This window comes from Nipponia nippon, unplaced genomic scaffold (assembly GCF_047370975.1).
Source record: "Nipponia nippon isolate SJK-2023a ecotype South Korea unplaced genomic scaffold, ASM4737097v1 scaffold_5, whole genome shotgun sequence".
Lineage (NCBI taxonomy): Eukaryota > Metazoa > Chordata > Aves > Pelecaniformes > Threskiornithidae > Nipponia > Nipponia nippon.
The window spans coordinates 82,931,389-83,053,284 of record NW_028262369.1 but is presented as its reverse complement, the minus strand read 5'-3'; the positions used below and the strand labels follow the sequence as shown (position 1 = coordinate 83,053,284).

Genomic DNA, 121,896 nt, shown 5'->3' with positions numbered 1-121,896 from the left:
GGATGTGAATCCCCTTCTTTGCGGGGCAGCCTGGGAGTGGGCCAGGACATTGGGGTGCTGCACTGCTAAAGAGCTGCTGGTCTTTGAAGGGAGAACAGTCTTCGTTGGTTTGTGAATATCCTCTGTGAAGTGCACAACACGGCTCTTGGCTCTCCCGTCCCTTCGCCTGTTCGTTGCCCCGCTATCCAGCTGCTGGTCCAGAGCCTTCCTGACCAGGGCCTGGCATGGCCAGCACTGCAAATCCAGAGTGTTTCAGAAAAAAACAGCTCCCAAGAGACAGCTCGTTGTCCCCTGGGCTGCAGGCTGGTGCCACAGCTCCTGCCGGGCCGGGCTGCGATGCCAAGTCACAGATCTGCTTGGATGTTGTTCCCGGGTGGGCATGGCTGTCTCTCCTGCCAGAGGAGGAGGTGTGGGGCCCTGGAGCTACTGCAGGCCTGCATGTGGGGGCAGATGAGAGGCTTTGGCTGGTTACAGAATATCTTCCCAAGAGCTTGATGTTAACCCCAACGTGAATTTCTGCAGCCAGGCCAGCCTGGTGCGAGGTGCAGAAATGCTTGTTGGAGGTGACTACTCCTCTCCTTCCAGCAGGAGAGGCCCTGTGTGCCTGAGGGAGGGATTTGGCCATCTGCTGGCAGTCCCGCAGCCTCTTCCCTGTCACCGGGCTTCCTTCCTGCCAGGAATAAAAGTCCTGGATGGGCTGGTAGAGCCACAGGTGCCTGAAACACGACTGAGAAGCGGGCAGGTTCTGTGCCTCCTTCCCAACACCATGCAGCCAGGAACGAGCCAGCCAGAGCCTCTCCCCTCCCCAGTCCCTGTTTCAGAGTCCTGAAATCAGCTTCCCCCGAGCTAGCCCTGTGTTCACGTCCTCGCTTCGGGGGCTGCGTCACCTTGGCGGGGCTGGGGGAGCTGGTTCCAAGCCAACCCCAAAGGGTTATGTCGCTGCTTAGCCCTCCTCTTGGCTCTGCCCTGTGGGGCCAAGGGCGAAGCTGAGAGCACACGGGGATGCGACGGGGCCCAGCTGGTGCCACCTGGCTGAATTTCAGCACGAACGGGTGCAGCTTTGATGCAACCCCAGGCTTGTACGAGTGTTTCCACAAGGGAAGGGTTGATCCTGTGGCCACGGGGAGGGTCTCTCGTGACCCAGGGGTGCTGCTGTCAGCATCTCAAACCCTGTGCTCGGCCAGCCTGCAGAGGCTGACTGCTCAGATCCAGCCTCTTCTCACAAAGCTGGGGGACAAAACCGGCCAGTGAGCGACTGGTGAACGCTTTGCAGCAGTTTCGGAGGGTGGGGAAGTGGCGAGGGAGAGCCAGAGGGGACACGGACCCCACCCCAATGCCACCACACGAAAGCACAGGCAACATCTGTCACTCTGCTTGCTTTTAATAGTGTTAATGCTACAGGTGCAGCCGGTGCCCTTCCTCCCAGCCCAAGTGCTTTTGCCAGTGAAGCCTCACAACAGCCCTGTGAGGCAGGTGGGTGACACAGGCAGACACAAAGCGAGGAGCCCAGGGCAGGGTGCCAGCTCCGTTCCTCCTTTCCAGCCCGGAGGTTTGTTTTGTCTAGCCCAAATCCATTTGCACGCACTCTTGCGAGATGTCCTCTGCTCCAGGCCAACAGCAGTGAGCCAGAAAGGTGAGGGCCCTTCCCTAAATCCCTACTGCCAGGAAAAAAACCCTCCCCTCTAACACATCTGGCATTGGATTGAAGTTACGCCAAGTCCTTGCTCACTTCGATTTCCATGGCTGAATTCCCATGCTCCAAACATCGAGTATAGCAGTTTTCCTGCTGAGAGTAAGCCTGGCTCACTGGAGGAAGCCAAGGAGCTTCAGCTGCTGTGAGGGGCAGAGATCTTTGTGTTTCCTTCAGGACATGATCAAACGCCTTTCTTGGAGCACAGCAATTTCACAAGTGAAGGCAGGAGGCAGCAGAAGAAGCACCAATGTCAGATAAAGTTTACACCTTTTCACTGAAATGTGGATAAGGCCGTTCACCCAGGAAACAGCTGGAACAAAGACAGAGCAAGCACCAAAGAAAAATTAGGGCTCTCCTCAGGGAGCGAGTGCTCAGCCTTCGTCCCCAGGAGGGCACGTCTGGTGCTCAGATCCCCAGGCCCAGGACCAGTAGTGTAGGCTCAGACCATGGAGGGAAAAAAATTTGCTTTTAGACCATTAGGGCTGAAAATAGGCCAGTGTGGGAAATTTAAGCAGAGAAGGTTCTTGAGCAGCAGGTTAAATCTACTCCTTCAGGACACGGCCAGGCGTGGAGAGAGCAGGGCAGCAGGTAAAGCAGGGCCCATTCACGAGACAGCTTTTGTGCACCCTTCATGTGCCAAAGGATCAGTCAGGCCGACGCAGCACAAACACCCTCCCAGCCGCCACGCAGCCCTTAGTTTCTTAAGGATCTCACCCGAAGCTCCGGCGAGTCCATTGCAGCACAGCCAGTTTTGCGCTCAGCAGGAGGAAGAAGACAGTAACAACCCATGTGTGGCCAAAAGAGAGGTGGGAGGCACAAGGCACGAACAAGTGTGAAGGGATCAGTACTGTCTGGGTCAGCCAGACAGCTCACACCGAGGCAGGCAGCGCAGGGGCTGGGGAGCCCTCCTGCCACCCAGGAGGGCCAGGGGAAGGTCCCGGCCCCGGGTGTAGGGAGCAGGGAGGGGAGCGAGCAATACCAGGGATCAACACCTTCGCTCCAAACAGCAAAGAACAGCAGCAAAAGGGCAGAGAAAACAAAAGGAGCAGGTTCTGGGAAGACCCAACAAATTAATTTAATAGCAGTGTCCCACTTCAGAGGCTTGGGATCGCCTGTCACGGCTCTGGAGTGGGACACTGTTTACATCTGTGAAGCAGCAGCAGATGGAACTGCACCAAGTTAGTTTAAACAGCAAGTCCTCATTTCTTTGAAGCAAGATCAGCTTGAAGATGAAAGAAGGGTAAGAGTATCCAAAGTATTGGGGCATGTCTTCCCTCCGGGCTGTAGGGAGGTCCAAGAGGAGGATCCCAACAGATACAGGTTGCGGGCAGAGTGCTCTTCCCAGGTCTCGCCCATCAGCCTCTGCCTGCACAAAAGCAGCTGGAGGACAGGGCAGGAGCTCCAGCTAAATTCAGGCTTCCTGGGGGAGCAGGAGCCAACCCAACGCCTCAGCCACCAGACAGCCCTGACCTGCCAATATGTTGACTTAAGCTTAATTTAGCTCTCCTGGCTGGGACTGGGCAGTGTCCTGTCATACAGAGGACTTGCCTGGCAGAGCCCATCAGCTGAGCAGCGGTCAGGGCTGCGGGAGAAGCGATGTTGTCTCCAAGGGACAGGGACAGCAGTTGAGAAGGTGCTCTGAGAAGGACTGGGGGACACAGCAAGCTGAGCTCCAGGATGCTGCTCTGGCACAGCACTTGGCACCACCACGGCTCCACCAGGACGCTGGCTTCCAGGGAAGGTCCTGCCACAACTCTGGCTCTGCCGTGGCACCATGCTGGGCTCAGTCCATTTGCTCTGTAGGTGTGCGCGTTCCTTGGCAACTCACATACAGGGATGATGGCTGCAGGTCCCCAGTCAAGGCTTCCTCTGCCCCTCTGGGTCCTCTGAGACCAAAGCTGCCATGATCTGCCAAGAGTCAGCTTCTCCAACGCTGGTGATAGCCAGTTGCTCACGCCAGGATGCTTTGCTCCGCAGGTGCCCTGGAGACACTGCCCGTCCCAAGCTGTGCCACTGCCAACTGCCTCCTCCCTCCCAAGGGGTACGGGGTCTGCTTGCTACTCCTCCACCAGAGCCTTCACTGTTCTCCCCAGAAACGGCCCTTCCCTCCCCCAGCCCAGCCCCTCACCACTCCTGCTAGGAGGCACTCTCCTTCTCAAGGAGATGGGCTTCTCGACGTCCGCTGGGCCTGAACACCCCTCGCCCTCGTGGTGCTCTGGGGTAAGAACCACGCTCCTGGACCCTGGACCTCTCCCACCTCCCGCAATCCCAGGGCCTGTGGTGGCCCTGCCAGCTGGGAGCTGCTCTGTGCTCGCTGCGGTTGAACATCAGGTTCTCCTTCTCCCTGCCCCGGTCCTCAGCCCCCTCTTCTGGGGTCCATCTCTCCACATCACGGTGCTCCTCTTTCAAGTCCACTGCCTCTGTTACTGGTGAAGGGTCTTCAGGGCACAACTCCTTTCTTTCAGCCAAGGCAGCAGCCCTGCTTCTGCTGTGAGGCTTTGGAAACTGCTGGCTGTGCCTCCCACCGGGTCTCCGCTCTGGTCTCCGACTGAAGCCCCTGGGCGCCCCGGAGCCGTGGAGCAGATGACAGGCTTCCTCTGCTGGTTCCTGCAAGCTGCTGCTCAACTGCCTGCCCTGGCTTCTGGGGCCGGGCCTCTCCCCTCTGTGCCTCTCCCTCTTGCTCTGTTGCTCCCTGGGTGCAGCAGGCCTCTTGGGCTGCTCGGGTTCTGCCTTGGCTTCCGGCGCCCCCGCTGGCTCTGCAGCTGAGGCTTGGCTGGGTGGCTGGGGTGCTTCCACACCGCTTGCGCTCACCAGTGGCTCAGAGGCAGTGGCTGCTTGGCTTGGATCGACAGCAGCTGGAGGCTGAAAGAAAGAAGCCGCTGGTTAAGAAAGGGACAGGGCAGCCCCACAGCAGACGACAGCGCTTGGTCCTGCAGTCCAGGGCCCCCTGCGCCAGCTCTCTGCCCCCGGTGCCATACCGCCTGGAGGCTGATGAAGTAGCGGTTCCTCTCTGCTTCAGGGTCAATGATGCCCCCTTTCTCTTGCTGTCTCTTGAAAATTAAGCGCAGTTCTTCTTGGTGCTGCAGCGTCTTGGCATCTGGCCTGTACGGCTCCTGAGCGGCAGAAAGCAAGGTGGGGTAAGGGCACCTAGCACGGGTAGGCAGCTGGCAGTGCTAAGAGCTATTCCCCAAACCCTCCTTTGATCACAGAAGGAACACAGAGCTCATTTCATGGTCTAGGAGAAGAAAACTCAGGGCTATACAACTAAGCCTGCTCTTTGTGGACACATCAAACAATCAGGAGACAGCCTGCTAGGTTTTATCAACCGCCCTTTGGATGGGCTGCCTAGGAGGACCTGAGAGCATGCAGTGTGTGTTCGTTCATCCGTTCTGTTGTCCCAGCTGAAGCTACCCCGTGAGCGGGCGCAGCTGGGCGGGGGAGCCCCCATCTCTTACCAGCGGGTGTTGCGGGGGCGGCGCCGCCTTCAGAGCGCAGAGATCGTAGACCAGGGTCTCCCGGCAGACGGGGCACTGCACACCGACTTCCTGCGGGGAGGAGAGAGGTGATACCAAACCCTGGCCATGACCCAGCCCTGCCGGATAATCCCCAGCCTGGAAGTGGAACAGGGTGGCCTTCCTCACTCTTCTGCCAGGGCAGGGAAGCCCAGGGGGGTTCCAGCAGCAGGAAAGCAGCCTGGCATCTCAACGACTGCTACAGAAGGTGTCTCCACCACGAGGCACACAGAGATTTGTGCTCCAGCAGCTGACCGCTGTACAAACCACCTCTGTCAGCACATATGGCTCCAGTCCTCCTTAGCCTAGGATCTATTTTTCCCCACTCCAAAGTAGAGTGCGACATCTAGGCAGCGCCTCCTTGAAAGGGTTTTGCAGGAAGGAGCCTTTGACTTGTTTCACACTCAGCTGCGCTGAATCAGAATCAGAGCGGTGATTCTCAGCGCAGGTGCGACACTGACCGTGCCGCCAGGTCAGGCTAACCCTCGCTCTGTGTCCCAAAGGGGGTGACAGAGACGTCATGAGGGCCTGTGCAGGGGGCTGGGAGCCCAGGGCCTGGTACCTGTTTGGGGGATGGCGCCAGGTGCTGCCCTCTCTCCTCCTGCTGCATGAGAATCTCCTCCTCCATGTGCTGGGCGTAGCGGGCCAGGCAGTGGGAGTGGAAGTAGTGGTAGCACTGGGTCTTTGTGAAGGCTTCTCTCTCCTGTAGAGGAGAAAGGGCAGCTTTAAAGGGTTTCTGAGCACAGGGTTGTGTAGCCTCCCCAGCTGAGGCGGGCTTTTACTCCCATGTCAGCACTGGCAGTGGGGAACTAGCACTATTGCTGGCAGAGACACGTAACATCTGCTGGGCTTCATCCCCACCTCCTCAGCTCTTACTGGGACACTGCTCCCTGTCCGGAGAGTGAGAAATACTCCTAATGTCAAGCTGCAAGGTTTTTGTGACTGATTTATCTGCCTACGCTCCTGTGTAAGCAGCCATCTTCCCACCTGATGTGTTCTTCCCAGGCAGGCACTGCCTCTCCTTGCAACCCGGACAAGGCAAGCTCCCCTGTCCCCGCAGACCTCAGCACCCGCACGGATGTGTTCCAGTCCCACCTGACCACCCGTGTGCTGAACTCCTGGTGAGGTTTGACCAACACAAGGAAGCTGAAATGCACCAGCAACCATCCCCAGACCCTACCCACTCCCTCGGAGACGCTCCAGCATCACTCACTGCCCCTGTGCCCTGTTTCTGTAGATGGTTATCTTCAGGCTGACTGGGAGAGTAGCACAAACTGCCGTAGGAAGGTCCATGCTGAGGATGGCCTACAGACCGGGGGGGCAGGGGGCTGCTGAGGCGCACCCTGGTCCCAGGCCGATATGCCAAGCTTTGAACCCCAGGCTCCCTGTTCTCTCGCCTCACCTCCCAGCCAGCCTGCGGGGCTGGAGGACACGTTCCTACCTGGAATCCGTAGAGGCAGATCACACACTGGCCATGAGGAATGTTGTTGTCAGTGAGAATCTCCTTCCCCTTCTGCGGCAGCATTAAAGCAAACATTTCACTTGCTGGCCTGCCCACGGGCACAGGGCTATCCCATCCCTCGGGCAGTCATGGACCAGTGTCTGTGGCTGGTCACCCCCAATCTCCCCCAGCTCTCACCTCAATCAGTTCGTAGAGCACCTCTGTCCCCAGCCTGGCTTCAGCAACGCTTCTGAGGGTCTGGGAAATCCTACAGCAAAGCAGCAGCAATACTTAACACAAGTTTAGCCACACCTTTTCACTCTCCCACATACCTGTCACCCCACCACGACGACAGGAGGAAGAAATAGAGCACCGGCCTTCAGGCTTTGCCTGCAGCACAGGACGGGCACGTGTGCACACACATATTCACGTGCTCCCCACAAGCCAGTGCACAGGAAGCCCCTGTCCTCAGAGGACTTGCAAGAGCAGGTTTGCTTGGCTCCTTGGCTTGAGCTCACCCAGCACCCTTCAGTATTGGCAAATCTCAGGCTTTGTTTATCTGATGGCAGCCCCCGAGCAGGTCTGGTGGGAGCCACGTTACAGCTGTGCTGCCAGCAGGTACCAGGGTCTCTCTGCACGCACTCTGCTGCACCAAGGACAGGAGCACAAAGGCAACAACAGGCTGCCCAAGGACTCGGTTCAGTCCCACCTCTGTCAAAGGAGGACCAACAGCTTCAAATGCCCACAGGATTTAGATTACAATTCAGGGAGACCACAGGGGAACAACCACAGGGTGGACCCCTCGGTGTCAAACTCAGCACCGGTAGCTCCCATGAGATTTAAGACGAGGTGACTTAGGGACCTGCATCCATGAGGAGAGACATGTGAGGAGCCAGGTGAATTTGACAGAAGGCTTTTCCACCAGTTCTGCCTCCCTGATCTCCAGAGGAAAGGATCGCCCTCTCCCCTCCCTCCCAGCACTCACTTTTGAATTTGCTCATCTGACAGCCCCCGCGGGTTCCTGATTGAGATTTCTGGAGCTTTGTTGGGATACTAGGAAAGAAAAAAAAAAAAAAAAAGAAACACGCAAAGCACAACAAGGAAGGCAGAGGGACCCGGAGCAGGGAGGAAAGGGGCGCGGGGGGCCGGCAGCCTACCTGTGGGGGCACGGAGAGCAGCAGGGTGAAGCGGACATACTGGGAGTCCTGGTCCTGGGCCGTGGCGGGGTGCAGGGTGATGCTGATCTCCCAGGGCTCCCACCTGCGGGGCAGGCCGAGGTGAGGGGCGGCGGGGCCGGGCCGGGCCCGGCCGGGGGAGGTCTGTGGGCGGCGGTACGTACCTGTCGCGGCCCCGCGCCACCCGCAGCTCCTCCAGGTAGATGGACTCCAGCACCTCCACCTCTGGCGGCAGCGCCCTGCGGGGGAGCGGGCGGGAGTCAGGCGGCGGCACAGCCGGCCCCGCTAGGCTGGGGGTGCGGGGCACCGCAGGTGCGGGGCACCGGGACCGGGGGGGGGGTGTTACCAGTCCGTCGCCTCCGCCTCCTCTCCGGCCGCCGCCATTTTCCAGCGCGCCCCGGAAGCGGAAGCGGAAGGGCAGCGAGGGCGCACGCGCGGGGGGTGTTGCTAGGCGACGCGGCGGCAGCGGCGGCCCCGGGGGCGGGCGGGCCGAGGTTGATCCCACCCGGGGGCCTCGCCCGGGGCTTGGGGCTCGTCCTGCCGTGCCGTGGGGTGGAGGTGGAGCCGGCGGGCAGGGACAGAGCCCGGTGGGGGGCCCCGGGGGACGGGACGGGACACCTGCCCTGGGGACGGCGCCCGGGCCGGGAGGGGAAGCCCCGGGCCTTCGGGTTTGGGATCGCGGAGGCTGCAGCCCTGCCTGCCCAGCGCTGGCACTGCCCGTTCTCCGTCGTGGCCTGCAGCGTCTGGGGGTCGGCGCCCCACGGCAGCCGGTGGCGGAGGGGGAGAGGAGGGGAGAGAGGGCGAAGCCCGTCTCCTCACCGGCCGCTTTGCCTCGGCAGCTCGGCGGCCCCCTCCCCGAACGCCCGCCATGGAGAAGTACCACGTCCTGGAAATGATCGGTGAGGGCTCCTTCGGGCGTGTGTACAAGGGACGTCGGAAACACAGCGCCCAGGTGAGGAAGGAGGTGGCAGGGGAGAGGGCCGGGGCTCTGGTGTGTGGTGCTGGGGGCTGATTTCTGGGGGCTCCTGGGTTCCAGGGCCCTGCCAGGGCTTTGGGACTCAGCACTCATTCATCTTTCTGCTGGTGTTCCCAGCCAGCTCCTGCTGGCGTGGAGTCATTCAGGTTCAAGGGGCCTCGGGACGTCTCCAGTCGGATGGACTGCTCAAAGCAGAGCCAGCACTAAATTCAGATCCTGAAAAACCACAGGAACAAAGACCCCACAGCCAGTGCTTGGCTATACTTGGGGTGAATCATTTGTCCTTATATCAAGTCAGAAAGCTCCTCTGTTTCAGTTTGTGATCTCTCCTCCCGCCTTGCATGTCTGTAAAGAGCCTGGCTCCATCTTCTCCGAAACCTCCTTTTGGGAATCACAAGATTACTATTTGGCTTCCCTGAGCATTTTTTCTCTAGGCTAACCAAGCCCATTTCCCCCAGCGTCAACTTGTATGCCGTGTGCTTCAGCCCCCTCTCAGTGGCCTCTGCTATACCCGCTCTGGCCTATCTGATGTCTTTCTGGGCTAAAAGCCAGCCACAATATTGCCAATGTGGTCTCACAAGGGTCAAGTAAAGGGCAATAATCACTTCCCTCAAACTTCTGCCTGTTGATACAGCCCAGGGTGTTGCTAGTGCTCCTCACTGCCAGGGTACGCTGCTGTCTCATGTTTAGCTTGCTGTTCGCCAGCATCTCTAGCTCCTGTCCCGTGTTTCTGTCAGTCCTAGTTTTGTCTGCGCTCACCAATTATATTTGTTCACTTTATATGCTAGTGTGCAAAGTACGGTGAGCACTAGTGTCGATGTGCAAGGGCCTGGGGGGAGCCCCATCTTCAAGGGATCCAGTGAACAAATGTCTCGTTCGGTGCACTCAGCTGGAAAATGCTGAGTCCTGTTTGGGTTAAACGCAGCCTCTGCCAGGGCAGGTGGGAGCCTGGTCTGATCCCAGCTTTGCCTGCTTTGAAAGGTGGTGGCCTTGAAGTTCATCCCCAAGGTGGGGCGGTCGGAGAAGGAGCTGAAGAACCTGCAGCGGGAAATTGAGATCATGAGAGGCCTCCATCACCCCAACATCATCCAGATGCTCGACAGCTTCGAGACCGACAAGGAGGTAAAGGGGACTTTCTTGGGGCAGATGCTTTTGCTTGACTGGGGCAGGCGAACAAGGGCTGGCCCCTGCTGTCGTAGGGACCTCTTTCTCAGGAGATGGCTGGTGACACCCTCCCGGGGCTCTAGCAGCTCTTCCAGCCAGCCAGATTTGCTCTGTTCCCAGCCGTTTCCTGGCTTGTGTTGAGTGCTGCCATCCTGCCACCAGCCTGCTCCACTCCCACAGATGGCCACATTGAGGTCCCCTGCCCTCAGGACATTCCCACCCTCCCTGAGGACATGCAGGGACCTTACGTGGGGGTTGCCTGAACAAGGACTGGGATGCCAGCCTGGTCAGTGTTTTTCAGAGCCCTCCAGAGCCAGCACCTGGCTGGGCTGTGTGGGGTGCACTGGGTCATACGCAGAGGTGAAGGAGCTGGGCGGGGAGTGTGTGATGGAAGGGGAGTGGTTTGGGATCACAGGGTGAGAGTGGGATCTTCGGAGACGGTGACTTTTCACCAGCATAAGCTGTCACAGAGAGAGTGTGATAGGGAAGAACTGAAGACTATGCTATGGGACGTGGGGGCTTGAAATAAAGTAATTGTGCAGCAGATTCAAAACAAGCTCAAGAGAGTGATTCTACTCACTGGGCATGGAAATGCTATTCTGGGCTTGTCCTGTCCTTCCCTCTTGCCTGGTTTCTGCTGGCTGTCCAAGATAAGGACAGCCACAAGGACTCTGCTAATGCCAGGCCCTTGCTGTAGTGCAGCCACAGGGGCTCTCTCCTGCCCCAGGTCCCAGCCCAAGCTGATGGGCTGTGCATGACGACACCCCAGCGTCTCCCTCATGGATTTACTGCCCTGCTCTGTCCTGGTCCCTAGGGCACAGTGGGAATGCGGCTGGGTGAGTGCCTGATTCCACCATGCTGCTCTTCCCTCCAGGTGGTGGTGGTGACTGACTACGCAGAGGGAGAGCTCTTTCAGATCCTGGAGGACGATGGGAGTTTGCCTGAGGACCAGGTGACTATCATGGCGGTGGCCACACAGTGTTTGCTGCAGGATGGAGAGAACAGGATTTGTCTGCCTGAAGGCAGCAAGTCTCTGCTGTGGGCCAGGAGACATCAGAAGGGTGAGGGTGCCTCCCAGGCTTTACCTGGCAGAGTTTTTGAAGGGGATGGAAAGGGGGCCGGGTTGCACCGGGGGACAGTTTCCCTGTTCCCTCTCCAAGAACAACACCACCAGGTTGCTGCCTCGGCCATCAGCCTACTCTGAGGAACTGCTGGCCCCTGGCTGGGGGTGGTCCCTGCCCCAACCAGTGCAAGGGCAGGAGTGGGGGTACTGGGGGAGCCAGGCCATAAGGGGCCCCATGGTTGTGCTGGCTGGTGGCACCATGGGACACAGGGTGAGGCTCCTGTGTCTCCGACAGGTCCAGACCATAGCTGCCCAGCTGGTCTCTGCTCTCTATTACCTGCACTCCCACCGAATCCTGCACCGTGACATGAAACCCCAGAACATCCTGCTGGGCAAAGACGGCGTCGTCAAGCTCTGTGACTTTGGGTGGGTGCTGGGGGCCAGCTTGAGGGGGATGCTTGGGCTTGGGGCAGCCAAGGGGTGTCCTGGGTGCTGTAGAGGAGGAGGGGGGAGTGTGGAAGGGGACCTGGGTTCTGTGTATATTTAGAGGTTGAGCAGGGATGGGGATTTTGAACTCCAGAGGGGAGAGGTATTGGTAAACTCGTAGGGATCTCCCTGGGAGCTGCAATGGATGTTTCAGCCTGAATTGGCCATCTGCACTTTGCTCTGAGCAGGTTTGCCCGTGCCATGAGCATCCACACCATGGTGCTGACCTCCATCAAGGGCACCCCGCTGTACATGTCCCCTGAGCTGGTGGAGGAGCGGCCGTACGACCACACGGCGGACCTGTGGTCTGTGGGCTGCATCCTGTACGAGCTGTTCGTGGGCACTCCTCCCTTCTACACCAGCAGCATCTTCCAGCTCGTCAGCCTTATCGTCAAGGACCCCATCAAATGGCCCGAGGCCATAAGCCCAGTCTTCAAGGTAAGGGCAAAGGCCCCGTCTGTGGGTTGAGATCCGTTAATGCGGAAGCAGCTTTGGCCTCGTCTGCTGCCCTGGTGGGTCACTCTTAGGTTTGATGTCCCCTAACAGGGATTTCAGAACATAGAGAAGGGATGAGAGCTTGGCCTCCTGGGAGGGGGACCCTTATCACTGCTGTCCCTCTGTAAGCTGGGAAACTGGGGCCGATGGCAGAGGAGTGATTTACTGGGCTGGGAAGGGAAATGTCTTCTCATCTGCCCTAAGCACTAGAGCCACTCCTTCCCCCAAGCCAGGTAGGGAACGCAGGCCTCCTGGGTGCCCTCACTGGGGGAGACGGGTGGGTACACTGTGCTCACTGGTGGGTGCCGAGCATGTGTCAGTGACTCTGGCGCTGTGCTGCCCTGTAGAGCTTCCTGCAGGGACTACTAATGAAGGACCCCCGCCAGCGCCTGTCATGGCCAGAGCTGCTCTCTCACCCTTTCATTGCTGGACGGGTTACTGGTGAGTACCAGCTCTTTTCCAGCACTGGCCAGGTCTGTTTCCTCCTCCTACTGCCTGGAGGCTGAGAGGACCACCCTGCTCTGCTTTTTATACTACCCTGCTCTTTGCCTCCCTCCTCTCAGCTTCCTCCAAGCACTGACCCCTAGCTCCTGTCCCTGGGCTTGCTCTGAGTCCCCCGGGATTCCCCTGGGATCCCAGAGCTGGTCACTCTCCCTGTGTCCCAAGGGAGAGCTGCTGATGAACTTCTCCCCTCGCCTCCCCAGTGACTGATGACACAGAAGAGCACGGGATCTCAAACCCCTTCACCACCAAGCTGTCCCCAGAGCTGCAGGCACTGAAGGAGCAGCAAGCCCATTCCCTGGCCCCCAGGAGCGGCCAGTCCAGGATCCTGAGAAAGGCCCGTCAGAAGATGGCTGAGGAAGCACAGAAGAAGGTAGGGGGAAGTGTGGGATTCCCCTGGCTGTGTCCCACAGTCAGGGAAAAGGAGGGGCACTGCAATGGGACCTGGGGGGAAAGACAGAAGGTACACAGGTCAGGCTGGGGTGTCAGCCACGTGCAAGGCAGGATGTGGGGTCCTCAGGCTGGTGGGGTCTGGAGGGCTCATCTGGCTGTCTGAGTAACCCTGCCCTGACCAAACGTCTCTGCCATCACCCAGGGGCAACTGAAGGCAGGTGATGCATCTACGAAGGACTCTGGCAAAGGATGCCCAGGGCATAGACCCAGATCAGCTCCTGGGAAGGCAGCCCTCGTGGAGGGGGGGTCACCAGCTGCCTCCAAAGAGAAGAACCCCAGTGTCCTGCAAGGAAAGAGCAGCATGGCAGAATGGGAGTTGGAGGAGCCACCACCCAACCCATGGTGAGGGAGGGCTGGGGCTGGGAGATGAGGAAGAGGGGAAGGCAGGGTCTCTCACTGACTGCGCTGTTTCCTTGGCCAGGGAACACAGCATCGCTCAAGACTATGAGCGGGAGTTTCCTGGAGCAGAAGCCCCTCCACAGCCTGATGCTGGCAGGGCAGAGCCCTGGGGCAGGCGCAGCATTGAGACGGTGGACCTGGAGAGTGAGGTAAGATGGTTGTCTTGTGGTGAGGACAGCAGGGCCCAGTCCCCAGGCGCTGGTACAGAAACCCTGGGGCAGGCAGGGTCTGTGGCACCAGCCCTCTCTCCTCCGTGGCTAGGAGCTGGAGAGCGATGAGGAGTGGCAGCACCTGATCGAGGCCACAGAGCCTTTGGCCATGCAGCTGATCACACCGCTGAGCCTCCTGAGGGACCTGGCTTTCTGGCGCCGTGTCCAGGCCCGCCTGGCAGACTCTGCTCAGCAGGTGAGTGATGGCTGGCTCAGACAACAACTGGGAACATGGATGCTGCCTTCTTCCCCAAGATTGGGTCAGGAGCATGGGGAGAGTCCTCAGTCCAGCCAGCCAGGAGATCCTCTGCTTCTCCAGGAGCCAGAGCTGTCTCATGCACTTAGCTTGCCATCTGCTCCCCTGCTGTCCCCTGCCTGAGGGGGTGGAGGGCTGCCCCATGGCTGATGGGGAGGCCACAACCGCTGCTGATCACCAGTCCTTCTGGGTTCTCTATGTCCAGGTGCTGGAAGGGATGCTGGAGGGAGCCTTCCGTCTCCGTCCTGTGCTCCGTGTTGTGGGCAACCTCCTGGCTACCCAGTGCGATTCTGAGCTGCTGGACCACTTCTGCCGAGAGCTGAATGTGCCTCTGTCCCTGCTGTGTCTAGCCAAGCAGGTCCTGGAGAGTGGTAGCACCAAGCAGGTGGGTGTAGGGTCCCAGAGAAATCTGGGCTCCTTCCAGCCCTGTAGAGTGCTGGTGCTGAGGAGGCCCTGGTGTCCTGCTGGAGCTGGCTCACAGGACTGGTGCCTCTTCCAGGCCCCCTTGAGAAGGGGGAGGTCCTGGCAGGGAAGGATCCCGCTGCAGTGGTGTTGGGATGGCCAGCAGACAATCCCCACTCGCTGTTTCTTTCTGGATCCTGCAGCAGCCCTGGTGTATCACGGTGCTGACAGACCTCCTCAAGGTGACCACAGTTTATTTCAGCAGTGAATGCAGCCTGGAGGAGAGTGGGCAAAAGGACAGGTAGGGACAACGCTCTGTGCTCTGAGGTCTCCTGTGGCCACTGCGGGGACCCGGCAGTAGGCGGGAGGGTGGTGTTCATACTCTGTGGCTGGAGCTGTCTCCATGGGGAAGCATCACGGACTAAGTGCTTCATGCCATATCGCTGTGCTCACAGAGGAGCGCTTTCCGTGAGTGGGACTAATTAAAGGGAAGGCGCAGCTGAGTAGAGTCCAGTTGTGCTGCCTGCTGACAGTGGCTCACAGTGTTGGTGTGTGCTGCCTGCTGTATTAGCCAGGGCCATATGGGCCTGGCCAGACCCTGTCCTCACAGCCAGGGCCTGTGTTTCTTTGCTCTGCTCTGCCGCTGCTGCCTCCCCCAGCTTGCAGGCCTTCCGGGAGTGTGCCGGCTGCTTCCTAGCCCTGCTGCCGGAGCTGCTGGCTGAGCCAGCTGACAGCGAGATGAGACTCTGCCAGCAAAGCCTCCTGGTAAGAGTGCCCTTGTCTCCCTGTCTCCCTTCTCCTCACCCTCTCCCCCAGGGACAGAAGCTGTGGGGTGGGTGTGCATGTCGGGGGGAGCGCAGGCTGAGGACCCTGCTCCCAGCTGTGGACTCTGATGCATTCTTGTCTGGGCAGGCTGTCTCACCCACTGGGGGTTTGGGGGGGATCACATGCAGAAACGAGCTCTCCGAGGGGGCACCTTCCCTGGCTGTGCCTCCATGTGTACCCTTCTCTCAGCCAGAGTTACTGGCTCCCGCACAGTAACCTGGCTGGAGAGGAGACTTGGAGGTCCCTGAAGCTCCGGCACATGAGTCCTTCTCCCATCTCTGCTGTCCCCCGTCAGCCTCCTTCCCCATCGCCCTTCTCTCTCCTCCCACCCTTGATCTGCAGTGATGGCCCCCCTGTGTCTCCCCCAGTGCTTCACCCTGCTGTGTGAGAGCCTGGATGCGACGTGCCCTTCCGTCTCTGCCCCCTTCTATGCCAGCCTGCAAGAGGAGCATCAGCCCCTGCTAAACAGACTCCTCCAGGGATCCATCTCGGAGCAGCCTGCTCTGCGAGGTAGCAGTGGTGGCAGCTCGCCACCTTCTCCTGGGGTTTCCCCTCTCTCTCCTGCCATTGCAGTGCTGTTGGCTGGAGGAGGTGGCTGGAGGAGGTGGCTGAAGCTTATCTGCCCAAACCCCTGCTAACCAGGGCTCTCCTGTTCTCTCCCTCAATCCCGGATCTCACCCTCCTCATGTCACAAGCTTGACTTTTCCTCTCTTGGCCTCCAGCCCTGTCCTGCTGCCCCTCAGCGTCCCTCACCCTTAGCACGTCTCCCAAGTTCTGTCCCTGTGCAGGTGCAACGATGGAGGCCAAGTCAGCCCATGGCCAGAGCCTACGTGTGGCAGACCTCTTCATGGCTGCACTGGCTGCTGCCTGCAGCATCCCCCTGGAGAGGAACAGCTGTTGGGAAGCCAAGCAGCAGGTCAGGCCAGCTCTCTTTGCAGGGTGAGGAGGTGTGGTCCCCACAGGGACAGCAACCCTTTGCAGGAGGGTCTTTTTCAGCAGCAGAGCGGAGGGCTGGGGTCCTCCGGCTTTGGTGGCTGCACGGCTGGTGTTTGCAGGCTGCTCCTTCCCAGCCAACAGCTGAGCCTCAGGAGGCTAAGGACTCCTAAGTAAATTAAGAGACTCACGCTTAGGATCTGAACTGTGGGATGGGCTAAGTAAAGAACTAGGCAATGCAGAGAAAACGTGAAGAATTCTTAAATGACAGTGATGTAAACTGTAGGAAATGTGAAATTGAATGGGCAATTGATGGAAATTGAAGGAAAACAAAACTACAGATTTACATTTGATCCTTTGAGTCAACAAGTTGGGGAGCAGAGGAGGAATCTCACCTTGCTCAGCTCAGCTGTGGGACTGTGCATCAAAGCCATGCTGGGTCATGACAGAGGGGCATCCCTTTGTGAACGCAGGCAACATGTAGGAAGCAGATGCCTTCTTTTATTAATTTGTTGCTAGCATTAAACCCTTTAAGTCTGTGCGGTGCTTCAGCTGCCCAGGGTGCAAAACAGGCTGATTTCTGCAGGTTGCTCAGGAGGTAGCTGAAAGGCTTATGGAGGGAGAGAGCCAGCATCTTGGGAGGCTGCTGGGGAGGCTGGAGCACCCAAGCTGCTCCTTGAACGTGCTCAAGGTAATGGCCCTGTCCATTTATCTGGCTGTCCCCAGAGGTGCCTGGACCTTCAGTCTGGCATTAGGAGCACGAGGAAGGGGGAACTGTGGGCTCAGCCCTCAATGACTCCCATCTCCCTGGTGTCAGTTGTTGAATAAATGGGATGTGACTGGGATGGGCCTGGTCACCGCGTCCCTGTCCCCAGGGGCTGGTATGCATCTCTCCCCTCTACGTCACAGATCCTCTATGCTGGCTGCCATGCCAGCCTGAGCCTGTGCCAGCACCTGGGAAGGAGCCAGCGACTGTGGGGCTCCCTCATGCAGCTCTCGAAAGGCAAGGTAGGCCTGACCGCAGCCCCAGTGGTGGGGGTAGGAGTGTGGGCAAGCAGGACACATTCCTCTGAGCGCTGCTCAGACCAAGCTGCGGGACATGTGGGGAGAAGAATTTGGGGGAGCTTAGCCTGGAGAGTGCAGTTCTTCTCCAGGGCCCAGGAACGTCCCTTCCTCCCCTCCCATCCTTGCTGTCCTCCTGTGACTCCTACTCCCTTGGCAGGTCCCCGTGGTGGAGGTGACCCAGGGGGCAGCCTGCGAGGCCTCACTGTATCTGCTGGCCCTGCTCACCCTGCGGCTCCAGGCCTCCCCTCCCAGGTAAGCACCCGCTTTCACTCATGGGTGGGAGAGGAACATGGCCTGCCCTGAACAGCTCTCTGCCCTGCACCCTGCCCGGAGCTAGGCTTCTGCTCCCACTGATCCCTCCAGTCCGCACACATCAGCAGAGTGCTGGGCAGCGTGGGTGGGTGCTGGGGATGTGGTGAGGACCCAGCATGGGCAAGGAGGTGCTGTGAACCAGGGCTCGCTCCTCCTGCAAGATGGTTGTTTCCCAGCCCTGGGGGTATTTGGATGCTGCTGCTCTGTGGGATGTGAAGCTGTGGGAACACAGTGCCTCTCCCCTGGTCCCTGTGTTTCAGGCTTGAGGAGGTGGTTACCATGGCCATGGATCTTATCACCCACTCTCCTGTCGTCTCCCTTGTGGTAAGTCTGCCCACCCTGCCAGAGCCGTCACTGAGAGCCCTGCAGCACCCCATGTCCCGCTTGGGCCCTACTGTTGCTTGCTCAGGGTGGGATGGGGGCAGGCACAGCCTGGCTGTCCCTGCCCTGGGTCGAGGGATGAAGAATCAGCGTTGAGTCGGCAGATGGGAAAGTCCCAAAGGTGCTGAGCTCTCTCTGTCCCACAGGGTGCTGCAGCATTCCTCCTGACACAGCTCAGTCAGCACGGGGTAGCCTTGGAGCTTGGGGGAGAAGAGATCCTACCGGTGGTGACAAACGCGCTGACAGCACCTGCTGAGGTACAGGATGGGGACAGAGGAGCAGGGGAGCCATGCTCTCACCCCACTGTGGAGGTGTGCAGGCAAAGATGGGGTCAGAGGGGTACAGGTGTGGTGCTGCTGCCCTCAGACCCAGCACCTAGCTCCAGCCTGTCCCCTACTCTCTCTTACAGCTGCAGCTGCCCCCGCCAATGGGTGCTGGTGTCTATGATGGGATCTTTTTCCTCCTGCTGAAGCTCCTTGCCCAGGTACCAGCCTACCTATCTCCCTTTGCCTGGTCCCTACCAAAAGGTGTGGGGGCAAAAAGGCACAAATGTGGATCGGTAATGGAAGCTGAGGCAAACCAGGGAACCGGGCAGCTTTGGCTGAGCTGTGCAATCCCGTGAAAGTCATCTAATGTCCTTGGGTTGTCCGTGGAACTCTGGAGGGTTGGTGGGACGGTGGTGGGCAGGGAGGGATGATTCATGGGCACGTGGGAGTGAGAGAGGGCAGATATGCCCGGGGACTGGCACTAGGGCTGCCAGCTGCCTGGCCCCCTCTCCTCCCCTTGGGCCATATCCGTCCAGCCCTGAGCTCCCCAGGATCGTGGGGCTGGCAGGCATGCAGACCAGAACCCTGGGGAGCCCTGGGGGACCAGGACACCCCCCAACACCTGTCCCCCCATCTTTAGGAGGATGTGGCCGGGGAGTGGGACTTTGCTGCCTCAGAGCTGTGGAGCGTGGTGTGGCATTGTGTCGCTGGGGTGCTTCGCGTGGGCAGTGACAGGGCAGCACTGGAGGGAGACCCCCCAGGGGCAGGTCACCCCGCAGCAGAGCCGGACTGGAACCTCCTCTCCCCTCAAGGTAGGAGCTGCAGGATGGCAGGGCATCTGCCCTGGACCCTGCTCCACACCCTGCCCTCAGGCTTGCCCACGCCTGTCCCCGTCAGCACCTGGTCCCTGAGGCCAGAGGGGCTCAGGGGGCTTTTCTTGAGGATTGCAGTTGTCTTCTGGGGAGAGAGGGCTGGGCTGGCCCATGCCGTGCCCAGGTGGCAGGAGCTCAGCTGAGCTGGCTGTCGAGGAACAAGAAAGGGTGTCTCTGCTGCAGGGGAACATTCATGGCATGATGTGACCACCATGGGTGGAGATTGGTCTGGTCTTGGGCAGGGAAGCACAGAAGCAACCCTGGAGCAGCCTTGAGGCAGGACAGGCAGACAGAAGAGAGGAGACTTTTCAGCCTTCCCTAGCTTTGCCCCTCTGCTGCGCTGTTCCCCCTGCAGGCACCCTGCTTTTCCTCAGCCTGGCCCTGTTCGTCTTCACTCGCGAGTCCCACCGGTGCCTGCCTCAGCTCACCCAGCCCCACGGCGTCCTCATGGTGACACTGAAGAGGCTGCTGTCCCCTGGCTTCCTGGCATGCCTGGCACAGACGTGAGTGGTGGAGAGGGCTGAAGCGGGCAGAGCTCAGCCGCTGAATGGGGCTTGGACAGGAGCACACAGAGGGATGAGAAGTTACTGGCCTGGCACTTGCAGGGCACAGCTTACCTGCAGAGCCTCTCCTTAGTGCCTGGTGTGCGGCGTGCTCTCTGCCTCTTGCCTCGATGTTTTTCTGATCACCTCTGTATTAAGATTGCTCTCTCTAACACATTCAGGCAAGCAGGAGAGGATGGGGACCCTGAGCTCGTCCCAGCTGTGGTGATCCAGGCCTGCCAGCTTCTCTGTTTCCCTTTTGCCCTGGATGTGGACAGAGACACCCTAGCATTGGTCATGGAGGCTGTGAGAGATGCCCAGATCCCTGCCCAGCTGCTGCAGGTACCCTCTTGGCCCTGCGTTTCTCTTCCACCCCATCCTGTCGAGACCCCTCCCCACATTGCAGCCCCTGATGCGTGGCACCACTTCACGCCATGCTGGTGATTCCTGCCCACGCAGGGATGTCACTCGGGTGCCATGCAGCCCTCGGAGCGGCTTGGCCGGCAGCTGAGCTCTGCGCCTTCGGCCACTGCTTGACTTGCCCCGGCTCGGGCCTCAACCGCTCTCTGGCCCGCACACAAGGACAGCACGCTCAGCGCCGCCGTGTCTCCTTTCTCCTTAGGTCTGCTCTCGCCATCTGCCCTTCTCGTATGCTGAGCTCCCCGTGAGCCTCTTGTGCCACCTCGTTGTGTCTGATGAGCGGGTCATCGACCAAATGGTGAGGGCAGCCGCCACCTCAGAGCACGTCATCGCCTTCTTGACGTCCGCCTTGTTTACAGACAGCCTCACGCTCACAACAGACCTTCTGTCTCTCTTGACCCACGTGGCCCGGGCCTGTCCGGAGCACCTGCCCTTTCTCCAGAGGATTCTGAGGGGCTCGGATGTGGCCGACCAGCCACTGACCCGCCTGCTCGGCCACCAGCAACACCCGATACGGGCCAAAACCTGCAACCTGCTGGGCAACCTGCTCCGACACGGCCACGGCTTTCCCCAGGCGCTGCAGAGCCAGCCCAGCTTGCTGGAGAGCCTGCTGGGGTGCCTGGCGGACCCGGAGGAGAGCGTGCGCAAGGCAGCCAGCTTCGCGGTGGGCAACGCCGCCTACCACCAGTCCTGCCCAGCCGGGGCCCTGGGCAGGGCTGTGCCCGGGCTGACGCGGCTGTTGAGCGACGCGCAGGCCAGGACGCGCTGCAACGCGGCCTCGGCCCTGGCCAACCTGGGCCGGCGCTCGGCGGAGCTGGGGGACCTGCTGATGGAGAGCAGGGCCCCCCACGTCCTGCTGGAGGTGGCCTGCCGGGACCCCCGGGAGAGCGTGCGGGAGGGAGCCCTCGTCGCGCTGCGGGCCCTCAGCCAGCACCCCGGGATACAGCAGGTACTGCACCGGGACCTGCCGCGGGGACAAGGGGCCAGGCTGGCGGGTGACTCCTGTCCCTCTCTTTCCTCCGCAGGCCCTGCTGTCCCTCAGAGCCACTGAGAAGCTGGCCGCGCTGGCCAGCGGCGACTTGCAGCCCGCTGCCGCTGGCAGCCCTCGCCCCTCCTCTGCCCGGCACTGCGAGAAGCTCCTCCGCCTCCTCGCACCTCTGCGCGACGCCGGCGCGGGAGGCGCCCCCGGGCCCCCAGATCCCGGCCAGCCTGCCGCCCCGCAGCAGCGCTGAGGGCCGACGCCGGGGCCCAGCCCGACGCTGCCTGCGGCGGGACCGGACAAACGCTGTTCCGTGGAACCGACTCGTGCCGCCGCGTGGGGGACCCTGCCCCGGCCGGCGTTACCCGGGGGCCCTCCCGTGGGAAGCCGTTCCTGGAAAAGTGCCTGTAGACCTCAAGAAACCGCCTCTTTCTCAGCGGCCCCCCGTGCGCTGCCCGCCCGCCCGCCGGGCCCAGGGCTCTGCTCCTCCGTCCCGCGGCAGACACACGGCGGGCACCGGCTCCCGGGCTGCCGCCCCGCCACGCCGCTAGGGGGCGCCGCGCGGCAGGCCGGGAGGTGCAGGCCGCCCGGCGCGGTTGGCGCGGTGGCCGCCGGGAGGTGTAGTCACGTGGCGGCGCCGCCCCGGATCTCTATGGTAACGGCGGGCGGTGCGGCGGCGGCGCGGGGAGCGGCGGGGTCCGGGGCGCCGGGCGGGCGGTGAGTACGGGAGGAGCGGGCCCGGGTGTGCCTCCCCTCCGAGGAGCGGGGCCCTTCCCCCAGCGGGGAGTGCGTGCCCCCCGGCTGCCATCCCCTGGGTCCCCCCCCCCCCCGGCCCTTGGTTCCCCACCCCCCCGCCGCCTCCCCATCCCCGCCTCCGTGCCCGCAGCGCCCACCCGGCCTGTGTTGTGCCCGGGCCCCGAGGAGGCACCTCGCCCATCCCCGGGCCTCCCCGCGGGGGTTCGCCGTGGCCCCATCCTGCGTCCTCTCGGGGTGCGCCGCGCCGGGCCCCGCGGGGCTGGGGAGGCGGGACGGGGATGCTCTGCGGCGGGACGCGCTGGGGACGGCGGCCTGGCCAGCGCTCCCGGGGCTGGACGGAGCGTCCTGGCAGCGCCTTTGGCCTCAAAGACCTGAAGAACTGAGCGGCAGAGCGTGTTCCCCCGGTGAGGCAGGGAGGAAGAGCTGCCTCCCCAGCGAGCCCCGGCCCCGGCGGCGCTTGGAGCAGCAGGGAGTATGGAGCTGGGGTTGACCGGACTGGAGCGGGATGCTGGGACGGCCCGGCTGTTAATCCTTCCACTGGGGTCTTGGCTTGGCTGCTCTGGTGTCCTAAAAAAGAGTCGATGGGTCTGAAACGTGAACAGCAGAGCTGTGAGAAGAGTTGAGACAAGCCTGGAGTGTTTCGGGAATACCTCCAGGGTCCAGGCTGGGAATGAGGGGCGCAGGAGTGGGGAGCCCCTGTAGCGCTGTGCCAGCCTGCCGTCTCCCTGCCTGGGCTGCGGATATGTCATGGGCGGCAGAGGTCATCTCCACATCAAAACCCTCCCTACGGGACTCCCTGCGATGCGGCTTCTCTTTCTCATTGCTCTGTGCTCCCCACTGAAGGGGCGTGTGATCTCTAGTGGCTCCTAGGCAGTTTGGGGGAATTAACAACAAATTGTTGGTCTGATTACAGTTTTATCTAATAATTTTTCCTTGACTCATAGCGGTTGTACCCAGCAGATAGTGGCATTTGTCTGTTCTTATGTTGCTCTCTTGCCTCAGTCCCTAAGTTTTGTATTAGGCAAACTTTGTTGATGACAAATCCTCCCCTCCCGCCCTTCGGTCATGCCTGGGGCCCTTCTCAGCATAGCAGGGATCGCATTGCGAGGAGGACTACGATGGGGCCACATGCCACTGTCCCCGGATAATGATGCCTGCATGGAGATGTTGTGTCACCAATGCAGCTTGGGGGCTTTGGCTGCTGTACCAGCCTGGCCGGGTGCCATTCCTTGGCATTTCCTGGGTTCCTCCCGTGCAGCTAGTCTGGGAGTATTTGGCGGCTTCTTCCCAACTTGAATCTCTGTTTCTGCTCCACTCCCAAGCTCCGAGAGACAGCTGTGTGGAGTGAGGTGGTTGCAGTGCTTCCAGAGGAATCTTTCCCACCCTGGTCAAAGCTTGGAAGGGTCCTCACCGCATACTGAAGGTCAGACCTGGAGCTTTCTCTTCCAGTTCCGTATATGCTTCAGAAAAAAGTAGCAAGAAAAGAGGATGGACAAAGAATTCATGTGTTTTGAACTAACTGGGCAGTTCTTGTCTCCTTGCTACATATTGACGTGTTATACTTGTTCCACTCACCCTGAGTCTTCCACCTTTATTTTATTTCTGTGCTAAAGGCTGAGAGTGTGGCCAGGCTGCCTAAAACCAGACCGAGCTGTGCTGACCACCTGTCGGTTCCTGCGCTGGCGGCCAAGCTCTGCCCAGGTCTTGCTGCGTAATTCTTCTGTACCTTTTCTCCCATCATGAAGCTCAGTTGAGAATGGTATCCCTTCGGTTTGCTGCCTGTTCGGATCTGCAGGAATGTGCTTTAGACCTCCTCACTGAAAGGACCTCCCCATGCTTTAGCTGGTTGCTTTTAACCCAGGCTCGTTTCCCTACTCTAGTTTACACTGTGATACAGCTGCTCCCATAGCCCAGACGATGAGAAAGTAAGAATCAGGGGCAGGAGCAAGAGCAGGGACTTCCCAGCCTTGTTGCTGGGGAAGTAGAGAGCTGCGTGGTCCACTGTTGCTGTGTGGCAGGTCCCCTTCAGTAGCCTGGGAATTCTGTCAGGGCAGAAAAGTCGATATCCTTTGATAGCGATGGTGACTCCATGCTCTGGACCTTTCGCCTTTGGTGTGGCCCCCGCACTCTGTGGTCACAGCTGGGTCAGCCCGCCTGGGGCAAGCACTGAGCCAGCCCTTTAATTTAGATGTCCCCAATGCGCTCTCTCCATGGCAAAGCTGCAACCCTGGGATTTTCTGCCTGACCACGCTGGAGTCCCTCACCTTACGTCCGATACCACACTCCGGTGCCTGAGAGCGGTGAGGAAGTCCCCTGTGAACTCAAACGCATGAGTCTTCAGTCCCCAGCCTGTGTGTGCGTGGAGGGAGGTATTTGCTGCGGCACAAAGCGAGGCAGCAGCTGGATTCCAGCTCTCCCGTGGCTTGGTCCGGCACCCTGCGGCCCGTGAGGTCTGCCTGCCTCCCTCCCTCCCTCCCTACCACCTCGGGAACGGGAATGTGCACCAGAGCTGCTCTGCTGCTCTTGCAGGGCAGTGCTCTGCTTAGTTAAAGGATCATTTTGGGCAGCCGTGCACTTCTCACGCCTTCTCTGTTCAGCGTGGAGTTCAGCACCGCAGCCATTGAATTGAAATGACTAGCCCCAGCGCAAATGCCAGGCACAAATGTAATCCTGGGATGCAGGTGGAATTTGCTGATGCATCCCCACGATGGGTGATTTCTCACTGGTATCTTTTTTTGACCTAAGCGGCCAAGCAAAAACTTGGTGTCTTGATTAGGAGAGAAATTGGTCGTCATCCTGTGCCTCTGGTTTTGCAGGCAAAACGTGGTTCTGCAGGACGATACTGGAGCTGGGAGGGAGCAGCAATGCGTAACTGCGTGGCAGAGCAGCACGCCGGGCTGTTGGTCCCTGTGCCGCTGGCATTTCTGTGGTGGCCGAGCTGTCTCCGCACTGTCTCGTCCTCACGGACGACTTCTCGTGGCCAGCAGGACCCTCTGATCTTCAGCCTGAAATCGCGGGCGGCCCTGGGTGCTGCTTTGTCTCGGTGCGTGACTGCGCTTGAGGCCGCTTGTTTCCTGGAGGTGATGTAGGTGAGGGCTGTTGCCGTGCTGTTGACACAAGAGTTTGTACCTAGCCACCGGGTGTAAGAGCAGCTTTAGGCACTCTCGTTCAGTTGGTTTCAGATCAATGAACTTGATCTTGTTGAAAGCTTTTTAATTTTCTTGAAGGGGTACAAACCCTTATTTTGAAATGTATATTGGTTTTAAAACCTGTTTATTTTGTGTTGTTGTTAACTCGCTTGTTCAAGCTTTAATCAAACGCCCCAGAGCTGCAAGTGAGGAACTTGGTGAGAACTCAGATCTCATTTAGAAAAAGATGTTATCCTCTCTAATCGTAAAGAACAGAAATTGCACCCTGCAATAGCAAATCACAGTTGTCTGACGTGCCCCCCCCCTTGTGACTTTGGGCTGTGTGAGGCTGACAGCACATTATCAGGTCAGCTTGCAGCTCATACATTTGCAAGCTCCTGTTATTTTAAGCATGTCACCACAGCTGCGTTTAAAATAACCTCCCCAGCCAAACTCACGTGACGGAGGGATGATGTGCACGCCTGGGCTCTTACGGTCTCGTCCTTTCCCGTCAGAAACGGGTCTGCGAGGAGCTGCCACGCTGCCGTTAGAGGAGCGCAGGGAGGCTCGGGCTGGAAGAAGGGGCTCCCACTGACGCTCAGTGGGGTGCGCACGGGCCAGGGTGCGTGGTGGCCCCTGCGTGCCTGTGATGTGACATCTGTAAAGGCGGTGGCAGTGCTCCAGCTGACGTCCTGAAGGTTGTGAGCAGGCTGTGCAATAATAAAAGGTGCTAGTGAAATTATTGTCAGCGAGTGCAGCTGTACGGTCACTCCAACAGTGACAACTTTGGCCTCTATATTGTGTGTCAGTAAGTCAAGCCAAAATCTGTTAATTACTAGTAATGATGTTTGGGTTTGACTTCCAGCCCAGCCAGTTCGCCCTGGGCTTTTCCTAGCTTATGTTTCTACAATAAAATTTCCAAGTGTAGTTTTTATTGCTGTGAGCAGCAGAACGGACTCCTGCTCCTTTGCTGTAGGGTTGGGTTGGCAGAACTAGGGATTGCATCAAGGTGTGACCTTCCTCCACCCCAAAACTCTGACCAAGTTAAACGTAAAGGGGAAACTTCCCTGACTGGTAACCAGCGGGGATTTACCTTGGGGCAGGTGACGTGGTTCGTGCCCAGAGCCATGGGGATGTGGCAGCTGCTGTCCTGTCATGCCCACAGCCTGGCACGTGAAGGTGCCTCCGTCTCTGCCAGTTCTCCTGGATGCTCGGCAGCTGCTTTGCCGAGCTGTCCTTGCAGCAGGACAGGAGCCGGTTTGCAGGCAGACATCAGAGGCGGCTGTGCTGGCACGCAGGAGGTGGGCCCAGAGTGTGGATGGGGGGAAGGACAGGCAGCATAAGCTGGTGCTGCCAGTCTGGATGCATCCTGGCCGGCCCCGTGCAGGGACATGTTCTTCCTTTCATCCTTCCTGCCGCTATCTCGGAGCTCCTGTGTCTCCACAGGGAAGCAGCGGTGGTTACTAGCCATCAGCCGGCACAGTCCTCGCCTGGAAGCTGTATGAAAAGCCCTGCTGCTTCCTTCTGCAGCTGCTGCTTCCAGTGCACCCCTGCCCCGTGCCAGCCCAGCTGCTTCTGCCGCAAAACTGCTCCAGAGAGGGGCAAGCTCAGCGCGTTCTCCCTCTGCCACTGCGGGGCTGGGGACCAGCGCTGGCCGCGCAGGCGGTGGCAGCTAAGGCCATGCCATGGCCAGACCTCCACCCTGGCAGCCGCAGCTGCCGGCGGTACCCCCGTGCCTGTGCTGGTCACATCTGTGCCGCCGTTGTCACTTACTCCAGAGCAGGGTCACGCAGGGCTTCTGCTGGCATACTCACGCCCGTGTCTAAGCTGCTGTAGGATTCATGTCCCTTGTTACAGCTTCATTAGGCCAAATCACATTTATTTTTATAGCAGCATGATCCACCGATAGCTGTAAAGCCGGGTGGAGACGAGGCACAGGTGGCTTTTACTGCAGGCTGGTTTTGCAAGGTCATTCACAGCTGGGTGAGAGCGCAGGCGATGGCCAAGCTGGAAGCGCATGTTATGATGCTGCAGTGACAGTCCCCTCTAGGCAGGGACATCGGGGACACTTTCATTCACCTCCTTGTATTTTTATTTTGCTTTTTCACGTCTGCGTTCACTGGCATGCTAGGGTTGCTTTGTGGCTCGAGCATGCTTGTGACCTGGTGGTGTGTGGAAGCTGAGCTTCCCTTGCTCGTTTACTGGGGGAAACTTGAGCCGGGCGGGTGGCGGCATCTGAGGCACAGCCTCTTTGCTCTGTGCTAATTGCTGTGAATGTCACAGCATGGCCGGGTTTGCTGCTGGGCTCGGATCGGGTAGCGGTCGGATGGTGCGGTACAGCTCAGTTGTGTACGGCACATGGGATTCCCTTCCCCGGGGCTCAGAGCCCCTCTGGGCTGCAGCTCGCAGAGGGACGCAGGCACCCAGTCCTCACTGGGAGCACCCAGTGTGACTGTAACAAGCGCTGTACAAGTACAGCCTTGGCCATGGAGCGGACCTGACCCGTTCCATACTTCCTTGCAGAGCCTGCAAGGGCAGCAGCTCTCCTTGAGGACGTATAGCTCCTATGGGATCCTGCGTGGGATGTTTCCACCTCATACGGCCTCTGGTTGGGATGCTGCTGACCTGATGTGTGCTGGAGACTGGGGCCTGATTCACAGGTTGGGAAGGTCTGGTGGGTGTAGGTCTGTGCGGGGTGTAGGTCTGTCTGACCCAGCCCTGTGGTGGGAGTGAGCTGCTGTCATGGTGCTACAGAGCAATCCCAGGGTCTCCTAGCTACACTTTAACTGCTGCAGCTGAGGCTTGATTTTCAGGTGAAAAAGGAGTGTGTATGTCTGTTGCAAGAAAACTGAGAGGGTGATGGTTGATGCTCTGCTTGTCCTTCTTTTCATACTTTATTATTTTTTAAACATGCAAGCTTGTGAGAGCTGGAAGGTGGAAGAGCAAGCCAGCCAGCCAGCCTGCTTGGGATACAAATTCCTGTCGCGGCTGTATCCAGGGGCCCTCCAGGCATGTGTTAAAGCAAGACAAATACCTGGTGCATGGTTTGTTTTCTGTTTCCCTTCTCCCCAGGCAAGAGGATCTTACAGGCATCGTGCAATAGTTCATTTTAGTAGGATTCAGGACACCTACATCTGCAGCTCTGTGGTCTGCCAGTTGCTCCTTGTAGGCGACTTTTCTGTAGGACTGCAATGGGGAGGAACATGTGTGTGCGGTACTGCCAGTCTCTGCTGGAAACCAAGGTGTTAGAACAGCCCTGCATTTGCTCCTTGCTGCCTTCTCAGTCCTGAGCTCTTTAGGATGCCCTCGGCCCTTGCTGAGCTCTTCCATGGGGTTACAAAAGTGAGAAATTTGTTCCTTTTAAAAGCAAGGGCTGAGGTTCTTGCCTAGTTGTGTGACCTTGGGAGCTGAAGGTTTAGGGAGTGGGGAGAAGAAAAAGAAGCAGACGTTTTGGGGCTTGCAGTGGAGTCGAGAGAGCTGGTGGTGGAGCACACGGTGCAGTTTGGAGACGCAGACCCGTGGGATTGGGCTCTGGCTGCCGTGCCGGGTCCAAGGCAGGCGGGCAGGCGGCCTCCCCTTGCAGCTGGGGCTGCTGTGCTGGGGCTGCTGCCCTGTGGCCCTGGCTGGCAGCCAGGCACCCCTGCGTGTTTGCAGGGTACAGGCTTTCCTGCGGGTGGCACTTTTCCCAGGGCCCTCTCTGAGTTGTCCTTCGTATCCTCCGGTTTCATGCGAGATGCCAGCTCTTCCTTTGACATGGTCCCAGGAGGCTCTTGGGGAGCTCAGCAGATGGAGACATGGTTTTTCATCCTGCAGGGAAAGCAGCTCGCCCTGCTTCTCTCCTGGGGCACTGGGCCGGGTGCTTTGCCCTGCTGGGGTAACAGAGCCTTTCATGCTGTTGTCTTGTTTCAGGCCAGCAAAGATGCTGCTGTAGATGACAGACTTGCTCGTGCCTCACGTGCTATGGCTCTACATGGCCTCTGCAGGACCAGAACGCGCTAATCTGGGCCCCAGACAGGAGAAGAGCGTTGGGCTCGAGTCGGGCACCCTTCTGGCAGGGAGAGCTCAGCCGCGCCGAGGCTGGCACTTCGCTCAGCAGCAGGCGAAACCCATCTGGAATTTAGAGAAGAAATATGTGAGTGCTTTCCAGGATCGCAGCCTGCTGCCCTCAGGGATCCTTTTGCAGCAATCCTGCTTCTTGTGCCCACCGTCACTATGCCACGCGCACCCCGGTGAAGACTCCCTCCCGCGCCTGCCCTTGGCCCAGCCCTGCTTGGACCTGGGCGGGAGTGCTCTGCTCTACCGACGCTCCTGCCTCAGACCCAAGCCCTACGGGTTTCCTTTCCGAAGCCCTTCGGACGCTGGCTCTGCCACAGGAAGGGTGATGTCATCCTTGCTGATGGAGCCCTGCCTGCTGCCTGTGATGGCGGAGGAGCACTCTGGGACGGGGGTCACAGGCTCTGCCCTCAGCTCAGGTCAGCAGGCTTCCAGCTCCTATAGACCAGTGCTCAATAACAACTCCTTCCTACGGCCAAGCAGTGCTAAAGTGCCTTTGCTGCAGTCACTGGAGATCAAGAAGGTGAAAAACACCCACAGCTTCCCCACCGGCTCGTGGCCCCACTCTGGGGATGATGGAGACAGCTTCACCGGCAGCCTGGTCAGTGGAGCCATGAAAAGCAGTGACCTTGTGCTGGAGCAAACCGCGGTCCCCTCCCTGACCCTTGTGCCCAGCAGTGCGATCCTCAGGAAGGACCGGTGCTCGCGGGAGGATGCTGAGAGGAGAGCACGCAGCTTAAAAGAGAAGGAGCTGGAGATCAGCCTCACAGAGGCTGTGCAGCAGCTAGCTGGACAGACTGCCACATGCAATGGCTTTGGACGCGAAGTCAAAAGCTCTGGCCTTACGAACGTGGACAGCCTGTCCAACTGCAACAGCAGGTGGGGGCAGCACATCATAGCGCAGCTCACCCCAAAAGAAACCATCGCTCCTCTGAACTTGGAGCTGGGTAGCCATCGCCTTAATGGTAACTCGAGCCTTATAGGCACCGATGGTGCTGTTGTCCGCACTAAGCGTATCAGCGTCCATCTCTTGGCCTCGCGTGCTGGCTCTCCCGACCGCAACGCCGACTGCCAGCTTGTGGGCGTGCTGAGCCCACGTGGCAGGGACCAGGTGGCGAGAGCAGAGCCTCTGCACCTCGCTGCTGTCTCCGAAGTGGCAACTCAGATGTCCACCATCCAACTGGAGAAAGAGGAGAAATGGACCCAGGCTGTGCCCCCGGGAAGGCTCGGGTAAGTAGAGCCAGGAGGAGGAGGGAGGCTGTGGCAGGATGGGCTGGGCTGGGCTGGGCTGGCCATTGTGTCTGTGTGTGTTGGGAGAGGATGCACTGTGGGCACTACGGGGGTGGTTGTAAGGATAACCATGTGCTGTGTCCCTGCTCTCCTGCTGGGAGAGGGTGTCTTTGTGCCTCTTTCTTTCTGTCTGCTCTGGAAAATGTCCCCTCTCAGGGTGCCCTGGGGCCTCTTCATCTTGCTAGCTTGGGATGAGTGCTTGTACATCAGCACTGGGGAGGGTAGTGCTGTCACTCCCCTGCCCATGTTATCTCATGCTGCCTCATGGGCTTCTGGGTCTTTTGGCCCCAGAAAGCACGTGCCACTCCTTCTGATGTGATGTTCTTTGTCCCAGTATCACTGCTGAGCAGTCGCCGCTGAAGCCAAGCCATCCCCAGGACGAAGTGGAGGAAGAACTTCCTGATGGCCTGGACGAGAGCTGCAGTCAGGAGGAGGATGAGGACAGTGAGTGCTGGTTTCCTGGGGAGGGCTGTGCTCCGTGCCTCAAGGTGGGGAGTGTGGGGGCTGTCTGGGAGCTGGGGGTGAGCACAGCTGCCCTCCTGTCTTACATTCATGCTGTCATTTCAAGATGATCTAGAGATTGTGCTGAACCCAAAAGCGATGTAGCAGCTAGGATGAACTGCATGGGTTCCTCTGGGGAGCAGGCTATGGTTCACCACTATCCTGCTCCAAACCTTCCCCACCTCCTCTCTGTGCAGGCTGTCAGCTCCACCCCCTGCCCTGCCTTTTATGCCACCAATTAGTGGGCAAAATCCAGGATCTAAGGATTCAGGGCAGCTGGGAAGGGTCTGTCCCTTGGAGCATTTGTTTTCTCTCTTCCCTTCCTAACTCTGTGTACATTCACTCCCCACTGAGACAAAACTTGAGTCTGTCCCCTCCTGCAGGTGACTCGGATGCTTCCTCTGTCGCTGGCGTGTCATCCAGTGGCTCTGTGGCTCTTGTATCCAGGTTAGTAACTGTAAATAGCGCATTGAACTTGGCATCTTTGTCCAAACTTGTCCATCTTTGTCCTCCCTGGTGACAGAGGAAAGCTGTAGCATGTGGGGGAATGGAGTGAAGGTAGCAACAGGTTTCCCAACCAAAATGAGCTTCCTTGCTACCCTGCAGACCAAAGCTACCTCTCTTGCTACAGACAGCAGCCTGCAAAGTGCTGAGGGTGCATCCACCACAGCAAAACAGGGGTCTTAATTTCACTGCCGCTGCCAGTTGCTGGGTTAGGTTTACTGGATTAAATTGTGCTCTTGCAGCGTCATTGCCTTGCAGATGAAGCAGAGTGGAGGCATCCTGGGCCAGAGACTGCAAAAGCTCCTTGGGGTCTTGTGTCTCAGCATTGCATCCTAGAAAGAAGTCCTGGAGCTTGGGTTTTTCTTTAGCTTTTGGAAGGAGGTTTCTCTGGGAAGGACTGGTCGGCCTGTGGTCATCTGAGCCCTGCCTCTGTGACCTCTGGCAGACCTTTGTGGGACCTGTTTTTGACCATCCAGCAACAGGAGCTGGTCCTTGCAGCCGTGCTGCCCCATGCACCAGAGCTGCCTCAGGTTTTGCTGCCTGCCTGACAGCTTGCTGCTTTCCATCATGCCATAAGTCACCTGGGAGACAAGGAAGGCTTCCTGCGAGCAAGTGTTGAGCCTCAGGCTGCTGTAGGGCTCTGGGTGTGTACACGTGATTGTGAAAGTCCTGCAGAGGTGACATAAATGGGACCAGCAATGCCTGTTTCTGTTGGGCTCCGGGGGTGGATGGGGGGAAGCAGCGCTTGGGCCAAATGCCTCTTGCGGCGGGGAGAGAGGGATGTTGGCCACTTCTCTGTGCAGGCTGTGTGCTGGGCTGGCCTTGAAACCTTTGTAGCTATCTCCCGCCTTCAATCTGTTGTGGGCAAAACCAGTTTTGTGCCACGGAATGTTAATCAATATAATTTATTGCCAGTTAACAAACTTTTAATTACCGATTCTGGTATTGAAAAAATACATCTATAAAAGGACTTAGGGAAAACACCTCTTCTTCCCCCATCCTGGTCTCCAACTCCCTTGTCACAGGCTACACTCAGTCCCTTCAGCGAGGTGAGGGGTGGCCTGGGAGATTGGAGTCAATGTGTTGTGATTCCTTTTCTTTTGCTGCTCTTTAGTCCTTAGCGGATTGCTCTGGTGTGGCTTCTTCCGCTGGCTGCAGGGGCATGTATTTGAATATATGTTCATTATAAACGCTACTTTTAGCGTCATCACAACCTTAATAGATATGTTATAAATTGTACCCTTCCTCCCAGGTGTTAGGCATTGCTGCAGTAAGAAAGTGTACATACAGTTGGTAAAACTCCAGCCCTCTTCCCTGCAACACACCAAAACCAAGAGGGTTACAACAGCTGAATCATATACACATTACAACCTCCACCCCTGGTTCCTGTGGACTAGGTTACAGGGTTTGTCATGTAACAAACTCCACCCCTTGCCCCCACAAAACACGAAACCCGCAGGCGTTACAACACTTGGCATGTGCATTCCTTGCAAGCTTGCTGCCTGGTCGCTGCAGGCTGGGTTACTGACCTTAGCACCCATTGCTTGCATCACATTGCAATGATGCAAATTCCTGATACCAGGATCAAAGCTCCTTCCAGCTTCCCTGTTCCTCCCTGTGCTACTTTTCACCTTTAGCCAACCGCCTACTGCTTCATCTTTCCTAGGAACTGCATCGAGTGCCTGGCCCAGCCCGCTGAGGCTCAGGAGAAAGTGCTCAAACCAGCTCTTGTCTGCAGTTTATTCCCTAATGTGCCTCCAACTATCTACTTCAGTACTCGGGATGAGAGAGGTGAGCCAGGGTCTGTTGCCGTGCAGGGTGAGAGCAGCCAGCCCGTTATTAGCAAGCAGCAGTGCCAGCGCACAACCAGGAGCTGGCTGGCAGCGGCTCCCCTTTACCCTTCCCGTGATGAGACCCAGCACCGCTGTGAGATCCAAAGGGAGTAAAATGATGGCTGCTCCCACAGTCTGGAGCATGAGTCAGGCTGCCACCAAATGTTCCAGTGTCCTGGATCTCCCTAAGCCGTGGAGTCTTCTGCTCCATGTTAGTTCTGCAAAGGGGCCTACGCACCCTCCTCTGCAGGCCTGGTGACTGTACAGCAAACCGTAAGAATTTCCCTGGGTGCAGCTGTAGAAAATCCAGGTATTGTGTTTGTTTTCCTTCTGTCCTTACCTTTTTGTCTTCCTAGTGGAAAAGCTGCCTTGGGAGCAGAGGAAGCTGCTGCGATGGAAAATGTGCACAGTCACACCAAACATAGTGAAGCAAACCGTTGGCAGGTCCCACTTCAGAGTCAGCAAAAGTAAGTTGTGGGAGGCTGGCAGCATCCGACACGTTGTGTCCTCCCTCGCCTCCAGCCCGTGGGCATGAGAAGGGAGACTGCCTGCGAAGAGCAGAGCAGGAGCAATACAGGCTCGGCACTGCAGGATGCTGGGTTCCCGTTTCTGCCTGTCTGACCTGCACTATGCAAGCTCTGTGGGTCCTGGCAGGGCCTGATCTCCCTCTTGGCTTGTCCCTGGCATGGACCACAAGGACTTACTCCTGGGTTGTCAGGAGCTGAGGCAGCATGTGGGGCAGCAGAGCTGTGCTCGGCTTGTTTGAGCTGTGCCTCTAGATGGTGCTGCCACTCTAAGGAGGCTGGCACTCATCTGGTGCCAGCCCCAGCGCCCCTGTTCCTTGTCCCCATGTGCTGAGGAAGAAGCCATCCTCTCTGACCAGGAGCCAGAGAGTTCTCAGGTTTGGGATCTTGTCACTGAAGAGATGTGTAGGAGAGGGCTGGGGAAGCACCGAGCATTTGCAGCTATGATCCGTACCCTGGAGTGTGATCTCCCAGCAGTACTTACGGGGCTCCTGCGCATATCAGGAGACTTCTGTGCAGACCATTTTGGGGCTCTAAGGGGACATGCAGGGCAGAGCCAGACCTAGGAAGTTTTGCAATCCTACGTGTCCCTCTGCAGTGCAGCACTGATTAGCCAACTGCTTCATTCACCTGCTGTAAAGCAGGGAAGTCAGGGTGCTGGGGGATTAAAGCCATTCCTTTGACTCTGTGTCTGCCCAGATCCCTGCAACAATCATGTTTGCAAGGATATGACGCACCTGGTTAACTGGATTCCACTCGCAGCCCTTGGTTTGGCAGCTTTGCAGTAGCCTATGTGAGTGCTTTGTGCTATGGCTGTGCAGCATCCCTGGCTCACTTCTGCTAGCCCCAGGAGATGGCGTGCTGGTGGGTTGAGAGGGCGTCATGGGTGGCAGGGTACTTGGTCATGGACTTCTCTGTTTTTCCTGCAGAAAGCAACGACTGGCTGGGTTGCTGGGGCCACCACATGAAATCCCCCAGCTTCAGAGCCATCAGGGAGCATCAGAAGGTAGGGGAAGTTTTGGGCTGACCTCTTTCACATGCATGGAGAGCGTATTGGGAGCAGTTTGGGTGCCCCTCTCTTCAGGGCCAGACGTTTGCTGTGCAGGCTGTCCCTGCATTGTCCCTTCCAGAGCGTGGCAGCTGGCATTCCTGTGCTGGCAGATGAGCCCAAGAGACAGGCACAGCTGGGTGAGCATCCCTGCTGTGGGGGTGGCTCTTGTGCAGACTGAGGCTGTAGCCAAGCCGCGTTCACTTGTGAGCTCGTCTAAATTCAGTCATCGTTGCTTAAAGCAACCATACCTTCCTCTGGCAGAACTGAGCGGTAAGGCCAGTGCCCTCCGTGCCGGCACAGCCAGAGGGGATGTACCTAACTCAGATCACAAAAGGGTCAGGAGTAGCCCATGGCTTGGGGAAGATGTGAGAGACCAGAGGTTTGATATCTGTCACACATACATGTTTGTTCTGGAGAGCCATGATGCTCCAAACTGCTTGGTCTTGAGGCAGCATCCAGGTCTGGAAGCTAGCAGCCTCCAGCCCTGTTCCTGTCCTGCTGCAGGGTCTTTCTGTCCCCAGAGCTCGTGTTGCATGGGCAGGACTCTGGCATACAGTTTAGAAGCAAGTGGGAAACCACTAGGGTAGAGGATACTGCCAGAGGAGGCTCAAAGGCTGAGGGTTAGTGCCCTGTAGCTGCTCAGACATCAGAAGGGACGAGGTGGCAGCTGCTAGTTTTGTAGTCGGTGTGGGTCACCGTGCGGGTGTTTGTCCCTGAAAAGCTTCAGGAGAAAATGGGTCCTGTCTTGGTGCAATCCTGGGAGGGGAGCAAAGAGTGTTACACTGCTCTGTGTTCAGAAAGGATGCATCCTCTGGCCAGGGAGCAGCAAGGGGTGGGCAGGGAGGTGGGGCAGCAGGGAGATCTCACAGCATCTGGGTTCCTTTCCAGCTAAACCACTTCCCCGGTTCATTTCAAATTGGGAGAAAGGACCGTCTGTGGCGCAACCTGTTGAAGATGCAAGCTCGCTGTGGGAAGAAGGAATTTAACTTCTTCCCCCAGTCCTTCATTCTGCCCCAGGACATCAAATTACTCAGGAAAGCGTGGGAGGAAGGACCTAGCCGCCAGAAATGGATTGTGAAACCAGTAAGTGCAAAGCAGAGCTCAATCCTCTGTCTCACTGTAGCTGCAGGAAGAAGATCTGATCCCTTCTTGTTTGTGTTTTGCAGCCAGCATCAGCAAGAGGCATTGGTATCCAGGTCATCCACAAGTGGAGCCAGCTCCCCAAAAGGAGACCGCTGCTGGTACAGAGGTGAGCGAAGGAAAGCAAAGCTGACACACAGCCTGGGACCTCCTAGTGTCTCTGTTCAGGTCTGGGCCGCTGCCACTATGTGGCAGAGCAGAAGCACCTGATTTGCATCCGGAAACTTCTCGACTGCTTGAGTGTAACGCTGCTGCTCAAAGTCTGGCTCTGGCAGCTGCAGCTCAGCTTACCAGAGTGCTGCTGTCTCTGCGTAGATTTTTGAGGTCTCGGGTACAAACTAGCTCCATGGGCGTTCTGGAGCTTCTGTCTGGCAGGTGATCAGCTTCAGCTCTGCTGTGATCCTGCTCCCACTGCTTTGTACTCTGGGGTGTGGCATCTTTGGAGACAAACAAACCTTATCCAGTGCCCACAAGCACAGTGGGAAGAGAAGTCCCAGGGAAGAGGTGGCAATTGTCAGATTTCTTATCATCCAAGTTAGAATGGGTCAGTAAGAGCCTCTGTGTCTGTGGCTGTTGGTCAAAGGGTTTTTTCAAATAACAGGGTTTTCAGAATCTCCTTTCCCTTCTGCAGAAAAATGGAATAGCTCTTCTCGGTTTGAGGCTGCTTTCTGGGAAGGTTCTTGTGAGGGCAGGAAAACTGTCCAGTGTTTGGCAGACAGGGAACTGCTGTGTTGGCTTGTCTGTTCCCCCTGTCTGCTTCCCATGCAAAGTGATAAACTTTCCTATGGAAAATCATGAACTTCTGGGGTGAATAATCAAATGATTTGGATGAAAATTTCCAACTGTTTTTGCTCACTGAACCAAACCATCTGTGGCCCACTGCATGTCTTATATGTTCCTGAATATTGTGATCAGTCTTGTGGGTGTGGAAAAGCTACTGTGCCTTAGAGCCAGCGAAAATCTCTTCAAAATGGAACTGAGCAGAAAGGAATACTGCTCATGCGCTGCAGGATCTCCCCATGCATGGGAGAGCTTTTTTCTCTCTCATTTTGACCGTAATGCACTTAGCTTGGCAATGCAGTGCAAAAGGGCTTCTGCATTGATCCCTGGTTTTGCCAAGCCTTATGAGGTGAGGGCTAGAGGTGTTCCTGCACATGGACATCATAACCCTCCCCCGGTGCTTGCTTCCCTCTGCAGATACCTGCACAAACCCTACCTCATTGGCGGAAAGAAGTTCGACCTGAGGATCTACGTTTATGTCACTTGCTACGATCCCCTCAGGGTCTACCTGTTCAAGGACGGATTGGTTCGCTTTGCTAGCTGCAAGTAGGTTGTGCGGGAGAGTGGTGCTGGGGGGCTGCCTCAGCGCTGAGGTACGTGTGGCTGTGGTACCCACCTTGGCTGGGGCAGGAGGGAGATGCTTAAAGCTGTAGCTCGCTTGCTTAAGAAGCAGTCTGGAAACACACGAGGTCACTGCAGGTGACAGCGTTGAAAGGGAATGTGAGAGGATGCTTCAGTCATCCACCTCTCCCAAGGCAAGATCAGCTCAGTGTAAAGCAGTTCTTGAAATATGCTGTCTGTGCTTCATACTGCATAAGAGCTGGCATACCAGAAACTGAGGTGTTTCTTCCAGTTTTGACTATATTGCCTCAGGCTGCTGCAGTTCTGTCAGTGCTTTTGCTCACTGATGCTCTGGTCTTTTCTTAAGGATGTGCTGTGAGGGTGGGATTGCATCCCACTGCCCCAAGGCAGCCTGCTCCATGTCTCATGCTTTGTCCCATCAGCTCTGGGCCAGTGGGGACAGAGAGCTCCCGGCAGCCTGGGGAAGGGAGGCAGCGGAGCTGGAGGGTGGCCAAGAGTGGTCTGAAATGAGAACAGAGTTTCTGCCTGCCCCGTGGGCCTGGGGCAGCCAGTTCAAGCTCAGAATGCTTGTGCTCCTATTGCCTCCTCCAGGTACTCCTCCTCGATGAAGAGCCTCAGCAACAAGTTCGTGCACTTGACCAACTACAGTGTCAACAAGAAGAACACAGAGTACAAGTCCAACTCAGATGAGACTGCTTGTCAGGGACACAAATGGTAGGTGCTGCTTTTAGGGCACAGGGCAGCTCTTTCTATTACCTGTTAAGTCAGCCTTTTTTCAGTATTCCTACCCAAAACTTGAAGGTGCTTCCTGTATCATCTGCTTCCGCCTGGGGAAACGGGCGGAGCACGGTGGTTTTAGCATGGGTTAGTGTCGATGGAATCTGGACAATCTCCCTGGCTTGTGACTCATCCTGTCTGCTGCTGCTTGAGCTGTGGTTGCCGTGCATCCTGCCCGTGTCTGTGCCGTTCCCTGCTTCCAACACTGCTCTCATCTGTGCTCATTCATCCCCTTGCCCTACTGTGGGGGCGATGGGATGTGGTTAAAGCAGAATCTGATTTTCTGCTGTTAGAACTTGAATAGCTAATTGTGATGCTTAAGCTGGCTAGATGGGAGCTTCTGCCCATCTCACTGTTCACCTCCCTGTGGAGGCAGAGAAAGGGATCGTCCTGGTGCAAAACTGATAATTTCTGTGCTACTTGATGTGAATAGGAGCAACGGTGTCATTTCTAGGCATTTGGGAGGAGGGCTGCAGTCTTGCAGGAGCTGCTGTTCCCTGCTGTCTCATGGGACTGATCCAAGGTCCCAGGAACTTGTCTCTAATTCCACAGCAGTGTTTGAACTCTTTTAAAAATAGTGCAGGATAGAGTTCTCAGTTCATGGGCCTGGGCAGAGCTACTTCACTTCAAAGAGAGCTGCAGAAGGTGGTTTGCTGTGGTAGGATTGCTTTCTCAGACCTGGACCTCCTGCGCAGTGGTCTGTTCCTCCACTGGGACTTTGAAAAGGGTCTGCTGTCCCCCAGCAGCTGAAATCCCATGGGGGTGGGATTGTGTGGGTTTTCGGTACCACTGTGCAAGTCAGAGCTGGCTGCTCCCACGTTAAAGATGAGAGTGGCTGTAATCCACTCCCTCTCGTATGCAGGAAGCGTGACCTTTGGATTCCTGGCCATTAGCCACATGGTCTCACTTGAGCAACATCTCAGCATCCTTGGCTCAGTGTCAGGGCAGCTTGCTGCGCTTGGTGTGGTGTGGGAAACTCCTATAAAAGCAGAGACGCTCCCCCCTGCCATCTTGTTCTCTATGTTTTTCAAAAATTTTTCTCCACCCCCGAAGCCTCAGTGAAATGGCTCTAGCTAAAAGATTTACGGGGGTCTTGCTGCGTTCCTGCTGAGCTGCTTTGCAGTGCTGCGGGGGAAGGCCTGCAGGAAGGGGAGGTTTGCTGAGGACACGGAGGGGGAGGGAAGAGAAGATCTGGGCCTGACATACCTTGCTCATGTGCTAATTTGGGACCTATTACTCCAGTGCTGGGACAAGTCTATGACAGATTTATATTCCTAGTAGCTTGGGCCTACATGACCAGGGGCCAGGCTGGAGAGGGCAGCAACCAGGAGCTGAGGGGTTTGAGGATGGCAGAAGGATGGCCGTGCCAGGGAAGAGCTTTGTCAAGGCTCCCTGCTGCTGCTTTCGCTCCCCTAGCAGAGCTGGGCAGCAAGGGGCTACAGAGCTACTGCCTTTGTTTTTTCTCTCCCAGGGCACTCAAAGCTCTCTGGAGTTACCTGACCCAGAAGGGAGTTAATAGCGAGGCCATCTGGGAGAAGATTAAGGACATCGTTATCAAAACCATCATTGCGTGAGTCCTGGCACCCCTTGCTCTGTGCCTGGCTGCGGGATGCACCCTGGCCCCTCTGGCTCTCCAGTCCCCTCTCAGCCCGGTCCTTTTCGTCTTAATCTAAATGCTACCACCGCTGTTGGCTTCAGTATTTCTCTCTGAGTTCTTCCTTTCATCCTGTTACTTAGGCTCATGCTGCAGTAGCTGCAAAGAGTAAATAAACCTTACATTTCCTGGGTCTGCCTGCAGTGCAGGGGGGGAGGCCAGGAGGGTGTGGTGTACCCGACCCTCTGCCCAGCTTGCCACCCGCTCCCCTGCTTGGCCAGGGTGCCTGAGAAGAAAAATACCCTGGTGCAGGATGGATCTTGTGTTCAGAGGGGGATCCTGCCTGGCAGAGTAGGGATGCTCAGAATGCAGTGCTGGATCCATACGCAGTGCAGCAGTGGCAGCTCACAGGCCTGCGTCGGTCTCTCAGCCCACCCGCTCCCGCACCATGTGGCTGCATATGCTCTCAGAACCGGCAGTGTGTGCTGTGAACAGCCAGAGCTCTGCTGTCTGACTGTTGGAAACAAGCTTTTTTTTTCCTTGGCTTGCAGATCTGAGCCTTACGTGAACAGCCTGGTGAAAATGTATGTGCGGCGGCCGTATTGTTGCCACGAGCTGTTTGGGTTTGATATCATGCTGGATGAAAACCTCAAGCCCTGGATCTTAGAGGTCAACATTTCCCCAAGGTAAAGCAGATTCTGAGCCACAGCAGAGTGGATAATGGCCTTTTTTTACCACAAAGTGAATTTGGCTTGCGATGTCCCCTGCACCCTGTGCTGAAAGGCTGTGGGCTTTGAAGCCTCCCTCTCCAGATTGCAGGAAGCAAAGTCCTCCCTGTCTGCGAAAGCAACATCCATCTGCAGCTTGGAAAACTTCACTGGGCATGCTCCAGCTAGAGCTAGGGAAGAGTACATTAAAAAAGGAAGGCCAAGGAGGGATGTGTCATGTAGGGAACGGTTGATGGCACAGATTTCTTCTTTGTGTGGGCAGAAGTGATCAGCGGCTCCTCTGTCTTGTGCAGTGTTCCTTGCTTGCTGACGGCACCCAGCTGCACGGTGTCGGCTGCGCAGGTAGGGCTGGGAGCTGTGGTGCATCTGAGCACGGCCTCTCCTGCCCGCGAGAGTGGATGGGCATGAGCTGGACACAGAGCCATGATCCCAAATGGGGCTTTGGGGATGGATTTGCAGGTTTCCAGCAAATCTGGGAAGAGGTGGAGAAATGAACCACTTCTGGTGGGGAGCCCCATTCAAAGAGCTGTTGTCAGGATTGTTCTCTCAATGTCTCATGGCTGTCTGATGAGGCAAGGGACATGCTGGGTTTTGTATCCCAGTCAGTATTAACCCAGGGAGTGATCTTGGGGCCATGGGGCTCAGCACCTCCATTCTAGCACTGACTGCTGTGATGCTTTCTCCCCGCAGCCTCCACTCCAGCTCCCCGCTGGACGTGAGCATCAAGGGCCAGATGATCCGGGACCTCCTCAACCTCGCTGGCTTCGTTCTGCCCAGCACGGACAGCGTGGCCTCAAGGCCACAGACAAGAAGTGGCTCTACCTGCAGGTCAGCCCCCTTCTCTGTCAGAGAGGCAGGCTTTTCTCTTGGGGGATTTCATCTGGGGGCTGCTTGCAGCCCAGCAAACACTGGTTTCTTTCCTGTTGAGAGCCTGTACTTGCTGGTCCTTCAGCTATGGGTCTGAGGGACTTGCATCATTGCCTGGGTATCTGGTTCCTGCGGTCTCTTCAAGGCAGAAGAATTTATGCCCGCTCTGCAGGTCCATAGTTGGAAGTGAGGCCAGCGTAATTTGTGCTTGCTCTGCAGTTAGTTGAGTCGTGCTCTCTCCTTCTTTCCCCTGCCAGAACTAATACGATGCTGAGCCGTGCTGCCTCTCCATTTGCTTGGAGGGCTGGCTGGCTGTGTTGGGGTTGGATCTGCTTACCTTCTACCCCAGGGCTGACGTGCTGCTGCCTTGAGCAAGAGGAGCACCTGTTATTTTGCAAAGGCTGAAGTGGTCTGTTCCTTAGGCAGGATTGCAGGTGTCAGAGTCTGTAGACTTATGGGTAGGGGTGTGCACAGTCTTACTTTGCAGCTAATGTGACTGTTACTTGCATAAAGCTAATTCCTGGGCATGTGTCCACCCAGGCTCCTGCTCCTTCTGTGTTTTGCCACAGCTTGGGCTTATACTGGTTTCAAACATGACGGTGGGGGGAAACCAGTCCTGTTCCCTGCAGCAGGGTGGCTGCTGGCCGTATGTCACTGAAGGAGCAGCTTGCTGCGATGAGCACCAGCACGCGGTGATGTATGGGCACGCCAAAAGATGGGACTCTTGCCCTCTGCCTGCCCTGTGCCTTCAGTGAAGGGAGCGCAGGCCTGTTCCAGCCGGGGAGCTCTCGCCAGCTCATCTGCGGCGCTTTGATCACACGCTCGTTTACGGCTTGCGACAGAGGTGCTGAAGGGCAGGTGTCCCCAGAGGGACCTGCAGGGGATTAAGCAGATCCTTAACATGGTTTGGATGATGCATTACCAGAGTTCCTGCATCCAGGGGCAAGCTTGCTTAACCGTATCTCCTGCCCTGGGAAGGATATGAAGGGTTTTTTTGTATATGAGCATAATTCCAGTAGATCTGTATGTTCCCCAAGCACCATGCAGCGCAGCCTCGAGGCTCTGCTCTCCCTGTTTGGATCTGCACGCAACTAATTATTTTTGCAGCAGCAGAACAAATTAGCTGTGTTGATGTAAGTGTTAAAAGGTGTTGGACAAGTATCTCCCAGACTCTGGCATCCCCAAATGGTTCAGTTGGGTGCTTAGAATAGTTTAGATGGCTGCTGGTCAGATCATACAAAAGGCCAGGATTTCCCATGGCATGTGGAGCTGGAGCTGAATTTGAGTCTTGAGAGTACTTGGATGTTGCAGGAGGAAGTTTTTGATCTGAGAGTTCTCTCCTGCCTTGCACAGTATCAGTACCAAGTACTCGTACCCCCAGCCCTGTCGTTACAGTTAGGAAGCTGCATTCCAAGCAGGATGTAAACGTGAGATCCCACCAAGCTTCAAGTGCTGTGAATAGGGTCATGGTGTGTGTCTTTGGCCCTCTTGCATCCTCTGTGGGTGTGAGGTGATGGTTCACCTTTTGGATGAAGGAACGCTGAAGTGCCTTAATGAGGAGCTGGCAGGGCCCTTCCTGTTCCCCTGCCCACATCCTTCCTGGGTCCTCTGCTGATGCACGAGGCTGTGGGTGCATCACTGATCTCAGAACTAGTGAAATCCTTGGAGAAGGCGTTCTTTCCTCCACGGCATCTTCCTGAGGGTGTCACTGCTCTCACAGAAGTTGCTGGGAGCAGCTCTGCCATGACAGGACTCTGTGTTCTCCACTTAAATGCTCTACTGCCTCTTCTTGTGTCCTCAGTATGGGCAGTGCTTTGAAGGAGAAGCCCAAGCCAGCATCTGAGCATTTCATAGCAGAGAAGATGAAGAAGGCCTATTACTTGACACAGAAGATACCTGACCAGGTAGGACACAATCTCCTCTGATACTTGCGCCATCCTGCCAAGCCACTGTCCCAACCAGTCCCACATGTCTATCCCTTGTCCCTCTCCAGATTGCGCCCCCCGTGGGGACAGCCAGATGATGGGGAGCACTTGGGCTCCAGTGGGTTACAAGACAGCTGGTCAGAAATAAATTGGGTTTGCTTAAGCCACTGCTGCACTGGCTCATCGTTACATTAAAATAGGCACGTGCTGAGGGGCACGTTACCCACCAGTCCCCAAATGGTCTGAGCACTGCCTGTTCCTCCCCGTGTCTCATAGCCTCTGCCTGCTGACCCCATGCAAGTTAGCAGGGACACTTCCCTTGTGTGCCACCCGCCAGTGTCTGTAAGAGAGGTTGGGCTGCAGAACTGGGGATCTCCTCAGCTCTGTGCAGCGTTGATGTCACCACTGAGCCTAAATTTCTTCATTTTCCACGTGATCTGGGTCCCAAAGATCCTGGACACATGGAGACCTCTGCCTGAGAGAGTTTGAGGAGTGGGGAGGTGCAAAAGGGGCCCAACAAAACGTAGTTCAGTTCTCCCTGACCCTGGATTGCTCTTGTCTGCAGGATTTTTATTCTTCTGTCTTGGACATCCTGACCCCAGATGATGTTCGCATCCTGGTGGAGACAGAGGACGAGTATTCCCGGCGCGGGCAGTTCGAGCGGGTGTTCCCCACCCACATCTCCATGCGGTACCTGCGTTTCTTTGAGCAGCCTCGTTACTTCAACATCCTGGTGACCCAGTGGGAGCTCAAATACTACTTGAATAAACACAAAGGTAACTGCCGTCCGAGCGCCTGGCACAGTCACCTGAGGCAGGCAGGCTGCCTGCTGGCGGTCATGGGAGACATCTGAGCTACACGTGTTGAGGGGGCACTGCCTGCCTGCACACTAGCCATAGGAAATGTGTTACCTCCCCCCATACTGCTTCAGATATCACAAAAAGCTTATTCTGAGTTGATCAGAGGTGCTGACTGCTCTGTAGGTGCTGTGGGGCTGAAGTAGGCTGGGATTCTGCCATCAACCTGTAGCTCTGGCCTCTTATTGTGTTCCTCTGCCCTCTTTTGAGGGAGAAAGAGCTGGAGTCGCTGGGCTTTGCTCCTTACAGGTGATCTGTGGAGTGAAGGAAAAATTGGGCCTTATTCCCTGGTCTCCTGCTGCTTTCTAATGGATGAAAAACTGTCAGCGTGCACACAGAGGAATTTTTCCTGAACACTAGAAATGTAGCTATCATTTCCACCTTTCCAGGACACAACTCTGTATTTTAATAAAAAACGTCCTTTAATGAGGCATAGCTGGGCTGGGCCAATTCCTTCTCACCCAGGGCTGTCTCCATCAGGGCAGCAGTAGAGGCTATTTAGGAGAGAGAACCAGTGAGGTCTAGCGTGAGGGGTTAGAGAACATAAAAAGAAAGAGACTGTGGCTCAGGGATCTCCATTCAGCATCTGATCTAGCTGGAGAGGCTTCCACAGCAGCCGGCCCTCTACTGAGGCAACCGTATGTGTGCTCCTAGCCTGGTTGTCATGCAGAGAAAAAAAAAAAAATGCTTTTGTCACTTTTCACTGGTGTTAATGCAAATTCCAAAGGGGTTGGTAACAGTCTTTCACAGAGAGACAGTAACCTCATAGCCCTCTCCAGCTGCGCTGTCAGCATGTGTCATCCTTTGCCTCGCTAATACCGTTGCTGGATGCTCTCCTGTCAGCTGGAAGAAAAATCCTGTCATCGTCCGCACTGAAGCACTGCCCTGAACTTTCCCGCTCGGGCTGGGGTCCTGGTTCAGTGCTCCCGCTTCCCTGATGCAGCCCAGTGAGCAGATTTGCTCTACCCCCTCATTGCTCTTCACCTCTGAGCAAAACCCAACCTCCCCCGGCCCCTTCCCATTGACGTGTGTTCCGCGCAGCCCTCCTCTCAACGTGGCCAGCGAGGTGCAAAGCCCAGGCTGGTGCACAGAGCCGGGGCAGGGCTGCCGAGCTGCCCTGCTCCCCTCAGCCCCCAACACGTGGGGTTTTTTTCCAAGGTCCTGAGGAGCAGAGTTTGGACAGCAAGGATTCCTCCTATAGCCAGGGCTGGTATCGTATAGCAAACCACAGTAACCCCAGCTGGACAGCATCAGGTTCCTGGCCATTGCTCTGCTGGTTCTTAAATCTCATGGCACCTTAGCTTGCACTGTGGCTCTAAGGGTCTTAAAGAAAACAGGAAGGGAGCAGTCCTGTTTTTCTCAAGACTTCTGGATTAGTAGAGGACAAGGAGCTTGGCTGTAGTGGGGACAGCTAGCAGGAGGCAGGAGGAGGCCTTGGAGGAAATGGAGCCTGTTCAGTGCAGCCAGACACATGGCTCTGCTTCAAGATGACCTCCCTATGCTCTGGAGCAGCACGTCTTGTGTGCTTCTGAAGGAATGGTCCCTTCCAGTCACACCACCGGTGACCTCGGTCTGTGCCAGCCTTGCCCTCTGCCAGGGATGGCGACCAGGTCTCACCTCACGTCCAGATCCGGATGGATCCGTGCAGGGAGGAGACGATGTGCTGGGATGCTGCAGCTGATCGGTGCTGTGCAAGGAGGAGGTTGCCTGAGCTGCCCTCCTCTGGGAAAGGGGCTGGTGACAGCACAGCTGCTCTACATTTGCACTGTAGGAACTTTCACCGGTGCAGCTGAAATCAGGTGCTGCCGTTGGCAGGCACTGGGCTCAGGGGGACAGCCAGTCTGGTCTAATTCAGCAAATCCCGTGTTGCCCCAGTTTCCCTGCTTAGCTGAGCCCGCCGCACGGTGCGTCTGGCTCCCTGGGAGGAAGGCAGGCACTGCGGCAGCCCACATGCTGGCGCTCGCTGGTGTTTGCTCGTACAAAGGGTGAACGCCCTTGGTTTACCCCATGTTTGCTGGGGCTCAGGCACGTGTTCAAGCAGTTATTGCATAGCATGTACTACACGGTCAGTTCACTCCGTGCAGCATGTTTGCGCGCCCCAAGCTGGGAAGCTTAACTCTCTGCAAACTTGGTCGTTCATTCTCACTGCTTGTCTTTCTGTCACTTCCCAGGCCTGGAGCTACTGAAGAACTGGTGCATCAAAGGGTACCACACTGGGGCAGGGATGGATTTGGCCCAGACGGTGCGTATGGCTGTGGGTAAGCTAGGGAGAGGTGGTTGTTTGCCTGGGCAGATTTGGGCAGAGAGCCTGCTTGTTTTGCTTCCCGTGGCTCCTGCCCTACCTGTTTGCCCTCTTCTTCCCTCTCAGCCAAGGCCTCCAGGAGTCTGGGAAAACCCACGCTTCTCTCACCAACATGAAGTCCACCCAGTATATCGGATCTGCAAGTACCTTGCACCTGAATATCCTTGGGTGCACTGGGCACAGCCCTGCATATTTGGCGCCTGGCCCACCCTTTATTCCCTTCCGTGAGGGAGCCATCTCTGTCTGTCACTCCTGTGCCTTACAGCAGGCTGATCTGCTGAAAGAAACCCACTCTTTTCACCTCGAGATGCTCTGCTCCCACTTACAGCAGAGGGATTCATTAAGCAGAGAGCAAAGACTGCTCTGTTTGCTATTCTGGGAACAGTCTGGTGGCAGTGACGATGCAACAGCAGTGTGAGGCAGTTCAAGCTGAAGCGCAGTAGGGCAGCCTACAGCAGAGCCCAGCAGGCTTGAGGGATTTTTGCCATGACTTAAATAACCATTTGGTTGTCTTTCCTCCTGCAGTGGTTGTTGCCAAAGTCTTTCTTCCTTCAGACGAGTAGCGTTCAATCAAATGGCTTCAGCAAACTGGAACTGGGGAGACTGGGGTGAGTTTGCACTGGCTGTGACGTGCATGATGTTCACAGCGTGGCTTTAGGACTGGTGTCCCGAGAGAGAACTGGCAGCAGGGAAAGCAGCTTTGTTTAAGAGGAGAGGAACAGGTTGGCTTGCAGGCTCTGAAGCCAGCCCCCGCTCGCTGGAGAGCCAACTGATGGGGCTGGCATGACGTCTGTGCGACTGGGCATGTCTCTTTGGCACTGTGTGCCCAGCTCAGATGGGAGTGAGGCCCGAACAGCCCAACTGGGTGATGTTTGGGGTTGTCATGGTCAGGACACGCTGACAAGATGTTCCCCACGGGGACCCGCACTACTTCTGTGGGCTCTGATGTGGCCAGCAGCGAGCAGAGGCTCTCAGCTGCAGCATGGGGCTGGGGGAGCAGTGAGGCCTCCGGGTCTGCTGCACTCTGCCAGCTTCCCCGAGCAAAGCTGGGCTGAAAAATGGGTGCTGCTGGCCCCGACAGCCTCCTGCAGAGGTGAAGGACTGGGGGTTCATCTGGGTGAGTCGAAGTGGAGAGCAGGCACACCCCTGGTCTTTGGTGTTAAGGGAAGGGGCATCCCTGCTCCTGTGCCCAGGCCAGGATGGAGTTGGGTTTGCATGCAGCCGGGGAGATCAAGCTGTGACCCTAAAGTCCCATCACTGTCTTGGATGTCTGTTGGGGTGACTGGTGCAGCCCAGGGTGGGGGATGGAGTAGGTGAGCCCGGCAGCCTCGTGTCTGAGCCCGTGTGTGATGATACCGCAGGCGAATGTTGCACCATGGCCCTTTTGATCCTTTTTCAGTGTCCCTAAGCAGCACGGGGTCTCCTTTCTCCTGCAGCACACTCCTCCCTTCAGCCAGTGAAGACCTCACGAGATGCCTGGAGCCCAGCCCTACTCAGAACTTACCTCTCAACAAGTGCACTGGTGGAGCTGACCAGAAACCTGCTGGCTGCCTCTCGGACACCGCCCTGGTGATGTGACCAGGCAGCTGCCGTCCCTCCGCAGGGACACCTCAACCTACCTCAAAGGAAGAGACAGGAGCTGGCTCTGGAGAGCAAGGACTGCAGGAGCCCCCTGCGCTGCACACTTGCCTGTGGGGCTGTTTTTAGAGAGGGATGTTTTACTGGGCAAAGGGGAGAGCTGTGTGACTTCTGTTTTTAAAACAAATGGCAAAGCCTGGGGAAGTTGAGTTTGTCTGGCCTTTGTCCCAGGCTGCTCTTAAAGCCTGACGTGGTGGTGGTGGTGGTTTCTTTGCTGTGTGGGAGCTGGCTGAGCTTGGAGTTAGCCTGGCCTCCCTGTCCCCGACCAGCACGGGCTGAGCCCTTGCTCGCCTGTGTCTCAGTGCCCTTGTCCTGAGCCACTGGGAGCCGAGTCTCCTCCTGCAGCCTGTCCCATGGAGAAAAGTCCCCAGCCACCACCCTGCTCCTCCGGAAGGAGCAAGGCTCAGGACTTTCAGCTGACCCATTTCATTCCTTCTGAACGCCTGTGCCAGCATCCTGCCCGCCCCCAGCCTCAGGGCCTGGAGGAAAGCTTGGGCTTGCATGACACTGCTTGAGAGAGACCACGGGTACCGGTGTGGCTCTGGTTTGTCGTGGGGACAGTTGGGCTGCCAGGGAGGGAGCATCCTCGGGAGGCTGTCGGCTCTTGCGGGTGACCCGCACTGTGTGTGCGGGGACTGCAGGCTGGTGCTCTTCTCCTGGGCTCTGCTCTCTATTTTCCCTTTGTTTCTCAAGGATTTCTATAAAAGTTTAGCACTCAGCTGCTCTCCTGGCCTCCATCTGCCTCCATTTCCCTGGTCCGTTCAGGTCCGTGGGGCAGCTCGGCTCTCCCCGCACTCCGCCGGGCTCCGGTGCAGGTAGGGTTTGTGCCACCACCCCGCCGTTCCTCTGTCCTTCCCGGAGCCGGGGGCTGTTCCTGCTGCCCCACGGCAGGTACGCCTGCCCCCCTGCACGGGGGAGCAGCTTCCAGCCTAGTCGCTGGGGTCTGGGGTTTGCTTTACATCCTGGGGTCTCTCCCACGGATGATTAACCAAGGGGGACAGAGCAGCCCAGCGCTGCAGCAGGGGAGGGACGGCTTGTGTCCCCTGAGCCGCTTTGGGCTATGTCCCCCGAGGCTTGCAGAAAGCCCTTCCCTCCCCGCTGCCCGGCGCCGGGCCCTGTTTCTCTGGTCTCCTTGGTGACAATCTCATCGCTCTTCGGCTTCTCTCCAGCACCTGAAAATAGCCACCGAAAGCGGAGATGCCTGCTGCCAGCACCCGGCGGTGCCCAGGCCGGAGCCAGGCTGCCCAGCTCAGCGCAGCTGTAAGGGCCCGACCCCATCCCACCCCCTGCACCGCTACGGGGCAAGGGCCACCGGGGACCCAAGCAGCCATGCTGTCCTCCTGTCACCCTAGCCCCGCTGGCCTGTCCCCAGCACTGAGCTCCCTGCCTCATCCCTCCTCTTCCTCCCTGCCTTGGGGTAGCACCAGGGGACAGGGGCTTTGCTCCTTGCACCCCACCACGGGCCAGGGTCCAGCTGTCCACCGGCAGTCAGCCGGAGCCACTTTGTCCCCTTGGCCCGGCAGCTCATAGTCCGCTCGCCCACGGCTGCTCCTGGGCTGGCACGGCAGCCCGCCAAGGGGTTATATGAACCTTCCTGAAATAGCAATGGAGCCGGGAGCGAGCAGAGGGTGGGCAGGAGCGGGTGGCCCTGTGGGAGAGGCAGGAGGTTCCCCGGCAGGCGCGGGGTGCCCCCGCTGTGAGAGCCGGGGTGGCCGGGGATGGCTGAACTGCAGCACGACCCTGGGCAGGGGCAGGCAGGGCCATGGCAGCACAGTGGGAAAAGGGTCCCCAGCTGCTCTGGCTGCTGCCCAGCCTGGGGACGGATCCAGTGCTCCTCCAGCATCCCCGGGGCAGGGGGGGATGCTGTGCCCCCCACCTGCTCCTGCTGCAGGACGGGCAGCACCCAGGCGGGCAGGCTGCAACCTGGTAGGTGCTGAGCACCGATCCTGGAGAACGGGGGTCCGCAGGGTTGGGGGACAGGCTTTCTGCCCCCAGCCATCTCTCCATCACCCCCTCCCTCACACCCCCAGGGCTGTTCCCCGGGCCCACGGCCACCCCCTCCAGCTGCGGGGTCGGGGGGTGGCCCGGTGTCTGCGGGCGCTGCGCGGTGGTGGCGGCGGTGTGTCCCCCCCCCGCGGTGGCGGTGGGGGCATGGCTGGCATTGCTCACTGACACCCTATCTGCCAGGCCCCCGCCAGCCACGGGCCCAGAATAGCAGCGCTGCCCCGCAGTCAGCATGGAGCGACTCCCGGGCCCCGCTGAGCCCCAGGTACCTCTGGGCTGGGTGGGGGGCCCGGCCCGACAGCCCCCCTCCTGGGGCCAAGCCAGCCCCGGGGTGGGGTGGGGGGCGTGGGGGGCTGGTGACCCCCTTCCCATGGCCAGGCAGCCATGGGGACAAGGACACGGGGCACAGCCTGGCCTGCCTGCCCGCCCTGGCTGTCCCCAGCCCCCTGGGGAGGGTTGGGGGACATTGGCACAGGGTCGCCTCCTTCCTGGGGTCGGCTCTGGGCTCTTTAGGGAGCAGTCCCTGTGCCTTTGTTATTGTAGGGTGGCTGAAAAACATTGGCTCTGCCAGCAGGTTTGTGGTCCGGGGTTGCTCCTCCTGCCGCGCGTGCTGCTTTGTTGTGGTAGGGTCTCCTGGGGACCAGGGGGCACCGGGTCAGCCGGCCGGCTGTGCTCGTCTCCCTCCCGCCTGGGGTTGCCCCCCTTGTTATTGTAGGGCCTCCCCGGGCAGACCTGGTCCCTGGGGGGCAGGTGGGGCTGGCGGGGCTCCCGGCACGGGAGGAAGCAGGACCGGGATTTACACCTTGGGGTAGGAGAAGGGAGAGGACGGGCACCGAGCAGCTGCGGGACGCGCTCAGCTCCGACAGCGGAAAGAGGAGCCAGGGGGTGCTGCCATCCCCTGCCCTGACCCGGGGACCCCACTGCCCTCCCCAGAGTCAGGGCACAAACTGAGAGTCCTGGGCTGGAGCCACCACGGGGGCAGCAGGCTCTGGGGGTCCTGGGTGGGCTCGCATCCCCACCCCGAAAGGACGGTCCCCTCTGCCCGGCTTGGGGGGGGCCGGGGCAGCCAGGTGGGTGCAGGCAGCACCCATGGGTGGGGGAGAGGCCGGGCTGGCTCCTGCTGACCCCCATTCTCGCTGTGTGCCCCCTCAGGTGGCGTTGCTGGATGCCGCTGCCGGCCCCGAGGAGGAAGGTGGGTAGCAGGCAGCGCCTAGGTGTGTAGGAGGGGGTGGCTGGCTCACTCATGCAATGAGCGCATTGGTCCTCTGCCCATACCCCTCCTCGCCTGACTCCTCAGCTCCTTCCCAGCAGCTCCCGGTGCCCCCAGGCTGGAAAGCTGCAGCGCTGTGTGCTGCCCCTGTGGAGGGGGGAACCGGGGGGGGTCTGTGGGGAGCACCCCCTCCTGCAGCATCCCCCCACTCCCCCCAGGCAGGAGGGTGCTGAGACCTGGCAGCTCAGCTCACCGGCCAGGGCTGGGGTGGGTTTGCCTGCAGGGTTCCTGGGGGCCCCGTGCCCCAGGGAGGAGGGGGAGGAAGAGGAGGAGGAAGAGGACAGGCGGAGACCCGTCACCTTCACGCTGGGCAATGAGATACTGGGGCTGGGCCCGGAGACTGAGTTTCAGAGCCCTGACGCCGAGGTCTACATGCACTTCATGAGGAGCCACTGCTGCTACGACGCCGTCCCCACCAGCTGCAAGCTCGTAGTCTTCGACATCTCCCTGGAGGTGACAAAGTGGGCGATCAGCGGGGACATGCAGGGAGGGGAGCAGGCTCAGGGACCCCCTGACCCCCTCCCCACTCCACCGGCAGATCAAGAAAGCCTTCGTGGCACTGGTGGCCAACGGGGTGCGTGCCGCCCCGCTCTGGGACAGCAAGACACAGAGCTTTGTGGGTGAGTGCCGGCAGCGCTGCCCGGCCCCTTCCCCTGCCTGGCAGCGAGGGGCGTGGGCAGCGCTGCCAGCCCCACGTGTCTCCGCAGGGATGCTCACCATCACCGACTTCATCAACATCCTCCACCGTTACTACCGCTCGCCCCTGGTGAGTGCGGCGGGAAGGGCACAGGGGTCGGGGTAGGCAATGGGGCAGGGAGGGGCCGTCCGCACCTCCCCTGGTCCTCTCTTCATCACTACACCATGACTGGGATGCTCTGGGCCAGCCCAGTGTCCACTTGGTGCCCCTCTGCCCGGCACCCAAGATGTGATCCCCGTGCTCAGGGTGATGGGGTGGGATGCCCAGAGAAGGGGGCAGTGCCCCAGAGCCCCCTCGGTCCCCTGTGAGGCCACCATGACCAGGGCATCTCCCTGCCTTCAGGTTCAGATCTACGAGGTGGAGGAGCACAAGATTGAGACCTGGCGAGGTAAAAAATTAGGGGGTGATGGGGGTGGCTGGGCTGGGGATGTTGCGTAGGGCATGGAGGTGGGCTCCAGGGGTGCAGGGCTGCACGTGAGGGGGCTGGGGGACCCCCTCTCCCACCTCTCTCCCTTGGCAGAGGTGTACCTGCAGGGCTCCTTCAAACCACTGGTCTACATCTCCCCGAGCAATAGGTGAGCGCCTGCCCGCTGGGGGAGAGCACACCCCACGGGGGGTGTGCCTGGGATGCAGCCCTATCCTCCCCCCACGGTGTCCCCGTCACCCGCAGCCTCTTCGACGCCGTCTACTCCCTGATCAAGCACAAGATCCACCGCCTGCCCGTCATCGAGCCCGTCTCGGGCAACGTCCTGCACATCCTGACGCACAAGCGCATCCTCAAGTTCCTCCACATCTTTGTGAGTGCTGGGGCTGTGTGCATGCACACGGTGGGTGTGTAGGGGCACAAGCAAGGGTGTTGGGGTGCATGTAGGTACCAGCCCAGCCCTGCCCTGCCCTGCCCCACTGCAGGGCTCCACCATCCCCAAGCCGCGCTTTCTGAAGAAAACAGTGCAGGAGTTGTGTGTTGGCACCTTCCGCGACGTGGCCGTCGTGCCTGAGACCGCCCCTGTCTATGCCGCTCTGGAGATCTTCGTGGACCGCCGTGTCTCCGCCTTGCCCGTCATCAACGATGCTGGTACCTGGGGAGGGGACCAGCGACTCCCCCATCTCCCTCTGCCAGTGGCTCCAGCCCCATCCTCACCCCAAAACCCCCCTTCCCACCAGCCTGGGTCCTGGCGTGCAGGCAGAGCATGGCAGGTGGTCCTCAGGGCCCCCTCCCCAGCCCCTGCGCTGTCTCTCCTTGCAGGGCAAGTGGTCGGCCTCTACTCCCGGTTTGACGTCATTGTGAGTACCCTGCGTGTTTGCACGCCTGGGCACGAGTGTGGCCCCTCACACACTGCTCACACATGCCTATATCCGTGCAAACCCACCCATGCACACCGATGCGTATGCCAGTGCAGATCTGCCCTGTGTGTCATCGGGGCTCGGTGTCCCCCTCGCTGCCAGCGCAACGGGCTGTGAGGACATGTTTGGGTGCTGAGTGGGGCCACCTCTCCTGCAGCACCTGGCAGCCCAGAAGACCTACAACAACCTGGACATCAGCGTGCGGGAGGCGCTGCGGCAGCGCACCACCTGCCTGGAGGGGGTCCTCACCTGCTACCCCCACGAAACCATGGAGGACATCATCGACCGCATCGCCAAGGAGCAGGTGAGTGGCTGGGGTGCCTCGCACCAGCACCAACCTCCCCTGCCCACTGCCCGACCTGCCTGTTATGCTCTGCCTGCGCCCACAGGTCCATCGCCTGGTTCTGGTGGATGAGAACCAGTACCCGCGGGGCATCGTCTCCCTCTCCGACATCCTCCAGGCCCTTGTGCTCACTCCCGCAGGTATCGATGCTCTTAACTCTTAGCCCACGACGCTCCGTCTTTCTCCACTTGCACCCTCCATTTCTCTCCACTTCAGGTAGGCGCCGTCCCCCGCCACTGCGCGCCTGTCCCCTCCCTGCTGCTGGGTCACCCACACCTTGTCACCTCCCTGCTCGGGCCACCCGCCTCCACCCCAGCCAAGCCAGCCCTGGGGGACCGAGGAGGCTGGGGCTGGGGTCCGGCAGCGCTGGGTGCCCAGGTCAGGACGGCAGGACCCAGATGCTGCTTGTTCCCAGGGACACAAGGATCACAGGGGATCCCTTCTGGGATCCTGATCCCTGGTGTGTGCGAGGAAGGATGGGGGCACCTGCCATGGAGACACCCCCAGATGCCCATCCAGGCAGCATGTGGGATGCAGGTTTTGCAGGTCCCTGGGCTTTGGGCTGGACGAGGGTTTTGGGGTGTGATGCACCCCAAGACAAAAGTCCTTTTTTGACCTTGCCTCAAAGGCCCCCCTGAGACCTGAGCCCCTCCAGTGCCATTCCTGGGGGACACAGAGGGGACAGACCCCTGCTCGCGCACCCCGGACATGCTGCCCACCACTAGCCATGGGCACAGCGTGGCCGACCCACGGGCCATGGCTGGCAGAGCCCCGAAACTGCTTGCTCCAGGGATGGGGCTCACTCCCAGGCTGCGCTGGGACCGCACTGCCTGGCCGCCTGCACCTGGCTCCGCTCGCCCACTGCCTGGTGAGTCCTCGCTGGCGATGGGTGGGCACAGCGCTGGCACCCACTGTGGCACCCGTTAGGGGTGAACTGGGGAGGGGGAGCTGGCCCCTGGTGCCCAGCTGCTTCCCAAAGGTAATGATGGTTTCTTGGGGTGGTGCTGGGGAATGGGCTTGGGACAGCCCCATGCCCACCAGTTCCCCCAGCAGTGCCCAGTTGCTCTGCACAGAAGGGGACCGGGAGTGGTGTGTGTTAACCACACCAGACATGGGACCCCTCCATTTCCCCATCCCTGGTGCCCAGGGCGGGTGGCTGTGCCAGGAGCTGCTGGGGCTTGCATCCAAGCCAGGGAGGAGGCAAGATCCTGCTGTCCCCGTGGCTACCAGGGCAAGTTGGAGTGCCGTGCCGCAGGGTGCCCAGCCCAGCACCGGTGCCCTCCGGGGGGTTATGGGCTCACATGCTCTTTCACCCCACAGGCATCGACCGATCCTCACTCTGAAGACACCAGGGAAATGTTGTCAACTCGTGCGACTTGGGGGGTCTCTTGTGTGGCCCTGGGGCCATGGAAGGAGGCTCAGGCCTGGAGGCTCTCCACGGGGAGGTCCTGCTTGCCCACCCTGGTCCTGGGGCTCGTCTTGAGTCTGGGGCCAGATTCTGCCAGCCTTGGGGAGGCAGGGAGTGGGGAAAAGGGGGCCCAGGGGTGCCTCCCGCCAGCAAGCACGCGATAATGCTCAATGGGCACCATGCCGCGAGGAGCCGTGCCATGCCCACAGCTGGGCATGGGGACCCGCATGGCCCTGCACAGCCCTGGGGGCCTCGGCCACCCTGCTCCCATCCTGCTGCTGGATTTGAGCGCTTAGGCCACGGCTCCCCTCTGGGTGAGCACGGTCCCGCCGGCTGCACCGACTGCCTGGTATCGTAGGCTCAGCTGCACACACAGGCTTGTTTATTGTAGGGTCACACGGGGCTGGAGCTCCTTGGCAGAGGCGCAGCCTGTGCCGGAGCTGGTGCCAGGACAGGCACTTGCACGGGGACTCTGTGCACATTTTGGGGTGGGCAGGGGGTATTTATTTATTTGCTGGTCTGTTCAGCCTTGTTGTAATAAAGCAGCCTGCTCCAGGCACTGCCGCCTCGCCTTTCTGGGGTGCAGCCGGGCATGGCTCCTCCAGAGAGGAGCCAGGCTGGGGAAGGGCTGCCAGCTGCTCGGCAGGGCTGGGGCACCCAGCCTGGGATGCTCACAGGGACCCGCTGCAGTGAGGGTGGTGTGGGCAGAGGGTGGCACCTCTGCCCGTGTGGGTAGAGCCAGGGGGACGGGGACATTGGCTCACCGCAGGTCATGTACCCTTGATGGCTCCACCGTGGCAGCGGTTTACGGGTCCCCTCGGGGCCACCCTGGGGATGGCAGCCTTGGTGCCAGCAAGGTTTCTGCCTGCTGCACCCCCCCAGTCCAGCTGGGCTCCCCAGCAGCAGGAAGGTGAGGAGGGTTCACCATGGGGGTGCCCTGTACCCCAGCCCTCCAGGAGCCCAGGCAAGCGGCAACATATGCCCTGCCTATGGCTGGTGCCAGCTCTGAGCCCCTGCGATGGCCCTGGGTGTCAGCCCCATGTCCCCTCTTGGGGACTGGCGGAGCTGAACCGATCCTCTCCTGGCTGCTTTGCTCAGAGCAAGTCCTGCCCCTGTTTCCGTGCCTTCATATCAGCATCTCGGTGAAATAACCACTGATAGCGAAAGGTCCCGGCTGCTCCACACCCACCATGTGCTGGCTGGCTCTGCCAGGGGACACGGTTCGAGCGCCGGGTGGTGACAGGTCCCCTCCCCCTCGGGGGGACATACTGTGTTATTGCTCTGCCTGCCCCGGGCCAGGGCTGGCTCCATCCCTCGGGACCAGGTGCAAACCCCAAAGCCCCACCAGCAGCTCGACCCTTCCCAGGGAGGCAGGGGGGAAACTGAGGCACGGAGAAGCGGCTGAGGCCAAGGTCAGCTGTTCAGAGAGGACCCAGATGTCCTGGCTCCAGGCACAGATCCACGCGCAGCTACACAAGGACGGGACGAAGGAGACATCGAACGGCTGCAAGCCCCCTCCCCGCATCCCCCCCCCAACCCCGGCAGAGCTCCCAGGTCCCCGACGCAGCCCAGCTGGACACGGGATGGGGGGACACAACCCCTCGTGGCATGTGAAAGGCACAGCAGTTCCCCAAGCCTCCTGCTCATTTGCGGTAGGGGGACATGAGTGCCCCAGGGGCGATTTGGAGGCATCTCTCATCCCCCCCTACCTTCCCCACAGTGGGGCTGGGAGCCCCCCAGCCCAAGTCGGGCAGGGGGTGGGTGCTGGGGTGGGTTTGCCTTCCTGCCCCTCCTCGTGGGGCAGCGGGGGTCCCTGCTTGGCACCCAGTGGAGGGGGGGGGGTGTTGGCACGCAGTCAGGGGGCCCCCGGGGCCCCCGGGCGAGCGATGAACTCCAGGTTGATGGGCTTGTCGGCCACCAGGACGATGCGGGACACAGATGTCACCTCCACGCCGCGGGGGTCCGGCCGCACCTCGAATGCCTGGATGATCTGTGGGGAGAGGGGGGGTGGCAGTGCCTAGGGGACTCCCTGGGGCCCCCATCCCAGCTCACAGTGAGTTGCCCGGGGTGGGGGGTCCCTACTCACCCTGGCGAGGGCCAGGTGCATCTCCAGCTCGGCGATGCGGCGGCCAACACAGGCGCGGACCCCGTAGCCAAAGGGGATGGAGCTGAAGGGGTGGTGGGGGGAGCCGTGGCCCCGGAGCCAGCGCTGGGGCAGGAACCGCTCGGGCTCAGGGAAGTAGGTCTCATCGTGGGACATTGCGTAGTGCGCCAGGACGAAGAGGGTCTGCGGGGCAAGAAGGGGGGGCTTAATGACCCCCACCTGGCCCCACTGAGCGCAGCAGGGGTCCCCGTGGCACAGCCCCCACTCACGTTCTTGGGGAAGAGGTAGTCTCCGATGACAATGTCCTTCTCATAGAAGACCCTGGCGTTGGTGGGCACCACGGGGTAGACCCTGGGATACGGGGAGAGTTTATAGGGGAGCAGGACCCATCTGAGGACCCCCGTGGGAGAGAGCCACAGGCAGGACAAGGGGGAGCATCTCCTGCTGCTCAGCAGCTCCGTCCCCCTCCCCAGGGAGGAGGTGGATGGATGCGGCCCTGAGGGACTGAAATCCAGCCCTGCACCCTGCCTGGCCCGTGCCTCCATGTCCCCCGTCACCAGCCACCCCGGCTGGTGCATCCCTGATGTGGGGGGAGAAGGGGCTGCCCCTGGCCTGGGGAAGGGGCTGTTGACAGGGACCCTGGGGCAGGGGCAAGGCTGGGCTGTACCTCAGCGTCTCCTTGATAACAGCCCGAAGCATCGGCATCTTGGGGATATCCTCAGCACCGGGAAACCGGTCAGCGGGCACAACAGCTTTCAGCTCCTGGTACAGGGTCTCCTGGATGCCTGCGTCCCGGGAGAGGTGGTAAAGGGCCCAGGACAGCGTGTTGGAAGTCTGGGGAAGGAGAGCATGGAGGGGAGTGAGGGAGATGGGGTTGGTACCCAAGCAGCCTTGTGCCAAGCGTGACACCAGTACAGCATCAGACAGCCCCTGCTCTGGTGCACAGGGAAACAGGGGATGAGGAGCAGCAAGCACAGGGGAAGATGAGGCAGGGAGCAGGGCAGGGGGCAGAGTGGAGGACAGGGCCTGTACTGACTGATTCCTGAGGGTTTGCCCCTAAGGGGTATCAGCTGCCCCCAGCCCACCAGCCCAGAGCTCACAGGGGCTGGGGAACATGCCTGAGCATGACCCCGTGGCTTCCCCAGCACAGAGCCCAGCAGGGATCCCCTGGCGGCGGCTGCCCAGCTCTCACCGTGTCCACGCCGGCCAGCAGCAGCTCGGCCACGCTGCCATAGACCTCGTCCAGGCTGAGCCTGCCGCTGGCCAGCAGGTAGCTCAGGTAGCCGGACACCTCCTTGCCCCGCTCCACCTGCCCCTCCAGCTCCTCCATCTTTCGGTCAATGAGGGTCTTGCCTGCAGGGACAGAGAGCAGGACCCAGCGCTGACGGAGCGAGACCAGCCAAAAGGACACATGGATGGGGACTGCTCCACATGTGAGGGTCCTTAGGGGGTCCGATCGCACCACGCCGGGCCCCCATCGTCACCGCTCACCGAAGGCGAAGATGGTGTCCCAGCTGTCCAGGTAGCGGTCCCAGAAGGGTAGCACCTTGCGGCTCCATCGGGGCAGGACGGTGGCGAAGATGGAGTTCTTGAACATGAGGTTGATGGAGTCGATAAAGCGCTGGGTCTCGGCGGGGACCTGCTGCTTCAGGCACCCGATGCGGGTCTCAAAGAGGATATAGGAGATCCCTGCGGGGGACAGGCCGCATCCAGACCCCCGTGGGGATGGGAAGAGTGGGGCAGGGCAGGGGCGAGGGGGAGGACCCCCCTACCTTCCAGGGCGAAGCGATAGAGCAGGTTGGCCACGTCCCCCACCAGCACGCCCGAGGGGCTGCGGCTCCGCTCATCCCGCAGCCGCACCATCAGGTCCGACACCACCTCGCCGATGGCGTCCGCATACAGTACCGCCTCCGAGGGCTTCAGCAGCCGCTTGTTGAGGACCTGGCGCAGGCGGTACCAGCGCTCCCCTTCCCTGCATGGGGATGGGACTCAGCGCCGGGGGCACGGCTGGGCAAGGGGCAGTGGCTGGCAGCAACTTCCCAATCCCCGGGAACATCTTCCCAATGCCAGGCTGGAACCACCCCAGGGGTCTTTCCTCCCCTCATGGCCATGCCCTTCTGCCTGGGGGGGGACACGCTGCTTGCAGGAGAGGGAGCAATGCGAGCTGCCACCCAGACCCTACACCCGAGGAAGGGACAGGAGCCACTTGCCACCCTGCAGAGTGCAGCCAGGGCAGGACTCACTCGGTGAAGGGTCCGTAGGGCAGGCGCCGGGTGTCCCGGTGCTCCTTCCACAGGGCCATGTCGCTCCGCATGGGGTACTTGCCCTCCTGCCGTAGCAGCTGCTCCAGCACCACCGGGCTCCCAATGTTGATGTTCTCATAATGCCCAAAGGTCGACTTCCAGATGGGACCGTAAATGCGCCGGGACATCACCTGCGATGCACCAGAGCACAGCAGGGTGAACGGGACAGGGGTAGCACTGGGGCTGGATCAGTCCCTCCCTGCCCTGCATGTGTCCAGCATGCTCTGCACCCATCCCAGGGGGCCCTCAGCACCAGCTGGGCCCAAGCACCCGTCTCTGACCCCTCAAAGCTGGAACCATCCTTGAAACGCTCTGCAGATGGCTTGGGCTGGTGTCTCCAGGCACATGGCCTGTGCCAGCCCTAGGCACACCAGGCACCAACTCCCAGCACGGGCTGACACATCCCTCACCCACCCCAGAGATGCACGGAGGGCCTGGTGGGTCTTTTGGGGAGGCCAGACCAAGAAGGGACAGTGGGGACAGCAGGGACAGGGAAAACTGCCAAGCAGAGGGCTCTGCTGAGATGCAGGGCCACTGCAGCGGCTGTTGGAAGGTCCAAGCCCCACGAATGCTTCCAGCAGGGCCCCAGCCATGCTCTGCCCAACCTGGGGACAACAGGCCCCACGTGGGTCATTGAACCCACCACCCGATAAGGGTGGTTAATGATCAGCGTTGGGAGGGCAGCGCCAGGCTGGGGCAGGATTGGGCTGCTCCCAGGGCAGGCTGCCGCCCCCGGGGCACGGCCCTGGGGCCACGGCCTCACAAGCCAGCTGGGGGACATCCACCAGCATCAGCCCTGCTCTGGGCTCTGCCAGTCTCAGCTCCCCTCTCCTCAGCCGCACCCAAGGGTGCCATGCCTGCCTCCCCGCTGGGGAGCACTGTGACTCCCATGCGCATCCCTCGGGGGCAGCCGGGCACCCCTTTGCAAGTGGATCTGCACAGGGCCATGTCCAAGGGGTGCTTTCCATCCCACCCAAGCACTGCCAGACCCCCTGCAGAGCGGGGCCAAGGCCGGGGGGCTGCGGGGAACCTAGTAGAGAAGCCCTGGTCCCCATTCCCCGCGGCTGCGGGGATGCACGTGGTACAATCTCCCTTGGTGACTGACTGCATCGCAGCCTGCGCCCGGATTCAGCTGGATTCGTCACCACGGGGAGACGTTCCTCGCGTGTGGTGGCAGGAGGAGGGGGAGGGACGGCCACCCCGGTGCTGCAGGCAGCTCGCTGGGCAAACATGCTGCGTGGGGCCGTGGGTAGCCGTGACCTGGGCCGAAGCCTACCCACCAGTGTCTGCTGGCAGCCAGGCCCCAGCACGGTGCAGGCCTGGGAGACTGGGGTCAAGAGAAGCCGGAGCTGCCGGGATCTGGGGAAAGGCACCTCCGGAGCGCGTGGGCATCTATCTGCAAAGCCGGGCTGTGCTCGGAGCCCCAAGGGCAGGAGGGAGCAAGCAGGGAGCTCCTGTGCCCACTCCCCGAGACCTCGCTGCCCTGTGACAGCCCCTTCTCCAAACAGCAGTGCCCGGTGCTCTGCGGTGCCGGGGAGGCCTGATCCTGCATGCTCCTCCCGGCCGGTCAGAGCACCAGGGCATGGAAGATGCCGCCTGGCTTGCGGCGAGCCAAGCCCATCGCTTGCTTCATCCGATGTATGAGGAAGTGTTGACAGAAGAAAACAAACATCCTGCCTATCCCTCCCCTGCCTGCCTGGGTACCATCTGCCCAAACACCTGCCTGGCTGCCTGCCCCCCAAACTGCGGCCCCTCCAGCTCGGGCTGCCCGCAGATGCCAGGACCTCGTGAGCTGCCCCCGAACCTTTGCCCTGGGCTCGATGCTGCTGGAGCAGCCCTGGGCTGGCAGGACCCTCCCGGGGCCACCCATCTCTGTGCTGGCCCCTCTCCGTGCTGCTCGCCCCAGCATCACCCCACGGTGCAGGGGTGCTCCCCGCCGCCCAGCCCCTCCCCTCCCCAGCCCCGCCGCCCCCGCTCAGCTCCCCGCCGTCATTTGTAGGCTGCTCTGCCCCCCAGAGCCCATCTCACCCTGCCCCCAGCACGCACCCGCTCCCCTCCTTGGCAGCCCCCCCTAGCATCCTCCCTGCAGCCCACCCGGGAGCCCCTCCACCCCACGCACCCCTCCCACCCCCACCCCCGGTGCGGGGTCCCCGGCCCCCCGCGCACCCCGCAGCCCCCCCGCAGCCCCCGGGCCGGGCTGCCCCGGCGCACCTGGAGCCGGTGCGTGTGCAGCAGGTAGCCGCGCAGAAAGAGCCAGACGAAAGTCCGGAGCAGCCCCGGCCCCGGTAGCTCCTCCGGTCCCTTCAGCCGAGCCGGCCCCGCCGCCGCCGCTGCCGAGCCCCCGGTCCTGCGCGGCGGCCCCGGGCTGCTGCGCGGCGGCGGCGGGCGGGAGCGCAGGAGCAGCGGCAGCAGCGGCCGCCGGGCCCCGCCGCTCGGGCCCGCCATGCTCCGTCGGCAGCGCACGGGACGGGGCGGGGCGGGGAGGCACCGGGGAGGCACCGGGGGCGGCGGGGGGCGGCACCGGGGGCGGTGCGGGGGGCGGTGCGGGGGCGGCAACCGGGCACCGGCACCGGGAACGGAGCATCGCGCACCGGGTGCTGCGCACTGGGTACCGGCCACGCTACCGGCTGCTGCGCACTGGGTACGGGGACCGGGCAGTGCGGAGCAGGCACCTTGTGCCAGCTACCGCACACCCGCTACCAGGCCACGGGTACCGGCTACAGCGTACTGGGTACTGGTTCTGGCACCCTGGGTACCATGTGCTATACACCGAGTGCCGTACACCGGGCACCGCTCACCGCTTACCGGCATCACACACCGTGCACCGGGTGCTAGGTACCAGGAACTGGCATGGGCAGGACCCGGTGCCACGTACCAGGTACTGGGTGCCACATGCTGTGCGCTGCACGATGGAAGTGTGCGCCAGGCAGCTGGGAGCCAGCGCTGGTGCAGCACGGTGGGTACAGCACCCTGGGCACAACGCAGCATGTGGCACTGGCACCGGTACCAGCATCAGGTACTGCACACCGTGCGTCACGCGTGGGCAGCGGGCGCTGGGCACCGCTCACCAGGCACCACGCATCGTGTGCCAGCACCAGCATCGCACTCTGGCACTGGGTACCAGCACCCCAGACCCTGTGCACCCCGCGGCAGCACCAGGCTGGGCCTGCTCTTTAGGGATGCCTGAGCCATCCTGCCCTGTCTCCATCGCCTGCCTGTGATACCCCTGTCCCTGCCTTGTCCCATTGCAGTGCAGGATGATGCCCCAGGGAGCTGGGTCCAAGCTGTCCTGGTGCCTCTCTCAGTGCTTCGTCTGGGTGCTGCCAGGCAGGAGCCCGGATGGGGAGACCTCAGCGTGCCCAGTGTGGCTGCTGGCAGCCCAGCCGGAGGCAGGTTTGGTTTGTCTTCACTTCAGGGAGAGCACAGCACCAGCTCCTGCCCTACTTGGTGCAGGCCAGGCTGTCCAGCCCACAAGCAGGCCTCTGCTGTGGCGGTGTCCAGGGCCATGGGTGCAGGGCACGTCCCCTCTGGCCAGCCTGGCACTGCCACCAGGTGCTGGGGCCATGGGGCAGGGCACTGCTCTGCCCGGGTGTCACTCCTGGGGCAGCCAGCACCGTGCCCCTGGCTGGGTCATCCCAGCACTGATCATTAACCACCCTTATCGGGTGGTGGGTTCAAGGTCCTGGACGGGGAGGGTTGGACCCCAGGTTGGACAGACAGCTCAGAGCCCCGTGAGTGGCTGTTGTCCCCTCAGTCCTGCCTCACCGGGGGACAAGGGATGTCCCAGGCTGGGCTCGAGGCTGGCGCCTGACATTCTCCCTGCCAGCAGTGCGGGGGCTGGCGGTGCGGGATCCGGGCACCCCTGTGCCAGCAGACACCCGTCAGGCACCCCAGGCTGGGAGAGCCAAGCGTGAGCGCCTGCCGCCATCTCATGGCTGTTCCCAGCCAGCTCCGCAGCTCGCCCTGCCCCAGCCGGGCTCGGAGCCGGGGGCAGCGGGAGAGCCAGGCCCGGGCCCTGCTCGGGGCTCTCCAGCCTGGCCCCCGGCCACCCTGCGCCTCTCGCTCCCCGTGGCAGGGGGACGCCTCGGCCGCTCCCAGCCGGCTGTGCCCGCCTTTCCCCTTGCTGGGGAGTGGGACCCCATCACCTCTTCCAGTTTAAAACAGTTGTCCCTTGCAAAAACAGTAAATACTACAGGCCCTGGTAAAAAGTCTCTCTCCGTCTTTCTTATTAACCCCTTTATATATTAGAAGGCCGCTATAAGGTCTCCTGAGCCTTCTCCAGGTTGAAGAACCCCAGCTCTCTCAGCCTGTTTTCATAGGAGAGGTGCTGCAGCCCTCTGACCATCTTCGTGGCCCTCCTCTGGACTTACTCCAACAGGTCCATGTCTCTCTGGTGCTGGGGGGCCTCAGAGCTGGACGCAGGACTCCAGGTGGGGTCTCATGAGAGCAGAGGAGAAGGGGACAAACACCCCCCTCCAGCTGCTGGCCACGTTTCTTGTTACGCAGCCCAGGATAGGATCAGCTAACTGGGCTGTGAGCGCACATTGCCAGCTCATACCTGATTTTTCATCCACTGGTATCCCAAAATCCCCCTCTGCAGGGCTGCTCTCCCTCCCTCCCTCCCTCCCTCCCTCCCAGCCTGTACTGGTACCGTGGGTTGCCCCGACCCGGCTGCAGGACCTCGCCCTTGACCTTGTGGCAGGGCAGGCTTTACCATCGCAGTGCTGCCCGCAGCGGTTCCCGGGGCCGGTCCCCGCTGTCCCCGTAGCCCGGCCGGGGCGGGGGGAGCACCGGCAGCCCTGTTCCTTCCCTCTCCCGCCGCTAGGCTGTGCTCCCCGCCCTCGGACCGGGGGCGGCGGCGGGGGGACTTGCCGGGGGCTCCGGCGGGACCGGCTGCCAGGGCGGGGGGGGGGGAGGCCGTGCGGGAAGGGGGGGTCGGGTGAGTCAGGCCCCCCCGGGGCCTCCCGGCGGGGACTTCCGAAGGGAAGCGGCTGGGCCATGACACATCCGCAGCCGGAGGATGCCGCGGGGAGCCGGGGACATCGCCAGCTCCCGGGAAGTCCCCCAGTGCGGGGCCACTTGGTGACAAGCGGGGCAGAGGCAGGAGAGCGAATGCTGCCTTTATCCATGGGGATGGGGAGCTGGGGGTGGCAGGTCCCACCCTGTGTGTCCCTCTGCCGCAGGGCTGCTGCGACTCCGCTCGCCCCGCAGCCGCACCATCAGGTCTCACCTCACAGATGGGACCTGTGGGTGCAGAGACAGGCACGGTGGGACCCCCCGCTGCTCTGCTCCTCAGCCCATCCACCACACACGGCTCATGGAGCGCTGCCCCCAACACGGAGGGTCCTGGCTGCCGGGACGGAGTGACAGCTTCTTTACGTGACTTCTGCAGTGTCACCCAGGAGCTGGAAACTTTTCCCAGGGCTGCATCCACTAACCCCCATTTGCTCTCCCACAGCCGGGGGGGGGAGCGGGGTGTCCCAGGGGAGGGCACCCCCTGACTCACCCCCAGGAAAGCCCAGGCTGTGAGAAGGCTGAGCCCGGGGTCCCGGGGACCGTAAATAGCCCACAGCATTGAACTGTGTGTCACCACACTGTCACTGCCTGAGTCACGAGCTGTGCTGGGGCCAGTGGGGCTGCACAGGGGGGGCATGAGGAGGTCCAGAGGGATGGGGACAGATCCCAGGCCTGGAGACAGCTGCTCTTCTCCCACTTACTGGGTTCAAGTGGGACCCTCTTGCCCCTCTCCCAAAGGTCCCCATCCCCTCGTTTCCCTCTGTCTGACCTCCTCAGACCTGGGCAGGGGCTTGGGGACAGCATGAAGCTTTTGAAACAAGGGGTAAATCAACCAGCACGATGATGTCCCCCCCACCACCACGCAGGACTCGGCACCCGGCGGCGAGCTCTGCTCCAGGCTCCCCCTGCTTTGTGCCCCGTGGGACCCCAGCAGCCCGGGACCTTTCCCCGAGGACGTGGGAGCAGGACGCAGGAGCGAGCCCGGGGCTGGCGGCCCGTTATCGCGGGAGACAGGAGGCAGCCCCGGGCTGCTCTCAAGTGGTCCCGACTGATTAGTGACTTCAAGTGCCTACGGAGTTATTCTAAGTCAAGTAGGCGTGAAGGGAGCCGACCTAGGACCAGTGAGACCAGCGCCAGGCTTTGCTGGGGCGTCCCCCATTGCCTCTGCTCCCCGCCAAGCCCTCCGAGGCGGGGAGGTGTCCCCCTGTCCAGCCGCCCTCCCTGTCCCTTACTCCTCCTGCAGAAGGCTGTTTGCTCCAGCCCAAAGCAAACCTGATTTTATCTCCCTACTCCAGTTCCCTTGGCGGTGGGCCACGGTCGATGCCTCCCACGCAGAACTTGTGAAGCCCATTCGGGGACCCGCGCACAGAGCGGGCTGTGTACGCTGCCACATGACATCATGTTTACTGCCCGCGGGGGCCCAAGGACACCCCCTCCCAGTGGCATCGCTTCCAGCCCAAGCAATGTGTGTCCTTCCCATGGCCGGACAGACGGATGTGCGGGGAGCTGGAGGGAGCAGGACTGGCCACAGCGCTGTGCCTGCCTGGAGAGGGGTGGGTTCAGTGTGGCTGCGCTGCAAGCCGGTCCCCCTTGGCCTCAGTTTCCCCTCTGGGCAGCGGAGAGCGGATCCTGTGCTAGCAGCGAGGGTGCACTGCTGCAGCAGCACGAGGTCAGGCCCTCGAGTTGTTGTGCAGAGAGAAAGGCAAATTTTCTCCCCTTGGGACGTGGATGTTCCCTTCTCTCCCAGGGCAGAGCTGGGCCTTTGCTGCTGCTGCATGAAACTGAGGTTGTTGGGAAAGAGCAACAATGTCCAGAGCCACAGGGGCTCACTAGGGAGTGCTAGGGCCATCCTTTCTCCCATCCGTCTGTCCGTCCGTCCATCCATCCATCAACACTTGCATGCAGCTTCCTATCTCACAGCCACCTCTCCATCTATCTACTGAGCTGCTTGTGCACTCACCCACCCACCCACCCATCCATCCATCCATCCATCCATCCATCCATCCATCCATCCATCAATCGGCAAACGCATGCATCACTCTTCCCTCCCATCCACACACCTACCTGCCCGTCCATCCAGCTAGCCACCCACCCATCCGTCTGTCCATCCTCCCATTCACCCCTCCATCCATCCACCACCTGCCTAGGGGTGCCTGAGTGATGCCCAGCCTCCCAACAGCCCTCCTCGGGGGTACGGTGTGTGCCCACGTGTGTGTGGGGGACACGCTGGCCACGTGGAGTGCCACGGGCAAGGATGTCCCGGGTTGTGTCCAGCCATGGGGCAGGGGCCGGGAGCGCCGGCCAGGGGGAGGCGGGGGACCTGTCTAATTTAAGAACGGGCCCTGCAGTCGCTGTCAGCGCTGGGCGGCTCTGATCTGGGGACAGGTCCTCGTCAGCTCTGCTCGCCGCTTGCCGGCCCAACATGAAAGGGCTCTGTGCCCCGATAAGGCCCCAGACGCTCAGCCGTGGAGGTGGGCGGTGCTGTGGCCAAGCCTGGGGGACCCCAGAGCAATGAGCCCTGGCCTGGCTGTCCCCAAATTCACTGTCACCCCAGCACCACGGGGCTTGTGTGTTTGCATTGGTCGGGGAGCTCAGCCCTGGGGGCTGCCCTCTGCTTTGAGCACAGGATCGTGCCCTGTGTCACCACCAGGTCCCACCAGGACCACCAGGTCCCACAAGCCCAGGGAGGGCTCCGTCCCCAGCGTCCCTTCAGCTGCCACCAGCCCCTCCGCTGGCCATTACCCCACACCAGAGTCCCCCGACCGTGAGCGGCCGCGGATGGGGACCATGTTGTTTTAATAAGATCATTCTCCTCCTGCCGTGAGGTCGCAACCCCGGGCGTATGACATCACAGCGCGCTGCCATAGAGATGCTGGGATGTCACAAACACAGCTCGATGACCTCACTGCAGGAGCAGGAGATGGGGCCAACCTGGGTTTGATCGCCAATGTCCTCGGGAATAAAGGAGGGGAGGGACGCTGGGAAAGTATGCGGCTGCTGAGCGCCGGGGTGTTTGGGTTGGAAATCGCCGCGCTTTCCCCGCAGCGGGAAAGGCCCGTTCCTTCCTCCCCCCGTCCGCTCCCTCCCAGAGACCAGAGCCCCCCAACCTTGCGGCTGCGGGGAAGGGGGGCTGGGGGAGCGGGGCACCCCTGTTCCCTGCCCTTGGGGCCATGCGGTGGGGAGCGAGAGCCGGAGTTCAGCGCAGCAGCGGTGCACCAGCTGAGGGGCAGAGGGGGGTCGGGGGGGGGCTGTGTCCCCGAGCGGGACAGGGCACTCGGGGGGTGCTTTGTCCCAGGCGCAGGAAGGGGACCGCTGGGGATGCTGTTGCACAGGGCAGGGTGGGTGGGTGTCTGGGGGAGGTCTCTTCTACCCCAGGGGAAGCCCAAAGCCGTGCTGCTACCTGGGGACAGGATTCCCCACCACAGCACCCTGCAGCTGGACCCCAAAGCACCCCATGGCCCTGCCCAGCCACCCAACAGCCGTCCCCTCCCCAGCTCATAACTGGCAGCATCTCCTGGGGACCAGCCCCCACTGTCCCCATCACCCTTCCCCGCTGCAGCCTGGTTCTCCATCCTCCGCACTCAGACCTTGCCACTTGGGAATCCACGGCTGGTTGGGGGGGACACCGGTCCCCCCCGCCTCTCTGCTGCAGGGGTGCAGGGGTGCCTGCTCTCCCCCTGCATCCTCCGTCATTAATTTCGATCAGTGGCCAAGCGGGGCCGGGGCTGCCCGGGGGTGGCCGAGCAACACGGCGCTTTCCCCTGATAGCAAAAATAAATACATTAAAATTCTTGCAGGAGGCAGAAGAATGCGGGACGGCAGGAAAAAATTGTTTTATAATTTGTAATAACACAAAAGCCGGGGGGGGGGTGTGAGCTGCAAGAGGCGAGGGAAGGCAGAGACAAAGGATCAGCCATGGCAGAGGAGGCTGCTTCGGGGTGGCAGTGGCATCCCCGTTGCCCATAGCCCTGGCTCAGCGTCACCACCGTGGCCTTGTCCCCTGAAGGATGTGGCCCTTTGAGTCTTGTTGCAGAAGGGGGAGCGAGAAAACTCCTGGGGCTGCGGGAGCAGGCAACCACCCCCTGGCTGCTTAAGCAGGTCTCAGCATCTCCATGCCTCAGTTTTCCTCTTGCTAAAGGGGGATTTTTATTCAAATGGGAGAAAAGCTGGGAGGCAGGGGCGAACCCCAGGCATCCGCCTGGTCCCAGCCCTGCTGTTACAAGCACAAGGCAAGGAGCCCACCTTTGCCCATCCCGCCCCACCAGCCCCTCTCGGGGTGGTTTCGCTGCAGGACACTATGTTCCCACATAGATGCTGGGGGCATCACGACCCTCCCGGCCCCCTCCAGCATGGCACGGGGCTGGGATGGGGTAAAGGCAAGTCACTGTGCACCAGCCGCACCTGCTCACCAGGACGGGACTCCCCCTCCTCCCGCTCCCCTCTTCAGGGCAAAATCAAAGGGATTTTTCAGCCCTTAGGAAATCAGATAAAGGCTTCTCACCTGCCCTGCTCTGCCTTTGCGAGGAGGCTGGGTGCTCGGGGCGGGGGGACAACAGGCACTTTCAACACGCCGGCAGATGAGCCTTGCGTTGCAGCAAGCCGCCGCGGAGCTCTGCCCACAGGGGCTGGGGCCCCAGGCACAGTGTCACCCTGTCCCCAGCCTTGGCAGGGATGTCCCCTCCCCAAGAGCTGCCTGTTGCTGACTTCTCCCCTCGATTTGAGGCGATAGGGTTCCTGTGGGGTAGGTAGGGTGGAAGGTGGTGGGTGAAAGCAAAAGACCCTGGGGACTGAACACGATGCAGTGCCCAGGTCAGGGAAGGTCCCCGTTTCTGTGTGCTACAGCCACAACAGCTCAATCCCAGTCCCACGCCAAGAGTGCAGACTGGGAGCCCGATCCCTGTGTGGGAGGGCAGGGAAGGAGCAGGTGGGAAACCTCCAGAGGTGGTGGGAGTCTCTTGCCTCCTGCACCCAGGAGGGAGAGGAGAACCGTGCCAAGCCTCAGATAAAACCTGAGTCATTCACCACCAAATGCTGCTAACGGGGAGCAAATGTGCCCGGGTGAAGGGGAGAAGCTGACCATGATGGGGGCAAGGGGAGCACTGATGGGCAAGCCAGGGGCTCGAGACGGGCAGGGGATGGGAGGTGGTACCCTCCCAGTAAGGGGACAGAGCCCGGGTCTTTCCCAGAGGGAGGGTGAGCTCACCAGCAGTGAAGGTGCTCTGCTTTGCCCATCGCTGATGGCAGACACCCCGTTTTAACCCAGTGAGCTGGCTGGATGCTCAGCAGAGGTGGGTGCAAAAGTGGATCAGGGTCCCCCAGGGCGGCTGTCCCAGCCCCAGGATCCATGGCCCCGATGCTGCAGGGCTGGGAGCTGCATCCCCAAGCTCTGCTGTGAGTCATGGATGGTGCAAGAGGAAGCGGAGACCCAGGGCCCTGGGAAACCTTTCCTGAGGCTACACAGGGGGGAGAAAATTGGGATGGCAGCCTATGGGCACTGGCTTCTCCAGTCCGTGGCCACCCAGCCCTGGTGTGGCCCCCCGCTACCTCCCAGGCCCCTCAGCTTCCTCCTGCCCCAGGCAGCTCCTGCTGCCTGCTGTGAGCCGGTGCTGGGGGCTGTCTCCCTCCTGGGTCCCAGCTGCACCGTAAACAAGGTGGCCCTCCCCGCATTCTTCTCCTGGTCTCCATGCTCCTGGGGCTTGCTCCCGGCATGCATCTGCGTGTCCCCCTGCCCTGGGGATGTCTCCCCAGGGGAGCTGGAGCTGAGTGCTGGGAGATGCTTGGGGTGTCACTCCTCCAGTGTCTCCAGGCAGGACAGACTGGCCTGAGGGCAGGCAGCGCCCCAGAGCCAGGCTTGTGCCAGCTGGACCCAGTACAGGGACAGGGGCCAGGCAGGGCTGTGCTGGGGGGCAATGTGGGGGCACCAGGTTTGGGCGAGGCCATGCCAGGGGTGTCAGGGTCGGGCAGGAGAGCAACGGGCAGGTGCTGGGGGGGACCTCGAGGCCGGGTCAAGTTTGGCAGGGCCACACCAGGACCCCGAGCAGAGCCAGTGCCAGGCAGGCTCCCACAAGGGCTGCAGGGCTGAGCCGGGCTTTGCCAGGCAGGCCCGTGCCAGGTCCCCGGGGCTGCAGGGGACAGGGCTGTGCCAGTCAGACCCCGCTAAAGCGCTGTGCGCCCAAGAGCAGTGGCGGGACGCAGGACCGGGCAGGCTGCGGCCACCATCCCGCTGCCGGAGGGTGCCCGTGGCCGTGGCCGTGCCCACGCCGTGGCCGTGGCTGCGCGCCGGGAGCCGAGCTTGGCACCCGGGAGTCCCCCCCGCCCGGCCCGCCCTGTCCGTCCCCCCGGGCTCCGGTTTCCCTGTCGGAGGCAGATGCTTTCGCAGCCCCGTCCCTCCTCCTCCTTCTCCGGGAGCAGCCTCCGCGCCGCGCTCCAGCCGCCCGGAGGTGCCTGCCCAGCCCAGCCCCGGCCCGGCCCAGCCCCGCCGGCCGCGGTGCCCGCCCGCCCGCCCCGGCCCGGCGGAGGGAGGCAGCGGGCACCCACCCGCCGGGGCCCCGGCCGGACCCTCGGGGCGGCGGCGAGCCCGGCCGCCCGGCTCCCCGCGGGGGGCGCGGAGGGGGGCTCGGCGCTCCCCCCCCCCCAGCCCCGGTAGGATGCTGCCTTCCTCCCGGACCCAGCTGGGGCTCTTCTTCATCCTCCTCTGCCCCGCCAACATCATCGGGCTCTGGTGGTGAGTAGGACATACCGGGGCGGGTGCCAGGAGGGTGCGCAGGGTCCCTCGCTCTCTGGGGGTGGTCCCCTCACCCCGGCTTGGGGACAGAGTCCCCTACACCCAGGGCACCCCTTGGGTGGGGACCGCTGCTCGCTGGCCAGGTGGATCCAGCTTGGGGGCACCCCCACGCTGTCAGGGTTCGGGCACAGGAGCGCCTTGGGGACAGCAGGCTGGGGGATCCCCGGGAGTACGGGGCACCCAGGTCCTGTGGAGAGAGCTGCAGCCTGCCTCCCCACAGCCCAAGCCCACAGCCCGGGAGGGTTGTGTGCCTGTGGGGTGGGGAAGGGGGGGTAGGGGCCTCCAGACCCCTCCAATAAGTCAACTTTAATTAAAAGCCGAGGGTCCCTGTGGTGTCCCCTCCTGAGCGGTGGCCTGGACGCGGCGGGGACAAAACCCCTGTTTGTAATGGTGCCTTCATCAAAGGCAGAGACGCAGAGACGGTGCCTTGCAGGATACTGGAGGGGGTGGGGGATTCATTACAGGCGCAGAGCTGGGACCCAGCCTTGGAAAGCCCAGGTATCTGTCGAAACATGAACTATTTAAATCTATTAAGAATTTCACCCAGCCTGTCTTTATCCGGTTTTAAGTGCTTAGATTCCAGCTCCCTGGCGTGCCGTCCAGGCTATCATTCATTATCTGAGGCTATTCGTCTCCACATTGTCACACTCTTTTGACCCCTAAAATAAAGCTCTCCGTAAGCCTTTCCCCTCCTGGTCCCCCACCTGCCCGCCAGTGATTTATTGCGTGGCTCCATCCCCTTCGCTAACCCTGGCTCTAGGGGTGCAGGGCAAAAGGGGGGGCTTGGTCTGTATAAATCCTGTTGTTACAGATGGTTTTACACCAGCTGAGAGTTTGGCTGTGGAGCTCAAGCATGTTTATTGCCGGGGAAAGGGTTAACTTGGGTCTGAATGGGGCTTGCCTTGGTTTTTTGCTAGAGGAGGGGAGAGCAAGGTAGGGCGAGCCCTTGCCAGGGCAGGGTACATGCTGAGGGTCCCCCTGCTCCCCACCACCCGCCTCGGGGTAGCTGTGCCATCCCGGGGCACGGTCCATCCTGCTGGTTTTCTCCTGGCTAATTCTCAGACTGCTGCTCCACACACAAGGCTGTCCCTTCAGCTCTCCCTGCTTTCTCTGCCCTGTCAAGCCCTCACCCCCAAGCTCGTGCCTCGCACCCCATCTCCAGGGACATCAATACCACCCAGCCCATGGCTGAAGCGGGCAGGGGTGAAGTGGGAGCTCTCTTTGCCTTCAATTCGGGGGCAGACAGGTGGCACCAACAAGGGCAGGGTGCTGGGGGACCACTGCCCGCCGCCCTGGCTGCTCAGAGCCCTGTCTCACTGCCGAGCCCGGGTCCTCCTGGCAGCGCCAGCTTGGGGAGATTAGCAGTATTTGGCAGAGGAGGGCAAGGGGTCACACTCGTTTTTTCTTCTCTTAAAAAAGAAGAAGAAAAGGAACCTTTAATTTAAGAATAATAACCCAGCTGTGTGCGGCACAGCCGAACATGCCGGGCAGCGGAGCGGCCGCAGGGGGATCACCAGCACACACTCTGCTTTGCTCCGGAGCCCAGAGCCAGCGAGCCGGGAGGTGGTGGTGTGTGGATGAGGCCACCAGCACCACCAAATGGACATGCCAGGCTTCCCAGGATAGGGCACCGGAGCAGCTGGCTGGTTCATGAGCCGCTTCCCCCAGAGCCTGGGATCTCTGGCCCCCAGCTGAGATCATCCCTCATTTCCAGGGAGCTCTTCCCATGCTGGGGAGAGAGGTCCAGGCACTGCCCAGCCCTTCCAACCAGCTCAGGACGGGCATCTTCCCATGCGCCTGCTGCCGGTACCCGTCCCCCTTCCCAGGTCTGGGTAGCACTGGTGTCTGTGGGTTTTGTTTTTGGTGAGGAGGGGGTTCAGAGGTGAAGCTGTGTGCTGTGCCAGGGCTCCTGGAAGCCCCAGGGCTGGTGGCATTGGTAGAGCTGTTCCTTACCGTCCCTGTCACCGATGCATACGGACCTTGGTGGCACGCCTTTGCGTGTGCATCTCTGCACACTCACCTGGGGCACCCGTGGGTGCTTAGCCAAGGGGGCTCATTCCCCTGGGCAGAAAGGGAGGGTGTTTACCCCCCTCCCCCATCCCACCTCTGTGTGCATTGGCTGTGCAGTGGGGGAGGACGCAGGGGCTGCCTGTTTGAGGCATTTTTTCCCAGGCTGGTGACAAGCAAACTGATTTGTGAGAGCGGCACGGCGGGGCGCAGCGGGGCTGGGTCCCGGGGGGCACGGTCCCCAGCCCAGGCACACAGCGGCCCTCGGCCACTCGAGGGTGGTAATGGTGCCAGCTGGGATCCTGCATCTACAAAGAAATGTTCAGGTGTGATGTCCAAGCAGTGACATCATGCTAATGACATCGTAGCCTGAGAAAGAGCATCCTCATTGTGGTGGGATGTCCCTAGAGTGCTCACTGAAGATACAGTCATCCTTGTCCTACACCCGCTGTGCCCCTGTGGCTAAGAAGAGGCAGAGGGACAGGGGGATGGGTAGACACATGGACCTTTCCATGCCAGAGGGGAGCCAGCTGTGGTCAGTGCTGATGGAGAAGATGTGTCATTCAGGTGCTGCCAGTTAGTGTCAGGCTGCAGGGAATAGGCTCCCCTTGTTCCCACCAGCCCTGTAAAATCTCTTTCTTCCTCCTCCCTTCATCTTTTTATCTTTCTCACCTGGCTCCTTGTGCAACAGCGATTCCTCCCTGAGCAGGACAGGTAGGGACCGCCTGGGGCTCCCGGGCTGGCCCAGAGGGTGCAGGGATATGGGGCAAGCAAACCTGGTGTCTCAGGAGCCCTGGGCAGGTTCAAGGCAGGATTTCAGCTGAGCTGGTTTGTGGCTGGGCTGTGCTCATGGGGCTGGAGGCACCGTGGGGACAGGGGCGAACAAAGCCAGGCTTCCCCAGTGCCCCAGTGCCCATCGGCTCTCTGTGGGAGGTGGAAGAGAGAGCAAGGGGGAAAACCATGCCGGGTGAGATGTTCTCTGCTCCAGCTGTGGGTCTGAGGGGGCCTGGAGGGATGTACACCTGCCCTGCATCCCCTTCCCACGCATGCCCATAGGCAGCACGTCTCCAGCTCTCTGTACAGCTCCTCCAGACGCCGGCTCAGGGAGGACCCGTCTGCTGGCACCTGTGGCTGCACCCCTGCTCGAGGGGGTCCCAGCCCTGCGCCCCCCAAATCCACACACCCCCGGGTGGGTTTCGTGTGCCAATGGCCTCCCCTTCTCCTCCGCTGCCCTGACCAGCACCCAGGCTGCGCAGAGCCTGTAAGGGCAGGCTGCTGGGCTGTAGGGCCCTGCCTGCATGCCTTGGGGTGAGCGTCGTGAGTCACCCCCCGGGCCTGCTGACCCACACCCGCCACCCCGCAGCCCACGGCCCCCCATGGCGCCCGGCAGACTGGGCTGCCTGGCCGTCCCGGGCATGCCCTCACCCCCGGAGCAGTGCCGTGTGGGCAGCAAAGCATCTCCCAGCATGGGAGCCCCTGCCCGTCGGCATCTCCCCGTGCCTCTTCTGGGGCAGCTGCTGACCCGCTGGGTTTTTCAAAGGGAAAATGTTTCCCTTGCGCTCTTTGAGATGGCACCGGCTCCAGAATTAGGCTACTTCTGTCCTTCCCCAAAGACAACTGAGCTTTCCCCCATGCCATCCCCCGTCCCTCCTCCTGCTCACCTCCACTCTCCCATGGTGACACCCAGGCTGCCCAGCCCTGCCCCGGCTGTGCCCCGAGCTGGAGGGCTCGGCCGGGCTTTGCGTCAGAGGCTTGACCCCTCCAACTCCCCCCTGTGCAGGAGGGTGCTGGGCAGAGCTGGGTGCACCTTGGTATTCACTCAGGTGGGTTCACGGATGTACAGGGTCCTGCCACCACACGTGGCCCCCACACTTGGCCATACGCTGGCCCAGCCCTCACGCCACCCCAGCTCCAGCCTCCGTGAGCACCCGGAGGAAGGACGCAGTGCCCAGGGGTGGGTGGACCCCTTTCTTCTCATCCCAGCCCCTCCTGGGCTTGGACATGGTTTCGGGACAGCTGCCTCTGGGGGTGCGTGCTCCCTCTGTCCCCCCTGGTACCTGCAGCACAAGGTTGGGTGGCTCCTGCTCGTGAGCGCCTGGCCTTGGCGTGACCCTGCAGTCGGCAGGTCCGTGGGTTGATGCCATGCTATGCCAAAGCCTCTTTCCTTTGGGTGGCTTCCCAGCTATTTGCCTCCCATCCTTGCCGAGGAGGTGCGAGGAGGAGGGCAGGGAACGACCTGCTCTCCCCAACCCATGCCATTTCCCGCTCCCTCGGTGCCGCTGGTGCTGCTCGGCAGCCAAGCCCCAGCCGTGCCCCCCAGGGCAGTGGCTTGCTGCTTACTCACCCCCCCTGCCCCGTGCACCTCCTGCTCCGCTTTCCACACCCGACTGCCCCGGTTAGTGGCAACACCCACGCATTGCCCCGGGTGAGGGGCCGGGTACCCACCGCGCGCCTGCGTGGGATGAAGGGAAAGGTGGATGGGTGAAAATTCATGCGTGTCCCCCCCTCACCCCGTTTGCAGAGCTTGGAAAGAGACAGGCTCCCGTCGGGTCCGATTTCCTTGCAGGACTGTCACTGAGTGTGACACCACTGGGTGGGATGTGGCGTGACCTGTCCCGTCAGGGATGGAGTTTGGCTCTTCAGGGCCAGCATCCTCCAGCTCTTGCCTCTCCAAGCAGGTGGAGAAATGCCTGTGGGGTCGGGGCAATGGGCCAGGTACCCTGGCACTCCGCATCCCCTTCCTGAAGGCATCCAGGGGCTGGGATGGAGACCTGGATGTGAAGCAAGCCATGCCCTTGCTACCCCACAGCGGGGTCCCCTTGGTACCCCACAGCGGGGTCCCCTTGCCACATGGGAACACCCAGGCAGCAACGCTCAATGGGTGCAGACCTGGCCGGTCCCACGTGGAGCTGGCATGGCAAAACCACCACTCTCCCTCGGGGTTTCATGGCCGTCAGGACCAAAGGAGACATTTTTCCACCCAAGATGCAGGTGCCGTTTGTGAAGGCTGACCATCCTCTTCCTCACCACGTGGCCCTGCCAGTGCCTGTTCATCAGCTCCCTGCAAACCGGGGCCCCGCTTTCTCCCCTCGATCATGGTCTGCTGGCAGGAGCCAGGGGAAGCCCTGCTCCACACCATTCCCATGTCCAAGGGGGAGACAGGGACTTGTGCCAGGCTCCTTGGTCTATGATTTTGGCTGGGAACCAGACTGGGATGTGCTGGAGGCTCTGTGACCCTGAGCTGAGCCGGAAAAGGTGGTGATTACGGCTTTTAGGAGCCCCTGGCTCTGTCGCAGCAGGGATTGCATCCCGAGCACAGGGGTTGCATCATAAGCCCTGGTGACTCCTGTTTCCCGTGTGTCACCCAGACTGGGCTCACACTGCAGCTCCGGCAGCCGAAGGGGTGACAGCAGCAGGTTGGCAGCACGTTGCAGCTCCTCTTCCGTGCCTCAGTTTCCCCTTTCACCAATGGAGGTTGTTTCCCTTGCACAGGGGTGCTGGGAATCTGGGAGGAAAGCAGGGCTCGTCGTCCTGGATCCTTTCGGTGTGAGGTGGCAGCGACCCAGCAGCAGTTTTGGGCAGACGAAGGGCGCCAGGGGCAGGTGGGAGGGATGCTGCCGAGGTGCTGAGCCCGGCCAGGGGCTGCCGTGTGGGAGGCGGCGGGGGGCTGGGGTGCTCCGGGTGGGTTGGGGGGAGCCAGGCTGGCGACCCGGTTCCTTCACCAGGGCAGGGGGAGGAGTGCCCGGCGGCAGAGGTGTGGCACCTTAATTGTAGATGCGGGAGGCCTTGGAGCAGGACAAGCTCAGGCAGATCTGGGCCCCGCGCCGGAGCCCTTGCCAAAGCGGTAGCAGTTTGGCAGCATTTTTCTTGCCCTTGTCTCCCCCCCATCCACCCCCCCCAAACCCTCCAAAGCAAAACATCTCTCGGGCTCCTGACAGCCTCCCCGTGCCAGAAAGCGGAGCCCAGCGGAAATTAATATTGCGCCGGACTTAGGCAGCCCACCCCATGCCTCGTCGGCATGGCCAGCGAGCTCCCGCGCACTCCCGCCGGCCTCGCCGCTGTCCGGGCCATGGGTGGGGACCCCCGCGTTGCCGGCAAGTTGCCTGCCGCCCCCCGGCCCCGCGGGGCTGATCTCTTCTTCCCGGCCTGATCCGGCGGGCCGGGGTGAGCCGCAGTTCAGCATTTGATCTGACGGCCCCGGGGGGCTGGCGCATCGTTTTTATATGAGTACAAAGAGTCATCTCTTAATGAAAGTCCCGTCTCAGCTCCCCTTCTTTCCCACCCCATTGGAGCAGGCGGCCAAATCTCCGCTGTCCCGTTGGGGATGTCGGGAGTCCATGGTCCCCAAGGAGGGCAAGCTCGGAGCCCGGCATGGAGGCTTGAATCCCCATGTGGTCATCGTGGGATGGGACTGGACAGGCTTGCTGGTGGCTTTCCATGTGGGCCTCAGTTTTCCCATCGATGGGGGACCTGTGCCAGCCCAGCCACAGCCCCACGATGCTTCCCCAACTGCTCCATCCCTTTCCAGAGGTGCCCGTGCATCATGCAGCGAAGGGAAACGGAGCTGCAGGGAGCAGAGGGAGATGGGTGCTCCCCGGCAGCAGTGTGGGCTTGCCTCAGTTTCCCTGTGGAGGTCACCTTTCCAGGCTACGCCTCTCAGTTCAGCTGTTTAACCCTTTAAACCTCCAGCCAAAGCATAAGGGCTCCTTTTCCAGGCTCTGTGAGAGGACTCATCCTCCCCGAACCTAGCTGGGGTTTGGTGGGCCGGGGATAGGGGCATCTGGGGAGCCTGACATGGGGCAGGGGGACCCTGGCAGGACCTCAAGGTTAAAAGAAGGGGCTCGGAGGGGGTTTGCACCAGGGGCAGGATGGCAAGCAAAGTCCTGCAGCCCGGTGTCCCAAACACAGCTCCCCAGCTGCATGAGAGTGAAAAGGAAACCCAGAACATAGTTAAACGCCGGGATTCATCTTGTGATTTTCGAGCCCCTGGGGCTTGGCCAGACTATAAAGGTCTGCATTTGGAAGCTGCAGTGCAGCCGGTGCTCCCCAGTGAGCGGGGCTGCCGGCAGCACGGGCCGCCCGGGTGCTGCTCCCCAGGGGACCCCAGGGGACGTGGCCTCACAGTCCTCAGGCATCCCAAAGCGCTGGGGGATGCTGAGTCCAGCCCTGGAGTCCTGTGGGCATCCACAGCCAGAAAAATCATGTTATCAAGCAGGACAAGCTCTGAGCCCACGGGAGCAGCACTGGAGGAAAGGGGGGGCTGAGTGGGGCTGTGTTTGGAGTGTGCTAAATTCGGGTGGCCCGTGGGCCATAGCCACACGGTCTCCGTGCCGCGGGATAGGCAGTGTGGGCGGGAGGCCGTCAGTGCGGTATGCCTGCCCGCTGCCCGCTGCAGCTCCGGCGTTGCCCACGGCGGAGCTGGAGCATCGCCTGCTCCGGCACAGGGTATGGCGCTGGCAGGCTGCACAGCTGCACGAGCTGTGCCACAGAGGGCACTCTGGGCGAAATGTGTGGGGAAAGTACAGGAGTTTCTGTAGCCGGCGGCACGCCGGGGAGCGCGGTGTCGTGCTCAGACTTTGCCTCCCAGCCCGGAGAGCCAGGCATCTCGCTCCAGCTGTGCTGGTGAGGAGGAGCTGCCTCTGGCACAGGCCCAGCCAAGACTTGCCCTCCCGCGCTGGCATTGGCAGGGCTGGCGATGCCACCTGCATCCCTCCCTCGCGTGCCTGCGCCCGCCTGCAGCTCCGTTCCCCTGAGGCCGGTGCTTGGGTAGGGGGAGGCGAGCATGGGAGCCTGGCCAGCAGCCAGGCTTTATCACTGGCAAGGTCACTCGGCTCATCTCCCACAGGGTAAAGCAGCACGCCCTCCCCAGAGACGGGGAGGCGCACCAAGAGCACTGGCTGGGCTCCCTGCTGTGCCCACAGGGCTCCGGGAGCTGCAGCTACGCTGAGCATCGGTCACACCACAATGCCAGGGCTGTGCCAGGTCGGTGCCAGGCCCGAAGAGCAGGTGCTGAGCAGCGCAGCATCTCTGTCACTTCCCACTGGGGACACCGCCATCACCCCCAGGGATGTCCCCAGGGGCTTCGGGGTGTGGAGTGGCATGTGCCAGCATCATCCTCCAGCCAGCCCCACAGCTGGGGATCTCCCCCATTCCCCAACTGGTTGGGCAGGGCAAGGTAGCCCCTGGGTGCTGGTGCACAGGTGCCACCCATACCTTTTGTCCTGCCCTCCTTGCATACCTCTCCCTGTCCCCTTGTCACCCAGGCTCAGCGCTGAGCTGGCACTGCCCCACGGCCCCGCTCCGTCCCTGGGAGCAGGTCTGGTCGTGCCCCATCCCCACCCTAATCCCCCCTGGGCTTGGATGCTGGTTTTGCTCTGCTCGCTGTCCCTCCTGCAGGGCAGTGGGGAGCCCCCTGGTCATGGACCCCAACAGCATCTGCCGCAAGACGAAGCGGCTGGCGGGGAAGCAGGCGGAGCTGTGCCAGCTGGAGCCAGAGATCGTTCAGGAGGTGGCCAAGGGCACCAAGCTGGGCGTCCGGGAGTGCCAGTACCAATTCCGCTTCCGCCGCTGGAACTGCACCAGCCACAGCAAGTACTTCGGCAAGATCCTGCAGCAGGGTAAGGCCAGCGCTTCCTTGTCCTCCCATCTCCCAAAAAGCCTCCAGCCGTCCGGTCGCACACCTCCCTGGGACTCCTGGAGCAGAGTCTGGGTGTGCAAACCTCTCTCTGTGTGTGTGTGTGTGTGTGTGTGTAGAGGGTTGCTCAGTGCTCCCCGGTGCAGTCATGCTGAGATTTTACTGCCAGGACATGTCTCCCCGTGTTGTAATGAAGCAATTACCGATGCTCCCAGACAGCGCGGGGCTTCACAAAGCCCAAGAATGCACCCTCGTCTGGCAGTGATTTACTGCTCCCCTGGGACCCCGGGGTGTGCTGGGGGAAGGGGCCCGGGTGGGAGGCAGCGCGCAGCCGCTGGGAGCTGCACTTCGCCCCATGGGTGCCCTGCAGGGCCCTCCTCCTGGCCTTGCAGGGAGCAGGGGAGAGGAGTGCTTGCCCCCCATCCCTGCATCCCTGGGTGGGCACCCTGATGTCACCTGGAGGGACAGGGATGGGGTGGCAGGGAGGGATGGGCAGGGCCCAACCAGGTGGGTACAGTGGTCCAAGCCCAGCCGAGCTGCATCAAAGCCAGGGCAGGGGCAGAGCAAGGGGGCACCCATGAGTCTCTAAGGGATGGGAAAGCCCTGCCACGCTCCCCAGGGAGAGAGGCTGGGGGGTGGATAGGGAAGGGAGGGATGCTCGAAGCACCTCGGGCTGGTAGGGTCACTGAGTGGGTGGTGAGTTTAGTCCTGCCCCAGACCCACATTGGTCCCTGTGCTGGGGTGGATGAAGATGCTGGAGTGAGCCCCAGTCTCCTTGGCCATCACATCTTCTGCTGGTGCGTCTGCCGGGCCAAGGCAGAGTGGGTATGCCCTTGGGCCTTGCAGGGGGGTCAGGGTGGCTTCCCTGGGGGCATTGGCAAGGGCTGTAGCTGCGGGTACCAGTGGGGGGCAGAGCTGGGCCCCCAAGGAAGACAGGGCACGTGTGGGACACTGTTGCCTCTGGAGTCACCTATTTTCACGCTGATCTGACAGCGAGGCAGGTGGGATCTGTGCCAGGCAGGACTCCAGGCTGGAAGCAGGGTGGTGCCAGGATGCCAGGGCCAGACCAGGTGGCGAGTGGGTCATGCTGGTGGATGAGCTGTCGGGTACCTGGGGGCAGCTTGGGTTGGAGGAGACACAGGGGCATCAGGCATGGGGATGCTGAAGGAGCCACCATGCTCTGTTTGGCCCAGCCTTGCTGCTGGGGCAGTGGAGATGAGCAATGTCCTGGGGACAGTGGTGAGTCTGGGAGCCCCTGGCACTCTGAGGACATGGGACATCCCAGCTAGAGGCATGGAGGTCCCCAGGGCTGCAACATGGGTGTCAGAAGCAGAGAATTTGCCATGCACTGAGAGGTGCCAGCAGGCACCAGCCTCCCTGTAAACCTGCAGGGACTGTATAAACCATCCCAGCATTTTCGGGGTTCCCAGCTGCCATCAGCTGGGCACCACCCATCTGACAGCCTCTTCTTTCCAGGGATGCTGCAGAGGGTTCCGGTTCCTGGCCGTGGCCTCCCTGGCGCAGTCGCAGCTGCCCCCCCCTTCCCTCCCTGCTGCCTGTGCCAGGCGCTGCGTGCCAGGGCAGGCTGGCCTGGGGGCAGCCACGTGTCTGGAGGAGCTGTCAGAGGAGCGGCATCCCCCCGGGGCCCCGGCTGGCAGGGTGGCTTGGGGATCGCTGCCAGCTGCGGGCTGCCCGCCAAGGGCTCTGCCAGCCCCAGGCGGGAGCAGGCGGGTGGTCGTGTGTCTTAGAGAGGGCAGGAGGGCCAGAGCAGAGGACACCCATCCCTGGGGTGGCACGGCTGGAAAGGCACCGGTGTGCCCAGGTCCTACCAACACCAATGGGAATCAGGTGCTGCGTGGGCTTGTGGAGGAGCTGCTCATGGAGCTGGTGCCCAGGAACCCCTCTTCCCACCGCACCCCAAGTCAGAGTGCTGGAGACGGAGGGATGGGGCACCCCCCAAAACACACCTTCCCCTCTGTCCCCATGACCCAGGCACCCTGCCACGTGTCACCACCCCGGGCCAGCCCTGCCCTGGTACTGGGGTGGGCAGGAGTTCGCCTGGCATGGGGCGGGGGGAGCACGGGAGCCCCCCGAGCAGGGCGCCACGGCCCCGCTGCCACAATCCCCCGCTGGCTGCGGCTGCAAGCGGCAGGTCCAGGCAGGGGAAAGATGCTTGGAATTCGTGTCCCGGAGCTGAGACAGACAGGAGCAAATACTACTAATAAATAATCCTGCAGGGTGGAGGCTGTGCCGGCGGAGGGAGGGGGGCAGACAGCGCCCCGTGGCAAAGCAGGTATGGGGGGACAGTGGGCAGCACAGCTTCATCGCTGCCACCCTGCAGAGGGGTGTGTGGCACCCGCGCTGTCCCTCCCAGCACTTCTCTCCAGGTGCCAGCTTGCAGCTGGTGATGGGATTTTTACTGCTTGGAGGGACATTGGAGGGTAGTGTGAGGAAGCTCTGGGTACCACCTGGTCACCCAGGACCCCCCTTGCTCTTCAAGCTCCCCTCTCTCCTATGGGGCAGCACCCATCCTTGCAACGGGAGGCAGGAGATTTGTTGCCCCTGGGACCTTACAGCTGGGGTGGAGGAACGCTGGCAGGGCCTGGCCATCCCCGAAATTCTGCATATCTGCTTGCAAGAGAGAGCTCCTGCCCCAGGCAGCCTGCTCCAGGGTGGGTGCATCACCCAGGGAACAGCACCGAGCACAGACGAAGGGGAAGAAGGGGAGGTCCGAGCCCCCATGGGATGTTGGTGGGGGGATGCTTTGCTTGCACAGTCTTTGCCAGAGCTGACCCTGCATCCCAGCCCTGGCTGTTCCCCTGCAGATATCCGAGAGACAGCCTTCGTGTATGCCATCACGGCGGCAGGAGTGAGCCATGCCATCACGCAGGCCTGCAGCATGGGCGAACTGCTGCAGTGTGGCTGCGAGCTGACGCGGAGCCGGGCTCCCCCCTTGCCCACGGCGGGTCCAGGCATGGAGGGCACGGCCTGGGAGTGGGGAGGCTGCGGGGATGACGTCCAGTTCGGCTACGAGAAATCCCAGCAGTTCATGGATGCCAAGAGCAAGAAAGGCAAAAATGACATCCGAGCTCTTATTGACCTGCACAACAATGAAGCTGGGCGTTTGGTAAGGCCCCTGTGCTCCCTGCCCTCCACAAGCATCACCCCACTGTGCCCCTACCCAGCTTTATCTCCCCCAAGCCATGTATCTGCACCAACTTTGGGTGAAATATGAACCCAATATCTTGCAGGATCCCTTTGCAGATGCTTTGGAAACCCCCTGTGCCCTCGCCCAGCATCCTCCCCTGGGCCAGGGCAGCACCAAGAGGCAGGGTTGTGGCTGGGGGTGCTGGGCAGGGAGTCGGGGGACCAAGGGCTGAGCATCGCCGTCTCTTCCCCAGGCGGTGCGCAGCTACATGAGGACAGAGTGCAAATGCCACGGGCTGTCGGGCTCCTGCACCCTGCGGACCTGCTGGCGGAAGATGCCCCATTTCCGCGAGGTTGGGGACCGCCTGCTTGAGCGCTTCAACGGGGCTTTCAAGGTGATGGGAGGAAACGATGGGAAAACCCTCATCCCCGTGGGCGACAACATCAAGCCTCCCGACAAGCAGGACCTCATCTACTCAGCCGACTCGCCTGATTTCTGCTCGGCTAACCGTAAGACAGGCTCGCTGGGCACCCGGGGCCGCGTCTGCAACAGCACGGCCATGGACACGAGCGGGTGCGACCTGCTGTGCTGTGGGCGAGGGCACCGGGACGAGACGGTGGTGCTGGAGGAGAACTGCCTTTGCCGCTTCCACTGGTGCTGTGTGGTGCAGTGCCGCAAGTGCTCCGTCCGTCAGGAGCTCAGCCTCTGCGTCTGATGGCATGGGATCGGGTGAGGACAATTTGGGGGGCCACCCCCAGGCTCACGCTGCGGCTCCCCCGGGACAGAGACAGGCTGAGCCGGTGGCAGGGACAGCGTGGGTGAGCCCAGCTCTGCGCCCTGGGGAGTCCCAGCCTCCCTGGGGGACAGCGTGGGGCTGCCTGGCATCCCCACAGCTCCCGCGGTGGGGGCTGCGGGCGCAGAGCTTCCACTAATAAAGCTATTTAAAGCCGGAGTGCCACAGCGCTTCCTGGGGAGGGCTGGGAAGCGCTGACCGCTGTACTGGGACGGGACCGGCAGGAGAGCCGTCCTGCCCTGGCCGTGAGTCCCGATCAGCCGGACTTCCTCCAGCCTCCCGTTCGTGCTGGCCATGCTGGGACGTGGCACGTGGCAGAGCCCAGCTCATTTTTTATCCACTCTCTGCTTTTCTTTGTGGTTGTACAGCCAGGAGGGTGAGCACTCTCCTGCCCCGTTCTGCAGCACCCAGGCTGGGTGGGTGCTCTCCTCCCATCATCCATCGCCACCATCACTTGGGGATGCCAGTTTGTGTCCCACCACCACCTGACCTGGGATGTTTGTGGTGACCTGCAGTCCATGGTCCCTCCGCTCACCCCTCATGCAGGAGGTACGGGCTAGCTTCCCTGACACCATCGTGATGGGCTGTGAGTTTCTTGAAGGTATCCTCTATTCTTTTCACTCCATCTTCAGCCACCATTGCTGCAGTCCCCACTGCAGGGCCTGGCACGGAGAAGCCCTACGCAGCGCTGACACTGTTGTCTTGGTGGCATGCAAGGCATTCGCTTGGCATGCCGTGGGCCACATGCAGCCTCACCTGGCCGGCATGGTGCCAGACATGCCTTAGTAACCTGATCAGCCTGTGCCCCTTGTGGGCAAACACAGGGTGAGGAGCAGCCCGCCTGGCTGCCCAGCAGGGCAGGCTGCCATCCCTCTGCTCCAGAGGAGCTGGGGGTCTCCGAGGGGGTCCTTCCCATGCTGCAAGGAGCCCACGGAAACTGGTTTCTCCAGCCTTACCCAGCGTGGGGTTTAGGTAACTGCAGAGGGGAATGTGTGTGCAGTGCCCACAATGCCACACTGGGCAGAGAGGTCCACACTCCCGTGCCTGCCCTCCATGCTGTAGCAATGCAGGGCACGGGGGCTTTGCCCGTCCACTGCTCTGCAAAAGGGCTTTCAGCTGAGACGGGGCATGCCCTGAGCGCTGGGTACTGCCAGGCAGGGCAGGAGCGGAGCTCGCAGCACTGGGCACACTGCAAGGCCAGGGGAGCTGCAGCGGGGTGCTGGTGATGCCCACCAGTGGGTCCCTCCTCGCCCACCCCCAGGCAGCCAGCGGGGAAGGGCAGGGGAAGCAGGGTGCTGGTGAACCATTAACTTGGCCCAGCGAGTGCTGGGGCGGGAACCTCTAAATCTGTCAGCTACAGCTTTGGAGCTGGAAATTCCCTCCTGGCTTGCCCACAGAGGGGAGGCACACGGGGCTCCCGGGAACTCCCAGCCACGCGCCCGCCTGTGGGAACACATGGGTGGGTGTGAGCGGGGCTGGGTGGGTGGGGGTGAAGGTACCTGTGCATGCAAGCAGCTTGGTGTGCGTGTGCATGCGTGCACAGGTAACACGTCTACACACGTTCATGACTGTATGCGTGCATGTGAGCTTGTGTGCACACCCATCACCATGCGTGAGCCCTTCGTGGGTGTGCAAACAAGTTGGCCTGCGTGTCTTCATGCATGTCTATGAATACACGGCAAATTGTCAGTGTCTGTGTGCCGGTAACACTGTCCCCATGTACGCCTGTGTGCGAGCATGTTTGTTTGCACGTGTCTTACTGTGTTTGTGCAGGTGTGTCTGGGACAGGGAGGACATGCGTGGCTGCAGGAGGGCCCTGCAGGAAGGGAGCTGTAGAGATGCAGGGTCTGTGTGCTGGGAGATGTGGGGACTTTTCGTAAGCTGAACAGGTCCCTTTGAATTAGAAACACCGGAGCACATCTCAAGCCCTGGGCTGCCCATCAGGGAAGCTCAGTTCAGGCAGGTCCTGGGAAACTTTGGGTCACCCCTGCTCTCCTCCAGAGCCATCCCAGGCCGAGGCCAGGTATACTGGGTGATTCTGAATCTATCTGTGAGATGTCGGAGTGCATGGGTTGAGCCCGGTAGAGCTCCGTCCCAGCTCTGACCTTCAGCAAGCTCCTTCTCTGGAGTCTGCCTCGGTTTCCCCACAATGGGCTGCTTTCATGCTCTTGGCTGCATGGACATGGCTCTGGAGGTCTGGATCATGGATAAACCCTGGGAAAGACAGGTAGTTCTTGTCAGTAGGGGATCTGACCTGTGTCCTCTCTGCCATTGTCCCAAATCACAGCTTCTGAAGGCTGGAGACCACAAAAGCCAAAAATGTGGAGGAGGAAGAAGCTGGAAAATGGAGCTAGTGCAGAGGCAAGGGGTTTCACTTGGAGAGAGGCACATAGCCACTGATTGTGTGGTGACTCCTCTGCACCTCCAGGCTATCTCCAAGTGCCCTGCCCAACTGTGGAGGAGGGTTAGCTCTTGTGGGGGCTGCCAACTCCCTGCCACTGCTCCCTGCTGGCCCTGAGCTGGCAGAGCCAAATCCATTCCCTTGGTAGCCAGGAGAGGCCCTGGCATAGGCAGGTGATGCTGGGAGCCAGGCAGGGTCTGGATCTGGCCCGGTGGCCTGCAGAGTGCTGAACAGACAGCAGAGGCCCCTAGCAATCTCCCAGCTCCCCAGCCCCCTAGCAGTCCTCCCAGCTCCTCAGACCTCCAGGATATTCCCAAGAGCTGCCCATCTGCTAGGACCCCATCCCGGACTCCTAGAAACAGCCAGCAGTCCCCAGGAGCCCCTCGTCCCCCTAGCAGCCCCCCAGAGCCCAGCAGTGCCCCGGCAGCCCGCCAGATTCCTAGAAGTCCCCCCCAGCTCTCCAGACCCCTAGGAGGCCTCTGAATCCCCTCAAGAGCCCGCAGCTCCCAGCCCGGGGGGTGTGGGGTGGGCTGTGCAGCATCCCCGCCGTCGCCATGGCAACCCGGGATGCGGGGCGGGGCGGCCGGTGTGGCGGCGGGCGGCCGCCAGGGGGCGCTGCGGCACGGGACGGCGGGGGGGGACACGGAGGGGTCCCGGGGGGGTCATGGGGGGGTGGAGGGGTGCGTGGGGAACGGGGGAGTGGGCATGGGGGGGGCATGGGACGGGATGGACGCGTGTGTGGGGAACGGGGGAGTGTGTATGGGGGGTACGTGGGAAACAGGGGGAGTGGGCATGGGGGGCATGGGGGGGATGGAGGGGTGCGTGGGGAACATGTAGAGTGAGTATGGGGGGGTGCATGGGGGTGTTTGGGTGTGTGTGTGCATGGGAACCATGGGGGGTGTATGGGGGGGGGGGTGGGCATGGTGCGGGGGGCATGGGGATGTCCAGGGAGTTTGCATGGGGGTGTGTATGGGAGGGCACGGTACGGAGCATATCGGGGTGTGCATGGGGGAATGCGCGTGGGGCTGCATGACTGTGGGTGTGCACGGGGTGTGCAGGCGGCTGTGCTTGGGGAGCTGTACGTGGGGACCTGAGTGCATGAGGGTGTATGCGTTTGGGGGTGCGTGCGATTGTACTCGGGAGAAAGCGGATGGGAGTGTGCATTTGAGTATGTATGAGCCCCCCAATACCCCCCACAAACTCTTGGCCCCATGCTCTTGGGGGCAGTGCTCAGGCAGGACCCAGCTCTGGGGGGCTGGTGTGAGCCAGGGGTGCACAAGGGTGGCCGTGGGGGTGCCACGTGTAGCTGCGGAGTCTGGGGGCGTAGCCGTACATGTGTGTGTGTAGCCCAGATCCCTGGTGCCGGGCAGTTTACATTGCAAAACTCGCAGGATCTTCCCAAGGGAAAAAAAGGAAGTTTATAATATTTGGGTTAAAAAAAAAAAAGAATCCCAAACCTCTGTAACATTAATGGCTTAATTTTATTTTTTTTTCTCAAATGGGAAGAGCACAATTTTCCCTTCAATTGCCCAAGTTGAAAACAGACGGACAGATTAATTCAATCAAACTTGAAAAAAAAAATCCTTCTGGACTGAGACCAAAAATAGAATGTTTTTACCAAAAAAAGAAGCTTTTTAGGAAAGTTTGGAGTAACGCAGTCAGGCCTATGAGGGGGAGGCTGAGAAACCCAGATACTAGCTCAGCCGAGGGAAGGCTCGGACAGCAGCACCTGAAACCTCCGAGAAACCCCTTTCTCGTGGTTGTGGTCTCTCTGCCTGCTCCCTGCTGGGTGCTGAGCAGGGGGCTGCCAGCCGGAGCTGGGTCCTGGCCAGGGCTCCTGCCTGCCCAGCCCTGCTCTCCCAGGAGGCCTTTAACTCTCCTTCTCTGGGCTCTGCTGCTCCCTCCAGGGAGCTGCCTGCAACTGTCCTCCTCTGTCCCCACTCCAGCTCCCAGTGACAGATGGCACCCATGCAGCCATGGGGTCACATCCACCCTGACCTGCCCAGGAGGGTCCGACTCATCCCTGCCTGCTGCGGGGGCTCTGCTGACCCACCCCAGCCCCTGCTCCCAGCTCTGCCCTGTTCCTGGGATGGCTTTGGTGCACGCAGGGGCTGGGGGGGGGCGGCTGCTGAGGGGGGGCCAGGCCAGCCCTGCTGCAGCATCTCCCAGCACCCAGGCAAGGGGATGAGCTGGGACCCGCGACACCCAAAGCAGGGTGCAGACAGTGGGCACGAGCCCTCAACAGGCAGGAGATGGGGTGCGCAAGGACCCCCAGGCATGCCGTTTGGGGATGCTGCCTGTGAGTGTGAGGGCCCTGTGTCCCCCAGCCTTCCCTTCCTTGATCCTCTCTGGTGCCCAGCCCCTGCTCTGGCCGTGCAGCCCCGACACGCCAGGGCTGGCCACGCCAGCGTGGTGCACACTAAGCAACATCTGCGAGGGTGGTGGGCTCTGGATGCTGGCAGAGAGCTGGGGCCCCCCCAGGGCACCCCTCAGCACCCCCCAGCAGAGGGCCACCACAGAGACGCCCCCCCCCCCCCCCCCATGGGTCCTGTTTTTAACTACCAAATCTCCTCCACTCCCACGGCCTCGTTACTCACCCTGTAATGAAGGCAGCAGCCACCCTCCCTCTCTGGGGAGGGGGCTCTGACTATGCACACCCCCCGAGCAGGGAGCCGTGGGAGAAGGGGCTGCTGAGGCGACTCCATAACCTGCTCTCCCCGCATGGGGACCAGTACCCTCCGCGCATCCCGGGGGCCGTGCATCCCTCCCTGCAGGGGAGAGGTGCCTGTGGCAGTGCCGCACAGATGTGCTTGGCCAGTCCTGATCCAGCCACCTCCCCACCGCCTCAGCTGGCGGACTGGCCCTTTGGGGATGCGCTCTCCTTGCCAGAGGCAGTGCAAGGGCTGGGATCCCCCATCCCGGTCTTACCAGCACTCCAACCAGCTGGGAGGCTGCTCTGCCATGCAACGTCCCCCTGCACAGCCAGTCCCTGCAGTGTAGGGGATGCAGCGTTGGTGGGGGCCTGCCCCAGCCCCGGCATTCGAGGCTCCCACAGGATGGTACCCACGGCGGGGCCTCAGCCCCTTCCCTGCACCCTGCCGCCACTGTAGCACCCACTGCTGCGTGGTGGGAAGAGGATGAGGAGGGGAGCTCTGCCTCACTGCAAGGATGATTCTGGGGATGGCTGAAAGCGGCCAGATCCTGCCTCTCCACCCCAACGCGAGGGGCAGCGTGGCCGAGTGCCGATGCTGGGGCTGGCGTGCACCTGCTGCCCTGGGCCCTGCCAGCGCCCCAGCCCCGGGCAGCCAGGAGGACTGGCCGGGCCGGCCGGGTGGCCGTGCGGTTGGCTCCTGAGTCACGGCGAGCAGACTGGGGCAGGTCGTGGGGTGTGAGCCAGTGGGAGGGCAGCGATGCTGGGGGCTCCGGGGCTGCCGGGCTGGGGCAGCTTGGCACAGTGACTAATGCTGCCGCAAAAGGCAGGGTCGCCCTGACCCCACGCCCAGCCCTGACTCACGCAGCCGTTGCTCCGGTCCCGTGGGTGCTGCCGGGCAGGGGAGCGAGGAGAGCCGTGCTGCAGGATGGCAAAGGCTACATGAGTGGCTGGCTGCATGGGCTCCCAGCGAACCTCTCCTTCCTCCTCCTCCTCACCAGCTTGCATGCCCTGCTGCAGACTGCAAGCCATGCAGCTCCCAGCACCCTTCCCCTCTGGCCTCCAGGTCCCAGTGGCATCAGACTGAGTGTCTGTCCTGGTGCTTCTCCATCTCTGCCCATCCTCCTGCTCCACTATGCTTTGGGGTTCCCCAGTGCTTCCCCCTGCACCCCTGCTCTATGTTAGCAGAGCTGCCCCATCCGGCACAGACTGGCTGGACCTGGTGGTCCCGGGGGCCATCAGCCCCTCCATGGCCAGGACTGTGCTTGGCTGGAGCAGGCTGTTTTCTCCCTGTGCTGTCCCCCAGTCCCATCCGCAGGCCTGCAGCCAGTCTGTGAGATCAAGTGGGAGCAGCATGACACAGCACGTAGACCTTGACCCCTGCCTTCCCTGCTGTGGGTCTCTAGGTGGTCATCCTTGGACATCCCAAAGCCCCAGAGAGATGACCTACTGCTCCATGGAGATGCCAGAGACCCTCCATCCAGTGCCTATGAAAACCATCGCATGACTGCCCAGGGCACAGGGCTTGCAAGTTGCTTATCCCAAGGCAGAAGGGGCTAAGGGAGGGCATCTGCCAGGAGGGAAGGGGGGAACGGAGCCAGCGAGCCATGGGCTGCATGGAGAGGTGCTGGAAAGGGATGATGGAGATGACAACAGAAGAGCCAGCCCCATTCTCCTGGGGGTGTGGAGCCTGTGGCGTGGGGTGCTGGGAGGACCTGCTCCTGCAAGAGGGAAGTGGAAAGGAGCAGGGAAAGTGCAGTCAGCCCGGGGGCTAGGCAGGAGAATGTGGGGTGTAGGGATGGTTAGAGGGATGGAGGGGCAGAGGGCTAGAAGGATGGAGGGAAGGGAGGATGGAGAGGAAGAGGGATGGATGCTTCCTGGTCCCCTGCACAAAGCACATGCTGGGGCACCACATAAGCTGCTGAAGGATGGGAACTGCCTGGGTGCTTTGGCCTGGACATGGAAGCTCCCAGCGGCATGCCCATGGTGCCCTGTGCCAGGGACCCCCCATCACCTTTCCCACCCTGGCTCTGGGGAGCAACACCCCTCATGCCAGCTCTGAGTGCTTCCCACATCCCTGGCTGGCCCCTGCAGAGCATGGGGCTGCTGAGGGGTGCTGGAGATGGGAGAGAAGCTGGGAAGTGGCACATCCCATGGCCCCGTGGCCCTGTGTCCCCAACCGGAGGGCTGCAGCAGTGACAAGGACAGTTGCGGTGCTCACAGAAGGCCCAACTTTTGCCCTGAGCCTTGACGCTCCCATCAGGACCAGAGCATCCTCCACCAGCCTCGCATGCCTGCCTGCACCCATCCCTGCTCAGAGGGGCCAGATCCTGTCCCGTAGGCCCCCAGTTCCCCGTGCCACAACAGATGCTTAATCTTGTGCTTAAGGGCTTTGCCGGTGTGACGCAGAAGAAAGGCTGGAGCAAAGGGCTCACCTGGCTCTTCTTCAGCCCCGGGACGTTGCTGGGACATGAGGGAACAGGTCCTCCCCGCCTGTCCCTGCTCTGAGCGCTGAGATGGTGGGACGCAGCGGCCGGCCTCCTCCCCAAGTCAGCAGGAGCGTGCGAGTGAGACACCCGCTCTTGGAGGCGATTATGTCATTAAGGGCTGGAGGAGGATGAAAGCGTTTCCCCTCTGATTTGCCTTCACATTTATTTGTGCGCAAGATCCTAACGAACACACAAACATCTGCGCTCCCAGAGCCTGGGTGCCAGGGTCCCCGGAGCTGCAGGAGTTGCCTCCAGGTGGGAAGGAGCCCCGCTTTTGCCAGGGGACCCCCAAAAGGAGCCCCCAGGACACCTGCCGGTGGTTCCAGGTCAAGGGCAGTGCATGCCTGGGTGTAACCCCTGGGGTGGCCTGAGAAAGCAGGAGGTGGTGACGACCTGCTGGGGACACCCGAGACAGGGTGCTGCCTGGCAGAGGGGGCTGCTCCCCTGTCTGTCCCCAGCTACTAAGGTACTACTGGTCCAATCAGCCTGTACTGGGGTGCAGAAGGGAAACAGAGCACATGAGCTGGGTCTTGGGTGGGAGGAGGTGGGGCGGTCAGGAGCAGTGGCCTCTACATCGGGGTCCAGTGAGCGCCACCCCTCCAAGTCCCCCGGTGTTCTCTGCCCAGCCCTGACACCGAACCTCCCATCAGCCAAAGCCTGCAGCAAGAGGACAAGCATCCTATGGCAGCAGGGTGGCTGGGGTGGGTCCTGACATCACTACCAAACTCCTGTGGGACACCCCACATCGCCCGCTGGGTGCTGGGGGTATTCAGGAGGGCAGCAGCTATGTGGGAGCAGTGATGCTGAGGGGATGCTGTGCAAGGGACCTCTCTGCACTCAGGGACAGAAGGGTCTGCAAACCCCACTCCTGCCAAGCTGTGTGGGCAGGGAAGTTGGAGGGTAGATGCCGGCCCCATGCCAGTTCTCCCACCTGCCCGCAGCTCGGGAGTGGAGCTGTGGGCAGAACAGTCAGCACCCCCAGGACTGAAAAAGGGACCTCAGTGGGGATGCCACCCCCCTGCACCCAGAGTCCCCAGGGGGCACAGCACAGCCTTCGGGCCCAACCCCAGATTGTAACTCATTTCCCAAAGGAAATGCATTTTCCTCCCTGGTGCAAACAGGAACCGACACGCAAGCGGTGCTGGCAGCCCCCACCAGCGCTGCTCTGCCGGCGCGGAGACGCGTGGTGCCCGCCCGGGGGGAGAGTGCTTTGCCAGCTGCCGCCCGGCTGTTTACGGCGCGAACACCAGCGTGGCGTGGGCTGCGGTGGCTGGGGACACCGGGGAGCTGCGGGGGCACCGCCTGCTCCCTCCCAGCCACCAGCACCCAAGAGGAGCCCCCCTAGCCCCAGGGTGGGGACCCAAACTCAGGGGACACCAAGTGTCCCCATGGCCAGGAAGGGGCTGCATTGGGGCAGATGGTGCTCGCTGAGTTACCCTCGTCTTTCCCAGGGCCACTCTCCTGTCCCCAAGGGAGCAGCACCAGGACACAGGGACAGCCTGCAAGACCACCGCACAGCTTCCAGATGGGAGACCCCTACGCAGCGGGACCCCACGAGTGAAAGGGGTACCCGAGCATTGGGTGATGGTGCCAAGGAGACAGGCACAACCTGGGTGCCCAGCCCAGGAGGGCTCGTGGGGAAACTGAGGCAGGGAGCGCTCAGTGGCCACGTCGAGGGAAGCCAGAGCCACGGCTGCCGCTCCTCCAAAGGCATCGGCCTTACGGCGCTGCTTTCCTGGCCCCAGCCCTGGGTTGGGGGAACCCAAAATGGGCTCAGTGCCTCCACGGGCTGTACGTGGCCACACTCTGTGCCCACACACAGTCACACCCCCAGCACGTGCCATTCACGCTCACACCCCTGTGCACACAGACAAGCACCCACGTGCCTCACACCAGCAGGGACACTTTCCTGCAAACCCTCAGCTCATGCCAGGCACCCCCAGCCCCCATGCACGTATCCCGATACCCCTGTGCACCCCCAGTGTCCTGTGCACCCCCCACACCGCGGGCACACTCATCCCCATTCCTCATACCCCCCACATATCCCACGCTGCGAGCACCCTTCTCCATGAGCACGCTCACTCCATGCCCCGTGTATTTACCCTCTGCACGCACACTCACTCCCCGCACCGTGCACACTCTCTCCATACCCCGCGGACGCTTACCCACACCACGCACACTCATCCTACACCCTGCATATTCACCCTATGCCCCAAGCACACTCAATCCACACTGCCCACGCTCACCCACACTGCCCGCACTCACCCCACACCCCACGCACGCTCACACCAGGCTGCGCACAGTCACCCCGCACTCCATGCACGCTCACCCTCACCGCTCACTTTCTCCATGCACACGCACCCATGCCATGCACAATCACCCCGCACCCTGTGCAGTCACCCACACTCTGAGCACGCTCCTGCTGTGCACATTCACCCGCGCCGCCTATACTTCTCCCACGCCATGCATGCTCACCCGCACTGTGCACACTCACCCCGCACTCCCTGCACGCTCCTCCACCCCGTGCGCGCTCACCCCATGGCCGCAGCGCCCTGCCCCACGCCCTGTGCGTGCTCCCCCAAGTCCCCACGAACGTTCTCCCGCTCCACGCACGCCCACCCCCCCCACCACGCCGTGCGTGCTCGCCCCCACGCCAGGTGCGCCCGGCCCTCGCCACGCTCAATCCCCACGCCGCACGCGCTCACCCCACGCCACGCGTGCTCCCCCACGCCGCGCGCGCTCACCCTGCTCCCTGTGCGCGCTCCTCCACGCCGCGCGCACCCGCCGCACGCACTTCTCCACTTCACCCCACGCAGCGCGCCCGCTCCCCCACGCCGCGCACGCTCCCCCGACTCCCCGTGCACCCTCCCCACGCCGCGCCCGCTCCCCCCACACCCCCTCTACTCCCCGTGCACACTCCCCCGCGCCGTGCCCACCCCACGCCCCCCCGCGCCCGCTCCCCCCGGCCGGCGCTCGCCCCCCCGCCGCCCGCTCCCTCCCCGGCAGGCTGCGTGCGACACGCCGGCTCCCCGCCCCGCTGCCACCCTCTGCCCCGTCCTTCCCCCGCGGGCTCCTGTCTGGACGTGTCGGGACTCGGGCTCCGGGCGCTGAGTAATGCTCGGCGCAGCGCGATCCCAGGCAGAGCCGCCGCCGCCGCCGCTCCGCGCCCAGCGCTGCCGGGGCGCTCCGGCCGCGACCCTGCCCGCTCCGCCGGCGGCCCGGCGACACCGGCGGCGGGGGGCGGCGGGGGGGCCGCGGCTCCCCATGTGCCTGCGGGCCCCGCGGGAGCCGCAGCGCCGCTCGCCCGGCGAGCCCTGCCCACGCCCGCCGCGGCCCCGGAGCCCCGGGGCGCCCTGGGGAGCGGCGGGGGAGCGCGCCCCGCGGGCCCAGGCCCCCCCCGGCCCCCCGGCGCGTCCCGCCATGGGGGGCTGAGCCGGGGGGCTGAGCGCGGCGGGGCGGCGGCGGGCAGGGCGGGGGGCGCGCAGCCCTCGCCGGGCTCGGCGGGCGCCGGGGCGGCGGGAGGCGGGGGGGGCATCCCGGGAGGATGGCAGAGCCGCCCCGGCGAGCCGAGCCCCGGCGCGCAGGGAGCCAGTGAGAGGGAGGAGAGGGGAAAACACAAACAAGCAAACAACCCACAACAAACAAAGCGGGCAGAGAGCAGCGCCGAGCCCCGCCGCCCCTGCCCCAAAGGCGCCCGCCCGCCCGCAGCCCGCACAGCCGCTGCCCCAGCGAAGATGCGCCCGGCCCTGGCCCACGGACTCTGCTCGCTGCTGCTCAGCCTCTGGGTACCCAGGTAGGAGCTGCTCCCCCCCGGCCCCGCCGCCGCCGCCGAGCGCCCCGGCCCCGCGGGGAGGGCGCCGGGAAGCCGCCGCGCCCAGCCCCGCACCGGGGGGGGCGGGCTGCCCGGGGGGCTCCGGGGGGGGGGGGGGTCCCGCCGCCCCGGCCCGGCCCCGCACGGCTGCAGCCCCCCGCTCAGGGCGCTGTCAGGGCCGCTGCCCCCCCATCCCCGCCTTTCCCCCCCCCGTCCCGGCGGGGATGCGCGGCTCCCCCCCGCTCCGGGAGGCTGTCCCGTTTCCTCCCCGGCCGGAGCCGCCCCAGCGCCCGCCCTTGCCTGCCTCAGTTTCCCCGCTCTCCTCGGGCGGAGGACGGGCCTCGCTGCCGGGGGGGCACCGCGGAGGCCAGAGGGGGATGCCGGCGGGGATGCCACTGTCGCGGGGGACGGTGCCCACGGGATGGGTGCCTTTGGGCTCCGCACCGGGGCGGGGGATCCACCTGCGTCCCCCTCTGCTCCAGCGATCCCGAAGGCGAGCGGGGTAAGAGGGGGCCGCCTGCCTTCCAGAAAAAGGCCCCCCAACACTCACCACCCCTGTCCGTCTCCATCTCCCCCGAGTGGCTGGCAGCTCCCCTCCGCCCGCTCCCAAATTTGTGGGCTGCGGGCAGCCAGGGGTTAACCCTGGTGCTGGTGTGAGTGGGGGGGGGTCCCCCGCCCTTCCCCCTCCCTTCAGCCCCTTTAAATATAATTTGTTAACGTTGGGACTTGTATTAATTAAAGCAGCAGCCGCTGCAGCCTGTGACCTGGGGGCTTGTCACCGTGAAATCAAGTTTAAATCCAGATTTCAAGGGGGAAGAGAGCTGGGGGGGAGCGCTGTGTCCTCCTAGGGAGCGTGACAGTGACAGCTCCTTGCCGGTCCCTGGCCCCCCTGAGCCCTGCGTGCAGCAAGAGGCAGAAGGACCTGCCCTCCGCTCTCTGGGGTGCTAGATAAGGGCCTCTGCCTCAGTTTCCCTGCTGTGCAGTGGGGAGAAGGACCGTAACAGCCCCCCCGGGATGCCCTGGGAGGAGGTGACAGGCATCATGGCTGGCTCAGGACAGGCAGAGGACTAGGTCCCAGTAGTGCCTGGGGCAGGAGCTGCTGGGCTTGGGGATGATGGTAGCTGTGGACCTGGTTCTCGTCTCCTCTCCTGCTTCAACAGCGTGAATGAGCGCAGGAGCTGGGCAGAGGGTTTCCCCTCTTGTGTAGGGGCTTTGGAGGGATGCACCCCTTTCTGCTCTCCTTCTCTCTGCTCCTCCCCACCCCGAGTCTCCCTGCTAGAGTCACTGAGTATTTGCACTGGGGCAGACCCACATGTCACCCGTGGAAGGGGGTGGATATAAACACCCTTGGGAAGCTGGAGAAAGCAGCAGCCTGACCCTGACAGCTCCCCTTCCCCCGTGAGCAAGCTGTGATTCAGCAGGGACCCTGGGGCTGAGTGAGCCCTTCCTCCAGAGCTGGGTGAGCGCTGAGCTGGGGAAGTCAGTCCCAGGTCCCCAGGAGCTGCTTCTGTCTGTGTACCTGCACCAGGCTCGCAGGATTTGGGGGAACGAAGGGGGAGTAACCCTTCTCCCCAACACCTGGCTGCTCCATAAGGCAGCTGCAGTCCTTCCTCCAGCATCCTCCTCCAAATCTCATTTCTCTAATCAAGGCTCAAAAGGGTCCAGCTCCCTGCTCCTCCCAGGGACCCAGCTCTTGGCGGTCCCGGGGAAGAGGGAGCCCTGCCTGGAGAGGGCTCTCAGCAGGGACCGAGCTGTCCTGAGCAAGGAGCGGGGTGGTGCTGAGCTCCTAGTGGACCCTGCTGCAAGCTGCAGGATGCTCCTGAGCATCCCGCTGCCTACTGCTCGCTTTGCCTGCTGCTCCTCTGCTTGGACACTGTGGATCCCAGGATCCTTCAAGCCATTCCCTGGAGCTGGGCAGACACTTGCTCCGCTTCCATCTCCCTCTCTGCATCCGTCTGTCCTGTGTAGCACTGTCTTAGCTCCAGGCACCTCTCTCTGGACAGGCTTTGTCCATCTCCCCACGCTCCATCTACCTCCCTGTTTCCCCAGGCAACATCTCTCCTTGTGTAAGTACTTGCACCGCCGCCACAGACCGTGTGCCTCCCCTTGCACCCATCCATCTGCTGGTCTCTTGTGCTTCTGTGGTGGCAGGCATCAGGTCCGGTGGGGCTAGGATGTGACAGTGGATTTGGGATTGTTGCTGGGAGCTTGAGGGTTGTTTGGCAGGGTGCTTGGTTCCGGATTTCCCAGCCGAGGTGGCAGGAAAAGGCTGGTCCCTCCGGTTACCTCCCTTGTGAGGAGCAGCAGTGCCAGGGGGATACAGGAGATGCAGGGAGGGGATCAGCCAGCAACAGGGATGGAGCTGGACCTGGGATGGATCTCCTGCTCAGGGGTCTCTGGATTCTCCCAGGGGGAAACCCATGCTCTCTGGGGAAGGCAAGCAGGGGCAGTCTGTGCCTGAGTCTGCACTGCATGGCCAGGGCGGGAGATCCCTGGGGGAGCACACAGAGGGAGTGCAGCCCCAGGAGATGCTGGGCTCCAGAGGCAGCAGGGCCAAATTTGGTTGCCGCTGGGCACGGACTGCCAGGGTGTCCAGGCTGTGCCGACATGGCTGGAGAGGATTGCAGCCCCAGTGCTGCTGGGGCATCTCTGCCTGGCTGAGCTGCCATTGTGCCCAGGGGTTTCCCAGCCTTCTCTATAAGCAGTGGGCACAGTGTGAGTTGAGGAGCATCTCCCCTCCCCATGTGTCCCCCCCCTAGCTCTTCCCCCTCCCCGAAGGGAAAGGGAGCGGAGCGGGTGGCACATTGCTTGCTCCAAGCTCATGCATTTCCCTTTCCCTCCCAGCTCCTGCTCCAATGAGATCCTGGGCCTGAAGCTGCCGTCGGAGCCGGTGCTGAACGCCAACACGGTGTGCCTGACCCTGCCGGGGCTGACACGGCGGCAGCTGGAGGTGTGCGTGCGCCACCCCGACGTCACCGCCTCGGCCATCCAGGGCATCCAGATTGCCATCCATGAGTGCCAGCACCAGTTCCGGGACCAGCGCTGGAACTGCTCCAGCCTCGAGACCAAGAACAAGATCCCCTACGAGAGCATCATCTTTAGCAGAGGTAAGGGCTGGACGGTCTCCCTCCTCTTCCTCTTCCTCTGCCCAGCCTCTGCTCTCAGGAGCCCTCATAGGCTCCCCATGAGCCCCTGCACAGCTCTTCCCTGGCCCAGGGGAACAGGCCAGCTCTTCAGCATCCCCATGGATGAAGGCAGACAGAGCCTGAGAAACCTTAGGGTCTCTCAGACCAAGCAGCACTGCACAGTGGCAAAGCTGGGCTCTTCTCCATGCACCTTTGTACCTACGCTGGCCCTTGTCCTGAGCTGCTCCTCCCTGCCCAGCCCCAGCTGCTCCCAAGGCTCCTTCCAGGCCCCACTGCTTGCTGGCATCTTCCCTCCGTGCGGTGTAGGCTGGTGTTTGGAGCCGTGCCATGGGTGTGCAGCACAGCTGGTGGGTCTGAAGGTGGATGATGTGCTTTGGGATTCGGTTTGGTGGATGCAGTGAGCATCTTGGCTCGTTCCTGCTCTGGGGATGGTGTTTCAATGCATGATGGTGAGCAGAAATGCCCCTAGCTAATGGGATGTAGATCTGTGAGCCCATCACCCTGGCGTCCTGCCTTTGTGTTGGCTCCCCAGTGCAGAGAGCTGAGGGCTCTCTGTTTTGTGGGACCCTGGAGCATGGTGGAGCATGGTGGCACGGGGAGGGGCAGGGAGACAGGCTGTCCTGGGAGCTCGCCTGCCCAAAGAGCCCCCACCTGCGCTGCTGGGAGAGCTCTCCTAGCCCTCCACAGTCTGCTGAGCGCTGGTGCCAGGGTCTCCTTGTCTCCTCGCAGGCATGGCCTGCTCTGCATCTATCAGAGCCTCCCGGGTCGATACTCTTTCCCTCAGGAGCGGACTCTAGGTGTGCAGAGGGGCTGCCCTGCACAGTGCACAGCAGGGTTGTGACCCGATAGGACCTTCTGTAGGACTTGCATCTATCTTCTCACCTAAGTACCCTTCTTGAAGCCTGGGCCTTGGCACACGCCGAAGGTCCCGTTGCCCCAGGCTGTGGGCAGGAGAGAACTGTGTGGTGCCAGTGGCAGGCAGGCAGGGTGCTGAGGGCAGGGAAGGTGCCCAGCAAACGCATCGCTCCTCTAGCTCCTGAGGAAGGAGAAAACTACCAAAGATGCTGCTCACCTACCCGCTTTAGGAGCCTCCCTAGCCTGGTGCCCAGCAGACAGGTGCCTCTGTCTCCCTCTTTCCAAAACATCCTTCCACACCCTGCAACGTCTCTCCCTGGGACTGCGAGGAGAGTCTCAGAGAGGAGAGGTTGGCAGCTTGAGGCTTACATGCCTTTGAGGGGATGCAGGAGCCTCCAGGCAGCTGTAGCAGTGGGGAGATGGCTGGAGAGGGGAGCACAGAACATTTCGGTGCCGGGAGGTCCCTCATGTCCAGGGCAGATGGGCAAAGCCTTGCTGGAGGGGATGCTACCTTGGAGCACGCCTGGCATCAGGTCTGTGGTCCTGCTGTGGAGCGGCCGCTGGTGCCTGGAGAAGGGCAGTGTCTCTTCCCTTCACGAGCAGGGCCCAGGTTAGGGCCTGGCAGGGAGGGTGGGGACGTCAGCCCTGATAAGCATCGAGGTATTTCCAGGTCCTCTGAGGAATGCAGTTCACTTCTAGTCTCCTCGGGCGGCAGGAGACACCGACTTGCTGGCTCAAGTCGCTCACACACCCAGGCGAGCTTCCCTGCTCCGGGTCCCACCAGGCTGGGAGAGAAGCTCCAGCAGCAGAGACCGTTGACCTTCTGCATCCCTCCCTCAGCCCACCAGGTCTGGTGGTGGGCAGTGACTTGCAGGTCACTTGTGTCTCAGGTGCCACCACAGCCCTTACCGCTGTCAGGGCTGTGACCGATGGGTGTGGGGGCTCCCGCAGCCCCTGGACTCTTGCCCCAGTCCTGGGCTCTTGGGCATGGCTCAGCCCAGGCTCCCAGCACTGGTGGGATCCCATTCCCTGGGATGGAGACCCAGCACCCAGCACCAGGAAAGGATGGAGGTAGGGCTGGAGCAGCAGAGCAGATGGGCACCTCGTGGCACTCCTGTTTTGGCAGCAGAGGGTGCAGGGTGAGCCCCGAGCACCCAGGCCATCCCATGTGGTTGCTCCGAGCCGTTCTGGCATGGAGCAAGCCTTGAGGTTGGTGCCCTGGCCCACTTCCAGCTGACTCGTGTCCCTCCATAATGGAGCTGGAGTTCTGAGCTGCGCCTTGCAGCTGTTATGGACACAGCCATCAGAGCAGGGATGCTGGGTGCATCTCCTGAGCCCGGAGCCAGAGGAGAGGCGAGCGGTGGAAGCGAGGGGTGCAGGCTCCATGCCGCAGGCATTAATGCATCTGACCCCCGGGGACTGGGTCTCTGCTCTGCGCCCTGCCCCATCCTTGCCATGCCTGGGAACACAACGTGCTTGTAGGATCATTGTTTGTAACCCGAAGTGACAGACCCCTTTAATCTTTCATTCCTTTTCCCACTTCTTCTGCCATCAGTTCAGCCATGCGTGAATCTCACTTTAAATTATTTGTAGCTGTCTTCTCCCTCCCGCTCTCCCCGCTTGGCTCCGCTCCCCACCTCCGCCCCGTCCTCCTGCATCTCTCGCATCTTCCTCATTGCGGGCTGAGCCGTCCGGGGTGCAGCACCGGTGCCTGTCCCATGCTCTGCCCGCCATCCAGGCACTTGGTGGAGCTGGGGGACTCATCCCCTGGGGACAGAGCAGGGGACCGTGGCAAATGAGTGCCTGTCTCCCCATCCCACTGATCTGATTCCAGAAGTTTGAGTGCAAGCCCTGGGGAGCCGGGAAGGAGCAGGGAGGCTTCAAATTGGAGAGGGCTGAGAATCTGGCAGGGCTTCTGGGCAGCATAGCTGGGGACAGGGATCCTGACAGCATCCTGGGCAGAGCACAGACCTGCTGGATGCGGCAGGGAGATGCAGCCCTCCCTGGGGTGCAGGGCACAGCGGCCACGAGGCACAACAGGTTAGTGGAGGGTGAGCAGAGGGGGTGCCCAGGGATTTACCATCCCTGCTCTCACAGAGCCTCTTTTTGTTTTTCAGACACCCCCATGGGCTGTGGGTTTTTCCGGTTTCGTTTTTTGGTGCTGCACCCTTTTGGGGTGTTGGGTGTCCCTTGTACCCCTTGCTGAGCCTCCAGTGCCATCTGCACCCCCCGTCCTCCTTGGCCCACATCCCCTCCACGTGCATCCAGGCTCAGCGTTGCCATTGCAAATCCTCCTCCTGTCCTCCCTGGCTCCTCAGCTGGCTGCCTACATCCTCGCCACCCTCCTGCCCGTTCCCTGGCACTGTCACCCCTGCCAGCACCCTCCAGTCCTGTCCCTGGTCCCATCCCTCTCTGCTGTCCCTCCTTCTCCCTCCAAGTGCCGGCAGAGACATCCTCTCCTGGCCCCAGGGGCAGATGTAGGAGGATGGAGCAGTGAGGTGGAGGCAGGTGGCTGCATCTGCACTAGTAACTGAGACAGGTCCCCTGCCCCTGCTCCGAGGGTGAGCAGTGTGATTGTGTCCACCTCACTGGAGAGGGTGGCCTGTTGCCCCCGGTATGTGGCCCCCCTGTAGCATCTATGGGCTGCCGGGCACTGTGTGGCTAGGCTGAGCTGAATCATGCTTGGGTTCCAAAGCCAAAAACGAAGCTGCGGATGGTGGTGGGTCACCGAGCCCTTGTCCTTGTCTGGTACGTGTGCACCCAGGGGTGGGTGCGATGCCAGTAGGGCTGGGACTGTCTGGCTGCCGGGCAGGGCCTGCCTGAAGTGTGCTGAAGGATCCCTCTTCCCTGAGCATTCCCCTTTGCTCACCCCAACCCCATCTATATGGAGGTCTGAAAGAAACAGGACCCCCACGGAGGGGATGGGTGTCCTCAGAGGCCCCTGAGGGTGTGTGGCTGGAGGGGACATGGCTCCGGAGTGCAGCATCCCACTGTTCCTCCTGCAGCCTTTGGAGGAACGGGTGATGCTTGCATGCCCTGTGCCCTCCTTAGAAGGGCTCCTTGGTGCCAAGGGGTCTGCGTGGCCACAGCCAAACCTTGATTTCATACAGCAAGGAGGGGGGAACTCCCTGCAAGGCTGGAAACGCCAGGTGCTGGGGCCCAGCCAGCTACGAGCTGGAGTTTGGGGAGGCTTTGCCATGCGGAGAGGGAGGCAGGTGCTGTTACGGCTATCCAGGGAGATGCTGACGAGCTCAGGACCCCAGCGCTCGGGTCTGCAGAGCCCCAGCCAAGCTCTGGTGCCCGCAGACCGCAGCGCCTGGCCCAGTGCAGCTGCAGCTGGGCTGCTGGCAGCGTTTTCGGTACCCCCAGGCAAGCCAAGGGCTTTGCCCACCTGGCTCCAAAGCGCACATGAGTGCTTCAGATGCTCAGCTGCATCCCTGTGGGTGCCCCCATCCCCTGGACCTTCCCCCAGCTGATGGTGGCAAGTGAGACCCTGGGGACGGGGCAGCATCCTGGAGGTGCGGGGCTGAGCTGGGCTCCCTGCAGCCCGCAGAGCGGCGAGGGCTGCCGGCTCAGAGCGTCGTGGGCGGATAGGGAGCGAGGGCTGCGGGCTGTCCCCAGCACACTCAAGGAGGTGCAGGGAGGCAAGTTGGGATCTGCAGGGAGGCGTTCAGCGCCTGGCGCTGGGCCAGACCCTGGCAGGTTCACCTGCAGTTTAATTAGGGAGAGGGGAGGGAGCGGGGCTGGGGGAGAGGCGGCATGTCGGGACTGGCCATGGCAGGAGAAGCTCTCCTCCGCCTTGCCAGCCAGAGGGGCCGGGGCGACGTGTTGCTGGCATTATGGGGGGTGCTGCCCATGGAGGGGGCAGCTGAGCATCCCTGGGGTACCCTGGAGTGTGCCCAGACGAGGCTGTCCCGCCTGCTCCCTCAATGCCACCCGGGTGCCATGGTGGTGGGTGCTGGGAGGGCATCGCTGCCTGGGTGCGATGGTGAGCCGTGGGAGGAAGGCCACAACTCCAGCTCTCCCTACCCCAGCAGACCATGGAGCCCACAGCCGTGCCTGAGCCAGGCCCGTTGCCTTGGTCCTGCATCCACATGAGAGATGGAGAAACAGCAGCATCCGTGGCAGAGCCAGTGCCAGCTGCGGCTTGGGGTCCTGCGGAATGGCCCCCCATCTCCTGCGTGCACCTTGACAGGGAAAATTTTCCCCTGCTAAGAAAGCTGCTTTGGGATCTGACCTGGGGCCGAGATTTCAGATCCATCCTCCTTGTCCAGCACCGTCCTTTAAGTACCTGGCATGCTGGATGCCGGCGGTGGTGTCAGGGTGGTGTCCTCCATTCCCTCTTCCCTGCAGGATGCAATACTTCCCCTCACACCTCCCACAGCTACAACCTCTTCTGTGATCTCTGGAAGGATCTAGTGACTCAGACATCACCACTGAGGTCTTAGGTGGCTGGGGCAGCTGGAGAGCCTCCCTCCGAAGGGCTCGGGGCCGGCTGCCACACGCCGCGCTTGGCTGTGGTTCCTGGAAGCTCCCACCCTCACCGAGCCCACGAGGCCAGTGGTTGTTGCCTGCAGCCACGTTGCTCGCTGCTTTGCTGCAATCCTCCAGGCTCTGGCGTGGCCGGGGTAAAGCAAGGAATGTAAACTGAACCTCCAAGCAGAACCACGCTGGCATGGCTGCTGCAGTCCCGGCTGCTGCCCTAGCCCCCTCCTCCCCGTTGCTCACAGCTCCCCATGAGAGCAGGCAAGGGGCGGAGGGGAGAAGGCAGGGAGGAGTGGCGGGGCCAGGCAGAGTGATACTGAGCAGGGAAATGACCACAGTGAGATGGGGACAAGACTCCCAGAGTACTGGGATGTCAGGTCCCGGGGGACCAGCCTGTCCCCTGCCCGCAGCCTGGGGGACGGCAGCTCCAGGAGCAAGGACCTGTGCCTCATCCATCAGCTCACGCATGGAGGAAGGAGGAGGGCTGGGGCTTGACCCCAGGGGTTTCCCAGCCATGGAGGGTACCAAACGAACCCGGCCTCTTTACCTGTAAGGAGACAGGCTTGCTAGACGGACTGGGTGGGGTAGAGCTTCTGTCTGGGCTCGAGAAGGGATTTTAAGGAGATGCCACATGGGAAATTATTTGTTAGGCTGGAGAAATGTGTGAGAAAGAGGCTAACGGATAGGCAGGGCTGAGAGGAGAGTGTCATGGTGGAGGGTTTGCTGCCATCATCCCCAGGCACTGGCTGTACGAGGCGCCGGGGACGCCAAGCTGGGTGGCAGTGACAAGTCCCTGCTCTTATGCTGTGCCCGGGTTTGGCTCATGAAGGGCTGGAGCTGACCCAGATTGCGGGGATGGAGAACTGATATGGGGAGGATTTGGGGGTCCTGGAGACCTTCCTGTGCTGGTTCTCCACCCTGCATCGCTCACCTGGGGGCTGAAGTTCCCCAGATTTGGGCTGTCCTGCTCTAGCAGTGCTGTGGGTGTGTTGCAGGCGCTGCCTGCCAGCGCTCTCCCCGGGGAGGCTGCGCAGCGTACGCACCAGCAGCCCCATTACCTGCCCGCTGAAAAATGTTGTTCAACTTGTGCATGGAAAGAGGCAGGCTGAGAGCAAGCTTGTCCCACACCGAGGGGAAGCTGGGAGAGGCTCCCGCTGGCTTTTAAGCAGTGCCTCGTTAATTTTTTAAATGCACCGGTGTCAAATTAACACACAAAAGAGCAGCGTGACTTTAAATGCAGGTTTCTGAGCTGCGTTTCATTTCCCTTTAATAAGATCATAGCGTTTGCTCAGCGGGCGGCAGCGAACCACTAAGGAGACATGCGTGATGGGGAGCATCGCCCAGGACGGGCGACGGCGGCGGGGAGCGGTTGTACTCTCACCTCTCGTGGCTCCGCGGTGCAGGCAGGGAGCTGGCAGAGCCCTGCCCTGGATCTGTGCTTTGGGGTACTCACCCAAGCCCCCTGTTTGATGGCACAGATCTGCTGGAGAAAACACCCCAAAACCTCTCGTCTGTTCAGCCGTAGCAAAGCCAGGGCTGATCAAGCTGCTCTTGTCCAACGGAGGGAGAGAAGCTGGCAAACTCCAGTATTTATTTATTCACGTGTGAAGTCACAGCATCTGGCTCTCCCTCCTTCCCCTGATCGTGCTGGGGCTGGTCACTGCTCACTGAAGCAAAGGGCACTGCGGGCTCCCTGCTTGGCCCGGGAACCACAAATAAAAATATTACTTTGCATTTAAAATAAAATAGAAGTTCCCAGGTAGGGGAGGCTCTTCAGCTGGCTGCAGTGAAGCCAAGTAGCCCTCAGGCAGCCCCTGCTCGCAGCCCTGCAGAGCCCCTGCCATGGGACCCGTCCCTGTCCCCGTCCACCTCATCCCCAGCTAATGACACTTGTGGATGTCCTCGCTCCCCGGCGTTTAACGACAACCAGCTGCCGGCCCTGGCAGCGCGCAGTGCGGTCATGGCATGCTCTAACTAACTAGGGATGCTCGATTTTTCCAACGCGGTATCACATTTAGAGCTTCTTGCGGGAGCTGGTGGGGCTTGGGGAGGGAGGGGGTATGTGCAGACAGATGGAGCTGGACAGGCAGTGCTGCCTGCTCCTGCTATTGCCTGATCCTGCATCCTGTGGGTGAGCAGAAATGGCCCATTCCTCAGCAGTATTCCTCAGCCGTATTCCTCAGCCAGCATTATATTTAATATTATATTTAATGTACTGGGAAACTGAGTGGAGGGGAGGGAGGAGATACTGCCTTTCCCATCAGAGCCATAAGGCTGATGCCTGAGCACTGCCACGGTGGCATCTCCCAGGGTGACGTGAAAGCAGGGTGATGGTGGGAGCTGGGGTCCCAGCCAGGGCAGGGCTGGGCTTCAGGGCAGCAACGTGTCCTGGTGGGGATGGGGCTGGAGAGCACCGAGTGAGGATTCGCTCATGGTCCAGATTGGAGCTGGTGCATCAGGACCAGCAAGGCACAAGCCAAACCTCTGTCTGCCTGCACCTCAGCATGATGCAGGGCTCATCCAGCCCCCGCGGGGGTCATGCCGCCCAGCCTGAGCCCCCCTCTCTCCTTCCTCGCAGGCTTTCGGGAGAGCGCCTTCGCCTACGCCATTGCGGCCGCCGGCGTGGTGCACGCCGTCTCCAACGCCTGTGCCCTCGGCAAGCTGCAGGCCTGTGGCTGCGACCAGAAGCGCCGGGGCGATGAGGAGGCTTTTCGGCGCAAGCTGCATCGTCTCCAGCTGGAGGCCATGAACCGTGGCAAAGGCATGGTGCACGGGGTGCACATGGAGCACATGCCGGCCGAGACCCCCGGCCTCCAGGACTCCTGGGAATGGGGAGGGTGCAGCCCCGACGTGGACTATGGGGAGAAGTTTTCCAAGGATTTCCTCGATTCCCGGGAAACCTACAGGGACATCCACTCCCGCATGAGGCTGCACAACAACCGCGTGGGCCGGCAGGTGAGCGGGGTGCTGGGCAGGGGTGCGGGGCGATGGTGGCAGGGACAAGGTGCCCGGAACACACACGGGAGGGCTGTGAGGGGCTTGTGCTGGCTGTGGTGGGACATGTGTGCGAGGCTGAGATTGCCCCCAAGGCACCCCCTCTCCCCAGTTTTGCCCGGAGCAAAGGCAGTGGCGCAGCCCTGCTGCTGAGCATCTCTGCTGGGGAGGGCACCAAGCATCGCTGCTGTCCACCTGCCAAGGGACACTTCCCCAGGCCACTGTCACCTGCCTGTGCTGCAGCAGTGCTACGGGGATGGCACGGCAACGAGTGCAGCTCCTGCCACTCAGGGACTGGGTGAACTGGTGTTGGGCAGCTGCAGTGCGAGGGAACCGTGGTCAGGGAGGAGAAAGTCACTGGCATGGTGTGAGAAGGCAGGTGTTGCAATGCACTGTCGCCAGCGAGGGGACACGGCACAGGCTCTGCAGCACCCAGCTGCAGCTCTGCCCCCGGAGAGGGAGCCGGAGCCCTGAGGAGACAGATGTGAGTGGGACTGAGCCGGGCAGCGGGCGCCTGTGCCAGCTGGGAAGTGCAGCATCCCCTCGGGAGCAGAGGTGACAGCCCACAGCCTCACCCCCCGGCTCCAAGGGGGTGCTGGAGCCTGCCTGGGCGAGCAGGGCAGCCTCCCCTCCATTCTCATGATGTCAGGTCTTGTTAAAGGTGCTAATTAGTAGCTCGCTCTGTCTGGAAGCTGATGTTTAAAAGCAGCCTGACACTGGAGAGAAGCAGCATGCAGGCAGGAGGGGCTGGGAGGGTGGCTGCATTTCCCTGCCCAGCTTTGCTCCCAGCAGGTGCCGGGGAGACGCCACCCCATGGATCCAGTGGGACATTTGTCCCAAAAACCCTGACCGCACACTGCCAGGGCCACGCAGGGGGGTGTGTAGTGGCTGTGGGAATAAGTAATTAAAGATCAGAATTCCACAGGGAGTGTTTCCCTGGGATGGCTCAGACATTTGGATGTGCTTCTTGCTTTGAGCATGTTTAAAGCCAGCTGTGAGATGGGGACGCTGCAGAGCAGGACCTTGATGTGTGCCCTGCCCTGGTGCTGGAGCTGAGCTTTACCACCCTGAAAAACCATCCCAGTTTGGCCAAGCTGTAAGTGCCTGGGGAAAGCCAGAATTTTTTGCTTGTTTGGCTTTGTTTGCTTGTGTGTGGTGAAGGCTCACTCAGCGTTAGGCAGCTAAATCCTCTGCAGGCTGCTCTGCCCCAAGCCAGGCAAGACCCCCCCCATTCCACTTCTGGCTGCAGGGCTCATCCTGGCTCCCCTCTAGCTCTGCGTGCCCCAAACCACTGGGACTTTTGGCAGTGCTCAGAAATTTGGGGTCTATATTGCCCGTTTCCCAAGGGAAGCTCCACAGCCCCCTGCAAAAGGTGAAGGTGAGAGAGGAATATTTGCACAGGGGGATGTCACCATGCAGTGCCTGTGGGATCTGGCAACAGCAAAAATGCCTGGGGTCTGCTTGTCCCCAAGGGCAGGCAGGCACAGGACTGGCAATGTGGCTTCAGAGACAAGAGCTGGACTGATGGAAGAAGCCTGGGAGCTGGAAGCAGAGGCAGAGGAGGACCAAAGACCTAAAGGAGCGGATGGTACCGGTGCAGGTGGGGAAGCAATGGCTGGATAGGCTGCCCAGCTCAGGGACTCTGTTGAGATGAGGGTGTGAGCCTGTCTGCAGGTTGGGTTGTGATGGTTGTGGGTGCCATGCCTTGGAGCAAGGAGGTGATGCTGTGTATGGTCCTTGCCTGTTGGTGCCATGCTTATTGCTGGGGCTGGACCTGGCTGTCCACATTGCCTGGGGATGGGTTCTCCAGCTCCCCGCCTGCTCTTTTAGCAATGCTGTGGGTCCGACACCCACCCAAGCCCTCCTCACTCCTATGACCATCTTTCTGCTGTAATAAGGAGCAATCTGATGGGATTTCCCAGGAAAAGAGTGGCTGTGCTGGATGCAGCAGCAATGTGGTCCTCCCCTCCAAGTCCCGAGGCTTGAAGCCCTTGAGCAGAGCGGTGATATGGACACACACACCCCGTGCCGTGCCCTGCCATGTGCCATCCCTCTCCATGCACTGAGCAGCTGCAGCACCCAGGACTATCCAGCATCTCGCTGATGCCGAGCATCCTCTCCACAGTCCCTGTGTGTCCCAAGGGTGCTCTGTCCGTGGATAAGCCTGGTTCGCAGCTCAGACCCTGCAATGCCAGGGGCAGGTGACAATCCCACCGATGGCCACAGCCAATAGCCATGGGACGTGGGTTTCTGTAGTGTAGTGGTTATCACGTTCGCCTGACACGCGGAAGGTCCCTGGTTCGAAACCAGGCAGAAACACGCTGATCTTTTTTTCCTGGGGAGGGGATTGCAGCTGCAGGGGATTCGCAGCATCCTCTGATGGTGGCAGTGGTCACCTTGGTCTTGAGTTGGAATAGGAAGCCCCGGGGCAACCATAGGGCTTCCTATTCCAACTCAAGACTACAATGGGTGTCCTGCATCCCTGGGAGGGAGCAAGTTCCCCAGTGAGGAGCAGCAGAAGCGTGCAAGAGGCTTTTGCAGGTCCTCCTAACCCGTCAGATCAGAGAGCAAGAGAGGATGAAAGGCAGCCAGGAACTACCCATTACCCTCACAACAAAGACCTACGATAAAGCTCTTATGAGCGTGTCTGGGAGGAGCTGGGAATGTGCGAAAGAAAGCACCAGCGAGTCCAGGCATGTGCTGAACCTGGGTGTCTGTGAGACGGGGGAAGGACGTGGCCGGGTAGGGGTGCGTGGAGGAGATCTGATGGCAAAAGCATGGGGCCGAGGCTCAGATGGGTCCTTCTTGGGTCTCCCAGCTCTGGCAGGGTCCTGTCCCCCCTGCGCTGCCCGTGTAGGAGGGATAACAAGCCATCCCTGGGCAAGGATAGATGGGTGCTGGGGCTCGAGATGCTCAGCAGTGATGGCTTGGGTGATGGAGATGGCACAGAGATGCTGCCTTCTCCAGCCTCTGCTGCAACCAGCCATAGCCCCAAATGAGCCCCTGTCCAGTTGTCATGCCAATGTCCCCTCCATCCCAGAGATGACCATCCCAGCCACAGCCCTATATGTAGATTTTTCCTGGTCCAGCCAAGGGAGCAGGGAGGGTATGTGGGAAAGGATGGGGTCCCAGTGCCAGCATGTTCCTGTGGATGGTGGCAAGGACAGTGGTGAGCATCTGGTGTTCCCAACTGGCACACCCAAGGCACGGCGGAGAGGCTGGGCACCTCATTACCTGCAAGGTGGAGGCTGTTCCCGGCAGGAGACAGGACTCTCAGCAGGATGAAAGCCAAACTCCAGCCCAGCCCAGACCTCTCTGCCGTGTGCCCTGAGCTCCAGGTGTGTTTCCCTGACCTGCCTTCATTACCATAACTGCTTAGCAATGGAGAGATTTACTCGAAAACAAGGAGTAAAAACTACCCACCCCTACCAACACAAGGCACATGTGTGTGTCCCCCCCCCCAGGGAGGGGGCAGGAACAGGCAGCACGTGTCAGGCATGAAGCCAGGCGGCCGGGCAGGGCTGGCATCGTGGGACGGGACCTTGCGCAGGGCCACGGTGTCCTCTGGGCTCCCCCTGAGCCCCGGAGCGTGGCGCTGGGTGGGGGGTCAGCCTGTGATAGTCTTTGCAAGCCCCAGCCCAGCTCACAGGCTGGCCCTCACAGCGGGTGGATGTGTGGCACTGGTCTTGCTGTGGCAAGCAGGGTGAAGCCTCGCTGGCTTTGCAGCTCCAGGACTCTCATGGCTGCTCACGCCATCCTGTGGTGTTCCCATAGTGCCAACCCATACAGAAAGCCATGATGGCTTCTCTGGCCCCCGAAAACCGTCTCCTCTGTGCTAACCCTCCTGCCCTTCCCTCCCCACCCAGGTGGTGATGGACAACATGAGGAGGAAGTGCAAATGCCACGGCACCTCGGGGAGCTGCCAGCTGAAGACGTGCTGGCAAGTGACGCCCGAGTTTCGCCTGGTGGGGTCCCTGCTCAAGGACCGCTTCTACGGGGCCACCCTCATCCGACCCCACAACCGCAACGCCGGGCAGCTGGAGCCGGGCCACGCTCGGCATCGCCGCCGGGCCGGCATCAGCGAGCTGGTTTACTTTGAGAAGTCACCCGACTTCTGCGAGCGGGAACCGGCCCTGGACTCCTTGGGCACCCAAGGGCGCCTGTGCAACAAGACCAGCCCGGGCATGGACAACTGCGAGAGCCTGTGCTGTGGCCGCGGGCACAACATCCTGCGGCAGACCCGCAGTGAGCGCTGCAACTGCAAGTTCCACTGGTGCTGCTTCGTGGCCTGCGAGGAGTGTCGCATCACCGAGTGGGTCAGCGTCTGCAAGTAGCCGGGCAGGGATGGGTGCCCACCCCAGGGTGCCAGGGACAAGCACGCCTGCCCGCAGGGGGGGAGGGAGACGGGGATCGGCGCTGGGGGGGGAGATGGAGCCACGGTACCCGCTTCCCTCCACTCCGAGGGGAGCAGGAGAGGAGATGCTCGGCACCCTCCAAAATCAGCACTTTGTCGTTCACCCGGGGAGGGCAGGGCTGCCCGCTGCCCACTGCCTGATGGCCCCGCACAAGAGCACCAAGGCTCCCGGCCCCGGGGAGCACACGGCCATGTTGTACAGACCGCCAACACCAGCACCGCTCGGGGGGGCGGAGGGTGGGCACGGGGATGGGGGAGCGCCTGCTGGCACCCAGCGGGACGGGTCAGGGTGGGGTGGGGGACAGCAGGGCATGGGGAGCCCAGGGTGGGAGGGGAGGGGGGACACACACACTGGCACTGTGCACAGGTTCCTCTGGCCGCATGTGAGGCTGTGCTCTGAGCGGGATGGGGATGGAGCATCCCATGGGCTGGAGAGGGGGCACAGCTCCCCAGGCTGGAGCTCGCCTCTGCTGGGGCAGAACTTGGGCTGGCTTGGGCTGTAGCATCGCAGCCGGAGGGGAGGGTGCCTGGGCCTGTGCTGTGCGTGCCTGTGTTATTGTATGGTAAGTTATTTTCTGACTGATTGTGAATAAAAGTGGATCAGAGACAGCACAGGGTATTTCAGGGTGCAGCACCCTGCTCTTCCTGCTGCCCGGGGCTCTCTGCTCCTCCAGGGTGCCAGAAGGATGGAGGGGGACCCTCGGTACTGCCTACCTACTTGTGCGAGACTTTCTTCCCGGGTGCTCTGCTGCCATCCCATAACAGCCCTAGGAGCTGTTTGTAGACTGGCAGGAGGTGGGGACCCCCCGCAGGCACCCCAAGCCCTTGCAAGGTGGCTGCTGGGAGGCTCTTGCCTATCTGGATGCATGCTGGACCCCATCCATCCCGCAGGAATCCTGGCTGTTGGCCCCACGCCCACGGCCGTGCCGGGGCTGGGGGCTGCGCCTCTGCCCACTGCGCTCCCAGGGAAGGATGCTGGGGCCAGAGAGCAGGGAGAGGGGAAGGCAGCGAGGATGGGCCAGGCGATGGGGGTCCACAAACAGCACCTCGCTGTGGTGGCGGAGAGGGCACCCATCTGGCTGTGGCAGCCTGCGGGGGCCAGGCGGTGAATCATGCTGCTGGTATCTCCTGGCTGATAACTTCCCCGCTCCTCCCACGGCTGCGCGCCCCTTGGGGCTACGCAAAAAAAAAAAAAAAGTGAATTAAAAAAAAAAGATCGAGAAGGAAAATACCAGGCTGGAAGGAAGCGAGCGCCCCAGGCCCAGCAGGGAACGGCTCCGTGTCCTCGTTTCATAACACTCCTGCAGGCAGCGGGGAGCTGGGTCAGCTGGGACAGATGCTCTGCCCTTCGCCAGCCCCGGGGGGGACGGCCGACTTTGCCCCTCCAGGAGGGACTGGGCGGATGGGGTCCTTGTCCCTGGAGCTAGCTGTGTTTTAGGGGCTGAGGAGAAGAGGAGGGTGGTTGGAGGTGATGGAGGGAAGTGTGGGAGCTCCTGTGGCCTTGCGGCACCCGCGCAGCTCCGTCTCCGTCTGCCAGTGCAGCAGGCACAGCAGGGCATGAGGCCACCACAGTAGCTCCCAGCAGCAAAGACCTGGGGCTGGTGACCTTGCAGAGACAGGACCTCTGCTTAGCTCTCAGGGCACCCGGCTTCACCCTGTGGGGCATGAAAGCAGTGGTGTTTCCACAGGGTGGGTTTGCTCTGGCAGGGCATGCTCCAGCAGTTCATTTTCCCTCCTGAGGTCCTGCTTTTCCATCTCCAGCAATATCCATCTCCAACAGCAGGGCCCTTTTTCCAAATCCCCGAGCCCTTTGCCTTTTGCCCTTTGCCCCAAGCGCTAGTTGGACCCACTGATGTCCCCTACCCACCCCATCTCCCCCCTCCCTCCCAAGCTGCCCAAACCCCCTTGTCCCCAGGGCTGTGCTTCCCAGAGCGGTGGGGCTCTGCACATCCATCATGCTTCGGCACTTTGTAGGTGGCATTGGCTTCCCACCTCCCAGGGGCTCCTTTGCAGGTGCCTGTGATCTCAGGGCTGCCTGGGGTGATGACTGACTCACCACCGAGCTCTCCCCGCACCACACCGGCCCCTTCGCTCCCCTGCTTGCTAATCCCAGGCCACCTGCGCTGCAGCAGCTGCATCCCAGCACACGGCTTCCCTGCCTGGGCTGAGCTGGGGAGGGGACCGGGGTGGGAACAAGGTGTGTTTGATGATGCAGAGAGGGGATGCAGGGCAGGGCTGCTCCCCCCAAGCACATCTCACATCCCCCAGTGAGGGACCAATCTCTGAGCATCATGGGGCTACAAAACTGCAGCTTGCTCTCCCCTTGGCCCCCATTTTGGGACCAGCATTGTGAAACGGCACACCGGTAATGCTAGCACAGCCGGGGGGAGACTCCCAGCACAGCCTGGCCACTGAGCCTGGTAAACCACAGTGCCCAGTGCTGTCTGGTTCTGCAGAGACCCTGTCAGAGCTTGGGACCCGGGGACATTCAGGGGAAAACATAACAAGATCCCTTGATCTTGGTGTGTCTGCAGGTGGCATGGTCAGGGGTGGAAGCGCTGTGCTGTCGGGGTGCGGAGTGGCAAGGTGCTTTGGGCTGCAGGCAGCGTGGTCTGGGTGCAGGCAGCGTGGTCTGGGTGCAGGCAGCTCCAGGGCACAAGCTCCCTGGTCACAGGAGCTCATTCACTCCTGGGGCCTACTGGCTCCCTACGCAATACCAACCTTCAAGGTCTGCTCTGCGGCTTCCCTCGCCAAGTGTCTGAGAGCCCCAGGCAAGACGCCAGCATGCCTGTGGTTACAAAGACAGTGGGAACCAGCTGCCAGGCAGCCATCCTAACAGCTGCACCGCTGGGCACAGAAAGCTTGCAGGACACCTCCTCTCCTCACAGCCACTGCCGAGCCTCCAGAGCTAGTCACCAGCAAGGACTTGGCTCGCTGGGGTCTGGGCATCCCAAACATCTCTTATTCCATGGAGCCTGAGTGCAGCCTCCCTCCTTCCCCAAGAAAGAAATGCCCCATATACCTTGCTAGGGCCTGGGAAGAGGGGTGATGTCTGGCTTTGTGTGGTTGGAGCCATGAAGGATTTCTGGGGCTTGGATTCACACTCCTTTGGCTTTGGGCACTCCGTGTGACTGGCTTGTCTCCTTCCATGTCCCTCTGTTTGTCTGCCTCACTTAATTCCTGATCCACAGGTGGGAACTGTCTGAGTCCCACCAAAGAGTCACGTGGAGGGACTATCTGATCCTGCTGAGCTGCTCCAACCTTGCACCTTCTGGTGGATGGCCCCCCTGCCCTGTGAGGGACACCTCCACCCTGCAGGGCACCGCACACAGGGTTGGGCTGAAACGGGAATGTTCAAGGTGCTTCGCCCAAGAGGGAGGAATGACCATCAGGGTAGAAGAGCCCAGGCAGATGATGGAGGTGGATTCCAGCAGAGGGGACCAGATTTTCCCAATGCTCTCCCATTATCTCCTCACGGAGGCAAATTGCTAAGGAAGTTCCAAAACTAAAAAAGAAATGGCCATTTCTTTCACCTGCGTGTCATGAAAAGGCCAGTGAAGTTCTCTAAAGACGGCAGCAAGTCCATGCTGGCAAAACCAGGTGTAGCTTACTCCAGTTTCATCAAGTATTTGGGTCTAAGCTCTAGAGAATCCTCTGTCCCTGAGGGTCCCTGCTGCAGAGGGGACCACCAGCCTGGTGGCTCTGCTAGAGCCATGCGAAGCCCAGTGGTTTTCTCAAAGTTTGAACTTCCCAGTCCCAGCAGCAGGATAGTTTCTCAGCTCCTTCCAGCAAACCAAAATTAAATCTCACTTCTTGCCCCTGCGGTTGTGGAGAGCAATGGGAAAACCTGACCTGAGTGTGACCGCTGAAAAGGCAATAGAGAGACCTGAGCTGGCCCAATCGGTTTGCACTTCTGCCAGGTCTGAAGCCAAATGTGTGGCTGTCCAGATGTGGATACCCCAGGCTGGTGCTCTCTCAGACCCTGGCCTTGTGCCCATCACCAGACATAGCGTGGAAGAGCCAAGGCGACAGCAGATTCCCTCCAGCACAGCAGGTCGCTCTGGTCCTTTCTCCTCTCACCCAAAGCCTCAGCTCATCTCCTGCTTCTGGAAAGCTCCAGCAAGGGTGGGGAAGGTCTCTGGGGGTGGCAGGGGGGGAGTGGGGGGGCTGGGACTTTCCCCAGGAGATCACAGGAGGAACTTTGGCTGGAGGGAGGGGGGAACCGGTGAGGAGTTGCTACATCATGCCCCTGATGAGCCGTGAGTAACTCCTCTGGTATTTCTTCCCCGCGCAGAACAGTCATCAGAGCCAGATCCTGCCTGGGGGAATCGCTACACGGGAACGCCCAGCCCCATCCAAATTCCATTCCTGCTCCCAGCAGGGCCGATGTGAAGCAGAGCCATGAGGGGACAGTTCCCTGGTACCCTCCGTCCCATCCCACCTGCTGGGGTGGCATGAGCATGGCCATGGGCAGGGCTGGCAGTGCTTGCTGGCGGAGCCTGGTGGGCTGCTGACCCACAAAAGCAGCCAGATGCACCTGGGCTACTGGAAGTCAGCAGAGAGCAAAGCCTCATTGCATCTGCTGGTCCAAGGGGAGCAGAGGGCAGACCCTTCCTTGCCTTGGTCTGGGCAACTGGCCTCCATGCTTCCTCTGGCTGAGAAGCATGTGGCCATGGCTTGAGACCCTTCCCGAGAGCCTGGCTGGCACCGTGCTGCAACCTGAGCTGCAGAGAGGTGCTCCGAGGCTTTCCTGAAGTTCAGCCCCAACATGTCATGCTTGGCACCAGCACCCGTGCAACCCCCCGAAAAAGAAAAAAAAGAGTTTGGCCCTAACTGACCTGCTTGGCAAGGCAAAGTACCTACAGCGAGGCAGCAGCTGGCTCGGGAGAGGAGCCCGGGAGTCCTGTGCTCCCCCTGCCAGGCCCAGCTCCTGCCCACCACCCCCTGGCACAGCATCCTGGTGGCATTGCCCTCCATGATGAGGCAGGGGTCACCTACCCCGTGGGGAGGCTGTAGCCACCACTGTGTTGAGTTCGTTGAGTGACCAGACATGCCAGCAGCAGCCCGACTCTGCAGGAGCGCCCCTGCTGCCTGGGAGGACTGCAACCTCCTTGCTCAGCCGCAGCTGCACCAGCCCTTGGTGCTCCGTGGCTGAGTGCCCCTGGACACGGGGCTGCCACGCGCCTGCAAAAGGGACAGCAGTGTCTGGAAATGGGTGGGATGAGGAGATGGAGAGCAGAGGGACGGCTGGGGCTGAAGGCTGTGATGGAGCCAGGGCAGCTCCAAGAGCTCCTGGGGGAGGCTGGACAAGGCATGGGGAAAGTAGGGGCTGAGCAAACTGGGAGCAGGGTTTGGGGTGCACCGAGCCCTTTAGGCAGGAGATCTGAGCGGAGGCAGTGGGTGCAGAGGAGCAGGGTGGGCAGGCACCAGGGTGAGAGCAGGTGGTGGAGACGTGTGAGAAAGGAGGCTGACAGTGTGTCTGGGAAGGAGGTGATGTGGAGGTCCTCCACAGCCCAAACACCGACCGCTGAGATCCCCACCAAGCAGATGCACACCAAGTCTCCCCAGGGAGCCTGTGGACTCAGAGGGAATGCTCTAACCATTAGACCACCTTGCTCGTGCTGTGCCCCCTCGTAGGTCTGGACCCAAATATTCTTTACTCTCTCAGTCCCGCGTGTGGTCCCCTGCCTCAGGAAACACCAGGCCTCTGGGGGAGTGTGTGAGGGGACACTGGTCCCTGGCACGGGTCTGTAACCCATGAGAATAGGGCACCCACCACTTTCCCTTATCCCTTGACCAGAAACCTCTCACTGGGAGTGCTGAACCCTGGCTGCTGCATGAATGGGTGCCTTTTCTCTGACGCCCAGCTGGAGCTGAAGAAGAGGAAGGTGGGTGCCAGTGACAGGGAGGGACATCGGGGTCCACCAGCATCCCCAGCTTGTTGCTTCCATGAGGCAGATGGAGGAGGCAAGAGGATACCTGGCTGTGACAGCGCACCTGGGGAGGGGGGTGACCCTGGAAGCAGCCTGGTGGGGACAACAGGACCGATGAGAGAAAGGAGGAAAAGCTTTTTGTACATGGATGGAGAACACCTGGGAGGACTTTGTGCCACCCCTCTCCTTCCCCCCATGGCAATGGGAGGTTTTGGGCTGGGGATGGAGATGATGGAGGGGCAGAGCCAGTGTGGGGGCAGGACGCCAGGGCAGGGGAGGTGGGAGCAGGCAGCTGGGGGTCGGGGGATGAAAGCGCAGGGTCCTGGCGGGGGGTGACAGGAGCGGTGCGGAGGCAGCCAGCACAGCCAGGTGCAGCGGGAAGGGCTGGGGGGAAGGCAGGGAAAAGAGGCCAAGTGCAAAGAGAGCAAAGGCAGCGGAGGAAAAGAGAGCGTGGCCAGAGAGGCAGACATGAAAGGGGGAGTGAGGCAGAGGAGAGATGAAAGGGCCACGGCGCGGGTGCTCCTGCCTCCTCCCCAGGCTCCTGGGGCTCTGTAATCCCCGGGGAGCTGGCTCCTCTCATGTGGTGGCCTGCAGCTGTGTGCGGTCGGCTCAGCCCCACTGATCCGCACTGGGACTTTCCAGGAGGGGGAGAAACCCAACACAAAACACATGACTTAACCAGCGCCTGCCAGGCCCCGGCGCACGCGGGGTCTGGGAGCACCCCGGTACGCGGCACACCCTGGGATGCTGCAACCCACCGGGGTCAGGGTCAGCCGGCAGGCATGGTCCCTTCTGCTCCGGGGAGAGGTGGCCAAGAGCAGGGTGAAAGGGGTATGAGCCCGGCTGGTTGATAGGCAGAGCTCCAAGGTGGTTACACATGCACGCAAGAGCCGGGCTGAGCCTGCATCAAACAGCACCTGCAGCAGCACGGGGCTGGCCCCTTAGGGGCACCCCCTGAGGGCACGAAGGTGCGGGGTGCAGGGGCCAGATGGCCTCAGTCCCTCTCCCCTGCTTCCCCTGTCGAGTGCCATACCCCCCTCCTGCCAGCTGGGCTTGGCTCTGGGTACCAGGGATGCAGCAGGACTTGGCAGACAAAGTTGGCACCCATCCTGATGGGTCACCAGGTCACTTGTTTTACTGCTCAAAAGCAAACCAAAAACCCAGGCCACAGCGGATGCTGAAGCGGTGCTTCCAAGGCACTTGTCACTTGGGATATCTCCGTTCTCCATGCCCAGCTCAGGCCAGCGGAGGGGGGCTCTTCCCCATAGCAGATGACCTTGCTGCTGGACAGTCTCCTGTTCACCACTGCTGACTGCAGGGATGCTGGGCTCTGAAGGGATGCTGGGCTCTCTTCTCAGCTTTGGGGCACATGGGACAGCAGAGCTGGTACTCATGGGGTGTCCCTCATATGTCTCCCTTCCTCCTCGTCTGTTTTGCCTGTGCCAACCTTCTCTTGTGTGCCTATGTGAACCTGGTGGGCTCACCTAGAACTGACTCTGACTGAGCTTGGGCAGCACCAGAAGCTGCCTTTGCCCTCCTGTCTCAGGGTTTTCCCTCTCCCCAGCCCCACTTGCAAGATGAAAGAGGACCGGTGCTTGGCAGCATGGCCAGGGAGCTCCTCCGAGCCCGTGGAGAGAGAGTCACTCTGTAGGACTTTCCCCTTCCAAAGGTTCTCACGGAGCAGGGTTGTGTCAGCTCCACAGGTATCACCCCTCTGGGGAGATCCCATCTAACTCCATCTTTTTGGCTACATCTGGAAGTTCTCTGACTTCCTCCGGAATACCCCATCCTCCCCGCAGCCCCGTCCACCCTCAGCAAGGAGCTGGAAGGGGACTCTCCATGGGGCAAGGAGATCCCAGCCCTAATGCACTGTCCCTGCCCCTGCCACATCTGGCTCCTGCTCTGCACCAGTCGGGGAGGGTCGCACCTCCCTCAGCCACAAGCACATGAAAGAAGGGGCACAGCCATCCCAGGGTGCTCCCCATGACTGCACTAAAATTGCTCCTGGGAACATCTCCCCATGCCGGCCGGGAGCGCTGCCTCTGTGGCCAGAGTGGGCTCTCGCTGCAGGGACCGAGCTGAAGAGGTGATGAGGGTCCTGCAGTGGGGAAGAGCCCAGTGCACTTGGGGAGCAAGGAGGTGGGTGTCTACAGCCCTCCATCCCTCCTGGCACAAACCAGCCCTCCCCAGAGGAATGCAGCTGCAGCTGCAGGGAGGGGAGGCGCTTGCCGAGCACCGTGGCATGAAGGCATGATAGGGCACGCTCCGCCGGACCATGAATACCTGTCCCAGGCGGTTAGAGGCACCCAAGGCGTGTACGGGTGGCGCAGGAGCACACGCCTCGTCAAGCCTGGGCGGTGGTGCTCCACCGGGAGAGGAGGCTCTTTCCAGTTTGCCCTCCCACTCGCACTGGTGAATGGCGAGCTCCCCACTGCCAGCGACCCGCTTCCCCATCACACTCTGCACGTAGCGCACGGGTCTTGGTGGGGGGGGAATACCCCTTTTCTCCCTGGCAAAGAGGGTGCGAGTGGGCCTGGCCTGGGGGTGGGGGTGGGCTGGGTGGCCTCGCTGGGTCCCTCCAGCCTTAGCATCGCTGCTTGAATGAATTGCCAAGGGAGCTGCTGAGTGAGGATCAGAAATCAGGAGATGTGCAAGGCAGTGAAAGAATAAAGAGAAGCACAAGTAGCGGTGCCTGGTGACTTGCTCTCATTTGCTGCTTGCATGGACATGGACAGCATGCCTGTCACATGCATGGGGACACGTCCATGTGAGCCTCACCCCTGCTGCTCACACACAGCTCACTGTGCCCTTGCTGCTGCAGGATCCTATTGCTCAGGACAGGCTGCATCCCTCTGCCACTTTGTTGATCACACTACCTGCACCAGACCAGGAGCACTTGTCATCCCAAGAGGTCCCCAGACTCTCTGCTCGCTTGTGCTCTCAGCCCAGGTACTGATGCACATATCCCTGGGGCATCCAAAAGGGCTGACTCCAAGTAGAGAATGAGGAAAAAAGCCAAAGCCAAAACCTCCAGCTGTTTGCAATAGCTGCCTAAGAATAAGGAGGCACTGAACCATGACACTGCCAGTGCAAATTCTCTGCCATGACCAACTAGGGTAAATACTTGCTGGAGGAAGGGGCTTTTGCTTAGCGACATCTTGGAGCACAGCCAGGTCTGGACTGGTGTTGGTAGCCCTGTGCTGGCTAAAGGTGCGCCACAGAACTCCTGGGAGCCAAGGGCTAGGAGTTTGCACTCTGTACATTTGGGCTAGCAAGGAGGCACATTTCCAGCAGCCAGAACACTGAAGCACTTTTGGCCAGGACTGAGGATTCTACAGTGCTGGAGGCGTTTGAGACAGGCAGGTTGGTAACCTTTGAGGACACTTGTCCTCAGGAGGTGGGGCTGTGACAGGAGAGGTGCAAAATCAGGAGAAGACTTCTGCCACGTTCCTCCAGCTGTAGGACTGAGAGCAAGCCCCAGGTGGCTGTGAAGTGGAAGGAGGCAGCACTGTTGTCTGCCCAGCCTTACAAGGAGAAGGAATCTGTGCTGTCATGGTGCGTCATGCTCACTGTTCATGGGTGCCGAAGCCTGTGGTGGGATGGAGAGTCCTGGACTGGCTTTGATGTGGCTGCCTGCTAAAACCGCTCCTGCAAGGTCCCTGGGCAGCAGCCCTGGCTGCAGGGCAGATATCCCAGATACCGCAGGGGCTCCCCTTCAGGTGGTGTTGGTCAAGCTGAAAGAGGAGCCTGGCAGCAATGGGAAACCCGGGATGTGCTGGACGATAAGCAGTCTTTCCCTGGAAGCACTTTGCAGCTGGCAGCTCAGCCCTGCAACCTGCCTGCAAGATGGATGCTGTCAGCTCCAGTGCCAGCACACAAGAGCTCCTGTGGATAACAGTGCAAGAAGCAGCCAGGCTGGGAATAGGACCCAGAAGTCCCGTTCCTGGTGCCACTTCCATGCCACATGTCACCCAGACTGAGAGGGAGCCTGGTCCTTGTGCTGTCTCTGTAGCCTAATGTTGCTGCTGGAGGGAGCCGGAGGAGATGCCTTGAAGAGACGTCCCCAGAGGCATCTCAGGATGTGAATCCCCCACAGCGGGTGAGCCCTGCGGCGAAGCATAGTGCTAAATCAAGGCTGAATGCAGGGAGGGATGTGAGGCATTTTTGTCACTTGGGGACCAGAAGCTGGAGAGGGGATGAGAGAGGAGGTTTGTCCCTGCTCAGCCCGTGCACACTTCAGGGGGTGCTCAGGCTGCGAGCGGAGTTGCAGCCATGATCGGTCCATGGTGGCTGTGGTTCCCAGAACCTCCTGACTCCCCATCCCCGCTGCCACAGTCACAGCACTTTAGGATCTGGGGATTCAGCTCCATCCCTGTCCTTCTGGGGAGATGCGCTTTCCCACCAGGCACCTTTCTCCCCTGTGCCACTGCAAAGCCCAGGGCTGGCCTGGCCCCATGCTCACTGGGGACCACAGCATCCCTTCGCCCGGCAGCCAGGCTCAGCAGGAGCCCGGCTCTCCAGCTGCCGGCAGAGCAGCCCTCCCTCACCACCTGCCCCATGCTGGGGCTGCAAACAAACAAACAAACACCCCAGCACCAAGCCCCAGCAACTCATCCCCTCCTAACGACCGTAATTACAGTGAGGCAGCTGGCGAACGGCGCTTGAAACCTGGTGTGTAAACATGACTTTCTCTGCCGCTGCTCAGGCAAAAGCAACCTCCTTTAGGGGAGCAGTAATTTCAGGAGGGGGGTCCATGTTGTTGTGGCAAGGGCTGTGGCCGGAGACTTTCATCTCGGCCTTTTGATGCAGGGCAGGAATAATAGATGCCAGCTGGCAACACCCCACCTCACTGCATTGCCTGCTCTGGGCCATTTTCCACCTCCCAGTGGGTAGCTAAGTCTCCTTGCCCTTCCCAGCCCCTGGGCCAGCCACCGGCTCCCTCTACCTTGCCAGGATGGGTGAGGGCACAGGGAATCTCAAAGAGCCAGGCCAGGGCTGGCACTAGCCATCCAGGAGGTAAAAGAGCCATCCCGTGCCTAGAAGGGCTGGCAGCCGGAGGCACGAAGGGCTGGCTGGGCCACATCACCGCCCTGGCCCACATTACCACTCATCTCGCTCCCTCGCACCACCACTTCCAGGGCTGTGGCTGCTCCAGAGCCAACGGACCAAGAGCGAGCGCTCAGATACCTCGGTGATGGGCACCCTTTGAGACCA

At 61.2% G+C, this 121,896-nt stretch overlaps 7 protein-coding genes and 1 non-coding gene across 34 annotated transcripts; 6 read left to right on the top strand and 2 right to left on the bottom strand.

Annotated features, from left to right (window-relative positions):
- Positions 1-265: 265 nt before the first annotated feature.
- STK36 (serine/threonine kinase 36) lies at positions 266-21,081 on the top strand. 11 transcript variants are annotated; one of them, XM_087732887.1, is made up of 27 exons: positions 266-373; positions 8,661-8,773; positions 9,779-9,919; positions 10,836-10,913; positions 11,320-11,450; positions 11,699-11,948; positions 12,353-12,446; positions 12,710-12,879; positions 13,102-13,301; positions 13,381-13,507; positions 13,620-13,763; positions 14,029-14,208; positions 14,429-14,526; positions 14,885-14,990; positions 15,419-15,560; positions 15,839-15,966; positions 16,570-16,674; positions 16,893-16,991; positions 17,206-17,300; positions 17,621-17,684; positions 17,888-17,998; positions 18,151-18,225; positions 18,648-18,819; positions 19,235-19,382; positions 19,604-19,763; positions 20,044-20,790; positions 20,867-21,081. In XM_087732887.1, the coding sequence occupies exons 1-27, from the start codon at positions 337-339 to the stop codon at positions 21,071-21,073; spliced, it is 4,122 nt and encodes a 1,373-aa protein (XP_087589013.1). In that variant the 5' UTR covers positions 266-336; the 3' UTR covers positions 21,074-21,081. The 11 variants fall into 11 exon arrangements, with proteins under 11 accessions (XP_087589013.1, XP_087589009.1, XP_087589017.1 ...); XM_087732883.1 differs by having other exon boundaries at positions 17,888-18,052; XM_087732891.1 differs by having other exon boundaries at positions 15,823-15,989; positions 17,888-18,052; positions 20,044-20,139.
- RNF25 (ring finger protein 25) lies at positions 1,273-8,249 on the bottom strand. Its single transcript, XM_087732917.1, has 10 exons — positions 8,168-8,249; positions 7,986-8,060; positions 7,804-7,906; positions 7,632-7,699; positions 6,845-6,914; positions 6,647-6,718; positions 5,768-5,908; positions 5,149-5,238; positions 4,672-4,806; positions 1,273-4,555 (listed from the first exon to the last, which is right to left on the bottom strand). The coding sequence occupies exons 1-10, from the start codon at positions 8,203-8,205 to the stop codon at positions 3,830-3,832; spliced, it is 1,518 nt and encodes a 505-aa protein (XP_087589043.1). The 5' UTR covers positions 8,206-8,249; the 3' UTR covers positions 1,273-3,829.
- Positions 21,082-21,356: 275 nt separating the features above from the next.
- TTLL4 (tubulin tyrosine ligase like 4) lies at positions 21,357-48,464 on the top strand. Of its 8 annotated transcripts, none has more exons than XM_087732899.1 (19): positions 21,357-21,475; positions 28,614-29,987; positions 30,382-30,491; positions 30,932-30,995; positions 32,719-32,843; positions 33,241-33,351; positions 34,338-34,414; positions 35,348-35,542; positions 35,626-35,708; positions 36,797-36,925; positions 37,553-37,675; positions 39,210-39,308; positions 39,884-40,018; positions 40,751-40,888; positions 42,729-42,831; positions 43,418-43,628; positions 45,881-45,951; positions 46,537-46,619; positions 47,448-48,463. In XM_087732899.1, the coding sequence occupies exons 2-19, from the start codon at positions 28,636-28,638 to the stop codon at positions 47,587-47,589; spliced, it is 3,351 nt and encodes a 1,116-aa protein (XP_087589025.1). In that variant the 5' UTR covers positions 21,357-21,475; positions 28,614-28,635; the 3' UTR covers positions 47,590-48,463. The 8 variants fall into 8 exon arrangements, with proteins under 8 accessions (XP_087589025.1, XP_087589023.1, XP_087589024.1 ...); XM_087732897.1 differs by having other exon boundaries at positions 21,401-21,537; XM_087732898.1 differs by lacking the exon at positions 21,357-21,475 and adding an exon at positions 22,916-22,999.
- A 1,411-nt stretch (positions 48,465-49,875) lies between these two features.
- Positions 49,876-56,174, top strand: PRKAG3 (protein kinase AMP-activated non-catalytic subunit gamma 3). Of its 9 annotated transcripts, none has more exons than XR_015698943.1 (13): positions 49,876-49,918; positions 50,806-50,845; positions 51,147-51,376; positions 51,462-51,543; positions 51,631-51,689; positions 51,963-52,008; positions 52,141-52,195; positions 52,291-52,417; positions 52,530-52,695; positions 52,867-52,904; positions 53,122-53,268; positions 53,354-53,523; positions 54,628-54,762. XR_015698943.1 is itself a non-coding variant. In XM_087732911.1 (13 exons), the coding sequence occupies exons 1-13, from the start codon at positions 49,886-49,888 to the stop codon at positions 54,877-54,879; spliced, it is 1,542 nt and encodes a 513-aa protein (XP_087589037.1). In that variant the 5' UTR covers positions 49,876-49,885; the 3' UTR covers positions 54,880-56,174. The 9 variants fall into 9 exon arrangements, 6 of the variants coding, with proteins under 6 accessions (XP_087589037.1, XP_087589041.1, XP_087589038.1 ...); XM_087732911.1 differs by having other exon boundaries at positions 53,354-53,447; positions 54,455-56,174; XM_087732915.1 differs by having other exon boundaries at positions 53,354-53,447.
- Positions 56,175-56,303: 129 nt separating this feature from the next.
- On the bottom strand, positions 56,304-61,567 carry CYP27A1 (cytochrome P450 family 27 subfamily A member 1). The gene is made up of 9 exons (XM_087732916.1): positions 61,334-61,567; positions 59,063-59,253; positions 58,592-58,791; positions 58,311-58,508; positions 58,012-58,172; positions 57,487-57,653; positions 57,089-57,170; positions 56,802-57,002; positions 56,304-56,705 (listed from the first exon to the last, which is right to left on the bottom strand). Exons 1-9 carry the CDS (start codon positions 61,565-61,567, stop codon positions 56,571-56,573), a joined length of 1,569 nt encoding a protein of 522 aa, XP_087589042.1. The 3' UTR covers positions 56,304-56,570.
- Positions 61,568-70,675: 9,108 nt separating this feature from the next.
- Positions 70,676-83,662, top strand: WNT6 (Wnt family member 6). Of its 2 annotated transcripts, none has more exons than XM_009462139.2 (4): positions 70,676-70,862; positions 79,326-79,546; positions 82,389-82,690; positions 82,965-83,662. In XM_009462139.2, the coding sequence occupies exons 1-4, from the start codon at positions 70,786-70,788 to the stop codon at positions 83,424-83,426; spliced, it is 1,062 nt and encodes a 353-aa protein (XP_009460414.1). In that variant the 5' UTR covers positions 70,676-70,785; the 3' UTR covers positions 83,427-83,662. The 2 variants fall into 2 exon arrangements, with proteins under 2 accessions (XP_009460414.1, XP_087588423.1); XM_087732297.1 differs by having other exon boundaries at positions 70,677-70,862; positions 79,331-79,546.
- Positions 83,663-94,639: 10,977 nt separating this feature from the next.
- On the top strand, positions 94,640-110,705 carry WNT10A (Wnt family member 10A). The gene is made up of 4 exons (XM_087731754.1): positions 94,640-94,837; positions 97,700-97,962; positions 105,920-106,296; positions 110,202-110,705. Exons 1-4 carry the CDS (start codon positions 94,779-94,781, stop codon positions 110,667-110,669), a joined length of 1,167 nt encoding a protein of 388 aa, XP_087587880.1. The 5' UTR covers positions 94,640-94,778; the 3' UTR covers positions 110,670-110,705.
- TRNAV-GAC (transfer RNA valine (anticodon GAC)) lies at positions 108,582-108,654 on the top strand. The gene has a single exon. It is a non-coding gene; the product is annotated as a tRNA-Val (tRNA).
- Positions 110,706-121,896: the final 11,191 nt, after the last annotated feature.

Bases quoted from the DNA above. Each gene is read 5' to 3' on its own strand.
- STK36 (XM_087732882.1), top strand. From the start codon at position 337: ATGCCAAGTCACAGATCTGCTTGGATGTTGTTCCCGG. The intron at 13,508-13,619 runs GTAAGATGGTTG...CTCCGTGGCTAG, and splicing joins CGGTGGACCTGGAGAGTGAG to GAGCTGGAGAGCGATGAGGA. The intron at 17,685-17,887 runs GTAAGTCTGCCC...TCTGTCCCACAG, and splicing joins CTCCTGTCGTCTCCCTTGTG to GGTGCTGCAGCATTCCTCCT.
- RNF25 (XM_087732917.1), bottom strand. From the start codon at position 8,205: ATGGCGGCGGCCGGAGAGGAGGCGGAGGCGACGGACTG. The intron at 7,907-7,985 runs GTACGTACCGCC...CCTGCCCCGCAG, and splicing joins GTGGCGCGGGGCCGCGACAG to GTGGGAGCCCTGGGAGATCA. The intron at 4,807-5,148 runs GTAAGAGATGGG...TCTGCCGCTCAG, and splicing joins CGCCCCCGCAACACCCGCTG to GAGCCGTACAGGCCAGATGC.
- TTLL4 (XM_087732899.1), top strand. From the start codon at position 28,636: ATGACAGACTTGCTCGTGCCTCACGTGCTATGGCTCTACATGGCCTCT. The intron at 40,019-40,750 runs GTAAAGCAGATT...TTCTCCCCGCAG, and splicing joins GAGGTCAACATTTCCCCAAG to CCTCCACTCCAGCTCCCCGC. The intron at 42,832-43,417 runs GTAGGACACAAT...TCTTGTCTGCAG, and splicing joins CACAGAAGATACCTGACCAG to GATTTTTATTCTTCTGTCTT.
- PRKAG3 (XM_087732910.1), top strand. From the start codon at position 49,886: ATGGAGCGACTCCCGGGCCCCGCTGAGCCCCAG. The intron at 49,919-50,805 runs GTACCTCTGGGC...GTGCCCCCTCAG, and splicing joins CGGGCCCCGCTGAGCCCCAG to GTGGCGTTGCTGGATGCCGC. The intron at 52,009-52,140 runs GTAAAAAATTAG...CTCCCTTGGCAG, and splicing joins CAAGATTGAGACCTGGCGAG to AGGTGTACCTGCAGGGCTCC.
- CYP27A1 (XM_087732916.1), bottom strand. From the start codon at position 61,567: ATGGCGGGCCCGAGCGGCGGGGCCCGGCGGCCGCTGCTGCCGCTGCTC. The intron at 58,792-59,062 runs GTGAGTCCTGCC...ATCCCCATGCAG, and splicing joins CCCTACGGACCCTTCACCGA to GGAAGGGGAGCGCTGGTACC. The intron at 58,173-58,310 runs GTGAGCGGTGAC...CTGTCCCTGCAG, and splicing joins GGACACCATCTTCGCCTTCG to GCAAGACCCTCATTGACCGA.
- WNT6 (XM_009462139.2), top strand. From the start codon at position 70,786: ATGCTGCCTTCCTCCCGGACCCAGCTGGGGCTCTTCTTCATCCTCCTC. The intron at 79,547-82,388 runs GTAAGGCCAGCG...GTTCCCCTGCAG, and splicing joins CGGCAAGATCCTGCAGCAGG to ATATCCGAGAGACAGCCTTC. The intron at 82,691-82,964 runs GTAAGGCCCCTG...TCTCTTCCCCAG, and splicing joins ACAATGAAGCTGGGCGTTTG to GCGGTGCGCAGCTACATGAG.
- WNT10A (XM_087731754.1), top strand. From the start codon at position 94,779: ATGCGCCCGGCCCTGGCCCACGGACTCTGCTCGCTGCTGCTCAGCCTC. The intron at 97,963-105,919 runs GTAAGGGCTGGA...CCTTCCTCGCAG, and splicing joins GAGCATCATCTTTAGCAGAG to GCTTTCGGGAGAGCGCCTTC. The intron at 106,297-110,201 runs GTGAGCGGGGTG...CTCCCCACCCAG, and splicing joins ACAACCGCGTGGGCCGGCAG to GTGGTGATGGACAACATGAG.